We start from the raw sequence: 144,179 nt of genomic DNA, 5'->3' as shown, positions 1-144,179 counted from the left end.
GGTATATGTGTGGTCTCATTGAAATATAGTAGGCTGCCAATGCATGGGCATAGAAAACTGGCAGTTACACTATGTGGACACCCCTTCAAATAAGTGGATTTGGCTATTACAGCCACACCCGTTGCTGACAGTTGTATAAAATCGAGCAAACAGCCATGAAATCTCCATAGACAAACATTGGCAGTAGAATGGCCCGTCCTGAAGAGCTCAGTAACTTTCAACATGGCACCGTCATAGGAATCCAGCTTTCAAACAAGTTCATCAAATTTCTACCATGCTAGAGCTGCCCCGGTCAACTGTAAGTGCTGGTACTGTGAAGTATAAACGTCTAGGAGCAACAACGGCTCAGCCGCGAAGTGGTAGGCCACATATGCCCACAGAACGGGACCGCCTAGTGCTGAAGTGCGTTGCGCACAAAAGTCGTCTGTCCTCGGTTGCAACACTCAATATCGAGTTACAAATTACCTCGGGAAGCAACTTCAGCACAAGAACTGTTTGTAGGGAGCTTCATGAAATGTGTTTTCATGGCCGAGCAGCCACCCACATGCCTAAAATCACTTTGCGCAAAGCCAAGCGTTGGCTGGTGTGGTGTAAAGCTTGCCACCATTGGACTCAGTGGAACTCTGGAGCAGTGGAAACGCATTCTCTGTAGAGATGAATCACGCTTCACCATCTGTCAGTCTGACAAATTAATATGGGTTTGATAGAATCCAGGAGAACGCTACCTGCCCGAATGCATAGTGCCAACTATAAAGTTTGGTGGAGGAGGAATAATGGCCTGGGGCTGTTTTTCATGGTTCAGGCTAGGCCCTTTAGTTCCAGTGAAGGAAAATCTTAACGCTACAGCATACAATGACATTCTAGACAATTCTGTGCTTCCAACTTTGTGGCCCTTTCCTGTTTCAACTTGACCCTGCAGGGAATTGGAACGCCGACTGCGAGCCAGGTCTAATCGCCCAACATCAGTATGTGTTCAGAATTTATCTCAATAACTCCAGAAATCTGTAACTAATTTCAATTTTTTTGCAGAGGAGTTCTTAGTCGCATCATTTTACATGCAACTAAGATGTTTGGTACAGTATTACTCAAGTGAAAAAAACTGCATGAAAACTAGTCTGTCGTTCAATGACAACAAACACAATTGAAGAATCCCTACCGTTGACCAATCACCGACGAAGGGGAGTAGACTTCAGCTATCGAAATTTGACTAGCCTCAAGATAGTTCTTTGTGTCACCAATATTGAAAGGGGAGACTCACGAACACAAAGGTGTCGTTGTTTTGCTCTACGACACACACAATCTTCAGGGGAGTGGTCTGAAGGTAACCCAGAACTGGGCACAACAAATGGCACAACATGCATAGGAGGTAAAAAGTACAACAAACAAAGTGACCAAAATTCTTCTCTCAGAGGACAGACATTTCAAAATATATTCCCTATGAATTTGTTTTTACTCTGTTTTGCCATGTACAAATATGTTATTCAATGCATTTCTATGGGATATAGCAGTAAAGGACAAATTCAATGTTTCATCAAATAAGAAAAAAATGTTTCATACATCAGGGGTCCTAAAATTCCAAATAAAATGGTTAAATGATCAATTTTATGACCATCTTAAAATAATTCCATATGTTAGCTTAGTAGGTATTGCAATCTAAGGGCTGCTCAATTGACCTACAACCTGCTGTACACTTATAATAATCTCGGATACATTTTACGCTGCTCATAGCGTGCAACCATTTCTCTATTTATTGAGAAATAAGAGGGTGTGCTATTGAATTTATATAATGTCCAATGCATAAAACATGACACAAGTATATTGACATCTCCCCTCTTAGATAGTGGTACAATAGTGGTACAATCATAAGGGACATGACGGTTCTATCCTCTCCGCAGTATAGTTGAGATTTCTTTTGGTGAACAGCATAGGGTTGGTGGTTAATAAAGCTGTCTGCTCCACATTTGAGCTGCTCTAACAATAGTCCAGCAGGTGGTCAGCGAGAGAGGGGAGGGAGAGTGAGGTGTACAAACACAGCACTGACGAATGAGCTTCTGATGATAATTTTGACACACACATAATACACACACACCTGCATGGGGAAACTATAATGACCCGTCTATAAAAGGGGGGCTGAACCTCCGGCTCATTAAGAAAGGCAGAGGCCATGACTGGGGGGGGGGGGGGGGGGGGGGTCATGCTAGCCAACTTCTTTCACCATTAACTTCAGCCGGCTGGTGTACGACTGTGGCAAAGTGGGTTTCACATTGAAAAGCCTATCTCCGGGGCTAGTTATTGACCTTCAATAAATTACACAATGTAAATATGACATTATTTTAATTTTGCACATTATTTTTTGTTGTTATATCATTAAAAAAATATTATTATTAATTATTACCCCTTTTTCTCACCAATTTCGTGGTATCCAACTGGTACGGACTCAGGAGAGGCAAAGGTCGAGAGCAGCGTGTCCTCCGAAACACAACCCAACCAAGCCACACTGCTTCTTGACAGAAGGCCCACTTAATCCGGAAGCCAGCCACACAATGTGTCGGAGGAAACACCGTACACCTGGCACCGTGTCAGGGTGCACTGCGCCCGCCACAGGAGTCGCTAGTGCACGATGGGACAAGAATATCCCTGCCAGCCAAACCCTCCCCCATCCCAGACGATGCTGGGCCAATTGTGCACCACCCATGGGTCTTCTGGTTGCAGCCAGCTGTGACAGAGCCTGGACTCAAACCAAGAATCTCTAGTGGCAAAGCTAGAGCTGCGTGCCTTAGACCATTGTGCCACTCGGGAGGCCACGTACAGTGCCTTGCGAAAGTATTCGGCCCCCTTGAACTTTGCAAACTTTTGCCACCTTTCAGGCTTCAAACATAAAGATATAAAACTGTATTTTTTTGTGAAGAATCAACAACAAGTGGGACACAATCATGAAGTGGAACGACATTTATTGGATATTTCAAACTTTTTTAACAAAACAAAAACTGAAAAATTGGGCGTGCAAAATTATTCAGCCCCTTTACTTTCAGGGCAGCAAACTCTCTCCAGAAGTTCAGTGAGGATCTCTGAATGATCCAATGTTGACCTAAATGACTAATGATGATAAATACAATCCACCTGTGTGTAATCAAGTCTCCGTATAAATGCACCTGCACTGTGATAGTCTCAGAGGTCCGTTAAAAGCGCAGAGAGCATCATGAAGAACAAGGAACACACCAGGCAGGTCCGAAATACTGTTGTGAAGAAGTTTAAAGCCGGATTTGGATACAAAAAGATTTCCCAAGCTTTAAACATCCCAAGGAGCACTGTGCAAGCGATAATATTGAAATGGAAGGAGTATCAGACCACTGCAAATCTACCAAGACCTGGCCGTCCCTCTGAACTTTCAGCTCATACAAGGAAAAGACTGATCAGAGATGCAGCCAAGAGGCCCATGATCACTCTGGATGAACTGCAGAGATCTACAGCTGAGGTGGGAGACTCTGTCCATAGGACAACAATCAGTCGTATATTGCACAAATCTGGCCTTTATGGAAGAGTGGCAAGAAGAAAGCCATTTCTTAAAGATATCCATAAAAAGTGTCATTTAAAGTTTGCCACAAGCCACCTGGGAGACACACCAAACATGTGGAAGAAGGTGCTCTGGTCAGATGAAACCAAAATTGAACTTTTTGGCAACAATGCAAAACGTTATGTTTGGCGTAAAAGCAACACAGCTGAACACACCATCCCCACTGTCAAACATGGTGGTGGCAGCATCATGGTTTGGGCCTGCTTTTCTTCAGCAGGGACAGGGAAGATGGTTAAAATTGATGGGAAGATGGATGGAGCCAAATACAGGACCATTCTGGAAGAAAACCTGATGGAGTCTGCAAAAGACCTGAGACTGGGACGGAGATTTGTCTTCCAACAAGACAATGATCCAAAACATAAAGCAAAATCTACAATGGAATGGTTCAAAAATAAACATATCCAGGTGTTAGAATGGCCAAGTCAAAGTCCAGACCTGAATCCAATCGAGAATCTGTGGAAAGAACTGAAAACTGCTGTTCACAAATGCTCTCCATCCAACCTCACTGAGCTCGAGCTGTTTTGCAAGGAGGAATGGGAAAACATTTCAGTCTCTCGATGTGCAAAACTGATAGAGACATACCCCAAGCGACTTACAGCTGTAATTGCAGCAAAAGGTGACGCTACAAAGTATTAACTTAAGGGGGCTGAATAATTTTGCACGCCCAATTTTTCAGTTTTTGATTTGTTAAAAAAGTTTGAAATATCCAATAAATGTCGTTCCACTTCATGATTGTGTCCCACTTGTTGTTGATTCTTCACAAAAAAATACAGTTTTATATCTTGATGTTTGAAGCCTGAAATGTGGCAAAAGTTTGCAAAGTTCAAGGGGGCCGAATACTTTCGCAAGGCACTGTATATGAATATTTACAAGTTACAGTTGGTTTGAGGTTGTCATTGAAATTTGGAGTTATTGAGCTTTTAAAATATTGTCCCATGTACATTGTTTAATTTACTGATGGTCCCTATCTAGCCCCATAGGGATATCGAATGTCAAACCAAAATGACCATGGGCATTAATGTCAGGTCGCATGCAGCTGCACTCCAAATTGATGATTACTTGAGTGCTGCCAGCTGTGGGTAGAACTTAATTAAACCCACCCCAAGGATAATTGTTATGGTACCCTTCATTCCATAACATACAATTTTATGACAAAAATTATCACTACAGTGCTGTGAAAAAATATTCTGATTTTCTAAATTTTTGCATATTCCTGACACTGAATGTTATCAGATCTTCAACCAAAACCTAATATTTAATAAAGGGAACTTGAGTGAACAAATAACAAAAAAAAATGGATACTTGTTTCATTTATTTAAGTTATGCAACACCCCTGTGTGAAAAAGTTATTGCCCCCTTAAAGGCTCTGTGTGGTCCATCCGTCATCTGCAGTGGCCGTACAGCATTTACTGTGATGCGGCCTCTGTATTCATACTTCAAGCATAAATTGGCGTTTACACTCTAACTGGTTGTCAAACCTTTAGCTGCAATGACTGCAACCAAACTTTTTCTGTAGTTGTTGATCAGGCTCTCACATCCCTGTGGATTCATTTTGGCCCACTCTTCCATGCAGAACGGCTACATTTGTGGGTTTTTGAGCATGAATTGTTCATTTCTGGTCCTGCCACAACATCTCAATCGGGTTTCCCATCATTGAAGGAACCCTGAATAATTCTAAAGGAGAATGTCAGGCCATCCATCCATGAGCTGAAGCGCAGCTGGGTCATGCAGCAAGACAATGATCCAAAACACACAAGCAAGTCTACATCAGAATGGCTGAAAGTAACATATTTAATGTTCTGGAATGGCCTAGTCAATGTCCTTGGTTGACTTTACATCCTTATAACAGGCTGACTTCAATTGATTTCAGCAGTACTTCCACAGCAGCCTTTCTCAGTCAGATGGAATGGAGGAACAGGTATTTGAACCTTAATCCAGCTCCTGTATTAAACCCTGAGGCCTTGCCAGACTGACAGTGTGTAAAGTCATGGCCAAGTTTTGAGAATGACACAAATATACATTTTCACAAAGTCTGCTGCCTCAGTTTGTATGATGGCAATTTGCATATACTCCAGAATGTTATGAAGAGTGATCAGATGAATTGCAATTAAATGCAAAGTCCCTATTTGCCATGCAAATGAACTGAATCCCCCCAAAAACATTTCCACTGCATTTCAGCCCTGCCACAAAAGGAACAGCTGCCATCATGTCAGGGATTCTCTCACTAACACAGGTGTGAGTGTTGACGAGGACAAGGCTGGAGATCACTCTGTCATGCTGATTGAGTTCGAATAACAGACTGGAAGCTTCAAAAGGAGGGTGGTGCTTGGAATCATTGTTCTTCCTCTGTCAACCATGTTTACCTGCAAGGAAACACGTGCCGTCATCATTGCTTTGCACAAAAAGGGCTTCACAGGCAAGGTTATTGCTGCCAGTAAGATTGCACCTAAATCAACCATTTATCGGACCATCAAGAACTTCAAGGAGAGCGGTTCAAATGTTACGAAGAAGGCTTCCGGGCGCCCAAGAAAGTCCAACAAGCGCCAGGACGTCTCCTAAAGTTGATTCAGCTGCGGAATTGGGGCACCACCAGTACAGAGCTTGCTCAGGAATGGCAGCAGGCAGGTGTGAGTGCATCTGCACGCACAGTGAGGCAAAGACTTTTGGAGGATGGCCTGGTGTCAAGAAGGGCAAGGTGAGCACTACCATCAGTCCTGTGTCATGCCAACAGTAAAGCATCCTGAGACCATTCATGTGTGGGGTTGTTTCTCAGCCAAGGGAGTGGGCTCACTCACCATTTTGCCGAAGAACACAGCCACGAACAAAGAATGTTACCAACACATCCTCCGAGAGCAACTTCTCCCAACCATCCAGCCAGGAACAGTTTGGTGACGAACAATGCCCTTTTCAGCATGATGGAGCACCTTGCCATAAGGCAAAAGTGATAACTAAGTGGCTCGGGGAACAAAACATCGATATTTTGGGTCCATGGCCAGGAAACTCCCCAGACCTTAATCCCATTGAGAACTTGTGGTCAATCCTCAAGAGGTGGGTGAACAAACAAAAACCCACAAATTCTGACGAACTCCAAGCATTGATTATGCATCAATGGGCTGCCATCAGTCAGGATGTGGCCCAGAAGTTAATTGACAGCATGCCAGGGCCGATTGCAGAGGTCTTGAAAAAATAATGGTCAACACTGCAAAGATTGACTCTTTGCATCAACTTCATGTAATTGATGTAAGTGTCAATAAAAGCCTTTGACACTTATGAAATGCTTGTAATTATACTTCAGTATTCCATAGTAACATCTGACAAAAAATATCTAAAGACACAGTGGCAGCAGACTTTGTGAAAATTAATATTGGTGTCATTCTCAAAACTTTTGGCCACGACTGTACACGCACATGCTTGAATGCTTGCACACCTCTGTGTGTGTCAGATTGACAGGAATGGGGTGAGAATTGCCTTTGACCATGTTTCTGTGCCTCTGCTTGCTCCCACACCCATTGATGAACCATGATAGACAATCAAGTGTTTGAAGCTACATTTTGAAAAAAAAGAGAATATACCTGCAAACTGGAAAGACTCTAAAAGGGTATAAATATACAGTTCTGACTACTTTGGATCTTAGATGTGGGTTTTAATGTTTTATATCCCCTGTAATGATTTAATCTTCTAAAGTTGCTTTTACAATCTTAGACAGGAGCTTCTTCCATATCAGAGAATGCTTTACCACTGTGGTGTTCTAGACGACCTATCGCCTATAGACAGATATTTATATATTCATATGTGTGTAAATATATATTTTCTTAAAATAGAAAATCTGCAACTCTTTCAATCTGTTCATCGAGAGAGAGTGAAACAAACGGTAACTGCTGCTAGTTTGTCTGCCAGCCAAGACATTAAAACGTATTTTGAGCCTCAATTTCACAGACATGTTTGATGATTAACATCAAATTCATGCCTAATGTACTCTGTGGGCTGGCCAGCCCGAAAGCACCATGAATCAGCACTTTTAACTCGAGGTTAGGGCATGTTCTCCATCCTCTCAGTCACAGATTTAAGGCCTGGACACTTCCAGAGTGTTGTTCAAAATGATTAAGATTATGTATTAGTCCCCTGACAGGTCAGCTAACCAATCAGATGTTTTATAGGGCCGCTGTACCACTCTAGGCAAATTACACTTGATTGATCATCTGGCTGAACTAAATGTCTTCCACAACTCATTCTGTTCCCTCCAGCCTTAGTTGTCTCTGTCCACCCCACCCCCGCACACATAGTTCCCCACAGCCTATTCTACCAATGCACCGCTGATTGATCCCGTTGCACCGAGGGACAAGAGCTTAGCATTTTGGTCAAACAAAAACACACCACACTATTCCATCTCTTTTCCCCCTGTTAACGCAGCATATGACACTCAGAAAATTCTGAACCTGCCAGGACAGAGTAGTAAAAAGTAATGAGTTATTTCTGAGTTATCATTGCAGAGGTAATCACCTCCCAAAATTAAACTGAACTGGAAAGCATACAGCTTTCAATATTGAATGATATGAATTGCAGGGGTTTGACAGGGGAGTGTGTCCTTGCATTATCTTATTCGGAGGTTTTCACAGGCCATAGTTCATACAATCCATACTAATAATGACAATGGATTCATATCGAATGTGTAAATATTTCCATAACCCATTAAATATGAATCCACTGTCATTACTAGTATTGATTTTTATCCATGTGTCATGGATTCATGTCATCCATAACCAATGGGTTGAATACAGCTACTATTTTGTGCCAGAACCCTCACAACACATGTCACAGCATAGACACCAGGAAGAAAAATGAAGTATTATGGAGAAAAACAGTGAAAATGAAAGTAAGTAAGAAAATTGGCAGAAAAAAAAGCACTTTCTTTAAATTAAATAAGGATTAAAGAGCAGAGATGGGACAGGAACATTTCTGTGTTAATCTCTTCTTTCCAGCTTCATTAGACATTTAGAAAGTTAGTATTTGCTTCATACACATCCATAAACTCTTTTGGGCACCTGATTAAAACCTTCTCTTAATTATGCCTAGTGTGGGTCCTTTACAGCCAATAGAAATGACAAATGTTTTCTTACAAAACGTAATTGTCTCTTTACTACTTTGCGTGGTTATTAAATTACAGTTGAAGTCGGAAGTTTACATACACTTAGGTTGGAGTCATGAAAGCTCGTTTTTCAACCACTCCACAAATTTCTTGTTAACAAACTATAGTTTTGGCAAGTCGGTTAGGACATCTACTTTGTGCATGACACAAGTCATTTTTCCAACAATCTTTTACAGACAGATTATTTCACTTAGAATTCACAGTATCACAATTCCAGTGGGTCAGAAGTTTACAAACACTGAGTTGACTGTGCCTTTAAATAACTTGGAAAATTAAAGAAAATTACCTCATCGCTTTAGAAGCTTCTGATAGGATAATTAACATAATTTGAGTCAATTGGAGGTGTACCTGTGGATGTATTTCAAGACCTACCTTCAAACTCATCATGGGAAAATCAAAAGAAATCAGCCAAGAACTCCGAATTTATTTTTAGACATCCATAAGTCTGGTTCATACTTGGGAGCAATTTCCAAACGCCTGAAGGTACCAAGTTCATCTGTACAAACAATAGTACGCAAGTATAAATGCCATGGGACCATGCAGCCGTCATACCGCTCAGGAAGCAAACCCGTTCTTTGGTGGAAAAGTGCAAATCAATCCCTGAACAACAGCAAAGGACCTTGTGAAGATGCTGGAGGTAACCGGTACAAAAGTATCTATATCTGTAATGGCAGATCTCCTCTTCGTCTGAAGAGGAGTAAGGATCGGACCAAGATGCAGCGTGGTAAGTGTTCATGATGATTACTTTAATAAATAAACTGCACACTATGAAATACAAAACAATAAAGGTGACCATGACCGAAACTGTACCGTGTTGCAACAAACACTCACACGGAAACAAACACCCACAAACCAACAGTGAAACCCCGGCTACCTAAGTATGATTCTCAATCAGAGACAACTAACGACACCTGCCTCTGATTGAGAACCATACTAGGCCGAAACAGAAACCAAACAGAGAAAAACAAGCATAGACTGCCCACCCCAACTCACACCCTGACCATACTAAATAAAGACAAAACAAAGGAAATAAAGGTCAGAATGTGACAATATCCACATTAAAACAAGTCCTATATCGACATAACCTGAAAGGCCGCTCAGCAAAGAAGAAACCACTACTCCAAAACTTCTATAAAAAAGCCAGACTATGGTTTTCAACTGCACATGGGGACAAAGATCGGGAGAAATGTGGGAGAAATGTCCTTTGGTCTGATGAAACTAAAATATAACTGTTTGGTCATAATTACCATCATTACATTTGGAGGATAAAGGGGGAGGCTTGCAAGCCGAAGAACACCATCCCAATCGTGAAGCACGGGGGTGGCAGCATCATGTTGTGGGGGTGCTTTGCTGCAGGAGGGACTGGTGCAGTCCCCAAAATAGATGGCCTCATGAGGATAGAAAATAATGTGGATATATTGAAGCAACATCTCAAGACATCAGTTAAAGCTTGGTTGCAAATGGGTCTTCCAAATGGACAATGACCCAAGCATACTTCCAAAGTTGTGGTAAAAGGGCTTAAGGACAACAAAGTCAAGGTATTGGAGTGGCCATCACAAAGCCCTGACCTCAATCCTATAGAAAATTTGTGGGCAGAACTGAAAAAGTGTGAGCGAGAAAGGAGGCCTACAAACCTGACTCAGTTACACTAGCTGTGTCAGGAGGAATGGGCCAAAATTCACCCAACTTATTGTGGGAAGCTTGTGGAAGGCTACCCAAAACGTTTGACCCAAGTTAAACAATTTAAAGGAAATGCTACCAAATACTAATTGAGTGTATGGAAACTTCTGACCCACTGGGAATGAGATGAAAGAAATAAAGGCTGAAATAAATCATTCTCTCTATTATTATTCTGACATTTCACATTCTTAAAATAAAGTGGTGATCCTAACTGGCCTAAAACAGGGAATTTTTTCTAGGATTAAATGTCAGGAATTGTGAAAAACTGAGTTTAAATGTATTTGGCTAAGGTGTATGTAAACTTCTGACTTCAACTGTGCTTAATTTATTTCAGCTATTCATTTATTTCATTTATTTTTGTATTTCCACCCCATTTGATTGCTTAGTATTGGGGATCATTAATTGATACCTACTGAATTCCTTAATGGATTGTTGTTTCTTTGTTACAAGTCTGCCCACATCTCCAATGTGCACTAAGCCTATTCATACACATAATAAAAGAAAGCTCAACTTTCCACTCTTACCTAACCCATATAGGATATGGGGCTCCCGAGTGGCGCAGCGGTGTAAAGCACATGTAGATATCAATAATAAGTGATATCCGTATCGTCGTATCCTACACCACAGATGTCATCCTTACCACCAAGCGTTTATTCAAGTTGGGGAATCAAGTTGGAAGACATGGCTTGGACTGTAGCCTACAAAATCCTATTCCTGCTCTTTTCCTGCGATCCATTAAACACATTTGGTGTGTCATCATAGTGGTCTCTGACATGTGTTCAGACTCCCTCAGGTGGAACAAACTTACATTTGGTAACAACGGTTACTGGTTTTTTTGTAATCCCTTACATGTAATGGATTACATGTAATGGATTACATGTAATCTGTTACTCCCCAAACATGTATGTATGTATGTATGTATGTATATATATACACTGCTCAAAAAAATAAAGGGAACACTTAAACAACACAATGTAACTCCAAGTCAATCACACTTCTGTGAAATCAAACTGTCCACTTAGGAAGCAACACTGATTGACAATACAGTTCACATGCTGTTGTGCAAATGGAATAGACAACAGGTGGAAATTATAGGCAATTAGCCAGACACCCCCAATAAAGGAGTGGTTCTGCAGGTGATAACCACAGACCACTTCTCAGTTCCTATGCTTTCTGGCTGATGTTTTGGTCACTTTTGAATGCTGGCGGTGCTTTCACTCTAGTGGTAGCATGAGACAGAGTCTACAACCCACACAAGTGGCTCAGGTAGTGCAGCTCATCCAGGATGGCACATCAATGCGAGCTGTGGCAAGAAGGTTTGCTGTATCTGTCAGCGTAGTGTCCAGAGCATGGACGCGCTACCAGGAGACAGGCCAGTACATCAGGAGACGTGGAGGAGGCCGTAGGAGGGCAACAACCCAGCAGCAGGACCGCTACCTCCGCCTTTGTGCAAGGAGGAGCAGGAGGAGCACTGCCAGAGCCCTGCAAAATGACCTCCAGCAGGCCACAAATGTGCATGTGTCTGCTCAAACGGTCAGAAACAGACTCCACGAGGGTGGTATGAGGGCCCGACGTCCACAGGTGGGGGTTGTGCTTACAGCCCAACACCGTGCAGGATGTTTGGCATTTGCCAGAGAACACCAAGATTGGCGAATTCGCCACTGGCGCCCTGTGCTCTTCACCGATGAAAGTAGGTTCACACTGAGGACATGTGACAGACGTGACAGTCTGGAGACGCCGTGGAGAATGTTCTGCTGCCTGCAACATCCTCCAGCATGACCGGTTTGGCGGTGGGTCAGTCATGGTGTGGGGTGGCATTTCTTTGGGGGGCCGCACAGCCCTCCATGTGCTCGCCAGAGGTAGCCTGACTGCCATTAGGTACCGAGATGAGATCCTCAGACCCCTTGTGAGACCATATGCTGGTGCGGTTGGCCCTGGGTTCCTCCTAATGCAAGACAATGCTAGACCTCATGTGGCTGGAGTGTGTCAGCAGTTCCTGCAAGAGGAAGGCATTGATGCTATGGACTGGCCCGCCCGTTCCCCAGACTTGAATCCAATTGAGCACATCTGGGACATCATGTCCTGCTCCATCCACCAACGCCACGTTGCACCACAGACTGTCCAGGAGTTGGCGGATGTTTTAGTCCAGGCCTGGGAGGAGATCCCTCAGGAGACCATCCGCCACCTCATCAGGAGCATGCCCAGGCATTGTAGGGAGGTCATACAGGCACGTGGAGGCCACACACACTACTGAGCCTCATTTTGACTTGTTTTAAGGACATTACATCAAAGTTGGATCAGCCTGTAGTGTGGTTTTCCACTTTAATTTTGAGTGTGACTCCAAATCCAGACCTCCATGGGTTGATAAATTTGATTTCCAATGCAAATTTTTGTGTGATTTTGTTGTCAGCACATTCAACTATGTAAAGAAAAAAGTATTTAATAAGAATTTTTCATTCATTCAGATCTAGGATGTGTTATTTTAGTGTTCCCTTTATTTTTTTGAGCAGTGTATATAAAACACATTTTAATATGATTTAAAAAAAAAATACTATATTACAAATTATATTTTTGTTATTATATTATTTATATTTTGTTTATTTAGAAAAAAGACATATAGGCTAATTAAATCGTTATGGAGCGCAGACCAAGCCCTAACAGTTTGAACCCCACGCATGGTGCAATACTTTGCCATGTCATCACACAGTTCCGTGCTTGGCGAAGGCAATAGACGAGGGTATAGCCTACTATTTTACACTGTACACTAATTTTCCAACATTCCCATGGGTTGAAGAACAATGTGGCAATTTTCTTTCTTTCTTGTGTAAAGGCTCTCCAAACCTGTTTTTATGATTAATAAAAACTGTCCTAAAACCTAAATAAAAACAAAATCAGTTTTTTTTCAAATCTACCAATTGGCGTTGAAACAGAGACGAATATGCATATATTTAGATGTCTTTCTATAATTGATCCCTAATATTCTGAATCCGTTCTCTCGCTTTCTTCTAGTGAGTCTGTTGACAAAATTCAAACTGAAAGGTACACCGTATTTAAAGGGTTGGCTTTAGATAAATATCCTTTATATTACATTTATTCAGAGCATGCAAGGTAGCCACGCCTGCAGAGTGTGTTACGCAACTGAATAATGTATGTCTGAATTCCAAATACTGAAAGGTATAGGAAAGGCGTGCGTAGGAAAGGCATCGATTCTGTAAAGTCTGAATCGGCCCCTAAAGCCTCAGCTGCAAGCGATGACAGCAGTCTCTTTCTCTCTCCCTCTGACACTCTCTCTCATCTCTCTCCTTATGACATGGTTTGTTTTTTCACAGAACAACACTGTACATAAAGATTGCAGTGTAGCAACTCTGTGCTGTATTTCCCCAACTAAGGCATTAACCTAACTTGCAGTGCATGCGCAGTGTGTTATAATTGGCCCCTAAGGGATTATTTTTGGTTGGCTGTCATAAAGGTGAATGATTACAGATCATAACGGCTAAGGAGTGCAATCTGTAGATTTTAAGAGCCTGTAATGTTCAATTAATTGTGTGATGGGGCCATGACTATGAGTGTCCTGTTCCATTTAGTCAGGTCAGGTGTCTGTAGGAAGGAGATGAAAGTGGCTATTACAAAACAGCAGACTCAGCAGCTTCCTAGCTACAGGTATCGACTGCAATGTAACGTAGGGAATCCTGGCGTGTGGCTAGCTAAGTCATGAACTTTGTTTTTCAGTTAAGATACTAGATCACGTAAAGGGCACATTGTAAAATCCCTCACATAGCAGGAGAGATTGTTACAACTCTTGGGAGTGCAACATTTTAACATGTGAATTGTAACAATGTGACATTGAATGTAGCCTCTGCAGTTGGCAGCTAAAAATGGTGTTTTCACCCTAGAGTTTGTGCTTGTAACAGGGACGGAATCTGAAGGAACTTTTTTGTTGTGGATTCCTTAACGACCATGCCTGCTTAGTTCATCAATAAGACTTCAGCTGCGGGTCATACTAATTATCCCAAGTAACCAAAACAACCCCAAACAACCCCAAAAAACCAAAAACCAACAACCGCAAACAGGCACCTAAAACAACCACAAAAAAAGCACAAACAATGCCAAACAACCCCAAACAGGTACCCAAAACAACCACAAACATCCCCAAATAGGTACCCAAAACAACCCAAAAGAACCATAAATGACCCAAAAGTACCCCAAAACAACCCAAAAGTGTCCCAAAACAACCCAAAAGAAACACAAACCGGAACTCAAAACAACCCAAAACAACCCCAAACAGCTACCCAAAACATCCCAAAAGTACCCAAAACAACACAAACGAGTACAAAACAACCACAAACAGGTACAAAACAACCCAAAAGTACCCAAAACAACCCAAAGGAAACCAAAATGACCACAAACATATACTCAAAACAACCCCAAACAACCCCATAGTACCCAAAACAACCCAAAGCAACCACCAACAAACACAGACAACCACAAACAATCAAATAGGTACCCAAAACACATACACACACACACATACACAGATAAGAAATTGGAAATTGCTTTACCTTTCTGAATAATATTCTCAGAGAATAATAACAAATATGAGTAATTGGATTTCAGAGAGAAACTAATTCATCTGAGGGTGTGGCCTTGTAGCCAAATATATTCATAGAAATAAAGCCACGGAAACAAAGAGAACTGAGGGTTAGTGCAGAGGGAGGAAACAGAGAGGGGTGTGTGAGACCGCTGTAGGTAAGACACACACACACACACAGATAGGACATGTCTAACGTTCTCGCTTTGAAGGCTAATGAGAAAGGAGCTATCCTGCTGAGCAGACACTAGCACCACTTATTTCATGGAACTATTTGAATACAAATGTGAAAGTCAAACAAATACATTATAGAGCACAAACGTGAATGGGAAAAAGGCCTTGAATTACAAAATGTATGTGCCATATTTAGGACCTTGATAAAATCCTGGATGGCTTCAAGTTGATGTTGTCATTGTCAACTAGTATTATCAAAAGTAATGGAGAGATTGACATTTTTAGAGCAGAGGAGGCATCCTCTCCATCAAATTCACATCAAGCCCACGACCCAATTTGCTGTATAAATGACACAACAGTTTTGCATCTCTCTCATCGTACGCACACTTGCACACACATGCATACACGCACACCCGCGTGTGCACACACACAGGCACATCTCATCTCTTTCCTTCTGATCTTGACTAGGTTTTATAAGCAGGATAATCGGAGATGGGCCTGTGAGCCAAACTGGAAATCAGACTATGCCATCCAGCCTGTAAATCACTTTATGTCGGAGTAGGCGTTTGGGCTGGGGGGGTAGTGGGTGAACATCAGAGTCTTTAAAGAGATTGAAGAGCAAGAGAAAAAGCGACTGCCAAGCATAGCACATATTCTGTTCTGAGCGTTGAACAACTGAACCAACCCACTCCAATAATTGGGACTGAGATTTTCCTTGATTTTCTTCTTGAGCTGAGTTTGAGATACACTCAAAATGTCAAACAGATCCACAGATCCATGTTCCAAGGATACAATTGGTAGGTTGTTTGACCTAAATAAATAGCTTTGTTAAAAGGACTCATAAAGGATGCAACTTTACAGATCTCAGTCTGTTTTTGGTGAGGTGCTCTCAGCATTGCCCTGTTTACATCTCCTCTCCTCACACTCTTTATGCAAGGAGTAAAAGTAATTTTAGATGAGATTAAAGTCAAGAACAATGCAAATATCAAAGTAAATCAAGATTACCCAAGAGACAGGCAGAAAGAGATGAGCTGGCTCATGGAATAAATGAAAGAATGGATTAAAGCATCACCTGACGACTCGCGCTGAATTGAATTCCTCTGCTCCATCGATCTCTACACACATTCAGTCTGAAACTGCCATCCTAATTTGTTTTCGACTTTCTATTTATAATATTTATAAATAGATAAAAAACAGTATTAGAAGAAAGGACAATTAATGAAACAATAAATCTTCAAATATAAGGAACTGGAACACACAAAAGTACCGAAATGCCCAGAATTCGACAGGATTCAGCATGGTAGAGATAAAAACACAGCAAAGAGGGGACATAGAAAGCATAGTATGTGGGTATGTATGGGGGATGATGTGATGAGTTGTGAGTGAAAAAGGAAAATGGTTGCAAAAGCCAGAGCCTATCTGTATCTGAGTGTGCAAAGCTGGAATCGAGGCAAAGGGTGGCTACTTTGAAGAATCTCAAATATAAAATATATTTTGATTTGTTTAATACTTTTTTGTTTACTACATGATTCCATATGTGTTACTTTATAGTTGTGATGTCTTCACTATTATTCTACAATGTAGAAAATAGTACAAATAAAGAAAAACCCTTGAATGAGTAGGTGTGTCCAAACGTTTGCTTGGTACTGTATATTGAATTTCCCATTACACTCAAAGGTTTTTGAAAATGCTGTTGTTCAGCAATTCACTGCCTTCTTGAAGACAAATAATGTATATGAAATGTTCCAGTCTGTGTTTTACACCCCATCATAGTACTGAGACCACATTTATGAAGGTGGTAAATGACCTTATAATGGCGTCAGACCAAGGCTCTGCGTCGATCCTCGTGCTTCTAGACCTTAGTGTAGCTTTCGACACCATTGATCACCACATTCTTTCGGAGAGATTTAAACTGTAATTGGTCCATGCAGATAAGTTCTCGCCTTGTATAGATCTTATCTGTCGAAAATATATAATTTAGTCTCTGCGGATGGTTTGTCCTCTGACAAATCAATGGTAAGTTTCAGTGTTCCTCAAGGTTCCATTCTTTGACCACTATTATTTTCACTATATGCTACCTCTTGGTGATGTCATTTGGAAACACAATATCAACTTTCACTGCTATGCAGACAACACACAGCTTTACATTTTGATAAAACATGGTAAAGCCCCAAAATTGCTTACCCTGGAAGCCTGTGTTTCATACATAAGGAAGTGGATGATGGCAACAGAGAAACAAAGACTTACTGTGTCGGATCTGACAATGAATCTCGATGGTTGTACAGTCGTCTCAAATTAAACTGTGAAGGACACCGGCATTACTCTGGACCCTGATCTCTCTTTTAACTAACATATAAAAAATATTTCAAGAGCAGCCTTCTTCCATATTTGCAACATTAAAAAATTCTGAAACTTTTTGTTAAAATAATTGGCAGAAATGCTAATCCATGCTTTTGTCACTTCAAGATTAGACTAGTACAATGCTCTACTCTCCGGCTACCCAAATAAGGCACTAAATAAACAGTAGCCTCAACAGCACTCAGTAGGGTAGCATCATGGTGTAGCCGGAGGACAGCTAGTTTCCGTCCTCCTCTTTGGACATTGACTTCAATACAAAACCTAGTAGGGTCATGGTTCTCACCTCCTTCCATAGACTTACACAGTAATTATGACAACTTTTGGAGGACATGTATTGACATTTTGTACACCTAATCATAGGATCAGAGAATGAATCTAGTACTGAAAGCATAAGCTACAACTAGCTAGCACTGCAGTGCATAACATGTGGTCAGTAGTTTACTCATAGAGATAAATATAATAGTTGAACAGTTTTGAAAAAAATACATTTCTTAAAAAAATGAAGGAGATGCAAGAGAGAGGAGGGAGACAGAGAGCTAGCTATATTTAGTATTATTTTTTTCATTATCACTTACTTCGCTAGCTAGCTAGCTTGTGTAGCCTACTCAAACACCCGGGTCAAACAGAGAGTGATGCTATGTTAGCTACCGGGCTATGACTAGCCAACACTGGAAGCCGGTGATAAAGTGCTTGCTGACTGTACACTGTACTGCATGATTGTTGTGAGTTTGCTAATGTGTTAGTTCTAATAGCTAGAGTATGTTAACTATGACGTTACATAATATGGTGACAACGATGTAGGATGTGTGTAGCGGTTAGCAGTTATGATTTGAAGGTTTGGCTTGGAAAAGGTAGGTAGCAACACATCTGCCACGCTGATCCTCAACACTGGAGCTCCACAGGGGTGCATGCTCAGTCCCCTCCTGTACTCCCTGTTCACCCATGACTGCATGGCCAGGCACGACTCCAACACCATCATTAAGTTTGCAGATAACACAACAGTGGTAGGCCTCCGACGAGACAGCCTATAGGGAGGAGGTCAGAGATCTGGCCGTGTGGTGCCAGAATAACAACCTATCCCTCAACGTAACCAAGATTAAGGAGATGATTGTGGACTACAGGAAAAGGAGGACCGAGCACGCCCCCATTCTCATCGACGGGGCTGTAGTGGAGCAGATTGAGAGCTTCAAGTTCCATGGTGACCACATCAACAACAAACTAGAATGGTCCAAACACACCAAGACAGTCGTGAAGAGGGCACGACAAAGCCTATTCCCCCTCAGGAAACTAAAAAGATTTGGCGTGGGTCCTGAGATCCTCAAAAGGTTCTACAGTTGCAACATCGAGAGCATGACTGGTTGCATCACTGCCTGGTACGGCAATTGCTCGGCCTCTGACCGCAAGGCACTACAGAGGGTAGTGCGTACGGCCCAGTACATCACTGGGGCTAAGCTGCCTGCCATCCAGGACCTCTACACCAGGCTCTGTCAGAGGAAGGCCCTAAAAATTGTCAAAGACCCCAGCCACCCCAGTTATAGACTGTTCTCTCTACTACCGCGTGGCAAGCGGTACCGAAGTGCCAAGTCTAGGACAAGAAGGCTTCTCAACAGTTTTTACCCATAAGACTCCTGAACAGGTAATCAAATGGCTTCCCGGACTATTTGCTTTGTGTGCCCCCCAACCCCCCTTTTTACGCTGCTGCTACTCTCTATTTATCATATATGCATAGTCACGTTAACTATACATTCATGTACATACTACCTCAATTGGGCTGACCAACCAGTGCTCCCGCACATTGGCTAACCGGGCTATCTGCATTGTGTCCTGCCATCCATCACCCGCCAACCCCTCTTTTACGCTCCTGCTACTCTCTGTTCATCATATATGCATAGTCACTTTAACATTTTAACCATATCTACATGTACATACTACCTCAATCAGCCTGGCTAACCGGTGTCTGTTTGTAGCCTCGCTACTGTATTTTGCTTGTCTTTTTTACTGTTGTTTTATTTCCTGTAAGTAAGCATTTTACTGTAAGGTGAACACAACACCTGTTGTATTCTGCGCACGTGGCAAATAAACTTTGATTTGATTTGAAAGGTTTTTTGGCATGGTCACAGACAGCTGATCTGTTGTGCACTGAAGTCCACAAGCGAAGGGAAAAAGTGAGAGAGAAGGAGAGTGCGTAGATGTGGGAAGGAATTACAATGAGCAAAGTGATCATGCTGTTTGTATATGGCTGCTATGAAAGTAAACTGTGTTTGCGTGTGATCAGGGGTGTATTCATTCGGTTAATTCTTAAACGGAAGCAAACAGAACGAAATGGGGATAAACATACTGTACCTGAATTTGTCCAATAGACGCACAAATATCATAACCCCAAGACATGCTAACTTCTCACCACTGACAAGGGGAGCTTAGCATTTTTAGGGGGGGTATGATATTTGTGCTTCTGTAACTTTGTCACTTGTTCATGATTAATTCAGGATTATCTGTTATCATGATAGCACGTAGAAGTGTTTAGAAACATATTCTATTCTTACTTACAATAAAAGTGACTCCAGAATTTACACAGACACATTATTTACCATTTATTTATATTTTACTTTGTAATAAACATATAATGGAATTTGTCCCAATACTTTTGCTCCCCTAAAATGGGGGGACGATGTACAAAAGGTGCTGAAATTTCTAAACGGTTCACCTGATATGGATGAAAATACCTTCAAATTAAAGCTGGCCATCTGCACTTTAACCTCATAATCATTGTTTTATTTCAAATCCAAACTTTTTATGTGTAGACAAAATAATAAAAAATGCTTCACTGTAGGGCCGGGCGGTATGGACCGGTTTGGGTTTTTACTTTAAGTTTTATAACGGTATTTGAATGTTTGGTTTGCTAAATGTGATCGCAGTGTGTAACGTCCATTTTTATAGTTTACTTCGCTACTTGAGTTATCTCTCTCCACGCCACTTTCCACACAGACCTAGCCCCAGCTCATCACTAAAGGAGCGCATTTGTTGTTCCTCGACCACCAGACAGTTGCGTTCAGTCTACATGGTCAATGCAGCATATGTTGATGACAACAATGGAGTTGTCACTTTGCTTCTTAATATAAATCTACTAGCATTCTATAATTACACTATTAGCTTGTGTTTCTAACATCTGCAAACAGCTAGTTTGTCTTTTCTTAGCAAGTTGTTCCTAAATCTTGTTAGCCGCTAATGCTAATCGCTAGCTAGCTAATAAATGTACTGAGTAAGAGCAATCGTAATTAGCTATACAGCCTGATAATACTAGTGATGGTGTAGACCTAAATCAGCATGTTGTTTGTGCAACAGTATCTTCTAAATTAAAGAGGAATACACAAAGCAAGAATATGTTAGCTACATTAAGTAGCAAAGAGAAAAATTAAAAGTAGCCAAAGATTATAGGGTCCTCTAGGAAACACCTATCAACACTTTAGTTCCTACCCTGTCACAATAACTCCTCTGACATTTTCATTCGTTGTCATGTCAAACAACACTGTATTAAAAGTGCCCACTATTATATTCTAACTATATAATTAGAATAGACATTCTATTTCCATGATTCCAACAGTTAATCCAAGTGTTTTGCATTAAATCGAGAGTCAAATTGCATCATTTGGTTAAAAATGAAGCCCAGATTGCTTGCCCATATTGTGCAGCCCTTAATAAGGTATAGGGGGCAGCATTTTCACTTTTGGATAAATAGCGTGCCCAATTTCAACTTCCTGCTACTCATGCCAGGAATATATAATATGCATATGATCAGTAGATGTGGATAGAAAACACTCTGAAGTTTCTAAAACTGTTTCAATCATGTCTGTGACTATAACATAACTTATGTAGCAGGCAAAACCCCGAGGACTAACTGTTCAGAAATTATTTTCTTTTTTGCCTCTGACCGTTCCCTTTGTTGTCTTTGCCAAGGGATATTTGATAGGGACCATTTTACAGTTCCTACCACTTCCACTTGGATGTCACCAGTCTTTGGAATTTGGTTGAGGTTATTCATTTGTGCAAAGAAGAAGAAGCACATCCTGGAACAAGGTTACCCTATTGAATGTTGCGCAAGACGTAAAAAGGAGCATGGTTTGTTTACTTGCTGTATTGAATACAGATTGCCCCGTCTACAATTTGATCGATTATTAACGTTTAAAAATACCTAAAGTTGTATTACAAATGTAGTTTGAAATATTTTGCCAAAGTTTATAGGCAACTTTTGAAATGTTTTGTAGTGACGTTCTGTTTTTGTAAGCTGTTTTTTTCTGGATCAAACGTGCTTTATAAATGGACATTTTGGGTATATATGGATGGAATTAATCGAAAAAAAGGACCAATTGTGATGTTTATGGGACATATTGGAGTGCCAACAAAAGAAGCTCGTCAAAGGTAATGCATGTTTTATATTTTATTTTAGCATTTTGTGTAGCGCCTGCAGGTTTGAAATATGCTACCCTCTTTATTGACATAGTGCTATCATCAGATAATAGCTTCTTAATGCTTTCGCCGAAAAGCTTTTTAAAATCTGACATGTTGGCTGGACTCACAACGTGTGTAGCTTTAATTTAGTATCTTACATGTGTGATTTAATGAATGTTTGATTTTATATCATTATTTGAATTTGCCGTGCTGCATTTTCCCTGTTTTTTTCCCCCTAGTGGGACGCAAGCGTCCCCTATACCATAAGAAGTTTTAAGTGGCAGTGTGGAAATTATCTCAAATGCAGAAAATTATTGAAATGATTACTTTTTTGGGGTTGAAGTTGAATTGAACAGTATAAAACAATCAGAATGGAGAAAGACCCATTTGAAATCACTTAGGATGTATGTGTTGCCACCCTAGGGTCACGCACTACTCATAAAGCAAATTTAGAACTTTTATTATTAAAAACTTTTTTTTTTTTAAACATATCGCCCAGCCCTACTTCACTGTCACAATAATTACGGGGGGCATTGTATATGTACATACTTACCTAAATGACCTCGTAACCCTGCACATCGACTCGGTACTGGTTCCCCGTGTATATATCCAAGTTATCATTACTCATTATGTATTTATTCCTAGTCTTATCATTTCTAGTTAGTCTACACCTGTTGGTTATGAAGCATGTGACAAAAGACATTTGATTTGACTGTATTGCCACCCCTATTTGCAATATCTTTAACCAAACCCTAAAGGAGTATGTGTGTCTACGGGCGTGGAAGGAAGTTAAAGTAATTCCACTGCCTAAATATAGCAAAGTACCCTTTGCTGGCTTTAACAGCCACCCAATGCATTTGCACCCTGTTCTTATGGAGAGAATTGTGTTTGACCAAATACAATACTATTTTTCAGAGAACACGTTAACTACTGACTTTCAACATGCATATAGAGAATGGCACTCAACATGTACTCCACTGACTCAAACATGACTGATGATTGGTTAAAATAAATGCATAGTTGGAGCTGTATTTTTAGATTTCAGTACAGACTTCAGTACAGACTTTTATGTTATTTATCATTTATTTAACCTTTATTTTAACTAGGCAAGTCCGTTAAGAACAGGTTCCTATTTACAATGATGGCCAAACTCGGACGACGCTGGGCCAATTGTGCACCACCTTATTGGACGAATGTGATACAGCCTGGATTTGAACCAGGGACTGTAGTGACGCCTCTTGCACTGAGATGCGCTGCTTTAGACCGCTGTGCCACTCGGGAGCCTGAGTGGTGCAGTGGTCTAAGGCACTGCATGTTATTAAATGTTATTCAAAAAACTCACTTGCTAAGGCTTTACATCACCTGCCATCACATGGCTATTTATCCAAGATAGTTATTTATCCCAATTGAACCCAGAGAGTGTTCTTCATTGGAAGCTTCTCTAACGTCAGATATGTACCGTGAGGTGTCCCTCAAAGTCGCCTTGGGCCTTTACAAATGATTTGCCACTGGATTTACACAAAGCTAGAATGACTGTATGCGGATGATTCCACACTCTACATGCAGCACCCAAAGCCAGTGAGCTCACTGAAATTCTAAATAAGGAGTTACAGTGAGTATCAGAATGGGTGATTCATAATAAACTGGTCGTAAATACATCTAAAACGAAATTGTATTTGGCTCAAAACTTTCTCTAAGACCTTAACCTCAACTGGAGTTGTGCATGAAAGGTGTGACCATTGGAGCAAATTGCCAGTCTTTTCTGTTGAGGGTTGACAAGAGACTAATGTGTTCTCTTCTAGTTTTTATGAGAAATTATACTGTGATGACAATTCTAGATTGCCTGCATAATCAAATAACATACAGCTCAGACACCCATACATACCCCACAAGACATGCCACCACAGGTCTCTTCACAGTCCCCAAGTCTCAAACTAATTCACGGCAAAGCACAGTATTATACAGAGCCACGGTCGCATGGAAATCCCATCTGCAATTACTCATGCAAACAGCAAAATGACCTTAAATGTTTTTATAAAACAACATCTCATGGCACAATAGGGACTGTGAAATGACAAACACACACACACAAACACACAATAATAAAAAATGATCTACACACATTATTCTTTAGTTGTATTGTTTGTATATTGTTATATTTTTTATTTGTGTGACTGTTCTTGTCTATCAGTGTATCAGCGTTTTGTTACTTGTTGTGTTTTATGTTTTTGTGTGGACCCCAGGAAGAATAGCTACTGCTTCGGCAAAAGCTAATGGGGATACGAGTAAAATGTAACCCATCAATCAGTATTTTGGGACCAATCAGACCGGTCAGAATGTGTTCGCATTATAAAGATCCTCAAGACAGAGACAAATCCAGACTCATCATGGAGAAGAAATGTCAGTTGGACAGAGCGATGTGGATTGGGTAGCCAGGGTATAAACCAAATACAGGGGTAACAATGCTGTTTATAATTTCTCTCAGTGAATAATAATCAAAGTCTTCAGAGTAAGGTGAAAATAAAAGTTTTGCTGAAAGTTACTTTAATTTATACAACAAATTCTCAAATGAAGCATCGCTAAGGAAAATGCTTAAGAGTGAGTTTATCTTCTTTGAAATTGCAGGAAGGAACATCTCTCTGTTTCCCCTATGACACACCTACTTACTGTGAAGTAAGTGGCTGAGTAAACAAACAGAACACACACAATGTATCCGGAAAGCTTTAGGAGTTTCATGAAGAGCAATTACAATCCATATCATGCAGATAATAAGGTCCACAGCGATCACGTCTGAAGGGCCTACTGCCTGATTTCATCTCTGCTTTGTGTGTACTGTAAGTGTGTGTGAGTAAGTGCATGTGAGCGTGAGCGTGGGCGCATGCTTCTATATGCATGTGTGTCCAGTCCAGTCGAGGACCACTGATTTGCCCCGCCTCACCACTAAAGGAATTTAGATTACAGATGATTGGGATGGAGAAGCAGTTCCTATAAAGATAGAGAATGGATTGACGGAGGGGGGGAGGGAGAGAGTGAGAGAAGAAGGAGAGTGAAAGGGGGTAAGACTGATAAGGATAACAAACAGGAGATATGGAGTGTGTGATTACTTGGCCTAGCCATATGGACAGTGAAGGTACAGCCTTTCCTCTTGTGTTTATCAAAGCCAAAGATTTACTCAAGGTCTGAGAGTATGCCTTGTTCATTTCTGACCATAAGTTATTTTCAGGCAAACTTTGCCTGTGTACTTGATAACATCCATGTTTACACACTGTGTGTGTGTGTGCGCGTGAATGTGTACGTGTGTGGGTGGGCTTGTATTACTATCCTCGTGAATACCGGTAATTCCCAAAAGTCTCCATGAGGATAGAAAAACAAGGAAAATTGTCCCTTGTCGGGACATTTCATAGGTCCCCACGAGGACAAAGGTTATTTAGGCATAAGGGTTACAGTTAGGTTTAGGGTTAGGGGTTGAGGTTAGGGAAAATCAATTTTAGGTGCCCACAATGATAGTAACACATGTTGTATGTGTGTGTGCATGTGCACGCAGTCAGGCGGGCGTATTATCAGCGTTGAGGCTTATGAGCATGTACATGTTTGGGCTCAAACTTATGTGAAAAGACTTGACAGCGGATTCAAGGGTTGTTCCATGCCTTTTGCGTCCCTTTTATATTTCAAATCTTAAGAATCACCTGTGCGTCAATTTAAGTAACATAATAAAAAAATCTCCATCACAATCCGTCACTTTAAGCTCGAGAGATGTTTTTTTTAATGGGCGATTATTTTTTGTATTTTTTTTTTGACTCTCTCCCCAAAAATTTCCTTGCCAACTTTTTTTGTTTTTGTTTTCAAGGGAAAGTTTCATAGAAACACACATTCACCTAGACATTAACACACATAAACAGTGCATCCTCCATATAATTCATATCATAGGCCTAATAGTATTTTAGAGCTCTTTTTGCATATCCCCATATCCCCAGTGAAAGTTGCGCCCCTGGAATAAAGGCGTCCTCAAGTGCAAAAATTCAGCATTTTGACATGTCCCTCTGTCAACCCAGTGTCATTCTAGGAAGATTTTAACCCTCAAATTTATCCAACTTCTACCATAACTACATTGATTTAGCAACCTGTAGGTGGGTTTAAGTCAATCTAATTTCAACATAATCATTAAAACTATGTATATGTTTAAAAAAAAAACGTTGCCTAACATAAGTATTCAGACCCTTTACTCAGTACTTTGTTGAAGCACCGTTGGCAGCAGTAACAGCCTCAAGTCTTCTTGAGTATGATGCTACAAGCTTGGCACACCTGTATTTGCGGAGTTTCTTACAGTCCTCTCTGCAGATCCTCTCAACCTCTCTCAGGTTGGATGGGGATCGTCACTGCACAGCTATTTTCAGATCTCTCCAGAGATGTTCGTTTGGGTTCAAGTCCGGGATCTGGCTGGACCACTCAAGGACATTCAGAGACTTGTCCCAAAGCCACTCCTGCATTGTCTGGGCTGTGTGCTTAATGTCGTTGTCCTGTTGTAAGGTGAACCTTCGCCCCAGTCTGAGGTCCTGAGATCTCTGGAGCAGGTTTTCATCATATTTGTTTTTAAATGCCCTCCTCACCATCTTAAATAAGCATGCCCCATTCAAGAAATGTAGAACCAGGAACAGATATAGCCCTTGGTTCTCCCCAGACCTGACTGCCCTTAAACAACACAAAAACATCTCATGGGCGTTCTGCATTAGCATCGAACAGCCCCTGTGATATGCAACTTTTCAGGGAAGCTAGAAACCAATATACACAGGCAGTTAGAAAAGCCAAGGCTAGCTTTTTCAAGCAGAAATTTGCTTCCTGCAACACAAACTCAAAAAGGTTCTGGGACACTGTAAAGTCCATGGAGAATAAGAACACTTCCTCCCAGCTGCCCACTGCACTGAAGATAGGAAACACTGTCACCACCGATAAATCCACTATAATTGAGAATTTCAATAAGCATTTTTCTACGGCTGGCCATGCTTTCCACCTGGCTACCCCTACCCCGGTCAACAGCACTGCACCCACCACAGCAACTCGCCCAAGCCTTCCCCATTTCTCCTTCTCCCAAATCCAGTCAGCTGATGTTCTGAAAGAGCTGCAAAATCTGGACCCCTACAAATCAGCCGGGCTAGACAATCTGGACCCTTTCTTTCTAAAATTATCTGCCGAAATTGTTGCCACCCCTATTACTAGCCTGTTCAACCTCTCTTTCGTGTCGTCTGAGATTCCCAAAGATTGGAAAGCAGCTGCGGTCATCCCCCTCTTCAAAGGGGGGACACTCTTGACCCAAACTGCTACAGACATACAGTGCCTTGCGAAAGTATTCGGCCCCCTTGAACTTTGCGACCTTTTGCCACATTTCAGGCTTCAAACATAAAGATATAAAACTGTATTTTTTTGTGAAGAATCAACAACAAGTGGGACACAATCATGAAGTGGAACGACATTTATTGGATATTTCAAACTTTTTTAACAAATCAAAAACTGAAAAATTGGGCGTGCAAAATTATTCAGCCCCCTTAAATTAATAGTTTGTAGCGCCACCTTTTGCTGCGATTACAGCTGTAAGTCGCTTGGGGTATGTCTCTATCAGTTTTGCACATCGAGAGACTGACATTTTTTCCCATTCCTCCTTGCAAAACAGCTCAAGCTCAGTGAGGTTGGATGGAGAGCATTTGTGAACAGCAGTTTTCAGTTCTTTCCACAGATTCTCGATTGGATTCAGGTCTGGACTTTGACTTGGCCATTCTAACACCTGGATATGTTTATTTTTGAACCATTCCATTTTAGATTTTGCTTTATGTTTTGGATCATTGTCTTGTTGGAAGACAAATCTCCGTCCCAGTCTCAGTTCTTTCGTGGACTCCATCAGGTTTTCTTCCAGAATGGTCCTGTATTTGGCTCCATCCATCTTCCCATCAATTTTAACCATCTTCCCTGTCCCTGCTGAAGAAAAGCAGGCCCAAACCATGATGCTGCCACCACCATGTTTGACAGTGGGGATGGTGTGTTCAGCTGTGTTGATTTTACGCCAAACATAACGTTTTGCATTGTTGCCAAAAAGTTAAATTTTCGTTTCATCTGACCAGAGCACCTTCTTCCACATGTTTGGTGTGTCTCCCAGGTGGCTTGTGGCAAACTTTAAACAACACTTTTTATGGATATCTTTAAGAAATGGCTTTCTTCTTGCCACTCTTCCATAAAGGCCAGATTTGTGCAATATACGACTGATTGTTGTCCTATGGACAGAGTCTCCCACCTCAGCTGTAGATCTCTGCAGTTCATCCAGAGTGATCATGGGCCTCTTGGCTGCATCTCTGATCAGTCTTCTCCTTGTATCAGCTGAAAGTTTAGAGGGACGGCCAGGTCTTGGTAGATTTGCAGTGGTCTGATACTCCTTCCATTTCAATATTATCGCTTGCACAGTGCTCCTTGGGATGTTTAAAGCTTGGGAAATCTTTTTGTATCCAAATCCAGCTTTAAACTTCTTCACAACAGTATCTCGGACCTGCCTGGTGTGTTCCTTGTTCTTCATGATGCTCTCTGCGCTTTTAACGGACCTCTGAGACTATCACAGTGCAGGTGCATTTATACGGAGACTTGATTACACACAGGTGGATTGTATTTATCATCATTAGTCATTTAGGTCAACATTGGATCATTCAGAGATCCTCACTGAACTTCTGGAGAGAGTTTGCTGCACGCCCAATTTTTCAGTTTTTGATTTGTTAAAAAAGTTTGAAATATCCAATAAATGTCGTTCCACTTCATGATTGTGTCCCACTTGTTGTTGATTCTTCACAAAAAAATACAGTTTTATATCTTTATGTTTGAAGCCTGAAATGTGGCAAAAGGTCGCAAAGTTCAAGGGGGCCGAATACTTTCGCAAGGCACTGTATATCTATCCTACCCTGCCTTTCTAAGGTCTTCGAAAGCCAAGTCAACAAACAGATTACTGACCATTTCGAATCCCACATACCTTCTCCGCTATGCAATCTGGTTTCAGAGCAGGTCATGGGTGCACCTCTGCCACGCTCAAGGTCCTAAATGATATCTTAACCGCCATCGATAAGAAACAATACTGTGCAGCCGTATTCATTGACCTGGCCAAGGCTTTCGACTCTGTCAATCACCACATCGTCATCGGTAGACTCGGCAGCCTTGGTTTCTCAAATGATTGCCTCGCCTGGTTCACCAACTACTTCTCAGACATAGTTCAGTGTGTCAAATCGGAGGGTCTCTGGCAGTCTCTATGGGGGTACCACATGGTTCAATTCTTGGACCGACTCTCTTCTCTGTATACATCAATGATGTCGCTTTTGCTGCTGGTGAGTCTCTGATCCACCTCTACGCAGACGACACCATTCTGTATACTTCTGTCCCTTCTTTGGACACTGTGTTAACAACCCTCCAGGCGAGCTTCAAGGCCATACAACTCTCCTTCTGTGGCCTCCAATTGCTCTTAAATACAAGTAAAACTAAATGCATGCTCGTCAACCGATCGCTGCCTGCACCTACTCGCCTGTCCAACATCACTACTCTGGACGGCTCTGACTTAGAATATGTGGGCAACTACAAATACCTAGGTGTCTGGTTAGACTGTAAACTCTCCTTCCAGACTCACATCAAACATCTCCAATCCAAAGTTATATCTAGAATTGGCTTCCTATTTCGCAACAAAGCATCTTTCACTCATGCTGCCAAACATACCCTTGTAAAACTGACCATCCTACCGATCCTCGACTTTGGCGATGTCATTTACAAAATAGCCTCCAATACCCTACTCAATAAATTGGATGCAGTCTATCACAGTGCCATCCGTTTTGTCACCAAAGCCCCAAATACTACCCACCACTGCGACCTGTACGCTCTCGTTGGCTGGCCCTCGCTTCATACTCGTCGCCAAACCCACTGGCTCCAGGTCATCTACAAGATCCTGCTAGGTAAAGTCCCCCCTTATCTCATCTCGCTGGTCACCATAGCAGCACCCACCTGTAGCACGCGCTCCAGCAGGTATATCTCTCTGGTCATCCCCAAAACCAATTCTTCCTTTGGCCGCCTCTCCTTCCAGTTCTCTGTTGCCAATGACTGGAACGAACTACAAAAATCTCTGAAACTGGAAGCACTTATCTCCCTCACTAGCTTTAAGCACCAGCTGTTAGAGCAGCTCATAGATGCACCTGTACATAGCCCATCTATAATTTAGCACAAACAACCACCTCTTTCCCTACTGTATTTATTTATTTATTTCGCTCCTTTGCACCCCATTATTTCTATCTCTACTTTGCACATTCTTCCACTGCAAATCAACCATTCCAGTGTCTTACTTGCTATATTGTATTTACTTCGCCACCATGGCCTTCTTTGCCTTTACCTCCCTTATCTCACCTCACTTGCTCACATTGTATATAGACTTATTTTTCTACTGTATTATTGACTGTATGTTTGTTTATTCCATGTGTAACTCTGTGTTGTTGTATGTGTTGAACTGCTTTGCTTTATCTTGGCCAGGTCGCAATTGTAAATGAGAACTTGTTCTCAACTTGCCTACCTGGTTAAATAAAGGTGAAATAAATAAAATAAATAAAAAGGTTTTCATCAAGGATCTCTCTGTACTTTTCTCTGTTCATCTTTCCCTCAATCCTGACTAGTCTCCCAGTCCCTGAAAAACATCCCCACAGCATGCTGCCACCACCATGCTTCACCGTAGGAATGGTGCCAGGTTTCCTCAAGACGTTTCCTCAATCTTGGTTCAATCAGACCAGAGAATCTTGTTTCTCATGGTCTGAGTCCTTTAGGTACCTTTTTACTGAGGAGTGGCTTCCGTCTGGCCACTCTACCATAAAGTTCTGATTGATGGAGTGCTGCAGAGATCTTTTTCCTTCTGGAAGGTTCTCTCATCTCCACAGAGGAACTAAGGAGCTCTTTCAGAGTGACCATCGTATTCTTGGGCACCTCCCTGACCAAGGCCCTTCTCCCCTGATTGCTCAGTTTCACCGCGTGGCCAGCTCTAGGAAGAATCTTGGTGGTTCCAAACTTCTTCCATTTAACCTTTCTGATCTCCCCATCCCGGATCCGGGTTCGTGAATACAGACTCAAGCTCATTACCATAACGCAACGTTAACTATTCATGAAAATCGCAAATGAAATGAAATAAATATGCTAGCTCTCAAGCTTAGCCTTTTGTTAACAACACTGTCATCTCAGATTTTCAAAATATGCTTCTCAACCATTGCAAAACAATCATTTGTGTAACAGTATTGATGGCTAACGTAGCATTTAGCATTAGCATTCAGCTGGCAACATTTACACAAAAAAACAGAAAAGCATTCAAAAAAATCATTTACCTTTGAAGAACTTCAGATGTTTTCATTGAGGAGACTCTCAGATAGCAAATGTTCAGTTTTTCCTGAAAGATTATTTGTTTAGGACAAATCGCTCCGTTTTCTGCGTCACGTTTAGCTATGAAAAAACCCCTGTATCCAGGATTGTGTAAATCTATCAGCAAGCTCATTAGCATAACACAACGTTAACTATTTATGAAAATCGCAAATGAAATGAAATAAATATGCCATCTCTCAAGCTTAGCCTTTTGTAAACAACACTGTCATCTCAGATTTTCAAAATATGCTTCTCAACCATAGGAAAACAATCATTTGTGTAAAAGTAGCTAGCTAGAGTTAGCATTTCGCGTTAGCATTTAGCGTTAGCATTAGCGTTAGCATCCAGCACGCAACATTAACAAAAACATAAAAGCCTTCAAATAAAATCATTTACCTTTGAAGAACTTCTGATGTTTTCAATGAGGATACTCTCAGTTAGATAGCAGATGCTCAGTTTTTCCAAAAAGATTCCTTGTGTATTAGAAATAGCTCCGTTTTATACATCACATTTGGCTACCAAAAAAAATCCATAAATTCAGTCCTCAAAACGCAAACTTTTTTCCAAATTAACTCCATAATATCGACTGAAAACATGGCAAACGTTGTTTAGAATCAATCCTCAAGGTGTTTTTCACATATCTCTTCATTGATACATCGTTCTTGGAAACATGCTTTCTCTCCTGAATCCCAGGAGAAAATGACCGCACCTGAAGATTACGCACAAATTTAGACAAAGGACACCGGGCGGACCTCTGGAAAATGTAGTCTCTTATGGCCAATCTTCCAATGATATGCCTACAAATACGTCACAATGCTGCTAAGACCTTGGGCGAACGACAGAAAGTGTAGGCTCATTCCTTGCGCAATCACAGCCATATAAGGAGAGAATGGAAAACAGAGCTTCAGAAATTCTGCTAATTCCTGGGTGATGCATCATCTTGGTTTCGCCTGTAGAATGAGTTCTGGGGCACTTACAGACAAAATCTTTGCAGATTCTGAAACTTCAGAGTGTTTTCTTTCCAAAACTGTCAAGAATATGCATAGTCGAGCATCTTTTCGTGACAAAATATCGCGCTTAAAACGGGAACGTTTTTTATCCAAAAATGAAATAGCGCCCCTAGAGCTCTAACTGGTTAAGAATAATGGAGGCCACTGTGTTTTTGGGGACCTTCAATGCTCTAGACATTTTTTAGTACCGTTCCCCAGATCTGTCCCTTGAGACAATCCTGTCTCAGAGCTCTACGCACAATTCCTTTGACCTCATGGCTTGGTTTTTGCTCTGACATGCACTGTCAACTGTGGGACCTTATATAGACAGGTGTGTGCCTTTCCAAATAATTTCCAATCAATTGAATTTACCAGCAGGTGGACTCCAATCAAGTTGTAGAAACATCACAAGGATGATCAATGGAAAAAAATATGTACCTGAGCTCAATTTCGAGTCTCGTGGCACAATACTTATAGGGTATTTCTGTTTTTATTTTTGATAAATGGGCAAAGATTTCTAAAGACCTGTTTTTGCTTCATAATTATGGGGTATTGTGTGTAGATTGAGAAAAGATTTCATATATTTTAGAATTAGGCTGTAACATAACAAAATGTGGAAAAAGCCAAGGAGTGAATACATTCCGAATGCAATGATTCACTCACTTGTGTTAACTAGAATGACTGTTTTAACCTTACGGGTATACGGTCGTGGGAGAATGTCAACCCAAAGTCGAACACCGCTCTCATGCGGTTCCTACAGCTAGTACTCTGCTAGCTACAGCGCCTTAGCCACACAAGTTAGCTGCTAGCTAGCTAACACCTTACTAGCCTTGTGGCTATAGAGTGCATACTGTGCTCACTCTAGCTAGCCATTAGTTGCAAGGCTTCTATCAAGCTAGCTTACACCTATTCAAAGACTCTGTGCTACCATGTTGTTTTCACAACAGGTGTCTCTGCATAGAACAGGGCTTGCTAATACAATGGCCACTGCTAGCCCATCCCAGGGCGAGCCATGCCAAGTGGTTGAAGCCTCCACGTTCTTGCACTTGCGGTTCCATGATTGCAGGGAAGGATTTTCATCTTCTATGTGTCAACTGCCTAGGAAAGGAACATGCTCAGGCAGCACTCGTGCCCTCGCTTGGAGTTTGAGCTCTTCAGTGTTTGAAAGCAAGCCGTGACTTATCAACAATGACTAGCACAACTTTCACCGGGCATTTATAGCCTATCATCTAAATAATGTTTTGTGATAACTGCACTGCAATAAAAAATGTGTTTTGGAAAAAAACATTGTTTTTCGGTTTGGGATTTTTCTTAAAGTTAAGGATCCAAATTGTGTTGAAAAGTTTCATCGTTTTAACGTTTACACCTCTACTCTGCACCTCTTGTAATAACATCCAAGTCTGTGGTTGTACCATGAGCCTGGGGATGGTAGGAGAGAGGGCACTCTGGTTAAGCTTGTCCAGCTTGTCAAACAAAAATAAGTAAACCTCCTGGAGGCCCCGGTAACACCGAAGAAGTGTGGCATACTGTGGCTTGCGAAAGTATTCACCCCCTTGACTTTTTTCCAATTTTATTGCCTTGCAACTTGGAATTACAATGTATTTTTTGGGGGTTTGTATCATTTGATTTACACAACATGCCTACCACTTTGAAGATGCAAAATATGTTTTATTGTGAAACAAACAAGAAATAAAACAAAAAAACTGAAAACTTGCGCGTGCATAACTATTCACCCCCCCCAAAGTCAATACTTTGTAGAGCTACCTTTTGCAGAAATTACAGCTGCAAGTATCTTGGGATATGCCTCTATGAGCTTGGCATATCTAGCCACTGGGATTTTTGCCCATTCTTCTAGGCAAAACTGCTTCAGCTTCCTCAAGTTGGATGGGTTCTGCTGGTGTACAGCAATCTTAAGTCATACCACAGATTCTCAATTGGATTGAGGTCTGGGCTTTGACTAGGCCATTCCAAGACATTTAAATGTTTCCCCTTAAACCAGTCGAGTATTGCTTTAGCAGTATGCTTAGGGTCATTGTCCTGCTGGAAGGTGAACCTCTGTCCCAGTCTCAAATCTCTGGAAGACTGAAACGGGTTTCCCTCAATAATTTCCCTGTATTTAGTGCCATCCATCATTCCTTCAGTTCCCCACAGCATGATGCAGCCACCACCATGCTTCACTGTGGGGATGTTGTTCTTTGGGTGATGAGAGATGTTGGGTTTGCGCCATTCATAGCGTTTTCCTTGATGGCCAAAAAGCTCAATTTTAGTCTCGTCTGACCAGAGTACCTTCTTCCATATGTTTGTGGAGTCTCCCACATGCCTTTTGGAGAACACCAAACGTGTTTGCTTGATTTTATCTTTAACTTCTTATGTCTGCAGGGGCACTATTGAGTAGCTTAGATGAAAGGTGTCCAGAGTAAACGGCCTGCTCCTCAGTTTGTTGCTAATATATGCATATTATTATTAGTATGGGATAGAAAACACTCTGAAGTTTCTAAAACTGTTTGAATGATGTCTGTGAGTATAACAGAACTCATATGGCAGGCAAAAACCTGAGAACAAATCCAAACAGGAAGTGAGAAATCTGAGGTTGGTATATATTCAGCCCATTCCATATTGAAATCCCCTTGAGATATGAATGAAGATTCCTAGGGCTTCCACTAGATGTCAACACCGTCTATAGAAATTTGAATGGGGCTTCTACTGTGATATGGGACTGAATGAGAGGGGAATGAGTCAAGACTACTGGCAGAGAGCCAGTTCCAGGTCATGCGCCTACCGCATGATATCTTCCTGTGTTCCATTCCTCCTCAAGACACAAAGGAATTCTCCGGTTGGAACTTTATTGAAGATTTATGATAAAAACATCCTAATGATTTATTCTGTACTTAGTTTGAAATGTTTCTTCAACCTGTAATATAACTTTTTGAAGATTTTGTCAGAAAAAATGGTCGACCAGCTCCAGCGTTTGGATATGTGTACCAAACGCGCTAACAAAAGTAGCTGGACATAAATAACGGACATTATCGAACAAATCAAGCATTTATTGTGGACCTGGGATTCCTGGGAGTGCATTCTGATGAAGATCATCAAAGAAAGGGAATATTTAGCATGTCATTTATGGTTTATGTTAACTAATTTGACTTGATTGTTCTGAGCGCCATCTCAGAATATTGCATGGTTTGCTTATTCCGTAGATTTAAAAAATCTGACACAGCATTAAGGACAGGTATATCTATAATTCCATGTGTATAACTTGTATTATCATCTACATTTATGGTGAGTATTTCTGTTGAATTGATGTGGCTATGCAAAATCACTGGATGTTTTTGGAACTAGTGAATGTAACGCGCCAAAGAAAACTCTGTTTTTTTTATATAAATATGAACTTTATCAAACAAAACATACATGTATTGTGTAACATGAAGTCCTATGAGTGTCATCTGATGAAGATCATCAAAGGTTAGTGATTAATTTTATCTCTATTTGTGCTTTTTGTGACTCCTCTCTTTGGCTGGGAAAATGGCTGTTTTTGTTGTGGTTTGGTGGTGACCTAACATAATCGTTTGTGGTGCTTTCGCCGTAAAGCCTATTTGAAATCGGACACTTTTGTGGGATTAACAACAAGACTACCTTTAAAACAGTATAAGATATGTTTGAGGATTTAATTATTTTATTTTTTTGTTGAATTTTACCCCCTTTCTCTCCCCAATTTCGTAGTATCCAATTATTAGTGGTTACTATCTTGTCTCATCGCTACAACTCCCGTATGGGCTCGGGAGAGACGAAGGTCGAAAGTCATGCGTCCTCCGAAACACAACCCAACCAAGCCGCACTGCTTCTTAACACAGCGCGCATCCCCAGAAGTCAGCCGCACCAATGTGTCGGAGGAAACACTGTGCACCTGGCGACCTTGGTTAGCGCGCACTGCGCCCGGCCCGCTACAGGAGTCGCTGGTGCGCGAGGAGACAAGGATATCCCTACCAGCCAACCCTCCCTAACCCAGACGGCGCTATGCCAAATGTGCGTCGCCCCACGGACCTCCCAGTCGCGTCCGGCTGCAACAAAGCCTGGGCGCGAATCCAGAGTCTCTGGTGGCACAGCTAGTGCTGCGATGCACTGTCCTAGACCACTGCACCACCTGGGAGGCCTTGTTTGAGGAATTTGAATTATGAGATTTCTGTTGTTTTGAATTTGGCGCCCTGCACTTTCACTGGCTGTTGTCATATCATCCCGTTAACGGGATTGCAGCCCAAAGAGGTTTAAGCAATGGCTTTTTTCTGGCCTACACTTCTGTATCTTTGGTCTAATTGTTGCCTCTCTGATTAATGCCCTCCTTGCCTGGTCCGTGAGTTTTGGTGGGCGGCCCTCTCTTGGCAGGTTTGTTGTGGTGCCATATTCTTTAAATGTTTTATTAATCGAGTTAATGGTGCTCCATGGGATGTACAAAGTTTCTGATATATTTTTTAGAACCCAACCCTGATCTGTACTTCTCCACAACTTTGTCCCTGACCTGTTTGGAGAGCTCCTTGGTCTTCATGGTGCTGCTTGCTTGGTGGTGCCCCATTGCTTAGTGGTGTTGCAGACTCTGGGACCTTTCAGAGCAGGTATATAAACTCAGAAAAAAATAAACGTCCTCTCACTGTCAACTAAGTTTATTTTCAGCAAACTTAACATGTGTAAATATTTGTATGAACATAACAAGATTCAACAACTGAGACATAAACTGAACAAGTTCCACATACATTTGACTAACAGAAATTGAATAATGTGTCCCTGAACAAAGGGGGGTCAAAATCAAAAGTAACAGTCAGTATCATGTGTAATCACCAGCTGCATTAAGTACTGCAGTACATCTTCACCTCATGGACTTTTCCAGATTTTCCAGTTCTTGTTGTGAGATATTACCCCACTCTTCCACCAAGGCACCTGCAAGTTACCGGACATTTCTGGGGGGGAATGGCCCTAGCCCTCACCCTCCGATCCAACAGGTTCCAGACGTTCTCAATGGGATTGAGATCCGGGCTCTTCGCTGGCCATGGCAGAACACTGACATTCCTGTCTTGCAGGAAATCACGCACAGAACGAGCAGTATGGCTGGTGGCATTGTCATGCCGGAGGGTCATGTCAGGATGAGCCTGCGGGAAGGGTGGCCATGGCTGGAGCGTCATGTGGGAGGAGGATGTCTTCCCTGTAATGCACAGCATTGAGATTGCCTGCAATAACAACAAGCTCAGTCTGATGATGCTGTGACACACCACCCCAGACCATGACGGACCCTCTACCTCCAAATCGATCCCGTTTCAGAGGTCAGGCCTCGGTGTAACGCTCATTCCTTTGACGATAAACGCGAATTCGACCATCACCTCTGGTGAGACAAAATCGTGACTCGTCAGTGAAGAACACTTTTTGCCAGTCCTTTCTGGTCCAGCAACGGTGGGTTTGTTCCCGTAGGCGACGTTGTTTCCAGTGATGTCTGGTGAGGACCTGCCTTCAGTCCAGCCTACAAGCCCTCAGTCCAGCTTCTCTCAGCCTATTGCGGACAGTCTGAGCACTGATGGGGGGGATTGTGCATTCCTGGTGTAACTCAGGCAGTTGTTGTTGCCATCCTGTACCTGACCCGCAGGTGTGATGCTTGGATGTACCGATCCTGTGCAGGTGTTGTTACACGTGGTCTGCCACTGTGAGGATGATCAGCTGTTCGTCCTGTCTCCCTGTAGAGCTGTCTTAGGCGTCTCATAGTACAGACATTTCAATTTATTGCCATGGCCACATCTGCAGTCCTCATGCCTCCTTGCAGCATGCCTAAGGCACGTTCACGCAGATGAGCAGGGACTCTGGGCATCTTTCCTTTGGTGTTTTTCAGAGTCAGTAGAAAGGACTCTTTAGTGTCCTAAGTTTTCATAACTGTGACATTAATGGCCTACCGTCTGTAAGCTGTTAGTGTGTTAATGACTGTTCCACAGGTACATGTTCATTAATAGTTTATTGTTCATTGTACAAGCATGGGAAACAGTGTTTAAACCCTTTACAATGAAGATATGTGAAGTTATTTGGATTTTTGAGTTTATATATGGAGACCATGTGACAGATCATGTGACACTTAGACTGCACACAGGTGGACTTTATGTAACTCATTATGTGACTTCTGAAGGTAATTAGTTGCACCAGATCTTATTTAGTGGCTTCATAGAAAAGGGGGTGAATTCATACAGTTGTTTGGCAAACTATAGTTTTGGCAAGTCGGTTAGGACATGTACTTTGGGCATAACAAGTACTTTTTCCAACAATTGTTGGAAATTGTTGTATCACAATTCCAGTGGGTCAGAAGTTTACATACACTAAGTTCTGTACCTTTAAACATCTTGGAAAATTCCTGACATTTCTGTTATGGCTTTAGAAGCTTCTGATAGGCATCATTTGAGTCAATTAGGGGTGTACCTGTGGATGTATTTCAAGGCCTACCTTCAAACTCAGTGCCTTTTTGCATGACATCATGGGAAAATCTGTCTCCTAGAGATGAATGTACTTTGGTGCGAAAAGTTCAAATCAATCCCAGAACAACAGCAAAGGACCTTGTGAAGATGCTGGTGGAAACGGGTACAAAAGTATCTATATCCACAGTAAGTCCTATATTGACATAACCTGCTCAGCAAGGAAGAAGCCACTGCTGCAAAATCACCATAAAAAAGGCAGACTACGGTTTGCAACTGCACATGGGGACAAAGATCGTACATTTTGGAGAAATGTCCTCTGGTCTGATGAAACAAATATAGAACTGTTTGGCCATAATGACCATCGTTATGTTTGGAATTAAAAGGGGGAGGCTTGCAAGCCAAAGAACATCATCCCAACCGTGAAGCATGGGGGTGGCAGCATCATGTTGTGGGGTTGCTTTGCTGCAGGAGGGACTGGTGTACTTCACAGAATAGATGGCGTCATGGGGAAGAAAAATCATATTGATATATTGAAGCAAGACGTCAAGATCTCAAGACGTCAGTCAGGAAGTTAAAGCTTGGTCGCAAATGGGTCTTCCAAATGGACAATGACCCCAAGCATTCTTCCAAAGTTGTGGCAAACTGGCTTAATAAGGACAACAAAGTCAAGGTATTGGAGTGGCCATCACAAGGCCCTGACCTCAATCCAATGGAACATTTGTGGGCAGAACTAAAAAATCATGTGCGAGCAAGGAGGCCTACAAACCTGACTCAGTTACACAAGCTCTGTCAGGAGCAATGGGCCAAAATTCACCCAACTTATTGTGGGAAGCTTGTGGAAGGCTACCTGAAACGTTTGACCCAAGTTAAACAATTTAAAGGCAATGCTGCCAAGTAGTAATTGAGTGCATGTAAACTTCTGACTCTCTGGGCATCTGATGAATGAAATAAAGGCTGAAATAAATAATTCTCTCTACTATTATTCTGACATTTCACATTCTTAAAATAAATGGTGGTCCTAACTGACCTAAGACAGGGAATTGTGAAAACCTGAGTTTAAATGTATCTGGCTAAGGTGTATGCACCCACCCGTAGCACGCGCTCCAGCAGGTTTATTTCACTGGTCACCCCCAAAGCCAATTTCTCATTTGGCCGCCTTTCTTTCCAATTCTCTGCTGCCAATGACTGGAACGAATTGCAAAAGTCACTGAAGCTGGAGAGTCATATCTCCCTCACTAAATTTAAGCACCAGCTGCCAGAGCAGATCACTGCACCTGTACATAGCCCATCTGTAAATAGCCCATCCAACTACCTCATCCCCATACTGTTATTTATTTTATTAATTTTCTTGCTCCATTGCACCCAGTAACTCTGCTTGCACACTCATCATCTGCACATCTATCACTCCAGTGTTTAATTGCTCAATTGTAATTATTTCACCACTATGGCCTATTTATTGCCTCACCTCCCTTATCTCACCTCATTTGCACACACTGTATATATACTTTTTCTATTGTGTTAAATCAAATCAAATTTTATTTGTCACATACACATGGTTAGCAGACTTTAATGTGAGTGTAGCGAAATGCTTGTGCTTCTAGTTCCGACAATGCAGTAATAACCAACAAGTAATCTAACTAACAATTCCAAAACTACTGTCTTATACACAGTGTAAGGGGATAAAGAATATGTACATAAGGATATATGAATGAGTGATGGTACAGAGCAGCATAGGCAGGATACAGTAGATGGTATCGAGTACAGTATATACATGAGGTGAGTATGTAAACAAAGTGGCATAATTAAAGTGGCTAGTGATACATGTATTGCATAAGGATGCAGTCGATGATATAGAGTACAGTATATACGTATGCATATGAGATGAATAATGTAGGGTAAGTAACATTATATAAGGTAGCATTGTTTAAAGTGGCTAGTGATATATTTACATAATTTCCCATCAATTCCCATTATTAAAGTGGCTGGAGTTGAGTCAGTGTCAGTGTCAGAGTGTTGGCAGCAGCCACTCAATGTTAGTGGTGGCTGTTTAACAGTCTGATGGCCTTGAGATAGAAGCTGTTTTTCAGTCTCTCGGTCCCAGCTTTGATGCACCTGTACTGACCTCGCCTTCTGGATGATAGAGGGGTGAACAGGCAGTGGCTCGGGTGGTTGATGTCCTTGATGATCTTTATGGCCTTCCTGTAACATCGGGTGGTGTAGGTGTCCTGGAGGGTAGGTAGTTTGCCCCCGGTGATGCGTTGTGCAGACCTCACTACCCTCTGGAGAGCCTTACGGTTGTGGGCGGAGCAGTTGCCGTACCAGGCGGTGATACAGCCCGCCAGGATGCTCTCGATTGTGCATCTGTAGAATGTGAGTGCTTTTGGTGACAAACCGAATTTCTTCAGCCTCCTGAGGTTGAAGTCCACAATCATCTCCTTAGTTTTGTTGACGTTGAGTGTGAGGTTATTTTCCTGACACCACACTCCGAGGGCCCTCACCTCCTCCCTGTAGGCCGTCTCTTCGTTGTTGGTAATCAAGCCTACCACTGTTGTGTCGTCCGCAAACTTGATGATTGAGTTGGAGGCGTGCGTGACCACGCAGTCGTGGGTGAACAGGGAGTACAGGAGAGGGCTCAGAACGCACCCTTGTGGGGCCCCAGTGTTGAGGATCAGCGGGGTGGAGATGTTGTTGCCTACCCTCACCACCTGGGGGCGGCCCGTCAGGAAGTCCAGTACCCAGTTGCACAGGGCGGGGTCGAGACCCAGGGTCTCGAGCTTGATGACGAGCTTGGAGGGTACTATGGTGTTGAATGCCGAGCTGTAGTCGATGAACAGCATTCTCACATAGGTATTCCTCTTGTCCAGATGGGTTAGGGCAGTGTGCAGTGTGGTTGAGATTGCATCGTGTTATTGACTGTGTGTTTGTTTATTCCATGTGTAACTCTGTGTTGTTGTTTGTGTCACACTGCTTTGCTTTATCTGGCCAGGTCGCAGTTGTAAATGAGAACTTGTTCTCAACTAGCCTACCTGGTTAAATATAGGTGAAATAAATAAATAAATAAATAACTTCCGACTTCAACTGGATGCACCTTTCTATTTTAATTTTTTAAACAAGTACATTTTTTTTAATTTCACTTTTTGTGTATATTATTTTGTGTATGTCCATTACATGAAATCCAAATAAAAATCTATTTAAATTACAGGTTGAAATGCAACAAAATAGGAAAAACACCAAGGGGGATGAATACTTTTGCAAGGCACTGTACGTAAAAAAGAAGGCGAAGCCTTCAACTTCTGCCTGCCCCGTAGACCCGGGCCCCACAGCTGAGACATCAAATTGATCAGAAATACAGTGTAGACATTGTTAATGTTGTAAATGACTATTGTAGCTAGAAACGGTTGATTTTTAATGGAATATCTACATAGGCATACATAGGCATACATAGGCATCTACATAGGCATACATAATGGGAGGCCCATTATCAGCAACCATCACTCCTGTGTTCCAATGGAACATTGTGTTATCTAATCCAAGTTTATAATTTTAAAAGGCTATCTGATCATTAGAAAACCCTTTTGTAATTATGTTAGCACAGCTGAAAACTTTTGTTCTGATTAAAGAAGCAGTAAAACTTGCCTTTTTTAGACTAGTTGAGTATCTGGAGCATCAGCATTTGTGGGTTCGATTACTGGCTCAAAATGGTTAGAAACAAATAACTTTCTTCTGATCAATTTGATGTTATTTTAATGGATAAACATTTTTGCTTTTCTTTCAAAAACTAGGACATTTCTAAGTGATCCAAAACTTTTGAATGGTAGTGTATGTTCCTTGTGCAGAACCTCACTTTCATGGCCTTGCTCACACGGGAAATGGAGGAGAGCTCTCCTCACCTAGACTCACCCATCGGCGCCTTTTCAGGTTCCAGCTAAGGACGAAAGTCAGCATGTCCGCTTTCCCTCGGGTCGCATCAGACAACGGAGCAGGATGACAGATTGCCAGTTGGAATCTATCATGGTCCTTTTCCCATGCCATGCAGTATTTTGCCTCAAATCTGTCTATTGCGTTCACACAGAACAGGTTTATGAGTGCACCTTCACGGAACACCACTAGGGGGTGCCATCCCTCTAGCTGAGCGAGGCAGGGAATAAAACCTGATAACTTTTCCCTTTTGTCTTGGTGGAGTCCTGTCGTACTCTTGCGATTCAACCCCGAGGCTTCATGTGGTTGGTTTCCTAGGAGAACAGTCTTTCTTGGCTCACTACTCCCTTAGCTTACTTGGTTTTTGGGATTGTTTTCAGCAAGCCAACAGCAACTCAGCTCAATTAATGGAGAACCCTCTCTATCGATCTAGAGAACAGTCAGTATAGTATTTAATTACTTATACTTTCTGGTTCATTCGCCACTCAACCTGTCTGTCTCCGACAGACGTTGTGTGATTGGTCCTTCCTGTTATTGATCAACCTCCGTTGAATCCCATTTCGATACATCTCACTCATATTATCAGGGAACCGAGGTTACGAAAGTAACCAAGTTTAATTTGATGACACACCCAAATAAGGCGAAAGCACGTCCACCTGTTTTTTTGTGTGGTGACCAGTGGTGACATAACAGACAAAATACCTTATAATTTACATACATTCAAAAACATTAACATGTAGTGTGTGTGTTTGCATCTCAGTTACACATACAGGTACATGTCAGTACATACACACAACAAGTAGGGTACATGGGGGAGAGGCATTGTGCCATAAGGTATTGCTTTTTTTTTTTTTTTAAAACAGGTCTGTTCACTTGGAAGGGAGTTCCATATAATCATGGCTTGTATAATACTGTACGTTTCCTTGATTTGGTTCTGGACCTGGAGCTGTGAAAAGACCCCTGGTGGCATGTCTGGTGGGGTAAGTGTGTGTGTCAGTGTTGACTATGCAAACAATTAGGAATTTCCAACACAATATTGCTAATAAAAACAAGAAGTGATGCAGTCAATCTTTCCTCAACTCTTAGTTAAGAGAGACTGGCATGCATATTGTTGATATTAGCCCTATGCTTACAATAAAGAGCAAAATATGCTGCTTTTTTCTGGGCCAGCTGCAACTCAACTAGGTCCTTCTTTACAGCACTTGACCATATGACTGGACAATAGTCAAGATAAGACAAAACTAGAGCATGCAGGACTTGCTTTGTCGAGCGTGGTGTCAAAATTAAAAATAAATAAATCTCGTCATCACGGACAGACCTCTCCCCATCTTTACAACCATGGAATCAATATGTTTTGATTATGACAGTTTACGATCTAAGGTAACATCAAGTAATTTAGTCTCCTCAACTTGCCCAACTGCCACACCCTTCATCACTAGATTCAGCTGAGGTCGAGAAAGATTTGTACCAAATACAATGCTCTTAGTTTTAGAGATGTTCAGGACCAGTTTATTACTGGCCACCCATTCTAAAAAGGGATTGCAGCTCTTTGTTTAGGGTTGCAGTGATTTCACTAGCTGTGGTTGCTGACACGTATAGGGTTTAATCATCCGCATACATGGACACACAGGCTTTGTTAAATGTCAGTGGCAGGTCATTGGTAAAAATAGAAAAGAGTAGAGGCCAAGAGACCTGCTCTGCAATACACCACACGTTACAAGTTTAGCATTAGAGAAGCTTCCATTAAAGAAAACCCTCTGTGTTCTGTTAGGTACAGTAGATAGCTCTGAATCCATGATATGACAGAGGTTGAAAAGCCATAACACATAAAACAACAGGTTATGGTCAATAATATCAAAGGCCGCACTGATATCTGACAGTACAGCTGACAGTACAGCTCTTATTATCATTTTTTTCTTTCAACAAATCATCAGTCATTTGCTCCAGTGCAGTACATGTTAAGTGCCCATCTCTATAAACATGCTGAAAGTCTGTTTTACATTTGCTTACAGAGAAATAGCATTGTATTTGGTCAAACACTTTTTTCCAACAGTTTGCGAAGAGCTGGCAGCAAGCTGATAGGTCGGTTGTTAGAACCAGTAAAGGCCCCTTTACTATTCTTGGGTAGCGGAATGACTTTGGCATTATCCTCTAGACTCAAATGAAAGATAATGCATATAGGAGTGGCTATACCATCCTCAGTAGCTTTCCATCTAAGTTGTCAATGTCAGGAGGTTGGTCAATATTGATCGATAACAATAATTGTCCACCTCTCCCACACTAACTTTACCAAATTCAAACTTACTTAATGCTTTTCTTTCTTTCATTCCATTTTTTTTTTTTGATGCATGAATATGATGGCTCACTGTTCGTTGTTGGCATTTCCTGCCTAAGTTTGCCCACTTTGCCAATGAAGTAATCATTAAAATAATTGGAAACATCAAATGGTTTTGTGATGAATAAGCCATCTGATTCGATGAAAGATGGAGTTTGTTGAATAGCTCGTCTGTGGCCTGGCTCTGCGCTTCCTTTCTATGTCATCGCCGGTCTTTGATGTCATCAGATAATTGCTCCTTTTTTGAGCTGGGAATGGAACACTGGCTTAGCATTGAACACCGGGATTTTCCCATGGCAACCACTTTTGTGTGTGTTGGCTGCAAGCAACTGTTTATTGTTTCTGATAAGAGGAAACACAAAAGTCTGGAGATACGACATGTAGGCCTGAGAGAGAGGCACTTCAGGGAGAGGAGAGGAAAGAGTGGAGTATCTTGTGAAAAATAAATGTCATCTCAATGAGACTAACCTAGAGGTTAGATAAGAAAATAAGGATAATTGAATATATACATATTTAGTATGTACAGTATGTCTGCTAAACTAAAGAAACCTGTGCATTGATTTGCAGGAGTTACACTGCATGACCAAAAGTATGCGGACACATTCTCATTGAACACCTCATTCCAAAATCATGGGCATTAATATGGAGTTGGTCCCCCCTTTGCTGCTATAGCAGCATCCACACTTCTGGGAAAGCTTTCCACTAGATATTGGAACATCGCTGCGGGGACTTGCTTCCTTTCAGCCACAAGAGCATTAGTGAGGTCGGGCACTGATGTTGGGCGATTAGGCCTGGCTTGCAGTCGGCGCTCCAATTCAACCCAAAGGTCTTCAATGGCGTTGATGTGAAGGCTATGTGTAGGTCAGTAAAGTTCTTCCACATTGATATTGACAAACCATTTCTGTATGGACCTTGCTTTGTGCATGGGGGGCATTGTCATGCTGAAACAGGAAAGGGCCTTCCCCAAACTGTTGCCACAAATTGTCTAGAATGTCATTGTATGCTGTAGCGTTAAGATTTCCCTTCACTGGAGCTAAGGGGCCTAGCCTGAACCATGAAAAACAGCCCAAGACCATTATTCCTCCTCCACCAAACTTTACAGCTGGCACTATGCATTCGGGCAGGTAGCGTTCTCCTGGCATCCGCTAAACCCACATTTGTCTGTCAGGCTGCCAGATGGTGAAGTGTGATTCATCACTCCAGAGAACGTGTTTCCACTGCTCCAGAGTCCAATGGTAGTGAGCTTTACACCACTCCAGCCGACGTTTGACATTGCGCATGGTGATCTTATGCTTCTGTGCGGCTGCTCGGGCATGTAAACCCATTTCATGAAGCTCCCAGCGAACAGTTCTTGTGCTGACGTTGCTTCCAGAGGCAGTTTGGAACACAGGAGTGAGTGTTGCAACCGAGGACAGATGTTTTTTACGCACTATGCGCTTCAGCACTGGCGGTCCCGTTCTGTGAGCTTGTGTGGCCTACCACTTCACGTCTGAGCCATTGTTGCTCCTAGACATTTCCACTTTACAATAATAGCACTTTAAAGCTGACCGGGGCAGCAATTTGACTAATTGTCTTGTTGGAAAGGTGGCATCATATGACTGTGCCGCGTTGAAAGTAAATTAGCTCTTCAGTAAGGCCATTCTACTGCCAATGTCTGTCTATGGAGATTGCATGGCTGTGTGCTCGATTTTATACACATGTTAGCAACAGGTGTGGCTGAAATGACCAAATCCAATAAGATGAAGGGGTGTCCACATATACACATACACAAAAGTATCTGTCATGAAGGAAGTGACCTCGACTCCTGTGCAGGTTCAGCTTAGTGCCGTCATCGTCGGCTAAAAGCTTCAAGCTATTATGAATCCAGTCACACACTTTATTATTATTAAATGGAGGTGTCTGTTTGCCCTAACTGTTAACTTCCTGTGCTGTATATTGGTTTCTGAAGACATTCAGCCCAAACTTATTATATATAGGTCAATGAAGTTGGAATTACTATCCACTTCACACTCTTGTGGTCTGATGGAATTGGCACATCTCAGGAATTACATTAGCAATGGAGAGCACCTAATGCAATTCTGGAAAACAATCTTGTCTGAAGTTTTACTTTGATAGAGCTTCATCTCCAATTAATTATTAAGTGAGCGTGAATTTCTTAATAACTTTTCATACACAGTCGGTACCAGGGCCGGTCCTTGCCTTTTTGCCGCCCTAGGCTAGACCAAAAAATTCCGCCCCCATCAAAACTAGAATAGTCCCAGTAAACGAGAATAGTCATAGTAAGAAAAATGACATGGAAAAGACTTCTAAAATACGTATTTTGCAGACATTGAAGTTAGGTTAAATTTAGTTTCTGAATGAAAGTTGAAAATAAGTATTTTCCAGACATTTAAAATATATATTTTCATGGACGTTGAAAAGGCATCTTTTCCAGACTTTGAAAAATATGATTTTTTTCCAGAAGTTGAAATCAGGTTCATTTTTAGTTCTGAATGAAAGTTGAAAAGACATCATTTATAGACCTCTATGTTTGGGCCAAATCAATGCTTGTTCAAACTGAACCAAATCTGAACCAAACACAGATGTCTATGATTGGTTCAGATCTGGTCTGGACTGAACCAAAAATCTATGTCTGGGTTAGGGAAGGGTTTGGCCGGTGGGGCTTTTAACCTCTAGCGACTCCTTGTGGCGGGCCGGGTGCCTGCGGGCTGACCCCGGATGCCAGTTGAATAGTGTTTCCTCTGAAAAATTGGTGCGACTGGCTTCTGGGATAAGCTGGGGGGTGTTAAGGAGTGTGGTTAGGCGGGTCATGTTTCGGATTACACATGAATCCACCTTCGCCTCTTCCAAGCCCGTTGGGGAGTTGCAGCGATGAGCCAAGATAAAAAAAATTGGGGAGATAAAGAGGGTAATTATTTTTTAAAGTTGTTGGTCCATGCTTACTGAGGTGTAGCCTACCATGTCAGCCAGCAATGGAATTGTATGAATGCCCATCCACGTGGTAGGCCCACTATTTGTAAAACAGGCTGTTGGGCAACAGTTGTGATTGTCCGTTCCATATTGTCCATTTTACTTTGACCTGTCCTGTTTTTAGCATATGTTGTTTGTTAACGTGACAGCACATGTATTATTTGATTGGGCACCATTTAGGTTAGGCTATTTGTTTGGAGAAATCTGCATGATGTAAAAAAGGGTCCATCACATTACATTGTCACACATTTGATCTCCAGCCTGTAGGCTACAGAAAAGTCCACATACTCTTTCTACCTTATCCTCTCTCTGCAACAGGATTGATGTTCGATTAGTTTCTTGACGGAACTTTGGTGGAGCACCGCAGCAATGTATCTCTCCAACAGCACCCTGGAGTGGAGAGGCGTGCTAGGAATGGACAAGCATAATATTTAGCGCCCCTGCCTTTGACAAAGTGAGCACTGCTTATCACAGGGCAGCATCAGCGCACACCTAAAAAGCCCATATGCCACTGGTTGAGAGAAATTGTCATTGTTTTTGGGCAGAATTATGTGAGATTTTATGTGTTGTTGTGTCGTGAAATGAGAAATGAATAGCCTTCATATCTCAGAACAATAATAGACTGATGAGTTTCAGATGAAAGGTCTTTGTTTCTGGCCATTTTGAGCTTGTAATCGAACCCACAAATGCTGATGCTCCAGATACTCAACTAGTCTAAAGAGTTTTATTGCTTTAATCAGGACGACAGTTTTCAGCTGTGCTAACATAATTGCAAAGGAGTTTTCTAATTATCAATTAGCCTTTTAAAATGATCAACTTGGATTAGCTAACACAACGTGGCATTGGAACAGAGGAGTGATGGTTGCTGATAATGGGCCTCTGTACGGCTATGTAGATATTCCATAAAACAAATCTGCAGTTTCCAGCTAAAATAGTCATTTACAGCATTAGCAATGTCTACACTGTATTTCTGATCAATTTCATATTATTTTAATGGACAATTTTTTTGTTGCTTTTCATTCAAAAACAAGGACATTTCTAAGTAACCCCAAACCTTTGAACGGTAGTGTACCTTTTATGATTCATACTTACTGGATTGAGATATATTTTTGGCCCCGCTCTTGCCCATTCATTGTACTGTGGTAAGTGTGTTAGTGATAGGATAAAGGCAGGAAGTTGGGCCTTTGGTGGGAGAGTCCTAGCTGGACGCGGGTGCTGTATAGTCTTTTGACCATATATACATACATACGTATTTTTTCATGTCAAGTAATCTGTGCTTTAAATTTATTGGAGAATCATTTTTTGTTAGATATAAGAAGAATAAATATTGTATTTATTTTTTTGCACCATATCCCTGGATCTCATTGTATGTTTTTGCCGTTTGAGTTTCATCGAATGTGGACTGTATACGTCCGAAACAACCCCGCTTCAGGCTTGGGCAGTGGCTATGGTCAATTGGTAAGGAAGCCACTACAATCAAGTCAAAAGACTCCGTGAAGGATTACTTACTGTCGGAAGGAAAGCGCCGGTACCGACATGCTGGATATTGTTCTATTTAGCATTGCATTTCGGACCGCAAGGACAGCTTGCTTGGAAGGAATTCGCCAGCCTCGAGTGACCACTGCAAATGAATGAGCTGCCCTGTTCAATGCAATCGCTTGATCAGGCATATTATGGAAGCGAAAATGTGTTTCGAATTGGAAAGTTTGACTAACTTGGGAATGGAATTCAAAAAAACACGGCGCTGTGAAAACAATTAAAAAGTCTGAGTTTGGGAAACACCGAGATCCAATGCACAATGTAGCCTAATCAAACGTCTAATATTAGGCCCAGTGTAGAAATGCAACGCATCAATGGAACGCAACTAAAGGATCTAAAGATACTATGTGTTTAAATGTAAATAAAGGGGACACAACCTATAATAGGATGAAAAGTTGAACGCATCTAAATGCAGGACTTGCACATGTTCAATGCAAAATGGGTAAATATGCTGAAACGGATGACTGTGTTTTAAAGCATTGAAGGAGGTCTAAAGGGGCATTACGTTTAACAATCAAATCAACAGCTGTGTCATTGTAAATTGAGCAAATTAAAAGTGAAATGGCCCGATGAATTCCCAAAGAAGACCCCACTGGAGAGGGCGGAGGAGCATTTTAAATTCCTTCTATGCAGACTGGAGAGGGAAACTTGGAGTATGTGCACACAAAATGAATGAAATAAAAGGCCTTGTTGATGGAGGAAATGTTGAAACTGAATGAAGGTCTTGAAGCGTTTGTTGTTTTCAGGGACTTTAAGAATGCTCATGAATCTGTGCTAGAGTTAGTCACAGGAGAATAAAAGGAACAGGAGAGCAGAAACTATTATCAACCAAGAATGGGGACTCCTGAAAGAGGTGGGAGAAAATGCTGAAGTGAAGCCACAAATGCTCATTGAACAACATGGCAGCATTTCCAAATTGTCAACATGAAAGGAAAACCAAATATTCTAAGGCTGCATCGTCCTCAGTGTCCTCTGCACGCCTAAAAGCTGAGGCAGAGAGAGCAGCACTACTCGCTCGCCAAGTGTCATTACAGGACAAACATGTATTGGAGAAAGCTCAACTGAACTGGAGAAAGCTCAACTGAATGTTAGGATGGGGGAAAAAATTTAACTGGAAACGGAAATAGCCGCATATAATGCCAGACTGAAGGTCCTGGAGAGTTGAGTCAACTTCCCGATCCCATGCTGTGGCAGCCAATTTACTAAGCCAAGAAGATGGCATGAACTCTTCTTTTGAGAGCCAGGATCCTGAACCATCACCTGCAGGATTAGGTGCAGTTTCAAAGACCCCCACTACAAAGGATTTTTACTACAACAGACAACAAAGCCATCAAAACCCATTCAGAAAACAGTCATTAACCACACCCTTCAGCAGCCAACAGCAAGGTCTAGTGATCAACACTGTGGGTATCAGCCATTATACCAGCCATGATAACCTCTCCACTGTCATGCAAAGGCGGAATGAAATTGCTGACCTTGTACTACAGCACAAACAGGCCACACTCCCTGTTTGTGAGATACCTATGTTCGACGGTGATGGAAAAACAGGCCAAAATATTGCAGGATCCATTGTATGGAGATATTTAAGATCCCCTGTCCTAACAAACAGCAGTTCAAGAGTCCAAGAGTAGGGGAAGCAGCTGTGCCACTGCAGTAGCTGTAGTGGCAGATTGCGACTATGAAAAACCTTTAATAGACCAAACATTCAAAGTAAGGAGACCAGGCAACTACCCTTCTGATGCTCCCAGTATCTCATGTGTATTTTGTGCTGGTGTGCGTTCCCTGGTCGACTGCCAACCGGGGAAGGCACAGCCATACGAATCCAAGGTTGAGTTTGAGATCAAGAGGCTTTTGTTTTGGCTGTTTGATGAGAGGACATTTAAAATCCACGAGACCTTTCAGTTTTCTTTTATAAAGTGGAGAGTAGCAATGTTATGTGCCTGGAATATGAATAAGGTAAACAAATTACCATTGTGATAGAGAACGGTGTCTGTCCAGATTTGCCATTGTGCAGCAGAATATGTCTGACAGTGTTGCACAGATAAATCTCACTAAGCAGCAGTGATAAATCAAAAGCAATGTGGCGCTCATGATACACCCCAGAACCAAGCTTGCAAATACAAAGAATGATTTGTGATATTCATGTAAATTGTGTCATGAAAGGATTTGTTACCAAAAAAAGCTAGTGCACAATGAAAAAAGGTTTCAACATTTGCTTTTCTGCGTGCAATTCGCAGGCCAATGCTATTTGGGTACGAAATATGAGAACGCCTTTCCTGTGTTTTAGTTTGTTCATATAGTAATATGAAGGATGCTTTAGGTGTTTGAAAGAAAAAAAAAATGCATTAGTTGCCACACAGTGCTGATGAGAGGAAGATATGTTATAGCAGAATGATTTTATTTGTGAGAATACCAATGAAGAACACCCCCCCACACACACACACACAAAGACACACACACACACACACACACACAAAGACACGAAACATACAAGTGCCTTCAGAAAGTGTTCATACCCCTTGACTTATTCCACATTTTGTTGTGCTACAGCCTGAATTCAAAATTGATGAAATATATTTGATCTCTCACCAATCTGTGCACAATACCCCATAATGACAAAGTGAATATAAGTTTTTAGAAATGTTTGCAAATGTATTGAAAATGAAATACAGAAATATCTCATTTACATAAGTATTCAACCCCTGAGTCAATACATGTTAGAATCACCTTTGGCAGCGATTACAGCTGTGAGTCTTTCTGGGTAAGTCTCTAAGATCTTTGCACACCTCGATTGTGCAATATTTGTACATTATTCAAGCTCTGTCAAGTTGGTTGTTGATCGTTGCAGCCATTTTCAAGTCTTGCCACAGATTTTAAAGATGTTTTAAGCCAAAACTGTAACTAGGCGACTCAGGAACATTCAATGTCTTGGTAAGCACCTCCAGCGTATTTTTGGCCTTGTGTCTTAGGTTATTATCCTGCTGAAAGTTTGCCGGTGCTTAGCTCTATTCCATTTATCTTTATTAAAAAAATAACTCCCTAATTCTTGTTGATAACAAGCATACCCATAACATGATGTAGCAACCACCATGCTTGAAAATAAGAAGAGCGGTACACTTTGTATTCAGGATAAAAAGTACATTTCTTTGCCACATTTTTGGCAGTTTTACTTAAGTGCCTGATTGCAAAAAGGATGCTTGTTTTGGAATATTTGTATTATGTTTGTATTATGGAATATTTGTATTATACATCCTTCTTTTCATTTTGTCATTTTAGGTTAATGTTGTGAAGTAACTAGAATGTTGATGATCCATCCTCAGTTTTCTCCTTTCACAGCCATTAAACACTGTAACTGTTTTAAAGTCACCATTGACCTAATGGTGGTTTCCTTCCTCTCCGGCAACTGAGTTAGGAAGGACGCCTGTATCTTTGTATCTTCCACTTTGACATTATGGGGTATTGTGAGTAGGCCAGTGACCCACAATCTCAGTTAAATCTATTTTAAATTCAGGCTGTAACAACAAAATGTGGGATAAGTCAAGGGGTGTGAATACTTTCTAAAGGCACTGTACTTACTGTACATGTTCATACACACACACACACACACACACACACACACACACACACACACACACACACACACACACACACACACACACACACACAGCTGGTCAACCAACATTCAGGTCAACTGATCATCTGACTTCCACTCAGACAGGCAGACAGAGTTCCAAATGACACCCTCTTTTCCATGGGCCCTGGTCAAATGAATGGCACTATGTAGGGAATAGGGTGCCATTTGGGGCAGGTCCACAGACAGGCCAAGGGCAATGGTATCAGAGGCTCATTTTAAATATACTGTAGTGCATTGTCTCTACATATAAGAGCGTGTGATATGTGACTCTTAGAAAAAAAGGTTCCAAAAGAGTTCTTCAGCTGTCCCCATAGGATAACCTTTTTTGGTTCCAGGTATAAACTTCTGTGGAAAGGACAAACAATATTGAAACAAATTGTGTGCTGTGTTCTCCCTGTTGTGTTTTTAATCTGTTATTATAACTGACATTGGTCCACAATGGGTCCGGATTACTGCCACACTGAGCACAGGGATTTAGCAATGCCATTTGTTAGGCTTACGGTATAATTGAGATTTGAGAATGAATTATGTAACTAAGTGGATCCTAAACAGACTGTCAGTCACTATTCATCACATCATGCATTATCACGTACTCGCATTTACATTCATGGAAGCAAGCATGTCTTTTTTTCTCTGATCAGTGTTAGCAGCTGAAAAGCTTTTCGTGGATTATTGTCTCCATTTACCTTCGTTTCATCTGGCTGTGAACACATTGGATAATAGTGCAATATTGCATTTAGAGTTTTTAAGGAGACATACAAAACAGGTCTGCTGATACTTTTGAGGCCTACTTGGATATACCTGGGCACAATACTCCGCACTGGGACATTATCTGAGCAGACACCTGCCTACTGCTACTTCCATCATTCCACTTGACATTGAGCCTTGGATGTTTTTGGACTACTGCTGAACTTGAACTCCACCTGATTTAGCCTACTCACCACAGCCCGGTGTGGCGCTAGCCTCCCTCCCGGCGATTCACCGGCAGGTACTGGAAACTACATCCCCTCCAATGTGCTTCTCTCCTGGCTATCATACTGGTAACAAGTCCTCCATTACGTAGCTTTTTTGATGGGCCCCAGAATTGAATCGAGTAAGTTATGCTGGCGAGTTTTGTTCCTTGGCTGTGTTTATTGTGGGTCCTGGTGCTGGTCTGTTTTTGGTCTGTAGTTGGGTTCTGGCTTGCTGCCTATAACTGTGGTGATCCTACAAACTGTGTGATTCAAGCTAACTATCACACTGTGTGGATTGATTGTCTTTTAGTTGATTCCTCGCTGTTCTATTGGTGTGGATTTTTTTTTTGTGTGTGAATTTTTCCAAAACGGCGTCTACCACTTTCCGCCATACAGGGAAACTGACTTTTTTTCAGATTGACGCCTACCACCTGGAGAGACAACAGTGAACATTTCATCTACATGTAGAAGCTGCATCTATTTTGCATATTTCCGGGATAATATTGACCTGACAAATTTTCAATGCGGAAACTGACAGCTTATTGGAGAATATACTGTATGTCTGAGTTGGACATCCAGAGTAAGCAAATTGAGACATTGCAGCGTATCCCAAACTAATACCTTCTCCTTTTCTACTCCTCAGGCTGGTCGTTGTGCCACTGCCTTTCCACTGTGAGATCCCTGAAGGGTTCCTCCCTGCCACAACAAATTAATTCAGACACAAGCCTCATTACAGAAAAAATGCATTTAATCACAATTTTATGTAATCACAATTTATCTCTTTGAAAGAACTTCTAAGCTTATTCACAATGATATTGGGCTAGATGCTGATAGGGGAAACTTGATGAATGATCAGAGAAATGATAGTCAAAGCTTTTCTTTTAGGCGATTTACAAAAAAAAGTCCTGGATGCTTTGCTAGCAATAGACAACTAGAAATCCACAGGGGCCGACCAATTGGATCCCGGTCTGCATACAGTATGTGTGCAGCGCCCATCATTGTTGGCTCAATAACCCATATTTTTTATTTAACGTTGTTATCAGGAAATATTCAAAAATCAGCTATTGTGCTGCCAGGTATCTTAATAATTAACACCCCATTTCAAGGCTTCCTTGTCTAGCTAGGATCCTTGAATCCTTGGTAAATGTACAACTTTGCTCTTTTTTATCTGAGAAATGTATTTTGAATGTAAACCAATCAGGATTTAGGCCTGGGCACAGCACTATTTACAGCAACCACTTTAGTTGTCAATGACCTTGTCAATGCTTTTGACACTAAAATGAAATGTGCTGCTTTGTTGTGGACCTGTCGAAAGCTTTCGATAGTGTTGACCGTGATATTTTATTGAATACGTTTTCCTTGATAGGCCTGAGCTCTGACGCCTGTTCATGGTTTCATGATTATCTTTGTGACAAAACTCAGGCCATCATGATCGGTGAGGTTAAGTCTGAATTTCTTGGAGTACATACTGTAAAAGTGTTCCCGCAGGGATTGATTTATCTTCACTATTTATATAAACACCATTGGTCAATCTGTTAAAAATTGTGAACTTCACCCATATGCAGATGATACTATTATGTATGCTTGTAGCCCCGACTGTCGATCTGGCTGTGTCAAAAACACGGTCAGATTTTACAGCTATGCAGGAATACCCTGCTGATTTAAAACTTGTGCTTAATACGGGCAAAAGAAAATACTTATTTTTAAACTCTCGTAGGAATGTTTCAGATCAACTACATGTTGACTCCAAATCAAGCGTGTTCCCACAAGTAAATATTTAGGCATTTGGATTGATATGGATTTGACGTTTTCTAAAACACGTAGATGAGCTGGTTAAGAAGCTAAGATTTAAAGTTGTCTTTTTCTACAGAAACAGACGGTGCCTTTCTCTAAATCAGTAGGAAGCAGATTATTCAGTCAACCTTTTTTTAATTTTTTTTAAAATCTGTTCTTGATGATGGTGATATTATTTGTCAAAGTGCAGCTACTACTACTCTTACACCTTTTGGATGTCATCTACCATAGTGCCCTTCGTTTTCTAACAGGATACAGTTTTATTACTCTTCATTGAGTAGTTTTATTACTCTTCATTGAGTAGTTTTATTACTCTTCATTGAGTAGTTTTATTACTCTTCATTGAGTAGTTTTATTACTCTTCATTGTATTCTTTACCAAAAGGTGTGATGGATCTCTTTGAAGTCACGTAGATCACATCATTACGCTCTTTTTGTTTACAAAAGCCCTGCTCCAAAAGCTTCCGACGACTTACCTAACTTCACTGTTAAGATTTCAAATGGCAAGTTATCAAACCCGTTCACAGGGTTGATTAACTCTGGAGACTCCTTTGGTGTAAATCAGCCTTTACTTTTCTTGCTCCACATATTTGGAATGATCTCCAAAATACGTTGCGAATAGATGCGTTAGTGACTCCCTGACTTAAATAAACACACACACACACACACACACACAGACATACACACACACACCTAGTGTATGGGCAGTGTGTGCAGATTTATAGGTGCATGCAGGAAATGTGTGTATGTGCGTGCCTGTACAGCACATGTGTATGTGTGGGCTATCTATTAAGGCAGAGTGGTCAGATAAACATAACATATGCCTTAGGCTGCAATCTGAGTTGTGCTTATCTAATAAGTGTCCTGTAAAGTGGCTGTATGTGGATGATGAAGTGTGAGTCAGCTCTTATCCTTTAGATCAGCAGGCCTATGCCCATCTGTGACAGAGACTAATGGGCAGACTAAGACTCTGCCACAGGGCCTGCACTGCCGCTGTCCATTCACATTACTCAACAGAACTGCCAGTGTGTGTGTCCTCCCACACACACACAGGCATCAACCTCCTATTTATTCTTCATCTATCTCCTTCCTCTTTATACAGATGCCTTGCAGGTCGGTTCTGATCTTTGACTTTGACCATCCTTGACATACGGAGACAAACTCTTCATGGAGCTCAATCTATAACGCAGCAATTCACTGAGAACGGAATGAGTGAGAACTTCCAGAGTTACTGTAAGATATCCCAGTACATCCTTCTTGTAAAACCTGTGCATAATATATCATTATCTAGAGAGTTTAATGTGTGTAGGTTGTTATCAGAAACCATGAGCTGTGAATCCTTCAGCGTGTTTCCAATGTTCCCTTTGAATTCATAAATGTCTCTTACGGAAATGCCCTGCCTCATTTCTCCCTTCACTGTCTGTTCAGTTGTCTATATATCACTTTCATCACACCAACATCTAACCCCTTTCAAGTGTGTGTGTGTGTGTGTGTGTGTGTGTGTGTGTGTGTGTGTGTGTTTGTGTGTGTGTGTAGTAGTAGTAGGTGTGCAAGATTGTGTAAGCGTGTCTGCATGCATGCGAGTTGATGTGAGGGAGCGGTTGAAAAACTGCTTCATTATTTCTCAGTCTCAGTGATAATGATACACACACGATCACACATGCACACACACACACACTGCTGCTACAATTTATTATTATTTATCCTGCTGCCCAATCACATTTACCCCTGTTTACAAGTACATATCTACCTCAACTACCACCAGTATAATCTGCAATTTGATATGCTACTGCACTGACCTTGTACACCACTGAGTATACAAAACATTAAGAACACTTTCCATGACAGACTGACCAGGTGAATACAGGTGAATGCAATTCAATATTAGGAAGGTGTTCCTAATGTTTGGTATACTCCGTGTATATAGTGTAGCATTCTCGTGTATTTTTATTTTATCTGACCTGGTATTGATTGTGTGCTCTTTTCAAGATTATATTCTGGATATTCTATTTATTTACCTTGATATTGAATACCGCATGTGAACAGTTCATTGTGCTGTTCACTGCTGTTGTATCCTGTGCATTGGAAAATACACTTTTATTTGATTTGAAAGGAGGGAAATCAGACTCGGTGGAAAGAAAGAGAGGTGTGTGTGTGTGTGTGTGTGTGAGTCAGGTGTAGAGCTGTATTGACCCATCATTGTTTGTGTACCAATGCCAGAGGCTGTCCTGAGGACACACACACACACACACACACATGCACGCACGCACGCCCACACACACACACACACACAACTAAACATGCCCCATGTGAAGAGAGCATCCACCCACTTGCCTTTTGCATTCAGCAAACGTCGCCCTCTCTTCCTGCCAATCTCCCCTCCTCTCCTCTCCTTTCTCTTCCCTCTCTATCTTCTTTCAGCACTCAAAAGACTCACTGCTAAATAATCACTTTGCCTCAGGTGGGTTCAGAGGAGTTTTGTTTCAAGTGGTTTTGATTTTTCTCGTGTCACAGAGCCACTGTTTTGTATGCTGCCACCTTCTTCCCACCCCGGTGCTCAGATATGTTCCCCTTTCAAAGTTTGCCTTAAAAGGGGATGACATGATCCTCCAAGGAAGTGAAAAGGCAACCAACAAAGAGAGAGTCGGGTCTTTGAACTAAAAATTATTGATTGGAGTCTTTTGCCAGAGGTTTGAAATACATGTGACAGAACGAAGATCCCACAGATTTGTAAAGTGGAGGTAAAGTACTTCGGTGAATAACATTCCTTTGTTGTGACTTTCTACACCTTGTGAGATATGTCTGGGCTTTGACCGTGAAGTGTCTGTTAGGTGTTAGTGCTTACACAAGATCTCGACAAGTCCTTTCTTTACCTTTTCTCTGTTTTGAAATGGTCTTTTTGAGAGAGGAACGATGTAGTGAACAACTGAAAAACATGTATTTCACTATTATCCGTATTCATAGATGTTGCCCGTGAACATGTGAAGATGTCCGTATGTGCTTGGCACATACAGCGCCTTCAGAAAGGATTCACATCCTTTGATTTTTTTCCACACTTTGTTGTGTTATAACACTTAGAAAATGTTGATTTTGTGTCACTGGCCTACACACAAAGTTACTTATGATTTTAGAAATGTTTACAAATGAATTCAAAATTAAAAGCCTAAATGTCTTGAGTCAATAAGTATTCAACCTCTTTGTTATGGCGAGCCTAAATAAGTTCAGAAGTAAAAACGTGCTTAACAAGTCACTATAAGTTGGACTCACTCTGTGTGCAATAATAGTGTTTGACTACCTCATCTCTGTACCCCACACATACAATTATCTGTAAGGTCCCTCAGTCGAGCAGTAAATTTCAAACATACAGTGCCTTGCGAAAGTATTTGGCCCCCTTGAACTTTGCGACCTTTTGCCACATTTCAGGCTTCAAACATAAAGATATAAAACTGTATTTTTTTGTGAAGAATCAACAACAAGTGGGACACAATCATGAAGTGGAACGACATTTATTGGATATTTCAAACTTTTTTAACAAATCAAAAACTGAAAAATTGGTCGTGCAAAATTATTCAGCCCCCTTAAGTTAATACTTTGTAGCGCCACCTTTTGCTGCGATTACAGCTGTAAGTCGCTTGGGGTATGTCTCTATCAGTTTTGCACATCGAGAGACTGACATTTTTTCCCATTCCTCCTTGCAAAACAGCTCGAGCTCAGTGAGGTTGGATGGAGAGCATTTGTGAACAGCAGTTTTCAGTTCTTTCCACAGATTCTCGATTGGATTCAGGTCTGGACTTTGACTTGGCCATTCTAACACCTGGATATGTTTATTTTTGAACCATTCCATTGTAGATTTTGCTTTATGTTTTGGATCATTGTCTTGTTGGAAGACAAATCTCCGTCCCAGTCTCAGGTCTTTTGCAGACTCCATCAGGTTTTCTTCCAGAATGATCCTGTATTTGGCTCCATCCATCTTCCCATCAATTTTAACCATCTTCCCTGTCCCTGCTGAAGAAAAGCAGGCCCAAACCATGATGCTGCCACCACCATGTTTGACAGTGGGGATGGTGTGTTCAGCTGTGTTGCTTTTACGCCAAACATAACGTTTTGCATTGTTGCCAAAAAGTTCAATTTTGGTTTCATCTGACCAGAGCACCTTCTTCCACATGTTTGGTGTGTCTCCCAGGTGGCTTGTGGCAAACTTTAAATGACACTTTTTATGGATATCTTTAAGAAATGGCTTTCTTCTTGCCACTCTTCCATAAAGGCCAGATTTGTGCAATATACAACTGATTGTTGTCCTATGGACAGAGTCTCCCACCTCAGCTGTAGATCTCTGCAGTTCATCCAGAGTGATCATGGGCCTCTTGGCTGCATCTCTGATCAGTCTTCTCCTTGTATGAGCTGAAAGTTTAGAGGGACGGCCAGGTCTTGGTAGATTTGCAGTGGTCTGATACTCCTTCCATTTCAATATTATCGCTTGCACAGTGCTCCTTGGGATGTTTAAAGCTTAGGAAATCTTTTTGTATCCAAATCCGGCTTTAAACTTCTTCACAACAGTATCTCGGACCTGCCTGGTGTGTTCCTTGTTCTTCATGATGCTCTCTGCGCTTTTAACGGACATCTGAGACTATCATAGTGCAGGTGCATTTATACGGAGACTTGATTACACACAGGTGGATTGTATTTATCATCATTAGTCATTTAGGTTAACATTGGATCATTCAGAGATCCTCACTGAACTTCTGGAGAGAGTTTGCTGCACTGAAAGTAAAGGGGCTGAATAATTTTGCACGCCCAATTTTTCAGTTTTTGATTTGTTAAAAAAGTTTGAAATATCCAATAAATGACGTTCCACTTCATGATTGTGTCCCACTTGTTGTTGACTCTTCATAAAAAAATACAGTTTTTTATCTTTATGTTTGAAGCCTGAAATGTGGCAAAAGGTCGCAAAGTTCAAGGGGGCCGAATACTTTTGCAAGGCACTGTATGTTTATTGAACATTATTGAAGTGGCATTGTTTAAAGTGACTAGTGATCAATTTATTAAGGTGGCCAGTGATATGAGTCCCAATGTAGGCAGCAGCCTCTCTGAGTTAGTGATTGCTGTTTAGCAGTCTGATGGCCTTGAGATATAAGCTGTTTTTCAGTTTCTCGGCCCCAGCTTTGATGCACCTGTACTGACCTCACGTGTGCAGACCGCACCACCCTCTGGAGAGCCTTGCGGTTGAGCTCAGTGCAGTTGCTGTACCAGGCTGTGATACAGCCCAACAGGATGCTCTCAATTGTGAATCTGTAAAGGTTTGTCAGGCTTTTAGGTGACAAGCCAAATATATTCAGCCTCCTGAGGTTGAAGAGGCGCAGTCTGTGTGGGTGGACCATTTCAGTTTGTCTGTGATGTGTATGCCGAGGATCTTGAAACTTTCCACCTTCTTCACTACTGTCCCATCGATGTGCATAGGGGGGTGCTCACTCTGCTGTTTCAATTGACAGTGCATGTCAGAGCAAATACCAAGCCATGAGTTGTCTGTAGAGCTCCAAGACGGGATTGTGTCGAGGCACAGGTCTGGGGAAGTGTACCAAAACAATTCTGCATCATTGAAGGTCCCCAATAACACAAGTACCTTCAAGTACCTTCAGTACCTTCTTAGAGCTGGCCTCCCGGCCAAACTGAGAAATCGGGGGAGAAGAGCCTTGATCAGGGAGGTGAAAAAGTACCCAATGGTCACTTTGACAAAGCTCTAGAGTTCCTCTGTGGAATGTCCTTGAGTAGCCCAGGCAGAGCCCGAACTTAAACCTGATCGAACATCTCTGGAGAGACCTGAAAATAGCTGTGCAGCGACACTCCCCATCCAACCTGACAGAGCTTGAGAGGATCCGCAGAGAAGATTGGGAGAAACTCCCCAACTACATGTGTGTCAAGCTTGTAGCGCCATACCCAAGAAGACTTGTGGCTGTAATCGCTGCCAAAGGTGCTTCAACAAAGTACTTAGTAAAAACCTGTTTTTGCTTGGTCATTATGGGGTATTGTGTGTAGATTGGTGAGGGGAGAAAATCTATTTAATCAATTTTAGAATAAGGCTGTAACCTAACAAAATGTGGAAAAAGGTCAAGGGGTCTGAATACTTTCCGATGGTACTGTAGATATTTAATTGCTCAAAATAAGCGACCAAACTGTATTGCTTCTTCTGGGACACACATTGCGCTAGGCTACTGGTTCAAGAGCTATAAGAAGAATAGAGAGAGGATGGAAGAGAGGTCAGTGGAGATGCCAGTGGAGATGCCAGGGGAGATGCCAGTGGAGATACCCGTTTAGATGCCAGGGGAGATGCCAGTGGAGATGCCCGTTTAGATGCCAGGGGAGATGCCAGTGGAGATGCCCGTTTAGATGCCAGGGGAGATGCATGAATTGTGCAAGAAAGGAACAGTGAAGACAAAGATGTGTAAATTAGAAGTTAATTTATAGGCTGGTCTTGTAATCCACTGCATCACTCAACAACGAGTTGCAGTTAGTTTCAGAGTGGGTGGCAAGGAATAAGTTAGTCCTAAATATTTCTAAAAACTGAAAGCATTGTATTTGGAACAGAACACTCACTAAACCCTAAACCGCAACTAAACTGCTTGGAGTAGATTGTAAACTGTCATGGTCAAAACATATTGATGCAGTAGTAGCTAAGATGGGGAGAAGTCTGTCTATAATAAAGCGATGTTCTGCCTTCTTAACAACACTATCAACAAGGCAGATCCTACAGGCCCTAGTTTTGTTGCACCTTGACTACTGTTCAGTCGTGTGATCAGGTGCCACAAAAAAGGACTTAGGAAAATTGCAATTGGCTCAGAACAGGGCAGCATGGCTGGCCCTTGGATGTACACAGAGGGCTAATATTCATAATGTGCATGTCAATCTCTCCTGGCTGAAAGTGGAGGAGAGATTGACTTCATCACTACTTTTATTTATGAGAGGTATTGACATGTTGAATGCACCGAGCTGTCTGTCTAAACTACTGGCACACAGCTCGGACACCCATGCATACCCCAAAACACATGCCCCAAGAGGTCTCTTCACAGTCCCCAAATCCAGAACAGACTATGGGAGACAGAGTACTACACAGAGCCATGACTGCATGGAACATCAAGTAACTCACGCAAGCAGTAAAATTAGACAAAAAAAACAGATTAAAAAACACCTTATGGAACAGCGGGGACTGTGAAGCAACACAAACATTGGCACAGACACATGCACACACACACACAATAACATATGCACTATACATACTGTTAGATTCTGGGTGAAACTTAAAACATTGTTATGCTCATAAAGATAGTATCCAACCGTGAACGAGACTGGTTTTTACATCAGAAGTTAATGGTTATCTGTAGGAGTTAGATGGCTTTGGAATGTGTAGGGGAGACGGGGTGGAATCCATAGAACATAACAATGCCACTGAGGGAGAGAGGGTAATGTATAACGTTTACATTATGTCAAGATATGTTATTGTTAGCCATCAGGGATCCTCTGGGAACAGAAGAGACACATTCTGGTATCAATAACCATGACGGCCTTGAGTTGGGGAGGAGTGAGCACTTTGGGTTAGATGAAGTGAGGAAGAACAGATAAAACTAAGGTTCTGTCTAGCAACAGAGTGGCTGTTCAGTTGTGGAGGAGGAGACTCAGCCTAGGAGAAAGGGTTAAATATCAGTGCTTGTGTGAAATGTTGTTTGTCTGAATTACAGCTGTATCGACCCTTTGGGAAGAATTCAACTTGGGTAAGCTTCTCTAGTGCCCGTGAGTTATTTACTCTGAAAATTAGAACCTAACAATACGCGTGGATTTAGTACTGTAGATATGCGCTAGTGGTGGAGTAGGGGCCTGAGGGCACACAGTGTGTTGTGAAATCTGTGAATGTATTGTAATGTTTTTAAAATTGTAATAAACTGCCTTAATTTTGCTGGACCCCAGGAAGAGTAGCAGCTGCTTTGGCTGCAGCTAATGGGGATCCATAATAAATACAAATACAAATTCATATGCTAGCCTAGACTGTATATTAGGCCAAGTGTACTTAGGCAGCCACCACCTGTGCTATGCAAACCAGAGACAAATAAATATTTTTGTCTGATGCACGTTTTGTGACAATAAATGTAAGTTTAACAACATTGGTAAATGAGTAAACGAGTCAGTTTAATTAAAGGTACCATAAAAAAAGCATAGTGCCTACCCACTGGGCACAAACTGGTTGAATCAACCGTTGTTCAAATGTAATTTGTCAACATATTGTGACGAGGAATCTACATGGAAAATACATTGGATTTGAAAAACGTAATCAACGTAAAATGTTTTGAGGGTGAAATTCTGGTCTATCCAGTACCACCTCCACGCACCAGCCCTCCGGTGGCAGCTTCCCGCACCAGGCTTCCTGTGCGTGTCCTCGGCCCAGTACCACCGGTGCTAGCACCACGCATCAGGCCTACAGTGCGCCTCGCCTCTCCAGCGCTGCCGGAGCCTTCCTCCTCTCCAGCGCTGCCGGAGCCTTCCTCCTCTCCAGCGCTGCCGGAGTCTCCCGCCTGTCCAGCGCTGCCGGAGCCTTCCACCTCGCCAGCGCTGCCGGAGTCTCCCGCCTGTCCAGCGCTGCCAGAGTCTCCCGCCTGTCCAGCGCTGCCAGAGTCTCCCGCCTGTCCAGCGCTGCCAGAGTCTCCCGCCTGTCCAGCGCTGCCAGAGTCTCCCGCCTGTCCGGCGCTGCCGGAGTCTCCTGCCTGTCATGAGCCGCCAGAGCTGCCAGTCTGCAAGGAGCCGCCAGAGCTGCCAGTCTGCAAGGAGCCGCCAGAGCTGCCAGTCTGCAAGGAGCCGCCAGAGCTGGAAGTCTGCAAGGAGCCGCCAGAGCTGCCCGTCTGCAAGGAGCCGCCAGAGCTGCCAGTCTGCAAGGAGCCGCCAGAGCCGCCAGTCTGCAAGGAGCCGCCAGAGCTGCCAGTCAGCATGGAGCAGCCAGAGCCGCCAGTCAGCATGGAGCAGCCAGAGCCGCCAGTCAGCTTGGAGCAGCCAGAGCCGCCAGTCAGCCTGGAGCAGCCAGAGCCGCCAGTCAGCATGGAGCAGCCAGAGCCGCCAGTCAGCATGGAGCAGCCAGAGCCGCCAGTCAGCATGGAGCAGCCAGAGCCGCCAGTCAGCATGGAGCAGCCAGAGCCGCCAGTCAGCATGGAGCAGCCAGAGCCGCCTTCCCAGGAAGAATCTCGTAACATTAGGGCCTAATGAATTTATTTCAATTGACTGATTTCCTTATATGAACCGTAACTCAGTAAAATATTCTGAATTTTCAAATTGCATTTATATTTTTGTTCAATATAATAACCATCATATCGAAGTAAACTTAGTTACATGATGATATGGTGGGTGGTCCTCCCACTACAACTCGGGAAATAATGCAGTTTATTAGGCTACAGATAAAATTATTTCTGATGAACTTCACAGGGTGGTGAAAGCGCACAGAGATCTTGATACTCCTTTCTGAGAAATATCACGAGTTTTATTCTGTTGACATGAGGATCTCAAGCTTGACTGCTGTTTGACGAATACAAATATTCTGGCTCTTATCCATAATAAATCTCAACATGTGTACTAGCTTAACCGCACAGCCTACCCACACTGTATCTGTGAGCAGTTGGCTAAAGCGCACATGCCAAGACCAGAGTAGGCACATTTGCTATTTAACTCAACAGCTTTGTGACAAAACCATCAGTAGGGTTGAAAATGTGATATAAACACATTGAACTTTAGATTTATGTTCGTTACATTAAGACTTAATGTGCAGTAGGTCATCACGCACTGATTTGATCCACAACAAGTCAATTTGGTGGAAACCCACCACTAGTGGGAAAATGTCCAGATTTTCTTTATTACATAAATTAGATTTAGTCCTATTCTTTAACTTAGATTTTTGGTTGAGATGGAGACATAAATACCACATATCAGTTATTATTTTGTAGACAAACTGGATTTTGAATTGTGTTTGGTTGTCAACACAATCAAATATCAACATTTGAAGGACATATATCTTCTGTTGGGAGGGTTCCATCTGTGCCACGGACTTAAACTGGTTTTCATTCCTGTTTGACAACAAATGAATAATTTATATGTTGGATTCATGTCTCCATCTCAACCAAAAATCTAAGTTAACAAATAAGACTAAATCAAATCAACCTTTAAATGCACTTTAAATGAAGTTTGATTTGACTTAGTCATATTCTTTAACTTTGATTTTTGGTTGAGATGGAGATGTGAATCCAACATATCAATTATTAATTTGTAGACAAACTGGAATTAAAGCCAGACTAAGTAATTGACGCAAAATATACATCTCCTTTAATAAATGTTGATATTTGGTTGTATTGTCAACCAAACACAATTCAATAATACTTTTGATAATTTTATAATACAGTAAATAGCCTAAAGTTAAAGCTATTTTACAAACTAATGTAACAGTATTTATTAAACCATAAAATAAATAACACATCCATGGCCACATTTGGAGATTAGCCTACTGTAACCATAAATGTCTTCTTATTTAATCATAGAAAGTGTGCATGTTTTAAGATAGCATGCAAAGGTCACAGGTCACAGGTGGAGATCTTCACAATTGTTATAATATTCTGCGCAGAATCTCGAACAGCACTGATCACTTGCACTATGTACTTTTAATGTAATTTCAGATACAATCCAGGTATTTTGGTTTTGCCATTAGATGAAGCACAGTGATAAGGGGTTGTATAAATACAAAATATTTATACAATAAGGGGTTGTATGAATACAAAATATCTGACATTGTATCCACATTTTAACTTTGTTGTGCTTTTAAATGGTTGAAAGTGCAGTGCTATTTAGATGACAACTAAACAAAAAAACAGATATAGTTTTTCCATTGGAATTTGGTTGGGCTTTTGGATACTCCCATTTGGTATTACAGAACTTCACGTCCCTGCCCGCCTGTGGGGAAAACAACCTGTGGTTACCTAGGTTACCACATTGGTTCACAGCAAAAACTTTACCTTTATTAAGTGACATTTTCTTGTTGTCTGGTTGTTTTAGTAAATTACAAAACTACATTTAAGAAAAATACACCGTCTAAAAATGACCTTTTAATATTGCCTCCTCCCGAGCGTTCTCACTACAAACGTAATATTGTATTCCTTCCCTCTTCCCTCATACCCCTTTTCATGACAGTGCTAGCAGCCATGTGAGTGAGTGATAGCTACCTACCAACCTGAACATTAACCCTCCTGCTGTGTTCCGGTCGATTGGACGGACTTGTAGTTGATTTAATCTGATTGTCATAAGGTTCCATGACTTTGTCCACACAGGGCAGCTGAACACACAAAACACATTTGGATGATTTTCATAACATTTTTGGTGTTTTATTTAACTTTTGTACACGTGGTGTTCCCGGTCATTTTGACCAGTCATTAGAAATGAATGGGTGAGACTGCAATTAGTGTATAAAATTGAGTTCAGGCACATGCCCATTCATCAGATGGACACACTTCCTCTCCCAGACCCCCACGTGTATGTGGGTTTGAGAACACACACACACACACACACACACACACACACACACACACACACACACACACACACACACACACACACCTCAGTCCCCTTCTTGGCTTCCATGGCAACCCCCACAGGAACCTTTCCCCAATAGAATCTTCCCCCACCGGAACCACATCTGTTGGCATTCTCACAAACAATCACAACATTGTTTCAATAATATATAGAACTTTTCTCGCACCTCTGGTATATAAAGCTTTTTTGAGGCCTTGCTCACAATTCATTCTGCGGCAGCACAATGACCAAACTGTATGAGGCTCTTTGGTCATATCTTTGATCATGACACTGGTGAGGAGGAGAGAGTCCTTGTTAAACTTTGACACAAAGTAGCTTGTGATAAATAGCACAATATGTTTCATCTGAGTATTTGTTATAGTCAAAATAATCCATACATTGTTTTTTTTTAAACTCAAAAACAAGTTGTATGAGCTCAGGTCAATGAGGCCTACACGCCATTGATAGCAAATAGAAGTTCAAAACTTGTGATGTTCACAAGAGCTTAAGTTGATAAAAAAAAATATGTAACACAACATTAGGTGATAATATATGTACTCTATTGTTATGGATGTATAATCAGCTATAATGGGGTGGCCATTTTGGACCGGGAACACAGAACTAATTCAATTGAAACGAACACAACAGGAGGGTTAAGCTAGCCAAAGACAAACAACACAAACAAACGGACTATACAGCTACAAGTAGTGAATTAAGTAACAAATGGACTATTCTAAACAAGTTAAATGTCTTACCTGGGAGGAAACCTTTTCCACAGACATAGCTAGCTACGTGTAGCCTACTTGGATACCAGTTCTCAACAATGTACCACTCTTCCACTCCGAGAAGTAGCCTGATGCCACAGGGCTCTTTTCGCGGGCTCTATTTCCCCACGTGGGAGCATTCCAAACTGTAGGTTGGACATTTTTGACCTGGTTACAACATCTTTTCGGCATGTTTAGTTATTTCTGTAGAACTTAAAATCAACTACAAAGTTGCCTCTTTTACACTGGGGATCAATGAGAAAGAATGTTTGTTTTCCCACATTTGTTGGCGTGGTCGAGGGGAATTCCTTATTATTACATGAATATCGACTCGGACTATGGTTGAACGCACAGTGATAACACAATGGGAATTCAACAAACTCCTGGCTGTCTTTTGGAGTGGGTGAATAAAGGTTGAAATCTCTTTGATCGACATCTCAACCAAATATGAACCATATTTCCACGTTGAAGTGACGTGGTATGCCCAGTGGGTAGGCATATTTAATGAAATCCTGGCGGTTGAGGTAGGCAATAGATCGCAAAGAAAGGAATCCCTGATTCCCCACTGAGCTTCTATTTGGAAATTGCATGTTCACTTTCTCATACATAAGCACATTTCAAGTGATGTGAGCTGTCCATCAGCAGGATGGGGGCTCTTTTCATTAGGAGGGACGTCTAACGTGGATCGCTAAAATAATGATTATGATAACATTTCCTCAGTTTAAATATTAGGCCTATGGGGACTACTGTAGGTTTGGCAGCCAAGCACAAGTGATTAGAGTAGCCTTTTATCGTCTAGACACGATGTTGAAATACTGTATTTTCAAGGCTAGAATAAAAATGACATGGCTATTTTTTCTAAGAAGCTAATGACAGGAGTGGCAAGGAGTGGAATGTTAGCTGAAAAGACTGGTACTCAGACTACACTTTTACAGGGAACCCCCTCAGAGTAGTTTAAACCCTGGTGGCAACAACAGGATGAACACATATAGCCCCAAAGTTAGGTTAAATGCCCAGTGCAGTCAACAACTTGATTGTTCCTGTGTTTTATACAGTGGGGAGAACAAGTATTTGATACACTGCCGATTCTGCAGGTTTTCCGACTTACAAAGCATGTAGAGGTCTGTAAATTTTTATCATAGGTACACTTCAACTGTGAGAGACGGAATGTAAAACAAAAATCCAGAAAATCACATTGTATGATTTTTAAGTAATTAATTTCCATTTTATTGCATGACATACAGTGCCTTGCGAAAGTATTCGGCCCCCTTGAACTTTGCGACCTTTTGCCACATTTCAGGCTTCAAACATAAAGATATAAAACTGTATTTTTTTGTGAAGAATCAACAACAAGTGGGACACAATCATGAAGTGGAACGACATTTATTGGATATTTCAAACCTTTTTAACAAATCAAAAACTGAAAAATTGGGCGTGCAAAATTATTCAGCCCCTTTACTTTCAGTGCAGCAAACTCTCTCCAGAAGTTCAGTGAGGATCTCTGAATGATCCAATGTTGACCTAAATGACTAATGATGATAAATACAATCCACCTGTGTGTAATCAAGTCTCCGTATAAATGCACCTGCACTGTGATAGTCTCAGAGGTCCGTTAAAAGCGCAGAGAACATCATGAAGAACAAGGAACACACCAGGCAGGTCCGAGATACTGTTGTGAAGAAGTTTAAAGCTGGATTTGGATACAAAAAGATTTCCCAAGCTTTAAACATCCCAAGGAGCACTGTGCAAGCGATAATATTGAAATGGAAGGAGTATCAGACCACTGCAAATCTACCAAGACCTGGCCGTCCCTCTAAACTTTCAGCTCATACAAGGAGAAGACTGATCAGAGATGCAGCCAAGAGGCCCATGATCACTCTGGATGAACTGCAGAGATCTACAGCTGAGGTGGGAGACTCTGTCCATAGGACAACAATCAGTCGTATATTGCACAAATCTGGCCTTTATGGAAGAGTGGCAAGAAGAAAGCCATTTCTTAAAGATATCCATAAAAAGTGTCGTTTAAAGTTTGCCACAAGCCTGGAGACACACCAAACAAGGGAGACACACCAAACATGTGGAAGAAGGTGCTCTGGTCAGATGAAACCAAAATTGAACTTTTTGGCAACAATGCAAAACGTTGTTTACGTTTGGCGTAAAAGCAACACAGCTGAACACACCATCCCCACTGTCAAACATGGTGGTGGCAGCATCATGGTTTGGGCCTGCTTTTCTTCAGCAGGGACAGGGAAGATGGTTAAAATTGATGGGAAGATGGATGGAGCCAAATACAGGACCATTCTGGAAGAAAACCTGATGGAGTCTGCAAAAGACCTGAGACTGGGACGGAGATTTGTCTTCCAACAAGACAATGATCCAAAACATAAAGCAAAATCTACAATGGAATGGTTCAAAAATAAACATATCCAGGTGTTAGAATGGCCAAGTCAAAGTCCAGACCTGAATCCAATCGAGAATCTGTGGAAAGAACTGAAAACTGCTGTTCACAAATGCTCTCCATCCAACCTCACTGAGCTCGAGCTGTTTTGCAAGGAGAAATGGGAAAAAATGTCAGTCTCTCGATGTGCAAAACTGATAGAGACATACTCCAAGCGACTTACAGCTGTAATCGCAGCAAAAGGTGGCGCTACAAAGTATTAACTTAAGGGGGCTGAATAATTTTGCACGCCCAATTTTTCAGTTTTTGATTTGTTAAAAAAGTTTGAAATATCCAATAAATGTCGTTCCACTTCATGATTGTGTCCCACTTGTTGTTGATTCTTCACAAAAAAATACAGTTTTATATCTTTATGTTTGAAGCCTGAAATGTGGCAAAAGGTCGCAAAGTTCAAGGGGGCCGAATACTTTCGCAAGGCACTGTAAGTATTTGATACATCAGAAAAGCAGAACCTAATATTTGGTACAGAAACCTTTGTTTGCAATTACAGAGATCATACGTTTCCTGTAGTTCTTGACCAGGTTTGCACACACGGCAGCAGATCCTTCAGGTTTCAGGGCTGTCTCTGGGCAATACAAACTTTCAGTTCCCTCCAAAGATTTTCTATTGGGTTCAGGTCTGGAGACTGGCTAGGCCACTCCAGGACCTTGAGATGCTTCTTACTGAGCCACTCCTTAGTTGCCTTGGCTGTGTGTTTCAGGTCGTTGTCATGCTGGAAGACCCAGCCACGACCCATCTTCAATGCTCTTACTGAGGGAAGGAGGTTGTTGGCCAAGATCTCGCGATACATGGTCCCATCTATCCTCCCCTCAATACGGTGCAGTCGGCCTGTCCCCTTTGCAGAAAAGCATCCCCAAAGAATGATGTTTCCACCTCCATGCTTTATGGTTGGGATGGTGTTCTTGGGGTTGTACTCATCCTTCTTCTTCCTCCAAACACGGCGAGTGGAGTTTAGACCAAAAAGCTCTATTTTTGTCTCATCAGACCACATGACCTTTTCCCATTCCTCCTCTGGATCATCCAGATGGTCATTGGCAAACTTCAGACGGGCCTGGACATGCACTGGCTTGAGCAGGGGGACCTTGCGTGCGCTGCAGGATTTTAATCCATGACGGCGTAGTGTGGTTTTCTTTGAGACTGTGGTCCCAGCTCTCTTCAGGTCATTGACCAGGTCCTGCCGTGTAGTTCTGGGCTGATCCCTCACCTTCCTCATGATCATTGATGCCCCACGAGGTGAGATCTTGCATGGAGCCCCAGACCGAGGGTGATTGACCGTCATCTTGAACTTCTTCCATTTTCTAATAATTGCGCCAACAGTTGTTGCCTTCTCACCAAGCTGCTTGCTTATTGTCCTGTAGGCCATCCCAGCCTTGTGCAGGTCTACAATTTAGCCCTGATGTCCTTACACAGCTCTCTGGTCTTGGCCTTTGTGGAGAGGTTGGAGGCTGTTTGATTGAGTGTGTGGACAGGTGTCTTTTATACAGGTAACGAGTTCAAACAGGTGCAGTTAATACAGGTAATGAATGGAGAACAGGAGGGCTTCTTAAAGAAAAACTAACAGGTCTGTGAGAGCCGGAATTCTTACTGGTTGGTAGGTGATCAAATACTTTAAGCAAATTAATTGCTTAAAAATCATACAATGTGATTTTCTGGATTTTTGTTTTAGATTCCGTCTCTCACAGTTGAAGTGTACCTATGATAAAAATGACAAATGCTTTGTAAGTAGGAAAACCTGCAAAAATCGTAAGTGTATCAAATACGTGTTCTCCCCACTGTATATATATTTTTCTACACTATGAAGATGGAATAATACTGTGAAATTGTGAAAATTATGATAATGCCATTTTAGTGTAAGAGCTGTTTGAAAAGACTGGCTGAAATGTCAGCCTGTTTTGGTAGAATGGAGTTTTGCCTGCCTGGTGACATTACCAGGCGGTAAGTAAATAGACCAATAAGAAAGAGAGTTCCAGTTTCAATAGCAGCTAGTTTTCAGTCCCTCCCTACTCAGACCACTCCCAGACAGTCCTAGCTAAATTATCGCTTGAGACAGAAGCTTTGTTTCTTTTTGACCATTTTTACTAAAAAACAATCGTATTTGATTGTTACCCAGAAACAATTTGATATTGAGACAAAAACATCTGCATTGGACCTTTAAGTTACTTCACTGCCCTGAGGTCAGATGTATATTTTCCTTATGGTTAATGTAAGGGGGAGAATAGACATGATCCATGCTCCTCCAGTCTACCACCTCCACCCACATTATGACTACAGCTGCTAGCTTTATTGCTATGAGGATAGGCCAAACAGCTGTGTTGCCTGGGAGTTAGTGATGGTTCTGTAAAATAATGTGTAACCTATTCCACTGTTTGTCTTTTTCTGATGTATTCATTTTAGGTGCCATAGAGAGTTTGTGATTCGAACGCAATGCATTTCGGAGTAATTTTAGGATCTGTTACATATTTATATGAAAAGTTCTGATCTACATAATACATTTAAATGTATGGTTAGAATCAATGTACTGCATTATGTATGTGGTTAGAATCGTTATTGTAATGCAATTCAAGGTGCCTCAAGTTATTGTTACCTTTATAGCTAGCTCTGAACCCATTCCAATGGCACAAGCCCCTGTGTGTGTGTGTGTGTGTGTGTGTGTGTGTGTGTGTGTGTGTGTGTGTGTGTGTGTGTGCGTGCGACAGAAAGATCCCATCCTTTTAACCTTATCTGAACTGTAATGGCTGTTTCCGTTTTTGAAAATTGCACATCTAATTTTGCATTAGATGGAGTTGATGGAAGATGTAACTGTTGCAACTGTTTAGCTCGATACCCATTTACTTTGCAGATCAATGCAACACCCATACATAGGTTTCTCACCCAATAACATCAATATCTCACACCTCTGAAAATAATTTCATATTCAGTCAACTATATTCTTAAATTTGTCTCATATATACTTATGCGTTAACTGTCCGTGTTGGTATTAGAGCTAAGCTTCATTCAACATTGCCTAAAAAATGCCTAATGCCTAATTGGCTGTCTGTGCGTAATTGGCCGTGCTTGAAATTAATCACCTGAATTCCAGAATAACAGATTATATTCAAATAATTTAATCTCAAATATTGTCTTTCTTTGATTTCTTATTCAACTGTCATTGGAAGCTTACCTCTATGTTTGTGCTTAAAGAGTGGACATTACACGCAGAAGTTGTAGTATTTCGATAGTTTTTTATTGTTTCAGTGCTACAAAGCTGGTATGATGTAGGACGGAAACGTAACATATCATACTAAATATAGTGTCTCGGATTTACGTACAGAATAATACGAAATGCTCTGAGACCAGGTCACGTGAATGGAATGCATGAATTCTGTGAATTGTATTTGAATAACACGTTTTACATGGGAATACAACGATGCCTTGCAGATATCTACAACATCGAATATGCTACACAGGAGCAGCGTACACAGCATAATAGGCCTACAAATATACTGCATGTCTCTCTCCACGTCTCACTGTATATGACCCATAGGCTATTCTGTTTCTAATTCACACCGTCGGCTAGAGACAGTCCCTGAAAATAACACGTTGTTTTTGTGCGTTTCATAAACTCCATCATTGGAATGAAGTAAACGTAAACACTTTACTGATGAACGGCTCACTGTCTATGGAATTTGCATTTTATAATTTTTTTGAAAGCACTTTGGATGTCTTTGTTAAAGTAGGCATAAATGATCGGGTTTAGGAGAGAGTTCGAATAGCCCAGCCAGTTGATGACGGCACCCAGCCACTCTGGCATGTAACAGCTATCCGCACAGAAAGGCAAGACCAGAGCCACGATGAAAAACGGTAGCCAGCAGAAAATAAAAGTCCCCATGATGATACCGAGCGTCTTTACCGTTTTCCGCTCCCTGGCCAGAGCTATTTTCCTCTTAGCCTCAGCGTTCTTTTCGTTCCTGTTCTCAACCTCATGTGATGACTGTGGAGTGTTGGGGAGAGGCAGGTGGTTCTTAGAATTGTTGGTAACTTCTATGATCTCCAACGACTCGCAGTTCTCCCCGTGGTTCACCGCGCCGTTTACGCACGAAGGCTTGGATGTAGGTTCCACACTGTGTTTCCAGTTCTTTCCCCCCGCATCTACGTTGACCTTCTTGTGGAAAATAGCCGGCGACACGGCCAAGCACTTGTCCGACACTTTTGCCTTTTCCGATTTCTTCACAGTTTTCCAAACCTGGAACCTGGCTGCCTTGAATATCCGCCCGTAGAGGACCAGCATGAGGATAAGCGGGATGTAAAAAGCTCCGAACGTGGAGTAGATGGTGTAGCCCGGGTCCTGGCTGATGGTGCAGGCGTCCGGGTTCGCCCTGTCCTCGGCTTTCCTCCAGCCTAGCATGGGCGGGATGGAGATTGAGAACCCAATCAGCCAAGTCACGCTGATCAGCAGCACCGCTCGCCTGGGTGTCCGTTTGTTCACATAGTCTATGGGGTCTGTGATAGCCCAGTACCTGTCCAGGGCAATTGCGCACAGATGCAAAATGGACGACGTGCAGCACAACACGTCCAGAGAGATGAAAATATCACATATCTCCTGTCCCAGAGTCCATTTGTTCAGGACTTGGTAGAGGGCCGCCATGGGTAGTACCAGAACTGATACCATGAGGTCCGTGACGGCTAACGAGCCGATCAGATAGTTGGCCACGTTCTGGAGAGACCTCTCCAGCGCGATGGCCGCGACAACGCACGCGTTGCCGAATATGGAACAGAGGATGAGCGCGCCGAGCAGCAGAGAGGTGATCACCTGGTAACTCAGCTCCACCTCGGGAACACTTCTAGACCCCTTTTCTTTGTCATTGTCACCCCACTCTGGAATGACATCCACAACATCGGGAAAGGCTGTGGTCGTATTGTTATTTTCACTGCCGTTATTGATAAAATCCATAGTTCTTCAGGGTCCGAGACACACACGGCGCGCCCGGTAGGATAGGACAGGGGAGCCAAAGGGGGGAATCTGGAGGCTCGGTCAGTCCCTCGTGCTGCAGCCGGTGTGGGTACTAACGGGGTCCATCGGAGTTCCCGTGCCCGTTCCTTCATTCCGGCGACGCATGACGCAGATTGCTGTGTGTGTGTGTGAGTGTGTGTGTGTGTGTCTGCATGTGTGTGTTGACGGCCGGGGCGCTCACTGGTCCTTCAAATCATCTGCGCCTGGTGACGCCGTGAATTCATTTATACCAGCAGCGGTAGGTGTACGTCAGACTGCCATGAGGTCGCCGCGGAGTTTTGTTGCCCTGCTCTCCCTGGCAGTGTTTCGTCTCGGTGGTGGCAGACGACAGATAAAAAGCAAAGCTTCTCCCCTGGTTTCCTTCCTCTTCTGTTTCATTTTCGACTTGTGTATCTTCTTTTTGAACCTATTCTCATAGCCTTTCGATTCTTATCTACCTCTGTAGCCTCATCAAATTATGCAAGCAACTAAAGCCGTTTTCTGCATTACGAGTAACTATTTCTGCATTTACAAGTAACTTGGTTTTTGTCGATTGATTTTTTATTTTATTGAATCCAAACTGAAAATGCGTTTCATCTCATCGGACATTGGATAGAGGGGGAGTAATTCTCTTCAACAGATGACAACAAAATAAAAATAAGACATAATTATCTGGGATAAAACATGAACATTCCACAATGTGATATATAATAATTGAAGTATAAATGGTATTTAATTCATAATATATGTAATTCTTAATAGTGTGATTGAAAAAAAATGGTCCATCCTCAAAATAAGTGGACCGCGTGGTGTTTCAAAGACCATGGACAGCTCCATGCACGAGTCCAGAACAGAAATCTGCTGCCATCTGCTGCAAGGAAGGAGAACTATGCCAGAGCTCAGTGTGGTTTCTAAAGCACTATTGAGGAAAGAGTGAGAGAGAGAGAGCGAGAACTCGCTCACGCGCTTTTCTTAATATCCCATGCTTTCTTTAGCCAAGGTCGTGTAACAAACCAACACCCGCATATGAGTTTTCATGTTTCCAAACATACTCAATAGCCTATTAAACCAATGATAGACCTGGAATCGATTTTTTTTCAACAGTGTTATATTAGCCTGTTATATTACTTATGATTTCCATACCCGTGTTCTGCTTAAACATAAATGCTGAAGTAAGATGAACATTTCACACCTTCTGAACACGCAAGCTTTTCTTTTGAATGTTCTCTACTTTGTAATTTCTCTGTCGTGGTAGTCATCTTCACTGTCTGTTGCCGATAGGCTAAATGCCTACATGCTGCTCATAGATGGGATCGTATGAGTGTCAAGTGGTAAATCCCATAGAAACAAGTAATAATAGGCCTACATTAATTATTATTGTGTAATTACCATTCCACCATGTCGTTAAGTAGGCCTACATAATGTCTATACCGTAAAATAAAGTCCTGCCCAACACGCGGACTTTGTGTACGTTACACTATGAACGATTCTGATTCTGTTTCCCACCAACGGACTAGTGGTGGCATGTGGTAGGCCCTCTACGCTGGTAGCCTTTGCATTTTACATCGTCGAGGATTTGCTGCACAGGAACTGGCTGGGCTATTCTCTCACAGATTGAATGGGCCTCTCACTCATTGCTTTTACATGTACTACAAAAATATAACCATTTCAAATCGCACCTTCTAATTTATGATTATAATATTGGCAATTTTCATTTTCAGTTTCCCAAACAAACACCTTGACTGCCCACCACCCACTAACATCACCCACTTAAATGCTATTTAAAGAAATGTTGTCTCTTAAATCAATAGATTATTCCCCCCTCAAAAGTTATTAGATCACCAGTTACTCATTGATTAAAGTATTTATGGTAATGCAACATGAACCATTACGATTAAAATACACAAGTTAATGTACTCATCTATTTATTGTTTCTGCCTTGTTGAAATTCCACTAAAATGTACTTACACATATACACGCACGCACGCACGCGCGCACACACACACACACACACACACACACACACACACACACACACACACACACACACACACACTGCTGATTAACCAGAAAGTGAAAGAGCTGACCAAGTTTGTTGAAAACAAAAACTCTGGTTATTTTGCCTTCTGTTTTTGTGTTCAATGGCTGCATTGTTGTGCTGTGTGACTGCATGTTTTTCTATAGGCCCCACAGGACAATTGGGAGACTGAATGCACCCATTTTGTGCTGGGGCTCACCAGGGGGGCTATAGCTTTGTCAACAGTGCAGTATGTCCCAGGGGGTCACCAGAGTAGGGCAGGTGGCCACTCTGCTCTGCTCAAATCTGTGAACATCTGGTGGTCGAAGGTGTGCTCGAACGCTCCCCTGAGCCCTGAGAGAGCTATAGGCCCGGGCATCCAGAACCACCAACAACCAGACCAGGGAGAGGGACAGGGAGTAATATCAACTGGAGAGAGAGAGAGAGGGAGAGAGGACCAGAGAGACAGGTGGCCATCTGGAGTGATTGGATTAGAAGAGAGGGTAGTCTGGGTGGGCATATACCAGGTGTACTGGTGAGGGCTGAGAGAGCTGGGTCATGTGCTCGCGTGTGGGAGCCACTAGTCTTTATGGTGCTGCTGCTGGTGATGACGTGGGTGGTGGTGGTAGTGGAGAAGACAGTGATTGTGAGCTGGGGTGTGTGGCTGAAGCCCTGTGTCTAGAGGTCAGGCCTCGGTTAAGGTACGTAGATCCAGGTGGACCAGAGAGCGAGGCTCGCTCAGCCGGGGTGGAGCAGATATCAAGGCCGACGCTACCTGGGAGAAAGGCACATCGAACGGCTCGTAGTGAGGACTACAGAGAGATAGACAGAGAGAGAGCAGGAGAGAGGAATAGGGACTGTGATAGGGAGAGGGACAGAGAACGAGGGACTGCAGAAGATAGAAACAGAGAGAGAGAGAGGGATAGAGATAAAGAGAGTGCAGGTGAGAGAAATAGAGACCATGAGAGGGACAGGGACAGAGAAAGAGACAGCCAGAGAAATAGAGAAAGAGAGACCAGAGACCAAGAGAGAGAGAGAGCTAGTGACTGGGATAGAAACAGGGACAGGGACAGGGACAGAGAGGACCGGAGGGGCAGGACACAAAGCTTTCCAAACAGTAACTCTAACCCTCTTCAGACTAACACCATGGAGGCTCCAGAGGGTCAGGGGAGACTGCAGAGAGGACTACCCTCACCTGGACAACCCCACGCCAGTTACCAACGATCTAGCACCACCCTCAGGTCTCCACGCCAAGCCTCCGGCTCCATCTCTCCCACCCTACTCCGCCCATCCATCCGAATCAGAACCTCCACTCTGTCACCAAGGAGACTGCCGCAAAGGATGGACATCACGGAAACGCGATGTGGCATGTACACGGTTAGAGAGCCAGGTGCATTCTGGGTAGAGCCCGGGATTGGGATTGGCCAATTGTCCGAGAGAAGAAGGACTCAAACACGCCTCTTCTCCCACAGCAGCTTAGAGCTGGAAGAGGAAGAGGATGAGGAAGAAGAGGGAGAAGAAGAGGAAGAGGAGGAGGGAGGAGAGGCAGGGGGTAGTGGTGTGATAGGGGTGGTGACTCAGACGCTGACTACAGCTGTGCCCTTGTCCCCTGCTCCAGCAGCGATGGATAGGAGGATGACTAAAAGAGAGAGGAACAGGATGAAGAGTCTGAGGAAAAGGCAGAGGAGGAGAGAGAGATGGAGACAGAGCCAGCTGCTGGAGAATAGACAGGTGAGAGAGACCGCAATTGTTTTTTAACTAGCGTTGGCTAAAGTTAGTAGTGGCTGTTAAAATAGAATTGAACCATGTATTACAGTTTCTCCTGACCTATAGACTACTTTCAGGGTGAAGAACCATCTAACATTAAGTTATAAAATACTGAACTTCCACTTTAATACAAGACTATTGCTTCTCAACAATATACTCCCACTGGGCACGAACTGGATTTATTACCAATGTTGTTTCAAAGTAATTTGTCAACTCATTATGACGTGGAATCAAGGTGGCAAATACATTGGATTTGAAAAAAGGATTGACATGTTGTTTTGAGGGTACAATTTCAACCACAGGATTATGTCATCACAGTAACTCATTTTCAACATGGACACTCCTTGTATAAAATTTAGCCCAGGATTCAACTGTAAATAGACAATACATATAGGCCCAGGATTCAACTGTAAATAGACAATACATATAGACCCAAGATCAACTGTAAATAGACAATACATATAGGCCCAGGGTTTCAACTGTAAATAGACAATACATATAGGCCCAAGGTTTCAACTGTAAATAGACAATACATATAGGCCCAGGATTCATCTGTAAATAGACAATACATATAGGCCCAGGATTCAACTGTAAATAGACAATACATATAGGCCCAGGATTCAACTGTAAATAGACAATACATATAGGCCCAGGATTCAACTGTAAATAGACAATACATATAGGCCTAGGGTTTCCAACTGTAAATAGACAATACATATAGGCCTAGGGTTTCAACTGTAAATAGACAATACATATAGGCCCAGGATTCAACTGTAAATAGACAATACATATAGGCCCAGGATTCAACTGTAAATAGACAATACATATAGGCCTAGGGTTTCCAACTGTAAATAGACAATACATATAGGCCTATGGTTTCAACTGTAAATAGACAATACATATAGGCCCAAGATTCAACTGTAAACAGACAATACATATAGGCCCAGGGTTTCAACTGTAAATAGACAATACATATAGGCCTATGGTTTCAACTGTAAATAGACAATACATATAGGCCCAGGGTTTCAACTGTAAATAGACAATACATATAGGCCCAGGCTTTCAACTGTAAATAGACAATACATATAGGCCCAGGGTTTCAACTGTAAATAGACAATACATATAGGCCTAGGGTTTCAACTGTAAACAGACAATACATATAGGCCCAGGGTTTCAACTGTAAATAGACAATACATATAGGCCCAGGGTTTCAACTGTAAATAGACAATACATATTGGCCCAGGGTTTCAACTGTAAATAGACAATACATATAGGCCCAGGGTTTCAACTGTAAATAGACAATACATATAGGCCCAGGATTCAACTGTAAATAGACCATACATATAGGCCTAGGGTTTCCAACTGTAAATAGACAATACATTTAGGCCCAGGGTTTCCAACTGTAAATAGACAATACATATAGGCCCAGGGTTTCAACTGTAAATAGACAATACATATAGGCCCAGGGTTTCAACTGTAAATAGACAATACATATAGGCCTAGGGTTTCAAGCTTTGTTTGATTTTCAATCTAATCTACAAGTTAATAATACATGTGTTGGATTCACGTCTCCATCTCAACCAAAAACCAAAGTTAAAGAATATGATTCAATCAAGTCAAACTGTTTTAAAGTGCATTTGAAGTTGGATTTGACTTGATTTAGTGCTATTCTTTAACTTTGATTTGTGTTTGAAATGTAGACGTGAGTCCAAATATAAATGATTCATTTCTAGACAAACTGGAATTAAAGCACAGATGTCCAAGCAGAATAATCTTCTCCTTCAAATGTTGATATTTGGTTGCGTTGATAACCAAAGGCAATTCAATATCACATTTGCAATAAGGTAAATAGCCTATTAACTCGCAACAAGTTAACAAGTGATTTGTTGCTTTCACGTCTCCATCTCAACCAAAAATAAAGGTTAAAGAAATAAAATAATTAGACTAAGCCAGCAGCTCAGCTCTAACAATACAAGCAGTAGATACATCTCCATTAAATGTTGATATTTGGTTGGGTTGTCAACCAAATACAATTGAATATGACTTTTGTAAGACGGTAAATTGCTTAATGTTGAGGCTATTACAAACTAATGTAACAGTATTTATTCAACCGTAAAACAAGTAACACATCCATGGCCCCATTTTGAGGTTACTGTAACAACACATCGTCTTAATGTAGTCATAGAAAGGGTGCATGTTCAGGGTCGCAGGTCTGTGGAAATCTTCACAATTGCTATAAGAATCTGCACAGAATCTCAAACGACGTCGATCCCTTGCACCATGCACTTTAATGCAATCCAGGTCATTTGGTTGAGCTATTAGACGGAGCGCAGAGATAATGCATTACGTCGCTGTATAAACAAACGAAATAGCTAAGATTGTATTCCCATTTGAACTTTGCTGTGATTTGGAATGGTTGAAAGTGCAGTGTTTTACTATAGGTGACAACTCAACCAACAATCAGACAGGATTTCCCATTGGAATTTGCTTGTGCTTTCAGATGGTTGAAAGCATAGTGATAATGCATTGGGAATTGAGCAAACTTTTTGAGAAGGTGAAAATAGGTTGGAATCTCAGTGATCAACGTATGTACCAAATATTTTCCAATTCTCCGTGTTGAAATGACGTGGTATGGACAATCGGCTGTGTGTACCTTTCCTTTGACTGACCACAGTTTGAAGCCATCACTTCTTGTTTCCTGATAAAGGACCAGCTGTATGGAAGTGAAACTTCGGATTCATTTAAATACAAAGGCCATTAACGCTTCTCACACAAGCTTAAATTACTTTATTGATCCGGTTAACCTTTTACTGCAGTGGTCTAAATCAGATTCACACAGAGTGTTTCTTGGTAGTCTTCAACAAATCTACTCTGACAGAAAAGCATACACCACACACAGATGGTTATGTGATAAAAAGAGAAGAAGACACCTGTACCATGTCAGATATAGAGTTGAAATGTATTACATTTTGAGTTTGCATCCCAATATTACGGTTTATATACATCACAGAAGACTGAAATGTAACAAAACTGTTTGACACAGAAACACCAGATTTTCGGCATTGTTTTTCAAAATAGTGTTTATTAGTAACATTCCACCCATGAGGCCACTAGGTCATTTGACTGAAAGAAAGAGCTACGAACCCCATGAACAATTCAGGACATTGGGTTGTTGTAGACAAACCTTTAGCTCTACTACAAAAGTGTGTCATTTACACAAATACCAAGCAGTGCGCTGTGTGCAGTGTGTGTGACGACTTGCCCGTGTGTGTTTTTGCACACTGTAGCATTTGCCTACTGGAGTATGTCATATGTAAATGGTTCAGCTCTGTAGCAGACAGCCAATGTGTCTCAATAGACGAGGTTCCGGTTTTGTTTCTTTAGCCAACATGTCCCTGTGCCAAACAAGTCACGACAAGGACGGAGCTTTGTTGTATGTAGACAAAGCGGGTGGTGTAGGTACATGAAGTTCATTTTACCCAAAGTGTATGAGGCATTTATTGACAAAAACAAGGCAACCCCTTACTATGCTGTGGAACAAAGTTAATTGCTCCCTCACCTCTCCCGCTCTCTCTCTCTCTGCATTACATGTTGAGTAACTGTGTGGGCTGATTACTGACTCTCGAGAGGCCCATCAATGTCAGTGTATGTGTGTGTGTGTGCCTGTGTGCATGTGTGGGCATCACAGGAAGTTGGTGGCACCTTAATTGTGTGTGTGTGGGGGGGGGGGGGGGGGGGGCTTGTGGTCATGGCTGGAGTGGATTAGGTGGAATGGTATCAAACACATGGTTTCAATGTGTTTGCTGCCATTCCATTTGCTCCGTTCCAGACATTATTATGAGTCGTCCTCCCCTCAGGAGCCTCCGCTGTGGATGTACGTGTGCATGTGGCCTGTGCGTGTGAGCGCCCGTGTATGTGAGTGTGGGTGTCCCGCTGACTCTAAACAAGCCCCATCAGCGGCCAGCTTGACTCAATAGCCATTGTCTGTGCAGTTAAAGTGGGGTTATATCTGAATTGGCTGCATGATGACGCTTGGGCAGAGAGCCCTTCAAAACCACCCAAACAAAAGAACAGATTCCAGTTGGATTGGCCGGTGCAGATCCACAGTCACGTTGCTGGACTGAAATGATTGTGACTGGCTGTTGTTTTGTTTCTGACATCATTCTCTGTGGCCATGATGTCAATTAGCATATGTAGAAGCTGCCATGCACATTACACATACAATGTTCCCCTAGCTGATATAATTGTGGCCATATGATTATGAGATTGGTTTTGTACATTGTTATGAGTAACTTGCTATGGATGTAGTTATGGAGTTGCCTAGATGACTACATTACTTGAATATGCCAGTTTGAATGCTGTGAGTGGAAATTAAACTTTTGTACTGAGTTGGACATTACTCCAAGGCAAAATATATACTGGGATAAAACAAAGGCCTGTATACAATGTGGGTCCACAGGGTCAGAATTTATGAACACTGAATTAAAAACACACCGTAGTTGTGGCTACTATCATTATACACTATATATACAAAAGTATGTGGACACCCCTTCAAATGAGTGGATTCGACTATTTCAGCAACACCCGTTCAATGTGGCACCGTCATAGGGTGCCACCTTTCCAACAAGTCAGTTTGTCAAATTTCTACCCTGCTAGAGCTGCCCCAGTCAACTGTCAGTGCTGTTATTGTCAAGTGGAAATGGCTAGGAGCAACAACGGCTCAGCCACGAAGTGGTAGGCCACACAAGTTCACAGAACGGGACCGCTGAGTGCTGAAGCACGTAGCGTGTAAAAATTGTCTGTCCTCGGTTGCAACACTCACTACTGTGTTCCAAACTGCCTCTGGAAGCCACGTCAGCACAATAACTGTTAGTCGGGAGCTTCATGAAATCGGTTTCCATGGCCGAGCAGCCGCACACAAGCCTAAGATCACCATGCGCAATGCCAAGCGTCAGCTTGGTGGTGTAAAGCTCGCCGCCATTGGACTCTGGAGAGGTGGAAACGCGAATCACGCTTCACCATCTGGCAGTCCGACAGACGATTCTGGGTTTGGCGGAAGCCAGAACACTACCTGCCCGAATGCATAGTGCCAAGCGAAAATGTTTGGTGGAGGAGGGATAATGGCCTGGGGCTGTTGTTCATGGTTCAGGCTAAGACCCTTCGTTCCAGTGAAGGGAAATCTTAATGCTACAGCATACTATGACATCCTAGGTGATTCTGTGCTTCCAACTTTTTGGCAACAGTTTGGGGAAGTCCCTTTCCTGTTTCAGCATGACAATGGTCCCGTGCACAATACATTTTTTATTTTACCTTTATTTAACTAGGCAAGTCAGTTAAGAACAAATTCTTATTTACAATGACGGCCTACTCCGGCCAAACCCGGATGACGGGGGGCCAATTGTGCGCTGCCCTGAATTCAAACTAGGGACTGTAGTGACGCCTCTTGCACTGAGATGCAGTGCCTTAGACCAGCATGCATACAGAAATGGTTTGTCTAGATCGGTGTGGAAAAACTTGACTGGTCTGCACAGAGCCCTGACCTCATCCCCATCGAATACCTTTCGGATGAATTGGAATGCCGACTGCAAGCCAGGCCTAATCTTCCAACATGAGATGTTCGACAAGCAGTTGTCCACATACTCTTGGTCATTTGGCGTATCACAGGTACTCAAAAGGCACCAATTTCATGGAACGAACCAGTACACATGAAGTAATTTTGATAGTTATTTTGTATGTGTTATGCTGTGTTCTGTGACAAGATTAATCTTGTACACTGCCGGTTAAGCATTGTATGTCTATGTGTTATCATTCTAGCTGTGTCTTTGGGAATGCTGGCTGTACTGTATTTTTTTGCTCAGCTCTGGGAGAGCTACTTTCCACCCTGTGTGTGTGTGTGTGTGTGTGTGTTTTGCTTTGAACTTTTCAATTTTCTCTTGAAAGGTGTAATAGTAGAATACACAAGGTGTAGTCATTCATTTTCCTCTAGTTATGTCAGTCATTGCACACCTTAGAGAGCTATTTATAACTTGTCAGAAATGTCCAGATCAACTCAACTTGCCCATTTTAGCTTGTTTTCTCAAATGTAGAATTTCGCTAAATAAGCTTTTAACCTGCAACATTTTCTCTCCGCCAACAAGAGAGGTGTGAACAGTTTTTGTCATGAACAGTGCTTTTGCCCACAGAAATAGACGTGGTGTGAGCGCGGATGTTCCACAATGCGGGGGCCTGAGTGAAAAGGTTTGAAACCCCTGCCCTAGAGTGTCTGAAGAACTGGGCTGTCTGCTTCTTATTTTCTACCAAATATGTAACATCTCAGCTGCACCCCTGTAGCCATTCCCCCCAGCAAAATAGTTGTCTCTACTGCCCCAGTTCAAACCTATATTAGGTGCCAGGCCTATAAATGGCTTAGTGGGGTGTCAGACTTTCCCCAAATTTAGAGTACCTGCTAATGCAAACCCATCTCCAAGTTAATAATGGAACTCGCTTATTGGACTCAGACTGTCTTTGCTTTTAATAACTGGAGCAAAGCAGCTCTCTATAAAAGCTTTGATTCATCACTATTCTACTGTATACTGTACACTGTGATTTGCAGTAGGGGCAAAATTCTTGACTAACTGACATTTGTCAGAATAACATATTGGAAGATTATGTAGGCCTAGCATCATTGCAAACAGTGGCTTACGTCACCTAATTTAAACATTTTATTTAATATCTACCAAACCCTCAACTCACCCCCCTTCATCAGGCCTGCACCGGTACACCTGCCCACACATCAAATATAGATTAATGTAATAGAATATCAGGGGAATAAAACGCATTATGGAATGGAATCTCAGGGGGAAAAGAACACATTCCCACAAATGGCTACTGCCAGCCTCATCTGAGATTCATAAAGAGTTCAAAGGTTATGTGGGTTATATTACAACCTTGAATGGGTTGAATGGGTTGTGTCATTGTGCCATTTTCTGTCCTAGAGTTCCACAGGAAACCCAACTGATCCGTCTGTTTTTGTCCTGTTCTTTTGAAATAACTAAGCAACTCCGCCGGCGTGTTCTGTGTCTCTGCAGAGTTCGACGGGGAACCCATCGAGCAGCAGTGAGGAGGAGGATGATGTGAGTGCCAGGGACAGAGAGGGCTTCATCTGTGCTGTGTGTCTGGATGTTTACTTCAGCCCCTACATGTGCCACCCCTGTAACCACATCTTCTGTGAGCCCTGCCTCCGTACCCTGGCTAAGAACAGCCCAACCAACACCCCTTGCCCACTCTGCAGGACCACCATCACTCACGTCTTCTTCCAGACGGGTGAGCACAGTATCCAAGTCATTTTCTCCTGGTCTCTCTCGTGACCACTGCTCTATACTGCAGTAGGAAGAGCCGTGCTGGAACCATCTAGCCTGGGTACCAGTCTGTTTAGCCATACGACAGGGAGGACAAGGAGTGGAGGAGCTAAACCGACTGGTACCAAGGCAAGGAACCATCCAGTACTTCCACGTATCAAATGGTCACAAAGGGACACAGATAAGGAAAGGAGATCATTGTAGAGAATTGGAACATACTGCTTTACTTGAGCACACGCCACAGTTGTCGTCGTCCACAAAATGGAATGACTTGTTGTCATGAAATTCAAATGTGAACAGCTGTACTGCGTTTATGACGATTCGTGTTGTACAGATCGTGAACCGATCAAGGGCAAACGTACTTATCTGGACATGGTGCATTACTGAGGCGTTACTATCTGTGTTTTTGATTCTGTAGTTCCTCTAGGGAATGTTACACACCTTGGGCTCAGCATTGGCCAGAAAATACAACAGAATCAGCCTTCTATTTCAACACATGAATACGATGGAGGGCTATAAACTGAATAAGGACGTTCACATGGGTCACATGGGTCACAAGTACAAACTATTAACTCGTGGCACACTAATTGCAGATAGATTGCGCAAGGTGATTGAATGCAGTTGATTTTTTGCGCTAAGGGTAGCTAGTGAGAACCTCATACCCATTAAGGGTGCTTGAGGATGATTGGACAGCGTGGTTTTGAAATGGGATTATTCTGCTGATTATCCAAGCCAAGGTCAAACTTGGTCAAACACTTATTTTATCTCCAAAAATGATGATTCCTGTATGGATCACACATGAATACAAAGCATTTAACTATTAGAAAATATTTTTAAAATATCGACCAGAATCTACCCAAATAGTTAGAGATAAACAGTGATGGTATTTGATACTAAGAGAATGAGATAGTAAACCAATGAAGGGCCTTTTATTGTTATTTGTCTGTGTTGTAGAGTTGAACCACACAGCACGGACGTTCTTCCCAAAGGAATACTTTTCCCGGAAACAGACCTTCCAGAAGGCAAGCTGTGCAAAATGGCCGCTCCCAAGCTGCAGGAAACTTTTCCGTATTTTTGGAGGTGAGGGTTATTGACTCTACTGTATAGACTTGATTAAGCAAGCTTATTGGTTATATATTTTTTTTGCAGTTGGAAATTAAACTTGGTGTAGAGATAAGTTGACCAAATGGTAATGTATTTATTGGTTTTTTAATCCTTATTTTATGATTACAGAATTATTATTTATTACTTACTGCACACGTTCTATTCCAAGATTAATGTAGATGCAGAAGGAAAGTTGGTATAACCCGATTTTCCCCTGTCATTCCAACCCTTCTCCAGGTTTCCAGAGGCAAGCTAGTCCAATAGCCAGGCGTCAGTTTCCCCACGGGGGGTACCGTCTAGACGCCATGGACTTTGAGGACAATTCTCGCGGCTGGCGCTTTGACATTGACATGGTCATTATCTATATCTATTCTGTCAACTGGGTCATCGGCTTCATCATCTTCTGCTTTCTCTGCTACTTCTTTTTCCCTTCTTTCTAAAGTCAGATGGATGGATGGATGGATGGATGGATGGATGGATGGATGGGTGGGTGGGTGGGTGGGTGGGTGGGCGTGTGGGTGGCGGATGGATGGATGGATGGATGGATGGATGGATGGATGGATGGATGGATGGATGGATGGATGGATGGAGGAGAGGAGAGGAGGAGGCAGAGTAAGCTACAGACAAATTGGAGATATGTTTGGTAGAATACAAGCAACAGTGTTCCAGTTGAACCCTACTGAATTGAGGAAACAGGGTACCATATGGGAGGCATTGGAGAAGTACATGATCTCTAAACAGTGAACCTATAATATCATTAAGGCACTGTTTCAAGTCTAATGGAAACACAAAAACACAAAAAGGTACCTGGATTGATTCTAAGTCTTCAGTATGTTTGGAAATTTTGTGACCTTGGGACCTATCTGACATTTTGGTTAAAAAAAATGTTATTCACGTAGTTGCTCTTTAGGTGGTCCTTTACATTTGAGCTATGTCTGATAAAAAAACATTTGAAAGTTAATTTACTTTGAAAGAAATGAAAAATCTGAAAGTTCTGTCTGTTCAAACACCTTTTAACTTGGTACTATAAGGTTATATCTGCAATCCAGTCACACAATGCTGGGTTGTCAATCAAAAATAATTATATTTAAGATTATGTACTTATCGAGTCATGAAAGAGGAAGAAATCACAAAACAGTTCTGAGATCTGGGACTTGAGAAATACTAATGATCTCAAAACAATGCATTTTGTAGATAGACCATTATAGTCCCAAGTCCTTGATTATTCATATAATATGTTCTGGTCCTCTTTTTAAATTACTTAGATTTTGTTTCACCACTTTTTTTTCAGAAGAATGGCCATAACGTAAGCTCTTCATGGCAAAAAAATAAATAAATACAGGTGCCTGCATTCTTAAGGCCCTTAGGAGAGGCATTGCTGTTTTTGTCTTGTTCTATATCAACACGAAAGTCTCAAGGGAAGGAGTATTTCACAAAATCACACACTTACCACGTTTTATTGATAACTAAAAAATTTTTTAATGACCTCGGGTGTCAGAGACCAGAAAACTATATCAGTTTACTCATCCAGAGCTAAACTTAACAATGTTGCTGGTTATCCATAGGATATAGTGTATTTGTCATTTTAGGGAACAATCGCTTTAACAAATGTGTGATGAACATGAATTTATATTTTTTATGATAGCATTAGAAAGATGGAAGGGTATTTTCTTTACTTAATCCTTAAATGTCTGTACTTTTCTATTAAAACTTCAATCATTTTAGTATTCTGTGCCATATAGAATATTATGGCTGAACCCAGCTTGACATTTCAGAGCCATATGGTTCTATCTGCAATTGCAACCCCCTACATTTTTTAATTTTATTTTCATTTTTTACAAATGTCTTAGGATTTTGATAGTCTGCACTTTACATACCTTTACAGTGGGGACCTTAATGGGTTTTGAAAGAAGAATTCACTACAAAATATTGCTGAGATCTTGGATGTGATATCTCAGAACGATGCTTTGCGCAGATACGTAGAACCTTAGTCCAAATGTCCCAAGCAAGATCTTATAGCAATTTGTAAGCCACCTTCACTCCTGCCAGAAGTATAACTCTTCTCAAGCATTTTGAATGGTTTATTTGACTGATATACACAGAAAACAGTTGCATACAGGTAATATTATTTTATTTGAATTTCATTTTTCGGCCTTTCCTCTACTGCTCATTTAAAAATATGGGTTTCTCAGCAGTGCGTCTGAAGTGAATTGCGGATCCAATTCCTTTTCTTCAGCTCTAAGTGCCTATCATGGTCATTGTGTAATTTCTGTTTCATTCTGGCATCAGAGCACTCCTTGTGTATGTCATCTTTGCAATTCCAAGTATTCACAATAACATTTCTTGAAATCAGCAGTTGTGCTGTTAGAGTATTGGGTAACACGAGTATTGTACAATTTATTTGTACAATTCCTTACAGTAAACAGGAAATGACTTGCAGAAATGCACCACTTTGTATTTGTGTTGAAACAACCCGACTGGATGTTTTCCTTTGTAATGAGAGTCTCAGTCAATGTGCAAGGCCAAGGTTCTTTATGGCAAATTATCTTGACAACATCACACGTAGTGTTGGGTGCAAAATCAGTCATTCCCTGCTTCTACTGTTGAAAGAACACTGCTGTAATGGATGTTAATTTAGACTATTACACTGTTTGTTTACGTTTTGGTCATACTCTTTATATTTAGGGCCTCTGTGACTTGTTTCTTGTCACTCGTTTGAATCAAATAAAACCCAGCAAAAAAACATGTAGTTCAGTATACTGACTTTATTACTGTAATGTTATCATGGACACATGTAGACACTTCTTCTTATTTCCTCCATTCAAATACTGATACACCAACACCGTCTTACGTCACAAATGTAGACCCTCTCTGCTTATCATTCAAAATAAATACATTTTTGGTAATATACTAGTTTTCGATGTTCACAGTTAGAGTCATTTCGAGTGCAATGTCAATGAATTGCACAATGTTCCTGGAAGTAATACAATGAATGACTTTAATCTCATGTTTCTGTGTTTATTGACAATCTGCCTTGTTTATGAGGCTGATAAAAGCAAGCAGTAGATGAGAGATGCAAAAGACTTGATGTAATGTCCCCTGGTTCCCACGGTGACTATGGAGCCCTGGCTTAGTTGCTCTGTGGAATTCTCAGACGAGGAACAGCCCTGCCTACTGTTAGCTTTCTGTTTCTGAATGGCCCTCAGGGTGGACGTGGAATATCCTGCCCTCCACTCCGGGCACCACAGCCACTCCCACCTCTCCCTCCAGACTCTCATTCTTGGATCTCTCAATGGCTGCAGAAACACCATCAGTACACAATCCAGGTTAGCCTTCAATCACAGATGTGATCAGCACAGTAATGAAAAACTCGACAGGTAGGACGTCAGTCAGCTCTTGGAAATGAGTGTTATGAATGAAAGAAGCAGCTGTGCTCACCAGACACAGAGGGGGTGGTGGACACCTTGATAAGGCCCATCATGTGACCAGACTTGCACCTCTTCATGCATCTGACTATACGGCCAGACTCAAAGTGGTTGATAAGGACGGTTGACAGGTTCTGATTTCCTACTGTGCAGTAACAAAAGAGTGATCAAATGAAGAACCTACACCTGTTGATTGATGGCTTGTTTCTAACCTGGATGCCAAACTCTTTCTGTATTCAACAAGTCTGCTCTGTAAAAAAAAAAAGAAGGAAAATAGAATATGGAGGTAATATTTCATATAAGCCAAAACTATGCCTGTGACTGAAACATAAAGAAAATGGAAGTTGTAATAACCTGAGTTTAAAAAAGCCACCTCAGCATGAGTGGCCTCCAGCATAGCCTAGATGACCAGATTACCCAGGTTGCACTCTGCTCGTCTCACGGCGGCGTAGCATCCATCCAAGGCCACGTCTATGTGGCACAGGACCTCTCCAAGCATGTGCTGAGACAGAGTGACATAAATTCATAAAACGTGCCTTATGTGCCCATGAGGTCCGCCACTGAACATGGTGTAGTCATCGTTGCCCTGAGGACAAAACAGGAGAGGATATAAAGGAGACTATTGTCAATGTATCTATTGCCCTGAAGCCAAATGGCTGCTTTCTAAACTGCTGTGAGGAGACAATTTTACCTGTCCACTTAAACTACTGCATCTTCCACTGCTAACTAATAGACTACTTCATTTTTTTGACATTTTTATTAGCCGGCTGGCGTAGGAAATGGGTACACTGCTATTCCAGTGGCTGTGGCTGAGTGTGCTAATATGAAGTGGAAGAATACACTATACCTTCGTTAAAAATGATTTCTGTGTCTATCCAGACTTACCTTGAACCTTCACAGTCTCAGCGATGACTCTGCCAGGTTTTCCAATGAGATCAAAGCCAAAATGGATCCCAGAAACCTGGGGAAATCTGAAAGAAAATGCAATATGTTTCAAGAACCCTTGTGATTACTTTGTCTGTGAGAATAAAATAGCAACTACATTCAAACCAGTTCACTCATAATGCTTTTGGTGCCTTTCCATTGTGTTCCAGTGCACTACCTTCCATCCAGAGCAAGGTAGTTGCGGATTCCGTTCTCCAAGCCCTGCAGCAAAAGGAAATGTGAACTATTATGTGGATTATAATTAATGGACATTTTTTTGTAAGGGTTGTTACATTTCTTTTTTAGGGCAAATCAAGTCTGACATTTCAAAAGGAAATTACAAACTTTAGAAGCCTTTTTAAACCTCAAATACACTAGAAGTTTGCATTTCCTGCTGTGCAGTAACAAAAGAGTGATCAAATGAAGATCCTACACCTGTTGATTGATGGCTTGTTTCTAACCTGGGTGCCAAACTCTTTCTGTATTCAACAAGTCTGCTCTGTAAAAAAAAAAAGAAGGAAAATAGAATATGGAGGTAATATTTCATATAAGCCTGTGACTGTGACTGAAACATAAAGAAAATGGAAGTTGTAATAACCTGAGTTTTAAAAAAGCCACCTCAGCATGAGTGGCCTCCAGCATGGCATAGATGACCAGATTACCCAGGTTGCACTCTGCTCGTCTCACGGCGGCGTAGCGTCCATCCAAGGCCACTTCTATGTGGCACAGGACCTCTCCAAATATGTGCTGAGACAGAGTGACATAAATTCATAAAACCTCAGCTTAGTGGCATCTGGCCAGGCTAGTAACACAGACACACTACTGTAAGCAAATTAAGCTGCAACAACAGAAAATCACCAGCATATTATCAGTGTATCCTTTCACACTCTGCCGGATTCCTGCATCTTCCTCAAGGTCTTTCACTAGCCTAGTGGTTAGAGTGGTTAGAGCGTTGAAAGGTTGCAAGTTCAAACCCCCGAGCTGACAAGGTACAAATCTGTCGTTCTGCCCCTGAACAGTCAGTTAACCCACTGTTTCTAGGCCGTCATTGAAAATAAGAATTTGTTCTTAACTGACTTGCCTAGTAAAATAAAATAAAATTGTGGCTATCTTTACACAACTGAACTTGAAAGTCCAATCCTGGCCCTTCACAACATCACTCTTTGAAATGTAACTGAACTCTGAGCCACTCTTCACAATCACAATCCCATTGACCTCCAGAACCCTGCACTCATGGTCATGTCCTCCCAGGATGAGATCCACACCTAGCTAGCCTGATACCATTACGCCACCTCAAGTGTGTGAGTGCGATGCCCAGGTCAGCCCCTTTGTCCCTCAGCTCAGCAGACAGCCGATCTGCTGTCTCCACGTAGTCTATATACTTGATGTCGTTCTTGTCCACAGTGCCCAGGGTATCCATCCAGTCCTCCTCTACCAGGCCCATGAAATCGATCTTCAGGGCGTTCCGCTCCAGGATGTTGATAACCAAGCCATGGACCAACGTTTCACTAGTGAACCTTTGAGTGCACAATTGTTGTTTGTTTACATTAAAATGAAACACTGGATGTAAAACAACCAATAGCCCTTTAGGAACAACTGAAGATTTATTGACACTTGCGAAGTATTGTGCTCATAAGTATGTTAACTCACCAGAATAAATATAGCCTAGTATTGCTCGGTGAAACTGACCTGTCATACACATTGTTAATGAACCATGGGAAAGGCATCATTTTAGTATGTTCTTCCAAGAGGTCCACACCGAAGTCAAATTCATGATTGCCTTAGATGAAGACAATGAAACAACATTAAGGGCTATATTCAATCTGTAAAGCTGAAGTGTTACAGATTCCATAATATAAATGTGAACGTGATTTCCAATTGAGGCAACCAATGCATAATTTACTGTGAATGCAGTCTCCGCTAAAACGGGAACATTGCCTTTAAATTTCAATCACAATGTAAAACTGAACTACCGTGATCCGGATTGAATTGAGCCCTTATTCGTTTTGAGGGATCTCTGTGTGTGTGTGTGTGTGTGAGTGCGTGAGTGAGTGAGTGAGTGCTCTATGTAATGAATTTGTAGAAAGGGATCCTCTCAGGATTATTTTTGTGTACAATTAAGTAGTAATGCATGGTTGGAGAGAAGCACTTACCATACACGGCACAGTGGACTCCTAATTTATTTAGAACATCTACCATATGCTTTCCCTTGGTGACTGTACTTAGCAAGGAAGGGCTCAGACAGTCACCACTGAAAACTATCAACGGATTTAGCGACTGTAATACTTTTAGAGCAGTGGCAAACCTGGGGGAGAAAACCATAGCTAACATTTAGTTTTGTGAAATTCTAATGTTTACAAAAGCTAGCTAGATTGCCCAACGTTAGACAGAGTGAAATTTCAAACAGACTTGATCCAGCCAACGGAAGCTCAAGTTAGTTAGGCCTAAGTGTTTTTTCAAAACGTTAGCTAGCTAACCTTTACCTTGCGGCTCCGCCAACCAGTTATTCTGGTCTTGCTTCTATTTCGTACACATAATTAATGTGTAAAATAGTGAGAACTACTTCCGGTTTGTTAAATGGTACCTCTGTTTCCAAACTTGAGAGATTGACATCCATTTGTATTAGGCTACTGCTGGTGATTGTTGCAGAACTTGCTCTCCTGTCTTTTGCCTTTTTTTTTTGCGTAGAGCACGCACTAGAGCCAACTGTATGTTGTTAACTTGAATTTGTCTCCTTGGAGATAAATGGTCACGCACCATGAAGAGGAGCGCAAGAGACGCAATGAACAACGCATTTCTACAATTTAGACCGGCAGGCCTAGGTAATTAAATATTACAAAAAACAAACATCTAGTCTATTGTAACTCTTGTTTTAATTAGTTTAATTATGTTACATAACAAATTCGAAACAGACTAATTAGCCTACGCAAAACACTGTGTTCAGGTGCAAGCGGTGTTGTAGCAATGCACTTTGGACACTGCATTGAATCTATTGTAGGTCGACACATAAAGGTCCAGACGTCATCTCGATATCCTGTTTTAACTGATATTTGACCATGTCACAAACTAACGTTAATTAATTAAGCTTACAAAACGTACATTTCTTTGAATTTTGGTTAAGTCTATAAACTGGGATGAACCAGATTTAGCCTAATAGTCATAACTTTAATTTATTTTTTCAAATTGGCCTACAGCTAGTTGTTTCAAATTATAACCAATGTCCATGTTCGGCCTAGACTAGGCTATTTAACGAGAATACACATTTCACTCGAGCCTAATGAGAATACACATTTCACTCGAGCCTATAGGCTAGCCTATATCAGTGAGTCTGGTTTGCTGGGTCCTATTAGTTAGTATTCCTGCCCTATGGGTGTGCAGTGTTGCCAGCCACGTCAGGCCTGTAGCAACTGCTCCGCTCGTCTCTTGTCTCACCAAGGCAAGGTTAGATACACGCTGGAGAAACTCGAAGAAAAAGACCTTGGGAGCAAAATCGGCATATTGGCAACCAGGAATAGATTTCCAGTCGGTTTCCAGTGGGTTAGTGATGAAGCAGGTGTTAGAATTGCATTAAGTGACATTGCTTTTTTTATTTCGACGTTTTTGCGTTTCCAAAAGAGAGGGTTTGCATACATTGCTGAAGATCCTATTCAATCCGTCTTATTAGTGTTTAATGGAAACGCGCAATTATAAGAAATGGTTGCATTTGGTGAATGCCAGTGAATGCGATTGCTTTCCACCGACCAACACAGCGGCGGTGCGCTAGGAAGGACACTTCAGCTAGCTGGATCCCGGGTCGGGTGTGTACATAGGCTTCCGTTACCGTATACTATCAGCTGTAGTGAAGGTGACTCGCGCCCCCTTTGCAGTCGAGGCAATGCGGAGAGGAGTCGCGAGCGCTCATCCGGTACTTCTGCGCTCTGAGGAATGCCTGCAAACATTTCTGCTTTTTCTTAGACTTTCTTAGAGAGAGAAAAATATCAGCTTTTTCTTAGACAGCAGAGAGAGAGCAAGAATAAACCACAGATAAACTGTCTCGTCACCAAAACAGCCTAGCCCACAAACGAAAGAGAGAACGGGATATTGGTGGTGGTGGTGGGGTTTAACGTTCTGTATTAGAGCTGTTTTACTACTGGATGTGTATGCATGAGTTCTGCACCGAATGGGCGCAAGGACCGCCCCAGATCCGCCGGGAACATCTTCCAGATCGGCAAGGCTTCCTACCGAGACCCGGAGAGGAGGGAGAGCACGGAGAGCACACGCAAAGCCCAGCGCGCGGTGACAGACTGTAGAATGGTAGGTATCGAGCTCGCGCCATTTACCTCACAATGTTTATTTCCTCTGCATGTTGCAGCTAAAGTCGCGTGGTCATCCACCCTTTTCTTTATTTCTTTCTTGAAAGTAATTTCATCCGTTTGCACTGATATTGGCTGTTTAAACTGCAACAAACTGCAAATGCACCCCCCCCCCCCCTCCATTATATGTAGGCCTATTGTCTGTGCAAATGAAATCCATTTGCGTTGCTGTTGTTGCAGAGAAGACAAATTGACCTGCTCATGTTTTTTTACACGTTTTTTTGTCATTGATTGCGATGGTGGGATTTGCATTTTGGAGCATCAAGTGTTGAATGCCCGACTGACGAGGATTTGGGGTGATCTCCAATATCGCCTACATTAGTGTTGTCTAACGGCTCTGTTTTGATGGACGCAGATGGCCACTGATTTGACAGGTGTTTGCAGAACCATCCGTATGTATTCTCTCCCCGCTCATACTGTGCACCAGTGAACGTCATTGAGTCTCAGTACCCGGAGAACAGCAGAATGCTCCTGAGTCTCGAGCGCTGGTAGAAATGAAAAGCGTTGTCCCGTCCAAAGGATTCAATGCTCTACTTCGTTCGATACACATAGCCCGAACTTAGCATAATGTGTTGTCATCTATTAATAATTAATTAATTGTACATAATGTACGTTCACTTTGTAATTTCATATCCTATATACCTAATGTTGTTAGGCATCAATATTGTTAGGCATCAATATTGATTAGCCTATCTTTTGTATTGTGGAGGTTAGAATAATACCCCTGTTCAGGGATCAGTGCTTTTTTGGAAATTGCTGTCAATTTATTCAAGATATGCTCTGGTTTAGAGAGGAACAATGGACTGAAAGGCGTGGAGCTGCTGTCCATAGGATGGTGCTGAATAGCTAAGGTAGTTATTGAACCTGCAGTGCGGAAGTCTTCATTGTGTGCCCACTGTAAAAACCTAAAGCTGCTAAATTGACAGCCCACCTGTGAAAAAAGGATGACTATTGCTATGATCTAACCTACAGGTCAATATGTTGTTCTGGCAACTGCTGTCGCAAGTAGGCCTATTGCAACTGTGTCTGCTGGTGAAATGTTTACAATTCCCCATGAGAAAGCCACATATGTTTACAGTAGCCTGCAATATCTAACCTAAAGTGCATTTGTAAAGTATTTAGACCACTTGACTTTTGTGACATTTTGATATGTTACAGCCTTATTCTAAAATGGATTTAAAAAATGTTTCCCTCATCAATCTACCCACATTACCCAATTTTTTAGAAATGTGTTATTTTTTTTTATACAAATAAATAACAGAAATACCTTATATAAGTATTCAGACCCTTTGCTATGATACTCCAAATTGAGCACATGTTCATCCCGTTTCCATTGATCATCTTTGAGATGTTTCTACAACTTGATTGGTGGTAAATTCAGTTGATTGGACATGATTTGGAAAGGCAACTGTCTATATAAGGTCCCAAAGTTGACAGTGCAAAAATGTCAGAGCAAAAATCAGGTCGAAGTAATTGTCCATAGAGCTCCGAGACAGAATCGTGTGGAGGAACAGATCTGGGGAAGGGTACCAACATTTTTTTTGCAGCATTGGAGGTCCCCAAGAACACATCCTCCATTCTTAAATGGAAGAAGTTTGGAACCACCAACACTCTTCCTAGAGCTGTCCGTCCGGCCAAACTGAACAATCGGGGGAGAAGGGCCTTGGTCGGGGAGGAGACCAAGAACCCAATGGTCACTCTGACAGAACTCCAGAATTCCTCTGTGGAGATGACATAAACTTCCAGAAGGACAACCATCTCTGCAGCACTCCACCAATCCAGTCCTTTATGGTAGAGTAGCTAGACGGAAGCCACTCCTCATTAAAAGGCACATGACAGCCTGCTTGGAGTTTGCCAAAAGGCACATAGGGGACTCTCAGACCATGAAAAACAAGATTCTCTGTTCTGATATAACCAAGATTGAACTCTTTGGCCTGAATGCCAAGTGTCACATCTGGAGGAAACCTGGTACCATCCCTAAGGTGAAGTATGGTGGTGGCAGCATCATGCTGTGGGGAGGTTTTTCAGCGGCAGGGACTGGTAGACTAGTCAGGATCAAAGGAAAGATGAAAGGAGCAAAGTACAGAGAGATTCTTGATGAAAACCTGCTCCAGAGCGCTCAGTACCTCAGACTGGGCGAAGGTTAACCTTCCAACAGGACAACGACCCTAAGCACACAGCCAAGACAATGCAGGAGTGGCTTCAGGACAAATCTCTGAGTGTCCTTGAGTGGCTCAGTCAGAGCCCGGACTTGAACCTAATCGAACATCCATGGAGAGATCTGAAAATAGCTGTGCAGCAACGCTCCCCATCCAACCTGACAGAGCTTGACAGGATCTGAGAAGAATGGGAGAAATGGGAGAAACTCTACAAATACAGGTGTGCCAAGCTTATAGCATCATACACAAGAAGACTCAAGGCTGTAATCAATGCCAAAGGCGCTTCAACAAAGTACTGAGTAAAGGGTCTGAATACTTATGTAAATGTGATATTTCAGTTTATTTTTTATAAATTGGCCCCAAAAAATCTAAAAAACAGTTGTTGCTTTGTCATTATGGGGTATTGTGGGGGGGGGGGGGGGGGTTCATCCATTTTAGCATGAGTCTGTAACGTAAAATTTGTTGGAAAAAGTCAAGATATCTAAATACTTTCCGAATGCACTTTACATGGAAGAACTTTGCAAGGTCTTGCTGTGGCTCGTGACAGAGGAACCTATATCCGAGGTCCAAATAATCTTAAATTATGTTTATTTCATTTCCCCCCAGATCGTCCAGGAGTTTAACACACTTGTGGCTCTGTATCGTGAACTGGTCATCTCCATTGGCGAGATCTCCGTCGACTGCCCCTCAATACGGGCCGAGATGCACAAGACGCGAACTAAAGGCTGTGAGATGGCAAGAGCTGCACACCAGAGCCTGTCAGTCATTTCGGGGTAAGTAGCTGTCGCTGTCCCTGGTGTTGAAAGACTACTATTGTTCTCTCTCACAGACCTGGGCCACAGCCTTCATTTAAAACCTCAGCTTGGAAATGTTATTTCGGTTTCAGACTCTGCTTTCAGTTTAGAGTGGCCTGTGTGAGCTTTGATTTTTGATCTGACTGATCTGTACATTTTTGTGATTGCAGCGTAGAACACACTATGGATATGCATGTTTTTTTAAATGTATTAAATTATTTGCCAACAGAGTTTTAAATGACCCTATCTACCACAGGAATCCAGTTGTAATTAGTTTTGTAAGGTATTCCATAACTATGGTCCATTAAAACAAAAGGTAGGATTTACCAAACTTTGTGGAGACAAGTGGGACCTCAAGAGTAAACCAACCCTGCCCAACGGATTTGGTATCTCAGATTTTTATATTTCAGCAGGGAAGTGAGGTTTAAAAATATATATATATATATATATATCACCTTTATTTAACCAGGTAGGCAAGTTGAGAACAAGTTCTCATTTACAATTGCAACCTGGCCAAGATAAAGCAAAGCAGTTCGACACAGAGTTACACATGGAGTAAAACAAACATACAGTCAATAATACAGTAGTAACAAGTCTATATACGATGTGAGCAAATGAGGTAAGATAAGGGGTACACTATACACAGGTGAAGTCGGAAGTTTACATACACTAGGGTTAGAATCATTAAAACTCATTTTTCAACCACTCCACAAATTCCTTGTTAACAAACTATAGTTTTGGCAAGTCGGTTAGGACATCTACTTTGTGCATGGCACAAGTAATTTTTTCAACAATTGTTTACAGACAGATTATTTCACTTACAATTCACTGTATCACAATTCCAGTGGGTCAGAAGTTTACATACACTAAGTTGACTGTGCATTTAAATAGCTTGGAAAATTCCAGAAAATTATGTCATGGCTTTAGAAGCTTCTGATAGGCTAATTGACATAATTTGAGTCAATTGGAGGTGTACCTGTGGATGTATATCAAGGCCTACCTTCAAACTCAGTGCCTCTTTGCTTGACATCATGGGAAAATCAAAAGAAATCAGCCAAGACCTCAGACAAAAAATTGTAGACCTCCACAAGTTTGGTTCATCCTTGGGAGCAATTTCCAAATGCCTGAAGTTAACATTTTCATCTGTACAAACACTAGTACGCAAGTATAAACACCATGGGACCACGCAGCCGTCATACCACTCAGGAAGGAGAGGCGTTCTGTCTCCTAGAGATGAACGTACTTTGGTGCAGAAAGTGCAAATCAATCCCAGAACAACATCAAAGGATCTTGTGAATATTCTGGAGGAAATGGGAACAAAAAGATCTTTTTTTTTTATCTTTTCCACAGTAAAACGAGTCCTATATCGACATAACCTCAGCAAGGAAGAAGCCACTGCTCCAAAACCACCATAAAAAACTGCACATCGGGACAAAGATCATCATTTTTGGAGAAATGTCCTCTGGTCTGATTAAACAAAAATATAACTGTTTGGCCATAATGACCATCGTTATGTTTGGAGGAAAAAGGGGGAGGCTTACAAGCCGAAGAACACCATCCCAACCGTGAAGCACGGGGGTGGCAGCATCCTGTTGTGGGGGTGCTTTGCTGCAGGAGGGACTGGTGCACTTCACAAAATAGATCATAATGAGGGAGGAAAATGATGTGGATATATTGAAGCAACATCTCAAGACATCAGTCAGGAAGTTAAAGCTTGGTCTCAAATGGGTCTTCCAAATGGACAATGACCCAAAGCAAACTTCCCAAAGATGTGGCAAAATGGATTAAGGACAACGAAGTCAAGGTATTGGAGTGGCCATCACAAAGCCCTGACCTCAATCGTATAGAAAATCTGTGGGCAGAACTGAAAAACCGTGTGCGAGCCAGGAGACCGACAAACCTGACTCAGTAAAATATATCACTAGCCACTTTAAACAATGCTACCTAATATAATGTTTACATACCCTACATTATTCATCTCATATGTATACGTATATACTGTACTCTATATCATCTACTGCATCTTTATGTAATACATGTATCACTAGCCACTTTAACTATGCCACTTTGTTTGCATACTCATCTCATATGTATATACTGCACTCAATACCATCTACTGTATCTTGCCTATGCCGCTCTGTACCATCACTCATTCATATATCTTTATGTACATATTCTTTATCCCCTTACACTTGTGTCTATAAGGTAGTAGTTTTGGAATTGTTAGCTAGATTACTTGTTGGTTATTACGGCATTGTCGGAACTAGAAGCACAAGCATTTCGCTACACTCGCATTAGCATCTGCTAACCATGTGTATGTGCAAATACATTTGATTTGATTTGATTTTGAGATACACCAGCTCTGTCAGGAGGAATGGGCCAAAATTCACCCAACTTATTATAGGAAGCTTGTGGAAGGCTACCTGAAACGTTTGACCCAAGTTAAATAATTTAAAGACAATGCTACCAAATACTAATTGAGTGTATGTAAACTTCTGACCCACTGGGAATGTGATGAAAGAAATAAAAGCTGAAATAAATGATTCTCTCTACTATTATTCTGACATTTCACAGTCTTAAAATAAAGTGGTGATCCTAACTGACCTAAAACAGGGAATTTTTACTAGGATTAAATGTCAGGAATTGTGAAATACTGAGTTTAAAATTCTTTGGCTAAGGTGTATGTAAACCTCCAACTTCAACTGTATACAAAAGTATGCGGTCACCCCTTCAAATTTGTGGATTCTGCTATTTCAACCGTTGCTGACAGGTGTATAAAATCGAACACACAGCCATGCAATCTCCGTAGACAAACATTGGCAGTAGAATGGCCTTACTGAAGAGCTCAGTGACTTTCAACGTGGCCTCATCATAAGATGCCACCTTTCCAACAAGTCAGTACGTCAAATTTCTGACCTGCTAGAGGTGCCCCGGTCAATTGTCGGTGCTGTTATTGTGAAGTGGAAACGTCTAGGAGCAGCAATGGCTCAGCCGCAATGTGATAGGCCACACAAGCTCACAGAATAGGACCGCCAAAATCAGATTGCAGCTTTAACAAAGCTTGGTCAACATTCGGTGTAAAGTTATACATAACCGTATCGTCTGCATACAGATGAATATTACAGGATTTAATAAATAGACCAATGTCATTTGTGTAAATAGTAACGAGAACAGGTAACAAAATCAACACTTCATAATATCAAGGAATCAAAGACTTTACACCATCAGAAGGCACACATTGTGTCATGTCTGTCGAATAGTTCTTAAACCATTTGCAAGACTCCTTATCCAGTTTTTGAATGAGTAGGGAAGGGTCAATGGTGTCAAATGCCTTGGAAATGTCTATAAATAAGGCAGCACAATGTTTTATGTGATCTAGGTAATCTAACACATCTTAAACAAGCATAGTGGCTGAAACAGTGATATGTCCAGATCTAAAAACAGATTAGTACATATTTAAAATAGTGAGAAGTTAAAAAGTTCTTGAAAAACGTACCCAAATGAAACTGCCTATTTCTCAGGCCCAGAATCTAGAATATGCATATAATAATGTCAGATTAGGATAGAAAACACTCTAAAGTTTCCAAAACTGTCAAAATATTGTCTGTGAGTATAACAGAACTGATATTGCAGGCGAAACCCTGAGGAAAATCCAAAGAGGAAGTGCCTTCTATTTTGAAATCTCCCTGTTCCATTGCATGCCTTCCCTCCATTTAAAGGGATATCAACCAGATTCCTTTCCCTATGGCTTCCACATGTTGTAAACAGTCTTTAGACATAGTTTCAGCCTTTTATTCTGAAAAATGAGCAAGAACGATCACATCGCATCAGTGGATGGCTGGGTGCCAGCAGAGTTTTGTATGCGCCAACAGCTTGGAGCAGACATTTTCTCTCCTATTGAAAAAGCTACTGTCCGTTTGAAATATTATCGATTATTTATTGTAAAAACGACCTGAGGATTGATTATAAAAAACGTTTGACATGTTTCTACAAACTTTACGGATACTATTTGGAAATTTCTTCTGCCCCGTCGTGACCACTCGAGCCTGTGGATTACTGAACATAACTCGCCAACCAAATGGAGGTATTTTGGATATAAAATAATCTTTATGGAACAAAAGGAACATTTATTGTGTAACTCGGAGTCTCGTGAGTGCAAACATCTGAAGATCAAAGGTAAGGTGCTTTTCTGACTTTCGTGACCAATCTACTTTGCTGCTAGCTGTTTGTAATGTTTTGTCTGCTGAGAGAGATGTCCTTACATAAACACTTGGATAGCTTTCACTGTAAAGCTTTTTTGAAATCTGACACACCAGGTGGTTTAACAACAAGCTAAGCTGTGTTTTGCTATATTTCACTTGTGATTTCATAAAAATGTAATATTTTTAGTAATTTAATTTGAATTTGGCACTGTGCAATTCAGTGGATGTTGACGAAAATGATCCCGTTAACGGGATGGGTGCATCAAGAAGTTAACTGGATACCTTGTCTAGTCAAGATAACTTGAAGATTGGGCAGTAAGGATTTTTGCCCTTACTGTATGTAGGGGGAGGACATGAATGTGCCTCTTTCCAAATCTTAGGGATAACACCAGTAGCAATTATTAAGTAAAAAATACAGGTTAAAGATTCAACAATGAGTGGGGCAGAGAGCGGTAGTAAGAAGGGGTCAGGTGAATCAACCCTGTGGATGTTTTACATCGATCTTTAGCAAGGCACTTAACATTATAGACATCAAATGGTTGAAATGAAAATAAATGATGTGAGTCTGTTAGAGCATCATTCTTTACAATCTGTTCTGAGGTGACAAAAGGACTGCCTGTTTTAGCCACCGCTCTCCAATACACAATTCAATAAATATGTTGATTTGGCTTTATTAACCAGAGATATACAGTGGGGCAAAAAAGTATTTAGTCAGCCACCAATTGTGCAAGTTCTCCCACTTAAGAGGCCTGTAATTTTCATCATAGGTACACTTCAACTATGACAGACAAAATGAGAAAACAAAATCCAGAAAATCACATTGTAGGATTTTGAATGAATTTATTTGCAAATTCTGGTGGAAAATAAGTATTTGGTCACCTACAAACAAGCAATATTTCTGGCTCTCACAGACCTGTAACTTCTTCTTTAAGAGGCTCCTCTGTCCTCCACTCGTTACCTGTATTAATGGCACCTGTTTGAAGTTATCAGTATAAAAGACACCTGTCCACAACCTCAAACAGTCACACTCCAAACTCCACTATGGCCAAGACCAAAGAGCTGTCAAAGGACACCAGAAACAAAATTGTAGACCTGCACCAGGCTGGGAAGACTGAATCTGCAATAGGTAAGCAGCTTGGTTTGAAGAAATCAACTGTGGGAGCAATTATTAGGAAATGGAAGACATACAAGACCACTGATAATCTCCCTCGATCTGGGGCTCCACGCAAGATCTCACCCTGTGGGGTCAAAATGATCACAAGAACGGTGAACAAAAATCCCAGAACCACACGGGGGGACCTAGTGAATGACCTGCAGAGAGCTGGGACCAAAGTAACAAAGCCTACCATCAGTAACACACTACGCCACCAGGGACACAAATCCTGCAGTGCCAGACGTGTCCCCCTGCTTAAGCCAGTACATGTCCAGGCCCGTCTGAAGTTTGCTAGAGAGCATTTGGATGATCCAGAAGAAGATTGGGAGAATGTCATATGGTCAGATGAAACCAAAATATAACCTTTTGGTTTAAACTCAACTCGTCGTGTTTGGAGGACAAAGAATGCTGAGTTGCATCCAAAGAACACCATACAGTGCCTTGCGAAAGTATTCGGCCCCCTTGAACTTTGCGACCTTTTGCCACATTTCAGGGCTTCAAACATAAAGATATAAAACTGTCTTTTTTTGTTAAGAATCAACAACAAGTGGGACACAATCATGAAGTGGAACGACATTTATTGGATATTTCAAACTTTTTTAACAAATCAAAAACTGAAAAATTGGGCGTGCAAAATTATTCAGCCCCTTTACTTTCAGTGCAGCAAACTCTCTCCAGAAGTTCAGTGAGGATCTCTGAATGATCCAATGTTGACCTAAATGACTAATGATGATAAATACAATCCACCTGTGTGTAATCAAGTCTCCGTATAAATGCACCTGCACTGTGATAGTCTCAGAGGTCCGTTAAAAGCGCAGAGAGCATCATGAAGAACAAGGAACACACCAGGCAGGTCCGAGATACTGTTGTGAAGAAGTTTAAAGCCGGATTTGGAAACAAAAAGATTTCCCAAGCTTTAAACATCCCAAGGAGCACTGTGCAAGCGATAATATTGAAATGGAAGGAGTATCAGACCACTGAAAATCTACCAAGACCTGGCCGTCCCTCTAAACTTTCAACTCATACAAGGAGAAGACTGATCAGAGATGCAGCCAAGAGGCCCATGATCACTCTGGATGAACTGCAGAGATCTACAGCTGAGGTGGGAGACTCTGTCCATAGGACAACAATCAGTCGTGTATTGCACAAATCTGGCCTTTATGGAAGAGTGGCAAGAAGAACGCCATTTCTTAAAGATATCCATAAAAAGTGTCGGTTAAAGTTTGCCACAAGCCACCTGGGAGACACACCAAACATGTGGAAGAAGGTGCTCTGGTCAGATGAAACAAAAATTGAACTTTTTGGCAACAATGCAAAATGTTATGTTTGGCGTAAAAGCAACACACCATCCCCACTGTCAAACATGGTGGTGGCAGCATCATGGTTTGGGCCTGCTTTTCTTCAGCAGGGACAGGGAAGATGGTTAAAATTGATGGGAAGATGGATGGAGCCAAATACAGGACCATTCTGGAAGAAAACCTGATGGAGTCTGCAAAAGACCTGAGACTGGGACGGAGATTTGTCTTCCAACAAGACAATGATCCAAAACATAAAGCAAAATCTACAATGGAATGGTTAAAAAATAAACATATCCAAGTGTTAGAATGGCCAAGTCAAAGTCCAGACCTGAATCCAGGACAACATAATCGAGCTGTTTTGCAAGGAGGAATGGGAAAAAATTTCAGTCTCTCGATGTGCAAAACTGATAGACATACCCCAAGCGACTTACAGCTGTAATCGCAGCAAAAGGTGGCGCTACAAAGTATTAACTTAAGGGGGCTAAATAATTTTGCACGCCCAATTTTTCAGTTTTTGAGTTGTTAAAAAGGTTTGAAATATCCAATAAATGTTGTTCCACTTCATGATTGTGTCCCACTTGTTGTTGATTCTTCACAAAAAAATACAGTTTTATATCTTTATGTTTGAAGCCTGAAATGTGGCAAAAGGTCGCAAAGTTCAAGGGGGCCGAATACTTTCGCAAGGCACTGTGCCTACTGTGAAGCATGGGGGTGGAAACATCATGCTTTGGGGCTGTTTTTCTGCAAAGGGACCAGGACGACTGATCCGTGTAAAGGAAAGAATGAATGGGGCCATGTATCGTGAGATTTTGAGTGAAAACCTCCTTCCATTCAGCAAGGGCATTGAAGAAGAAACGTGGCTGGGTCTTTCAACATGACAATGATCCCAAACACATCGCCTGGGCAACGAAGGAGTGGCTTCGTAAGAAGCATTTCAAGGTCCTGGAGTGGCCTAGCCAGTCTCCAGATCTCAACCCCATAGAAAATCTTTGGAGGGAGTTGAAAGTCCGTGTTGCCCAGCAACAGCCCCAAAACATCACTGCTCTAGAGGAGATCTGCATGGAGGAATGGGCCAAAATAACAGCAACAGTGTGTGAAAACCTTGTGAAGACTTACAGAAAACGTTTGACCTCTGTCATTGCCAACAAAGGGTATATAACAAAGTATTGAGAAACTTTCATTGACTAAATACTTATTTTCCACCATAATTTGCAAATAAATTCATTAAAAATCCTACAATGGGATTTTTCTGTATTTTTTTTCTTCTAATCTTGTCTGTCATAGTTGAAGTGCTAGGTAAAGTGTTGAAGTGTAAGTCCATGCTAGGTAAAGCTCCGCCTTATCTCAGTTCACTGGTCACGATGGCAACACCCACCCGTAGCACACGCTTCAGCAGGTGTATCTCACTGACCATCCATAAAGCCAACACCTCATTTGGCCGCCTTTCCTTCCAGTTCTCTGCTGCCTGTGACTGGAACGAATTGCAAAAATCGCTGAAGTTGGAGACTTAGCTTCCTCGCCAACTTTAAACATCTGCTATCTGAGGAGCTAACCGATTGCTGCAGCTGTACATAGTCCATCGGTAAATAGCCCACCCAATTTACCTACCTCATCCCCATACTGTTTTTATTTATTTACTTTTCTGCTCTTTTGCACACCAGTATCTCTACCTGCACATGACCATTTGATAATTTATCACTCCAGTGTTAATCTGCTAAAATGTAATTATTCGCCTACCTCCTCATGCCTTTTGCACACAATGTATATAGACTCTTTTTTTTATTTTTTCTACTTTGTTATTGACTTGTTTATTGTTTACTCCATGTGTCACTTTGTGTTGTTGTCTCTTCACACTGCTATGCTTTATCTTGGCCAGGTCGCAGTTGTAAATGAGAACTTGTTCTCAACTAGCCTACCTGGTTAAATAAAGGTGAAATAAAAAAAAGTGTACCTATGATGAAAATTACAGGCCTCATCTTTTTAAGTGGGAGAACTTGCACAAATGGTCGCTGACTAAATACTTTTTTGCCCCACTGTCTCTGATAAACAGAGTAGCAGCAGCGTAGAAAGAGGGGCTGGGGGGGCACACAATCCAAATAGTCCGGGTAGCCATTTGATTACCTGTTCAGGAGTCTTATGGCTTGGGGGTAAAAACTGTTGAGAAGCCTTTTTGTCCTAGACTTGGCACTGCGGTACCTCTTGCCATGCGGTAGTAGAGAGAACAGTCTATGACTGGTGTGGCTGGGGTCTTTGACAATTTTCAGGGCCTTCCTCTGACACCGCCTGGTGTAGAGGTCCTGCTTTTTCCTGTAGTCCACAATCATCTCCTTAGTCTTGGTTACGTTAAGGGATAGGTTGTTTTTCTGGCACCACCCGGCCAGGTCTCTGACCTCCTCCCTAAGGCTGTCTCGTCGTTGTCGGTGTTCAGGCCTACCACTGTTGTGTTGTCTGCAAACGGAATGATGGTGTTGGAGTCATACACATAACATGATGTGTAACATGATGCAGCCAACACCATGCTTAAAAATATGAAGTGTAGTACTCAATGATGTGCTGTGTTGGTGCCCTTTTTTGATAGGCATTGGAAAACCTCCCTGCTCTTTGTGGTTGAAATTCACTGCTCGGTTAAGGGACCTTTACAGATAATTGTATGTGTGGGGTACAGAGATGAGGTAGTCATTAGAAAATCATGTTAAATACTATTATTGCACACAGAGTGAATCCATGCAACTTGTTAAGCAAATTTTTACTCCTATGTAGGCTTGCCATAACAAAAGGGTTGAATACTTATTGACTTAAGCCATTTCATTTTTTCATTTTTTATTCATTTGTAAACATCTTATCTCATGGGTAATCTCGATATTGATTGCCATTTGTGTGTTGGTCCCACAGGCCTGAGGACGGAGAGATCCACCCAGAGATCTGCAGGCTCTTCATCCAGCTGCAATGCTGTCTGGAGATGTACATCACGGAGATGCTCAAGTCTGTCTGTCTGCTGGGGTCCCTGCAGCTCCACAGGAAAGGTAGGGAATGCCTCACAAAAAACAACATGAAATTATAACCTGACGTAGAGCCTTTATAGCACTATCATAGCCAGAGACGTGAAGCCTACATAGGTCTGCTTGTCTGATGGGATCCCTGAAGCTGCACAGGACAGCTAGAGAACACTTGATATCTTTACACAGATTCCAATCCAATTCACTGTTTACTAGGGCTGTAAGGCTACACATATTTGTACCGATTGATTCGGCACGAGGAATGAATACATAATTTATTTTGTTTACAAAAAAATAAAAACACTAGGCTTGTAGGCTTTGCCTACGCTGTGCTGCATGCCATTACCTCGTAAGTAAATCTGAGGCTGTAGTTGTTTTAACGTATTCAGCTATGTGCACATAATGAAAAGGAATTAAAAGTTAAATGAGAAGTATATGCTATAACTAACAAGAGACAACAGGTAGGCTGCTATTTAATCTGAATGGAAGTGTAGTTATTTGTAACTGTAGGACAGGAAGAAGGCCCATGCAGACTCAATTAGCCTGCTCTTCCTTGCACTGTATCAGGTCTAGTTAATAAAATAGCTTACAAATGGTCTTTTCTGCTGCTTCCCTCACTCGGATCCGACAACTTCTATTTTGAAAAATGTATTTATGCATATTTGTCCGGGTGGGAAAGCTCCATTTCAGAACTAGTCCAACTTTTTAGACCTCTATTTGAGGCCCAAAATAACGGTCCCTGTCACAATAGACAATGCCAGGAACATTGTGAATGATGTCACATAAACTGGACTTGGGACACAAATAGACCCCAAACCGTTTTGGGGTCACAGTTGCAATACAGTGGAAAAATGAAATTCAACAGTTACTGTAGTTCATTTTTGTTTCTTTGGCATAATACGTTAAATTAAAAAGCACCCTATTTGTGTCCCAAGTCCAGTTTATGTGACATCATTCACAATGTTCCTGGCATTGTCTATTGTGACAGGGACCGTTATTTTGGGCCTCAAATAGAGGTCTAAAAAGTTGGACTAGTTCTGAAATGGAGCTTTCCCACCCATCCTGTAATAGTTCACCAAACCCAAAGTTCGGTGTGTATGTATATATATATATATATATATATATATATATATATATATATATATATATATATATATATATACCGAACTTTGGGTTTGGTGAACTATTACACCCCTACTGTTTACTGTGTAAAACATGTAATTACTGTTACATTGCTATTATTATTATATTTAAGTGTGTGTGTGTATTCCAGGGAAAGATTCCTGTGGGCCTTCCAGGATTGACAGTAAGGTAGATGAGAGCTCAGACATACCCATTCTAGAAGACACCTCCTCCTCCCCAATGGATTGTCATCAGCTCTGCTGGCTAGTCGCCACAGACATAGACAATACTGAGAGGTGGGCCAATTGTGTGTGTGTGTGTGTGTGTGTGCATGCGTTGGTGTTATTACCATAATTCTGAATACATCAGCAAGACACATATTAGCACTATGTAAATATGATTTCATAGGGATATGAGAGAGATGAAGAACCTTCTCAGTAAACTCAGGGAGACGATGCCTTTACCACTGAAGAACCAAGGTAGGGCCTCGACTGGAGCGCACATATGGTTTCTATATGCTTGGATCTTATGTGTGTTAAAAACACTGTTGAAATGACTTTGAGATGAGTTTGAACTTATAATTAATTGTCTTGTCTGTGTTTGTACACAGATGACAGCAGCTTGCTGAACCTGACTCCTTACCCACTGGTCGGACAGAGGAAGAGGCGGTTCTTTGGGCTCTGTTGCCTGGTAACCAGCTAAGGGCCCCGCCTTCCTGGGTTGAAGGAGCAACGGTGACGTTTTACTTCAAGTGTAGTTCATGGCACAACCATAAGTGTCCAAAGAAAATCGTAGTGTCATAAGACATGCCAAAATGTGACAACATTTTTATAAAAACTTATGTTAACTAGAATGAATTATATTTGCCTGTCATGACCAATATATTTATTTGCTTTATGACATAGTGTCATAAGATAGTCATAGTCATAACAGTGCCCCATAACGGAAATAGCATAGTATGTAATGTTTTGGAATGTGTTATGACACTTTACGATGCAATTATGACACTGTTATGTATGTGTGATGAACAACACATCACGTGAAGCATTACTTTGGCAACAAAGACACCATTAACCACAATCCTTCACCACTTGTGTCTCCCACCGATCTATTACTGCCATTTCCAATATACGATTACATTTCTCTCTTTTGTTAAAAAGGCTACCTACCCCATTTTTTAATAATTTAATTTTGTAATACAAAGATGAATTGTAATTGCAATGTAATGAAACGAAGAGTCATAAACATATTTTAAATGTATTACAACTGAGTTTTTTTTTTGTTTGTCAGAGGTTTTCAGGAGAGAGGGACCATTTTAAACAGTAGGCAGGTTTCCATTGACCCAGGTTTATTCGACAAAGCCAAAGTCGCAAAATAAAAATATTGCGACGTGTGTAATGAAAATGGCTGATATTGTCCTGACTTTCAAGAATACCTGAATTGTTTCTCCTTGCTTTTCTGGTTGCCAGGAAAGTTTCACAATCCAATTATTTCAGATCTACAGGAGTGAAAGTTTCAAATATGGCTAATATTAGTCAATTTATTGCATTCTTTCCATGCTGGCTTTTGCGGGCTACCTGAGACATGAAACAAATAGCTGGCATACAGGCTGTCGCCAATTTATTCATGTGTCATTTGCCTAAATGGGTAATGGAAACGCTTCAACCACTACATTTTGTTTGACACGTTAGGTTTTAACGGAAAAAAATATATTTTTTAGGTGTGACGTCATTATGCCCAGCTGTTTTTATCGACACAAGATAGTAAAATTGAAACCAAGTGACAAGTTAATGGAAACACAGCTACTGTCGACATTATTTTCTTCCATACAGCTGAATTGATGAATGAATGGTGTGTGTGGGACACAATATGATCTGCAAGTTGGTGTCAAAAACAATGTTACCAAGTACAACACTTGCAGTATATATGGACACACTGCTAGATAGAAGAAGCAGACCAGAGCACAGAAAGTCTTGTGTTTCGCTCTCTGTTTTCCATTTCTTACCGTCCCTGTACTTTCTGTACTGACCTTTTTATTTAGTCTTCCAGGAACAAAAAACCTGCACCCAACTTTTACTTTCCATCTTCAAGGAGGAATATACTATATACAATACTCAAAAAAGATGAACTCCTTTGCACATGCAATATCTATCTTTAAATTGAGACCTTAGAATTGTGTATATACATACTCTCTAAGCGATGCGCTCGGACTTATTTTCCAGGTTGGGATAGTGTGGTGAAGTCTTGGTTGGCATAAGCAGGTGGCGTCTCCCTCTGTAAGGCACAGTCAGTGCGGGGCAGTGGGGACTGAGCATGGGTCTTGCTTATTAATAATAGTGCTAAATGTGTAGGGCATGGAGAAGGTACTGTAGTCAAAGCTGAAATAAAAAGTTATGTTATTTTACATTGTTAATAAACTTTTTTATTTAAACTGACTGATCTGTTTTTTAGTCTCTTTTAATTCTTTATAAGGCCCTATTCAGACTTGAGATAAGTTGACCTTTACTTAAAGATGCAGTCCAGGATCTTAAGACTTTAAAACCTCTACAGGATCGGTGTAACTAACCCCTGTGGGACGGTTGAGCTAACATAGGCTAATGTGGTTAGCATGAGGTTGTAAGTAACAAAAAAAATCCTTAAGAGGTTTTAATATGACAACAATCAGAATAACATTCATTTTGTCTTCTATGTAAAGACACTATCAAAAAACTAACACTCACCACAACAAAAAATATAGTAAAATGTACCAAGTAAAATACATTATACTTATAAATATTTTTTAAAAATCAAAAATGTGACCAGACAATATTCAGAAAGTATTTCAAAACCCACACAAAGTAGGCTACGTGATTGACAATGATTCTTACTTCTGTAACAATGTAAAAATGCTAACAACTATTCAGAGACTATTTTCAATAAGATTTAGTACAGACCAGGACTGACACAAAATGTTGAAATGGTAGCCTACTTTGACAATTCAGTGAATGCCACAGGTATTAGATAAGGAGAGAAAATACCATACACAACTGTTCTAAGACCATTAAAAAAATTACACAATTTACCTATACGATATGTAGGACAAATGTCACACGGTCACTTGAGTGTTTGCATTAAGTATTAAGTATTAAATAGGGAAATATTCAGAGAAAAACAAAAAAGTATACAAAGATGGACACTGATACAAAGAGAAGATACAAAACACAATTTCCCTATAAGATTTGGAGGACAAATTCATACAGTATTTCACACTGTCACATTAGTGTTTGCATTTTGCCTACATCATGTCATGAAACTTCTGGAAGCACACGGCCCCATCCTGCAAAGTGGCACAGAACACAGAGCACCCAAAGGACGTTTATACACATCTCCCACTCTTTACCCTGCGTCCACTCCAGATGCACACCACACACCCTCTCTTGAGCCCTTCAAACTTCACCAGGGAGTGGCCTGCTTTCAAATGATGAGTTACAACTCAGTCCACACCCCCTGGTGACACACTCTTGGCTCCCCACTTCCGGACACTGTATCCATCACAAAGTGAATGCACAAGCTGCATTTTGAATGCCTTCAGGGACCAGTGCCTGCATTTCTGGGAAGGGGCATTTGCATGGTCCTCACACTGATCGTCTGACACCGTCGTTAGGGTACCATACATAACTAGCAAAATGCCACACAACTGCTTTAAGCAGCTATGTAGGTACATGCACTTTTCGGATCCAAACTCAACAAATGGGACCGACACATTGCATGAAGTAAGCTGTGTGGTACAAGGGTGAATGGTTGGACTTGGGGAAGATGCACTCCATGGACACCTAGGCTCCCATCTCTGGTGTGCTCTCCCTCTTCCTCCTCTTCCTCCTCCTCTTCTCCCTCTCCATGTTCCTCTCCTCTTCACTGTCTTCTTCACTCTCCTCTTCCTCTCACTCTACACTCTCCTCTTCACTCCTCTTCCTCTCACTCTACACTCTCCTCTTCACTCTCCTCTTCCTCTCTTCCTCCATTTGACCCTGCTGGTCATCTATGAACAGCTTGGCCATGTTCTGTTATAATTTCCACCCAGCACAGCCAGAAGAGGACTGGCCACCCCTCATAGCCTGGTTCCTCTCTAGGTTTCTTCCTAGATTCCGGCCTTTCTAGGGAGTTTTTCCTAGCCAACGTGCTTCTACACTTGCATTGCTTGCTTTTTGGTGTTTTAGGCTGGGTTTCTGTACAGCACTTTGTTACATCAGCTAATGGAAGAAGGGCTTTATAAAAACATTTGATTGATTGATTCTCCTCTTCCCTCTCCTCTTCCTCTCTCCCTCCACTATCTTTCTAGCTCCACTTCCTCCTCGCTCCACGTCTTTGTCCCTCCAATCATCTCTAAATTCTCTCCCTCCTTGCCTTCTGCTGCTGAGCCCTGACTCTCACTCTCTCTCTCTCTCTGTCTCTCTTTCACTCACACAAACAATCTCTCTTTCTCTCTCCCTTCCACTCTTTCTTTCTTTCTTTCTTTCTTTCAGCCATACACATACGCTGCATGTGCAATAGCTAATGGGGATGCTATATATCCATATATACTGCAAGTGTCGTACTAAACTAAATCATAATGCTATACAACACTTTCATTCAGCCAATGAAATCCCATGACACATAAACACACACACACACACACACACAGCTATACAGCACTTGCATTCAATCAATCAATCAAAATCATTTTTATAAAGCCCTTAGTGGTGAATATTGTTTCTCTGTTCATTGTGTGCGTATATGTTTTTTTCAGACTGATGGATAATCAGACAGGATAGAGCACACACAAATAAATAAATATGTTCATAGATGACCAGCAGGGTTAGAGTATAACCGTAAAGGCTATATCTGGTACTCACACTTCAAGACCCATGGTCAGATGACTTAGTTAGCTGGTAGTCTTTGTAGGGGGGATTGAGACGATCAAGTGAAAGCGTTTCGACTCCACTCAACTCTTGCTTTCTTGCCTGACAGACAACTACAGAGTTAGTTGAATAGTTACTTAACTGGGACAGTTTCCAATTGAATAGCACCGGGAGAAACAGGACAAAACAAACAACTTGTTAGCTGGCTATGTTTGTTAGCTGGCTATGTAAATAAATATCACTGAAAATCAATATAATTTGAGCTCCACTGTGTGGGCTTCTTCCATAACACGACAGTTAAGCAAGCTGTCAAATAATAAGAAATATGAATATCTGTAACTAGCAAACATGACAAACCATGACAATCAAGTCCAACAGATAAACACAAATGACTCTAATCTCTATTTTGTGTCTAGTTAGCTGGTTGTCTATATGGCTAATGTTAGGTAATGGAAGTGACAGCTTGACGCTTCGCGAGCAAAGCACACATTTACAGCCACACGGCTTTTCTAGCTAGCGTAGCCTGACAGACAAACCTGACAGTTAGCTAGCTAGCTAGCCAGCTATAGCAAGAAGCTTGGGTCTTTTTCCATGTGAATTACTTCGGTAGAACCAAGACCAACCGGTTAGCTGACTATACAGGGCCTACAGCTAAACACTGCTCCACCGCTGATGTGCCCGCCTGTATCAACCTGTTGACGATGACAGGATTTAATCATCTGTGAGCTATTCCCCAAATTTCACAGCATCAAACATCAACAACATCAAACGTATATCTGCTGTTTACTTACTTCACTCACCTCGACATCATCATCGCTTTCATCACCATCCAACATAGACACAGCTACATGCACAGTGAAAAGTCTTTGCCGCTTCAGTGCTGTCATTTTGAGCATACTCTGTTTCCTGTTTCTGATCGATGGCAGCATACCCTGTTTCCTGTTTCTGATCGATGGCAGCATACCCTGTTTCCTGTTTCTGATCGATGACAGCATACCCAGTTTCCTGTTTCTGATCGATGACAGCATACCCTGTTTCCTGTCTCTGATCGATGACAGCAGCCACGCGAATAAGACAACAGGTTGTTAGCAAGTGCATTTGCAAATATTGACAAAGATATTATTATTAGAAAAACAAGGCCGTTCGCTATAGTAGTTCAAAGGATGGCCGCTGACGGCCGCTATGGGTTCTGAAGGGTCTTTAAGTGTCCATGTTAAGTGACATTTCTTTCAAAGTAGCACATGTTAAGTGACACATGTTGATTTACTTATCCTACGTCTGAATCGGGCCTTATAAGAAGAAACAATGAGGCACCACACATTTCTGGAACTATATTTTCATAGACAGCATTCCTCGGGAAGTATTGGTAATATTTTCAAATGATATTACAATGATCAACTGGCTCAAATCAATTGAACGTACAACTTATTTTCTAGAAGATGTTCGGGCACGTTTGAGCCAAGTTGCAGTCTAGTTCCAGGTCTCAGTGGCATGCTTTAAGATCTTTGTGTTGTTTCCCTGTTGTCTACATCATTGTCCCAATGACAGTGTGCACTGTCCCATGCATCAATTCCCAAATGGCCCAGAAGCCCAGATTCCTGTGAAGGAGTGTTCTATCCGCTGGGTGGAGACAGCTCATCCATATTCAAAGTCATAGGCTCAGTTTAGATTTAGCCAACAGATGTAAAGATACAACGTAATGTCATGTGAACATCTATGTGAACATCAATTTGAATACAAATGTTATAAGAAATCCTCAGAATCATGTGTCAAGTTTAGATTGATACTGGGCTAATCCAAATGATCAGAACCAATGTATTTCCTTCCCTCAATGATACAGGAAGTAATGAGAAGACAATTTGTCTGGGAAAAATCCCACAAGGGCGTCTCAGGACAAGGGTTCGTGCTCTGGTACATTGCTCGCTTGAAACAACATTTTTTGGTATCACTCTCTCACATGGGTCGGACAGATGATTGCAAGCCGCACTCACGCACGCACGCACGCACGCACACACACGTACGCACCCCCCCCCCCCCCCCACCCTCCACACAGACACACATGTCTGCCTGAGGTCAGCACAGCCAAGCCCACTGAGAAGGTCCAGCTGGCTTGGTGGATTACAGGACAAAAATATGCAGTATTTTGGAAGAAATATTGGACATCCATTGTTCAAATTATACATTGGCTAGCCTATTGGGGGTGAGGGTGAGGTGAGGGGAGTGGCCCTCATTTAGCTACAACATAAGTAAAAACACTATTGTCATTGAGTGTTTTTTCTTCTATTATTCTGCCTCTGTTAGTCAACTCCTCTATTTGCCATGCCAGTCTTACAGTATAGAGATACATTTTTTGTTCATAAGCAAATGTCATGTTCAAGTGATGCAAGCATATGCATGCAACAAAAAGCCCTGTAGTAGCTTATAAACTGTTGACCTTGACAAACTTAGCAGTGAGTGATGACCAATGAGTGATGTAAACACACATGACTGATGGCTATAGCTATGTTTAACAAGTATATTATTCTTCTGGCTTTATTTAGCTCTATTTGTAATATTTTCCCCTGCTTGCTGGCTTGCTAGATTGGCAGCTTGCTAGGTAATCAAGCCTTCGATGACATCTGCGATGGAGTAGATGATAACCAATTGATTATGTGTTTGCTAACTTGTATGAGCTGCATCTAAAGTCGGACGTGATTGTATTTACATACATTTTGATTTGATTTGATGTAAATAAACCGCTTTCTGATTTGGAGCTGTACGTGCAACTTTTCATGACGCAGCCGGGAAAAGGGTGTATTTGAGTCTCCAGCTGCTTTCTGCACCAGTGCACAGAACTGAACATACCACTGGGAGTCACTGTGTGTCTGCATATTAGTACGAATCAGTCAGCCCCCCGCACACACACACACACACACACACATATGCTTTGCCTGCCTTTCACAGGCAGCTAGTCAAGAACAGGGATGGAGTGTCAGTCACAGTGGAATTCTTGGCAGATTAAGGGGTGTCTGGGTAATTTGGAACAGGACAACACGTACAGAACATCCAATACTAAACCAACAGCATGTAGAGAGATGTGGGCAGAATGTGGTGCTATTCTATGATGTAATGATATGTTTACCTAAGATACATTTCTGCCTGCTGTGACTTGTCAATCTTTTGAAAGGTTCAAGCTAACTGTTTATTTATTGTATGGAACTCTAAATTGGATAAGGCAAGAAATAAAAAATCTGACACATGGGTCGAGTAGAATTAGCTCTTAGCTCTTGTTGTGACTTGTTTTTGTTTATTGGCACAAAAATAAGCATTATCAATCCATTCAAAAAGCATACAAAAAGAACAAGTCTAATGGGTGGTTAATATACTTCAATGGCTTTAATGTCTTCAAAGCAATGCTTTTGAAGAGTGATATAAAAAACAGAGATAGGGTAAAACAACTGAAGGAGGGTGTTTTCTGTCATTATCACAGACATGGTGAGTTGGAGGAGAGGACACGATTCTTAGGCGCTACAAGGTAGTATGCTGACAACTGACACCTTTTCTCCTTTACACCTCCTCAGTCCTGCCTCACACTCGCTCAGTGTCTGGGTGGCACTGTTAGCATCATCCCCCATACGGACACAGACACTCAACCCTGGATCTGAGCACTCAGCCCAGTCCTTACAGCGACACTGGTTTGTTTGTCCTGTTAGAAGGAGACAAGGACAATGGCCTTGAGAACTGGTGCAGTTTGCACACATACATGGGAACACACACACACACACACACACACACACACACACACACACACACACAGTGCAAGAGCATAGATATTCATATTACAGCCTTTACTTGTCTGTGTAACAAAAATGTTGAATACAATTTAAATTCAAGTTAAACCAGAGTCGTACCGTCACAAGTCTCCCATAACTGGCAGTCGGTGCAGGGTGAAGTTGTGTTGGTTGGCCACTCGCAGGCGCTGTCCTCCGCCAGGTTGTAGCTCCTTCCCAGACAATTTAAGGTGTGCATCTTGCACACGCTCAGTCTATTTGTCCGACCATTCTCAAGATTGTTGGCACACACCTGTAGAGAAGACCTGAACAAAAGAGCAACATAGTTAGCTTGGGGTGAAACCCTGAAACTGCTGATGTGGGGTCAGTTTTGTGTTTCCTCTCCTAATGGTCAAGATTGTAGATCTGTGCCTATGGTGAAATTTGAGAAAGCATAGAGCATATTTAGAGTATGCAGGATATGCAGTCAAAAGGAGCCACTTCTCACATTTATTAAAGGGAGCTTACTTCCTCTATATCTGCAAGTAGTTAGACTAGTTAAAGTTGCATATAGACAAAGGTTGGTAAAACATACGTGCACTCATAAGGCATTTTGCAGATACATTTGTCTTTGGCAAGTTTCTCCCATGGTTTGCATTGCCCTGCTGGGCCGTCAAGGTGATCAAGCGTTTTCGGTGCTGGATTCATAAAGGACAACAAAGACATGTTATTTCATTTGGATTAGCCGAGGGTAGAGAATACCAACATTCAGGTAAACTGACAAATAGTAACACATTTCTACATAGGTTGATATCTGGGTAGGAGTTCAAAGTTGAAACAATTATGCATCAACCTACCCTGGCTACATGTGATGGTGTTGGGGTCCGGTGACCAGTGCAGACTGGAGTCACAGATGATCTCTTTGTCTCCCACTATGTGTCTCCCCTTAGGGCAGGACAGTGGGATACGTTCCCCTATGTCATAGGTGGGCTGCCAGGGAGAGCCTGTGACATCATTTAGAAGGGACGGGACATGGCACCTGGAGCCTGAAAGAAGGTGAGGGAAGTTATCATAATGATGTGTGTGTTTGGTTTTGTGTGTACGTGTGCGTGTGCGTGTGTTCCAGGGAAGGATTCCTGTGTGTGTGCGTGCAATAACAACAACAACACAATAACAAAAGCGCCTGGGGAAACCAGTGGCGCTTCCCCCCCCCCCCCCCCCCCCCCCCCCCCCAATGCGGATTCCAGCTTCAATCTCTTGACAAATCAAAATGGCGCAAATGCAGAGGGCTGTTGTCACTGAAGCACTACTTACTCTTGCACTCTTTGGAAGGTGTGCTCCATGTCAGAGCAACAGTGCACTCTGCGATCCTTATTCCAATCAGATGGTAGCCCTCTATGCAGGTGTATTCAATCTTACTGCCCACCAGATACACATCTTTTGGATCCTGAGTTTAACAGCACAGATTATGGTCAAACACAGTCCAACCTATCCAGATGACGATATCTACAAAAGGAGGAATGGCGTTATAATAAGGAGGTTGAAACGGCTACAAAACAGCAGGATGATGTTCAGGCTTTGGAGCCAGCCTTGCGCAACGACATTGGGATTAGTTGAATCCCTGAATCAGTCGTGTTAGTGCAAGGTTAGAGCAAAAGCCTGCATGCCCTGTATCTCTCCAGCAGCAGGACTGAAGGAAACAGACAGTTTAGTGGTTATCTGTCCATCAATTCCTACCAGGACATAGCCATTAGGGAGAGGAGGTGGGCTCCTGCAGGTCTCCTTAGGTGGGACGGTCAGGTCAAAGCACTGAGGCTCCATGGTCCTGGAATTAATCACAAACAAACAGGCATTCAGCAAGGTCAGTAACAGTGGGATAATATTTTTTCATTTGTACCTTTATTTAACTATGCAAGTCAGTTAAGAACACAGTGGGTTAACTGCCTTGTTCAGGAGCAGAACGACAGAGTTTTTCCTTGTCAGCTTTGTTATCGTTAAGTATGCCTTGTCATTTATTTGTTGTGCAGTGTTCATGTATAAAGTCTTATCACTAAATAAGTAGAGAAGCAGCAGTAGTTCTGACTGGAGGTATTGCAGGTCTTGGTCGTCATCGCAGCCTGTGGTCTCCCTGACCTCTCCGTTGCAGTGATGGCCGCCTCTCTGAGGGGCGGGGTTACTGCATGCACGTGTTCGTGACCTCTGACCTCCGGAGCAAGAAGTCCAGCCAGACCAGCAAGACCAGCTGCCATGTATCACCCCTTAGGGAGGGAGGGAGGGGGACAGAGAGAGTGATGGAATGTAGAGTTGGGGTGAAAGAAGGACACAGAGTGAAAGGGAAAGGAAGGGAGGAGAGAGAGGGGAATGGGTCCATATGTAATCTGGATGTGAATGTAGAGAATGCCTGCAAGCGCCCAAGCAAACTTCAAGTTTGCGAGAAATGAATACACAAATGCCATCATCTGGAGTATCCACACGACGTGTCAAATGTCACCTACCCTCCTGCCCCTCCACCTCCTTCCCCTTCTCACAGGCCAGTCCGTCTGTCCCAGGTTTACAAATGCAGCTACACTTATCCCCAGCCATCACCACTAGGCCGTTGTTCCTGCAGGGCTGGCAGCGGCATGGGTGCCTCTCATTCAGGTACTGCTCTATGGCACGCTTCAGGTGGAACCTCTTCATCCCAGCACACTGCACCTCCTTCACCAGCTCATACAGAGGCCTCATCTGGAACCATTCACACCAAACACAGGGAGGAACCAATATAGCAAGCCTTTTCCCAAGACAAAAGGATGAACTATCGTTTCAAAAGCTGTAACGTGACTCTGTAGTCCTTTTTAAATGTATAATTTCATTACTTAACCTGTTTTGCTCTACCTTGTGTAATTCATGGCTTTGCCCTCAACCAATGATGCCAGCTCAGATATCGTTTTCATCCACCAATAATCTTTCTCCTGTACCTCTCTCACCTTTCGTTTGATGACTGCAGGGAAGGTCCGCACAGACTCCGCCCAGTTCTTGTACATATCCCAGTTTCTACCTGGAGTGTTGAGGTCCAGAGCCTTGAGGGCTGCGATGTGTGCAGTGGCCCCTCCCTCCACATCCACCTTCTTTACCGTGTCAGACCTACTGATGGCTATTAAAGCAATAAAGGCATCAGTGATTAGAGTGGTCAGGATTTCATTGCAGAAGCATTACATGATTACATTGTAAAATTTCACACATCTTACATTGTACATCGTCAATTCTTTTGGTTTTTACATTGTTGCTTAAATAAACTTACATGGGGGGTTGGGTAGTGTATATTCCTTTTCATCCTTTCTACATTTCTCGGTTGTCCATGAAACAAACAGAATCCGGTGTTTGGTCTTGGTACACTCATTATACTTCCACGTGACCTTGGCTGCAGAAGCAGAAGGGAGAACGGTAACAACAACAAAATCAGCACTTGCCAAGGAAAAGTTGGAACCAAACTATACTATATAAAAGGACATTCAATTCAGCTCTGACGGCTTAATTGAACCGTTATGATTTACTTTGTTCAAAGTCTTCTTCACCATCTGTTGCGAGCCTCATCTTCCAACCACTTGGGCCATTGGACCAAGCAGTGTAATCAACAGAGTTGATGTGTTCAAGCTATTGCACTGTTACCCCCACTACTGTTGTCACAAGAATGATATGCCTGCAGTGTCAACATTAGGGCAGCCTCAGTCTCAGCTGGAGTTGCCTCAATTGTCTCACCCATCTGTGTGGCTGTTTCCTGGTCGATGCTGAGTAAGGCTTGGAAGTATCCACCCAGGGTCCCCTCAGACAGGTAGTGGGTTCCAAACCTCTCCACCACCATCCTATAGGTAGCGTAGTCGTACACAGTGGGGAGCGTGGACAGAACCTTCCAGAACTCCTCAGACAGAGAGAGGTATCCTGGGGCCTGGTTCTGGAACTGAGCCACCTCCACGTTGTTCTTTACCACCAACAGGTGGTTGTTCTACAGAGCAAAAACAAACCAAAATAGATCATCTCACAATACCTTTATCACAGTTTTGGAAAATATTTGTTTTAAGTAGATTAAATAATGAGTCAATAATTCTAAACTCTGGAAGACAATGAATGAAAACAATGATAACAATGGATATCAGGTACATAGTGGATGTGAAATAAAATGGAGTCCTCCTCACACATGAACTGCTATTGCAAAGGTCAGGGGTCTGTTGAAAGGCATCTCTTAAGCTCAGCATATCTCCTAATTAAAACGAAGATTTATTTCATCATACAGCTCCAACAGACCCTGTTTTTTTCCTCCGTCTGATGTAAGTCATAGTTGTTGAATCCTGTGGTTGTACCCGTCGTTGTCTCTCTCTTGACTATGTCCTTGGCGTAGGACCAGGAGCTGGTGTAGAATTCATCACTGAAATCATTCTGAACTTTGACCTGTACAGATAGGAATCATATACAGATGTATGATCTTAATTTGATCACCCTGTTGCAATTTATATTCTTACATATATTCAGTCCTATGTGCTCTCTTTACAAATGTTTATTTTCACAAGTATGTTAACTGTGGGACTTTTTACCTCAAAGTTGTACCTCAGAGTGCTCTGGGGCAGCCTGTAGATGACCTTGTTGTCCCCACTGAGGACAGTCCTGCACTGGCCTCCATAGCTCTTAGTGTTGATCACACTTCCTCTCTGCTTTCCTGTCACTGCATCAAACCTGGAAATTCAAGGAGAATTTCACCACAGATGCCCAGGATTGTGTGTGTGTGTGAGAGAATGCGCAAGGGAAAGAGAGCGAGCGAGAGAGCGAGCGCGGGGGAGGGGATGAAGGAGAGAAAGATACCCCAGCTCTCACCCCAGTCCTAGTTGCTCAACATTGGGTGGTGGTTTGTCATTGTTACAAACAGGGAATGTCTTGTCTGGGCCACACTTCAGTTCATCCTGGTTGTCTTCCTCACAGTCCTGATCTCCATTACACACCATAGACTGGCTGATACACTTCCCTGTAGCACACAGGAAACACACACATGCACGCATGTTAATATTTCATGTTCTGTGCTCAACATTTTTCTTACTGACTCTATTTTACATTCTGTTGTAAAACTTACTGAGGATTTTAAATGCATTGTTAATAAAGTTTGATTTAATTACCTGAGCGGCAGCGGAACCTCCCTCCACAGCCTTCCTTCAGGGGGCAGCCTCGAGCAGTCACACAGGGCTGGGTCTGAGTGGCCCCTCCACTGCATGGGCTCCCCCCAAACTGGGCATATACCACCATGGCACGAGCCCTAGACTAAAACACATCGATATACCCCAACATTGGTCTAATTTCCATAAAGGGGAATACACTGTATGCTACTTGGTTGCCATTCATGAGTCCAGTGGAGCTCACAGGCATGACTTCGGATGATTGGTTTGATTTCTAACCTGTGTTTTAGTGCAGCCATCACACTCTGACCAGTCTCCATAGGATCCCCACTGGCAATGCACTGGCTCCACACAATTAATGGGTGAGAACATCCCAAAGAAGAGCCATGACAGACAGATCAGAGAGACTGACAGACAGTCCTAAGGAGAGGAGAGGAATGCTGCAATTCAATTCTGTTTGTATTTCACAACTTTCCAACAGGCTGAGCCTAAATTCCTAACGACTATACAGCAACATTGTTTTTACCTGCGAAATCAACTGAGTATATTAAAAGGACTAAATAGTGTATCGATGTGAATCCTCCTACCTTCATGTTGAGAGTTTGCATGAGCTTTCTGTGGCTGTGGACATTCCAGAGTATTATATTTCTCTCTCTCTCGCTCTCTCGCTCGCTCGCAAGCACGCAAACACACGCAAACACACGCAAACACACGCAAACACACACACACACACACACACACACACACACACACACACACACACGACCCCTTCCCCCAAAGGGGTCAGATACTTGTGGGAAGGGATTCTTGTAAGGAACTTTTTTTTCTCCTTTCCAAGGAACCAGGAGATTTATTTACAATGTGTTGGACAGAAAGAGAGAGAGAGATTCCTGTGGAGAAGGAGAACATACAGTATTGCATCACAGTTTTTCTGCCAAAACATCTCTCTTTGTGACCCTAGGATAATACAACTATAATTCTGAAACAGAAACAGTCTGAAGTGGTTTCCTCGTTTCCTCTGAAAATAGAGAATAAGGTAAAGCAATATGGAGGACGTCAAGCAGGTATTTCACCTTCCCAGTTCTCATAAAATGAAATCAAATGTTGTCAGTGCAGACAAGGGAAAGAACTCACAGAGAGAGGAAGCTGTTTTAGACTATTACTCGACAATAGTCCAATTGTATGTGCCTGCCCCAATGCATTTGCTGCCTGAGATAAGAAACACTGGAGGGCAACAGAGAGCTGTTTCCCCCTCACATGTCTGGCACTGCTGGCATCTCCACTAATTACAGTGTGCGGGGTCAAGTATGTATGTTGACAAAGTTGCCTTTTTTTTGGTTTGAATTGTGTTGTTGTTGTTGACGTCTGTCAGAAGGCAGTTGTCCTGATGTTTATGGTGATGTCATATCATTGAATATACCTTTAAATATATTGTTTCATGTGACAAGGTTTGACCACTGAGGATCTTTAACTCCAAGCTACAGACATAGACGCACACACACACACACACACACACACACACACACACACACACACACACACACACACACACACACACACACACGCACACATGCACACACACACACACACACACACACACACACATAACAGTGTTGCCAAGTTCTACACTCTAAACTGATAATTACTCAATGAAATAGCCTTCTCATGAAATAGCCATGAAATAGCCTTCTCATGAAATAGCCATGAAATAGCCTTCTCATGAAATAGCCTTCTAGTATAGTTTTGATAAAAGCCTCCATAAAGAAACCCAGAATGGATCCCCTACTGTGTTATGGAGGGAGCGTACCGGAATGTGCAAGTGTGTGGAAACTACATCCACTTAAAATTGTGGACATAGATCAGCTGTCAGTGTGTCCTTGAAGGAGGAGGCAGCTGGCAAGTTTGTATGCATATCTATCCCCTGCAGGCTGCCAGTATAATGGTTGCTCTGAATAAGCAGGTGGGAACTCTGCTGGAATATGCATCTCATATTTGACTAGGGATGTGAATGTATCCCCTCTCGTCTGGCAGTCTGTCTGTCTGTCCATCTGGCAGTCTGTCTGCCTTCCTGCCTGCATGTCTTTCAGTCTACACTATACACTGTAACTGGTTCAGGGTTATGGCTAGGTTTATGGCTAGGGGTTGAGTTGGGAAGTGGATATGAAGCTAGGTTTAGGGTTGAGCTGGGGAGTGGACATGAAGTTGTTAGGGTTAGCCATAGAGATAGATAGAGGACTCATCTTCATATCTGTGCCATTATAGCATCTGCGACAGCATGAGCAGCATCATTAAGGCTACAACTCATAGGAATCTCCACCCAGTTAATTACTTTGACTGCTTTAAAATGGCAAAAGCATGTTGGAAGCCCTCAATGCCACTAGAGGCCTCTATCATTCTCTATGGTGTTAGCCTAAAAAACAAATTCTAACCCTCTGAATTCCCAATTTAACCCCTGAATGTAGCCTTATGTGTAGTGTGTGATGTGACTCAGCTACAGTGACTTCAGAAAGTATTCATGCCTCTTTACTTATTCACATGTTGTTGTGGTACACCCTGAATTCACCCACCTGCACACAGTACCCCATAATGACAAAATGAAAACATGTTTTTGGAAATGTTAGCATAAAAAAATGAAATACAGGTTACAGCTACGATGTGGAGAGGAGCAGCAGCTAACTAAAGAGGCTGTGTAGCTTCAACTATATTCAAACTAATTATTCAATGCCTCACTTCAAACATATTTTAACTAATTATTCAAAGCCTAGTTACACATTATGTTAACTAATTGTCCAATATATCAGTCACATGGAAAAACAACTTAGAATCGCAAAAAAAGCAGACACTGCAGGTAGAGACAACACGAAAATGTCTTCTCTACCTGCAGCTAGCAAGGAAAATGGCGGAGAAGAACAGCCGGATGACCCAGTTCGAAATGAGATTCGTAAAATCAACAAAAATCTTGAACGGAGAAAATTGCAAAAGTGGGTGAAGGTGTGGCTGAAATAAAACATGCAGTGGGCTCATTGTAAACAAAAGTCAATATTCTCGACAACATAGAAGAGAGGACATCAACCTTGGAGGGCAAGAACAACCGCCACAACGACACTGTTGAAAAAATGGAGACGGATCGAAAAACTCGAATGACTTTAATTCCGGGAAAATTACAGTCCGGAGAAACACACTTCGGATCAGTGGGGTTTAAAATTCACATAAATACGGTGGGTTGTGTGAAATACATTTTACTCAATCTATTTGATAACACACAGGAGGATGTGAACATGACCATCAAGAGAACCCATCGGCACTGAGCCCAGGACCAGCCCCACGCACCCCCAGCCTATCCTGGTGAAATTCTAACGATACACTGACAGGGAGAAGGTCCGGCTCAGAGCAAAATAACTTAGGACTTTTCACTGGAAAGGGACAAAAGTTTTCCCTGACTCTCCCAAGGAGGTTCAGGACAAGAGAAATGTGTCCATGGAGGTGAGGCATGTGTATGAAACGGGGGCTGAAATACTTGTTGCAATATCCTGCCGTGTTCTGGGTTACAGTGAGAGGATCATTACGTCGTTTCACAGACCCAGAGGAGGCAAAGAAGTGTGTGGCGGACGTCAATGAGACCTAACAAATTGAGTAGCGGGGTAGGCTATGGAAGATCCACATGGTGGCGGTGGTTCATCACGGACAAACTACCATTTTTCTCTAAGGTGATAGGAGAACTTCCTATGTTGTGAGTAACAGTCTCATTGAGTATTTCAAATCAAATCAAATGTATTTATGTAGCCCTTCTTACATCAGCTGATATCTCAAAGTGCTGTACAGAAACCCAGCCTAAAACCCCATACAGCAAGCAATGCAGGTATAGAAGCACAGTGGCTAGGAAAAACTCCCTAGAAAGGCCAAAACCTAGGAAGAAACCTAGAGAGAAACCAGGCTATGAGGGGTGGCCAGTCCTCTTCTGGCTGTGCCGGGTGGAGATTATAACAGAACATGGCCAAGATGTTCAAATGTTCATAAATGACCAGCATGGTCAAATAATAATAATCACAGTAGTTGTCGAGGGTGCAGCAAGTCAGCACCTCAGGAGAAAATGCCAGTTGGCTTTTCATAGCGGATCATTAAGAGTATCTCTACCGCTCCTGCTGTTTCTAGAGAGTTGAAAACAGCAGGTCTGGGACAGGTAGCACGTCCAGTGAACACGTCAGGGTTCCATAGCCGCAGGCAGAACAGTTGAAACTGGAGCAGCAGCACGGCCAGGTGGACTGGGGACAGCAAGGAGTTCATCATGCTGTGAGATTGCGGCGCCGACAGAGATGGCCGCCTCGCTAAGCGTTCCTAGGAAACTATGCAGTTTTTTGTTTTTTTACGTGTTATTTCTTACATTAGTACCCCAGGTCATCTTAGGTTTCATTACATACAGTCGATTCGGTCCTTTCTGTTCACCTGATTTAGAATTCCTCACAATCAAATGTAGACCGCATTATCTACCAAGAGACTCCTCTACCAAGAGACTCCCTAAATTTTATCAGCATATCGATTGCGCAACCAGGGGTGGAAAGACCTTGGATCATTGTTACTCTAACTTCCGCAACACATATAAGGACCTGCCCCGCCCCCTTTCAGAAAAGCTGACCACGACTCCATTTTGTTGATCCCTGCCTACAGACAGAAACTAAAACAAGAGGCTCCCACGCTGAGGTCTGTCCAACGCTGGTCCGACCAAGCTGACTCCACACTCCAAGACTGCTTCCATCACGTGGACTGGGACATGTTTCGTATTGCGTCAGACAACAACATTGACGAATACGCTGATAAGGTGTGCGAGTTCATTAGAACGTGCGTTGAAGATGTCATTCCCATAGCAACGATTAAAACATTCCCTAACCAGAAACCGTGGATTGATGGCAGCATTCGCGTGAAACTGAAAGCGCGAACCACTGCTTTTAATCAGGGCAAGGTGTCTGGTAACATGACCGAATACAAACAGTGCAGCTATTCCCTCCGCAAGGCTATCAAACAAGCTAAGCGTCAGTACAGAGACAAAGTAGAATCTCAATTCAACGGCTCAGACACAAGAGGCATGTGGCAGGGTCTACAGTCAATCACGGACTACAGGAAGAAATCCAGCCCAGTCACAGACCAGGATGTCCTGCTCCCAGGCAGACTAAATAACTTTTTTGCCCGCTTTGAGGACAATACAGTGCCACTGACACGGCCTGCAACGAAAACATGCGGTCTCTCCTTCACTGCAGCCGAGGTGAGTAAGACATATAAACGTGTTAACCCTCGCAAGGCTGCAGGCCCAGACGGCATCCCCATCCCCTGTTCCCAAGAAAGCTAAGGTAACTGAGCTAAACGACTACGGGGCGTAGCACTCACTTCCGTCATCATGAAGTGCTTTGAGAGACTAGTCAAGGACCATATCACCTCCACCCTACCTGACACCCTAGACACACTCCAATTTGCTTACCGCCCAAATAGGTCCACATGCAATCTCAACCACACTGCATACTGCCCTAACCCATCTGGACAAGAGGAATACCTATGTGAGAATGCTGTTCATTGACTACAGCTCGGCATTCAACACCATAGTACCCTCCAAGCTCGTCATCAAGCTCGAGACCCTGGGTCTCGACCCCGCCCTGTGCAACTGGGTACTGGACTTCCTGACGGGCCGCCCCCAGGTGGTGAGGGTAGGCAACAACATCTCCTCCCCGCTGATCCTCAACACTGGGGCCCCATAAGGGTGCGTTCTGAGCCCTCTCCTGTACTCCCTGTTCACCCACGACTGCGTGGCCACGCACGCCTCCAACTCAATCATCAAGTTTGCGGACGACACAACAGTGGTAGGCTTGATTACCAACAATGACGAGACGGCCTACAGGGAGGAGGTGAGGGTCCTCGGAGTGTGGTGTCAGGAAAATAACCTCACACTCAACGTCAACAAAACTAAGGAGATGATTGTGGACTTCAGGAAACAGCAGAGGGAACACCCCCCTATCCACATCGATGGAACAGTAGTGGAGAGGGTAGCAAGTTTTAAGTTCCTCGGCATACACATCACAGACAAACTGAATTGGTCCACTCACACAGACAGCATTGTGAAGAAGGCGCAGCAGCGCCTCTTCAACCTCAGGAGGCTGAAGAAATTCGGCTCGTCACCAAAAGCACTCACAAACTTCTACAGATGCACAATCGAGAGCATCCTGGCGGGCTGTATCACCGCCTGGTACGGCAACTGCTCCGCCCTCAACCGTAAGGCTCTCCAGAGGGTAGTGAGGTCTGCACAACGCATCACCGGGGGCAAACTACCTGCCCTCCAGGACACCTACACCACCCGATGTCACAGGAAGGCCATAAAGATCATCAAGGATATCAACCACCCGAGCCACTGCCTGTTCACCCCGCTATCATCCAGAAGGCGAGGTCAGTACAGGTGCATCAAAGCTGGGACCGAGAGACTGAAAAACAGCTTCTATCTCAAGGCCATCAGACTGTTAAACAGCCACCACTAACATTGAGTGGCTGCTGCCAACACACTGACACTGACTCAACTCCAGCCACTTTAATAATGGGAATTGATGGGAAATGATGTAAATATATCACTAGCCACTTTAAACAATGCTACCTTATATAATGTTACTTACCCTACATTATTCATCCCATATGCATACGTATATACTGTACTCTATATCATCGACTGCATCATTATGTAATACATGTATCACTAGCCACTTTAACTATGCCACTTTGTTTACATACTCATCTCATATGTATATACTGTACTCGATACCATCTACTGTATCTTGCCTATGCTGCTCTGTACCATCACTCATTCATATATCCTTATGTACATATTCTTTATCCCCTTACACTGTGTACAAGACAGTAGTTTTGGAATTGTTAGTTAGATTACTTGTTGGTTATTACTGCATTGTCGGAACTAGAAGCACAAGCATTTCGCTACACTCGCATTAACATCTGCTAACCATGTGTATGTGACAAATAAAATTTGATTTGATTTGATTTGATGCCAGGTAGTCCTGAGGCATGGTCCTAGGGCTCAGGTCCTCAGAGAGAGAGAAAGAAAGAGAGAAAAAGATAATTAGAGAGAGCATACTTAAATTCACACAGGACACCGGATAAGACAGGAGAAGTACTCCAGATATAACAGACTGACCCTAGCCCCCCCGACACATAAACTACTGCAGCATAAATACTGGAGGCTGAGACAGGAGGGGTCAGGAGACACTGTGGCTGCCTCCGTTGATACCCCAGGGCCAAACAAGCAGGACATATACACCCCCCCCCCCCCCCCCCCCCACACACACACACTTTGCCCACACCACTAGAGGGATATCTTCAACCACCAACTTACCATCCTGAGACAAGGCCGAGTATAGCCCACAAAGATCTCCGCCACGGCACAACCCAAGGGGTGGCACCAACCCAGACAGGAAGATCACGTCAGTGACTCAACCCACTCAAGTGACACACCTCTCCTAGGGACGACATGGAAGAGCACCAGTAAGCCAGTGATTCAGCCCCTGTGATAGGGTTAGAGGCAGAGAATCCCAGTGGAGAGAGGGGAACCGGCCAGGCAGAGACAGCAAGGGTGGTTCGTTGCTCCAGAGCCTTTCCGTTCACCTTCACACTCCTGGGCCAGACTACACTCAATCATATGACCCACTGAAGAGATGAGTCTTCTGTAAAGACTTAAAGGTTGAGACCGAGTCTGCGTCTCGCACATGGGTAGTCAGACAATTCCAAAAAAAGGGAGCTCTATAGGAGAAAGCCCTGCCTCCAGCTGTTTGCTTAGAAATTCTAGGGACAATTAGGAGGCCTGCGTCTTGTGACCGTAGCGTACGTGTAGGTATGTACTGCAGGACCAAATCAGAAAGATAGGTAGGAGCAAGCCCATGTAATGCTTTGTAGGTTAGCAGTAAAACCTTGATCAGCCCTTGCCTTAACAGGAAGCCAGTGTAGGGAGGCTAGCACTGGAGTAATATGATACATTTTTTGGGTTCTAGTCAGGATTCTAGCAGCCGTATTTAGCACTAACTGAAGTTTATTTAGTGCTTTATCCGGGTAGCCGGAAAGTAGAGCATTGCAGTAGTCTAACCTAGAAGTGACAATTCATTTTTCTGCATCATTTTTGGACAGAAAGTTTCTGATTTTTGCAATGTTACGTAGATGGTACGAATCAGGTGAAAAAGCAGGAAAACTGTTGGCCTGTCAATTGAAATCTAGAGAAACAGATCAGCAAGTAGGTTGCATCAGAAATAAGACAGGCAAGCTGATTACCAATCGTAAAGAAATAAACAATATATTTTGAGATATCTATCAGGAACTTTATACTTCAGACGGTCCTTTAGATATGCAGAAATCAGAGATCTTCTTTCAGAATTTGAACCTTCCTCAACTAACAAAGGAAGACAGGAATTGACCGAATCTATAAGACAAGCACCCAGTCGTAAAACTCCAGGGTTGGATGGGATACCCAGTGATATCTATACATGTGCTTTTCTTATAACTCATTTATATGTTCTATTCATGTGCTGTTCTATAAACCAATTGTTGTGTTCATGCAAGTGGCTGAATGAACAAATCCTCATTATCAGTAGCTGCAATAGGACAGTACGCCCAGACCTTGTTTTGAGAACGAAAGATATATCTCATTTTCAAGGTGTTAGCTTGAAGAGAAGAAGCCTCGTGCGGTATTGGTTTGTTACATGTTATGAACCAGTATTGGTCGGCCACACGAATTAAACAAAATAATAAACAATGATTCATATTAAGATTGACTTTGAGTGTCCCTGTGTAAGAATTTCCACAACAGCAGCTTAGCCCAGAAATATTGAAAACATTGAACACATTGATTGACACAGGTGAGCTCCCACCTTCTATGGGTGATGCAGTAATAACCCTAATCCTCAAAAAGGATCCCCATGAGCGATTACCTGCATTGTACTATACATACATTTGGATTTTGTACAGGGCTTTCAGAATATTTTTTTTATTTATGTACAACGACCCCAAACGATCATCTTCATTTTCAATAGGATGAGGCCCGAAACAAGGTGACTGTCTCTCACTTCTCCTATTTATTATAGTGTTAGAACCATTAGCCCAAGCCATTAGGCTGCATCAGTCAATGAAAGGGGTTAATATGGGAGGTAGGGAGAATAAACTACTGCTTTATGCAGACGACATATTACTATTAATATCAGACCCCTAACTCTCCATATCGCCTTTACTGGACCTTGTAAATGCATTCTCAGAGATATCGGGCTATAAAGTAAAACTGGACCATGTCTGAAGTAATACCCCTATCAAAACATTATTTGAGAAATGACCTCCTCAGCTCCTCAATGAGTCCCTCAAAACTGGAGGTACCTGGGGACCGTGATCTAGAGAACATGATTTCTGAAAACCTTGGGCATGATTACTTATTGTGCAAAGGATATCAAAAACTATTATCTCATTAAAAAACGAAAATCATATTCCTATCTTAAAAAAATACCTTCATCACTTTTCATATTATATGCTCAGCACATCGGATGAAACCTCATACCTGTAATGGCCATACTTTACAAGTTACAGTATTTCCTCCATAAGATTTTTAATGACATCACAAAATAATCAACCATATGACATTGGTTTTCCATATCTCCCCACTGATCATTCCCAAATTCTTTATGTTAGAATTATTGTTCCATTATCCACTTTTTGGAAATTATAATTTTGGACAGGTAAAGGTCTCTGGAGACAAAGGGATATTCCTTTAGCCAACACTGGAGGGTATAGAGAGAGTCCTCTCCTGCTTAATTTACGACCGGATGTGGAGGTGTCAAAACTAGCCCAGTACTGGGACACATAGTGGGACAAAACATTTTCTGGAAAGATTTGGGAAAAAAGGGGATACAGATCATTGGTTGTCTATATCAAGAAAACACTTACCTCTTTTGAAGAACTAAGGTCCAAGAATAATTTACAGAAACAAGACTTTTGTAGATATTTCCAGTTTAGTGAATGTATGTTTAAGGTAGGACAGAATAACAAAAATTCCATATACATTCTGATATAAGTGTTAAGATTGAAATCCTTTGCAAATGTCCACATATAGCAGGGCTTACAGTGGAAGTCAGAAGTTTACATACACTTAGGTTGGAGTCATTAAAACTCATTTTTCAACCACTCCACAAATTTCTTGTTAACAAACTATATTTTTGGCAAGTTGGTTAGGACATCTACTTTGTGTACATCTACAATTGTTTACAGACAGATTATTTCAATTATAATTCACTGTATCACAATTCCAGTGGGTCAGAAGTTTACATACACTAAGTTGACTGTGCCTTTAAACAGCTGGGACAATTCCAGGAAATGATATCATGGATTTAGAAGCTTCTGATAGGATAGGCTTCTGATTGACATCATTTGAGTCAATTGGAGGTGTACCTGTTGATGTCTGGTTGATCCTTGGGAGCAATTTCCAAACGCCTGAAGGTACCACATTAATCTGTACAAACAATTGAACGCAAGTATTAACACCATGGGCCCACGCAGCCGTCATACCGCTCAAGAAGGAGACGCATTCTGTCTCCTAGAGATGAACGTACTTTGGTGCGAAAAGTGCAAATCAATTCCAGAACAACAGCAAATGACCTTGTGTAGATGCTGGATGAAACGGGTACAAAAGTATCTGTATCCACAGTAAAACGAGTCCCATATCGACATAACCTGAAAGGCTGCCCAGCAAAGAAGATGCCACTGCTCCAAAACTGCCATAAAAAGCCAGACTACGGTTTGCAACTGCACATAGGGACAAAGATCATACTTTTTGGAGAAATGTCCTCTGGTCTGATGAAACAAAAATAGAACTGTTTGGCCATAATGACCATTGTTATGTTTGGAGGAAAAGGGGGAGGCTTGCAAGCCAAAGAACACCATGCCAACTGTGAAGCACGGGGCTGACAGCATCCTGTTGTGGGGGTGCTTTGCTGCAGGAGGGACTGGTGCACTTCAGAAAATAGATGGCATCATGAGGGAGGAAAATGATGTGGATATATTGAAGCAACATCTCAAGACATCAGTCAGGAAGTTAAAGCTTGGTCGGAAATGGGTCCTCCAAATGGAACTGAAAAAGCGTGGACGAGCACGGAGGCCTACAAACCTGACTCAGTTACACCAGCCAGTAGGAATGGGCCAAAATTCACCCAACTTATTGTGGGACGCTTGTGGAAAGCTACCCGAAAAGTTTGACCCAAGTTAAACAATTTAAAGGCAATGCTACCAAATACTAATTGAGTGTATGTACACTTCTGACCCACTGGGAATGTGATGAAAGAAATAAAAGCTTACCGTAATTGCTGGACTATTAAGCACATCTGAATATAAACTGCACCCACTGAATTATTAAAAAAATATGTATTTTGTACATAAATAAGCCGCACATGTCTATAAGCCGCAGGTGCCTACCGGTACATTGAAACAAATGAACTTTACACAGCCTTTAAACGAAACACGGCTTGTAACAAAAATTAAACAGTAGCCTACCAAGAAAGTAATTGGTCACTATCTTCCTCCTCCTGTGCACTGAAACCACTGAAGTCATCTCCTTCGGTGTTGGAGTTGAATAGCCTCAGAATTGCTTCACTCGATGTCGGATCGGTTTCATTGTCGCTCTCATCACTTTCATCCGGAGGCAAATACCCCGCCGAGCTCATGCTGCCCCTTCAACACGCAGCAGTCCAGCCTTTCGAAACCCGTTGATGATAGTGGATTTTTTTGACAATGCTCCACGCTGTCAGGACCCACTGGCAGACTTGACCATAAGTTGCTCTTCGCATGTTTTAGTGAAGGATTTCTCCCCACTTGTCATCCAAGCCTCCCACTGAACAAGGAGCGCCACCTTAAATGCACGATTTACACTGTCGAGTGGCTGCAAATACTTTGGGCCATCTGCTTTTCTTCCCTCTGAAAGCTTTTGTTGTATTTTTGCACTGAGTCAGTTCCTCACGCTGCTTTCCAACGTCTTATCATCGACTCATTAAGGCCAAGCTCCCGTGCAGCAGCTCTATTTCCTTTTCCAACAGCCAGATCGATCGCCTTCAACTTGAAAGCTGCATCATATGCATTTCTCCGTGTCTTTGCCATGATGAGGGTGACAAAATTACTACCGTAATCAGAATGATGGGAAGTTTGAGCGCGCTCGATTTACGTCACATTATGTGACGGTGCTCAGTTTTTTGGCGGCATGAATCTTGTGAAAGCGGGAAAAATCCATAAATTAGCCGCGTCATTGTATAAACCGCAAGGTTCAAAGCGTGGGAATAAAGTAGCGGCTTATAGTCTGGAAATTACGGTAATTAAATCATTCTCTCTACTATTATTCTGACATTTCACATTCTTAAAATGAAGTGGTGATCCTAACTGACCTAAGACAGGGAATTTTTACTAGGATTAAATTGTAAAAAACTGTGTATTTGGCTAAGGTGTATGTAAACTTCCGACTTCAGCTGTAACTTCTTCCATTTAAGAATGATGGAGGTCACTGTGATCCTTCAGAAGAGGACTGGCCATCCCACATATGCTCTCTCTAATTCTCTCTTTCTTTCTCTCTCTCGGAGGACCTGAGCCCTAGGACCATGCCCCAGGAATACCTGACATGATGACTCCTTGCTGTCCCCAGTCCACCTGACTGTGCTGCTGCTCCAGTTTCAACTATTCTGCCTTATTATTATTCGACCATGCTGGTCATTTATGAACATTTGAACATCTTGACCATGTTTTGTTATAATCTCCACCCGGCACAGCCAGAAGAGGACTGGCCACCCCACATAGCCTGGTTCCTCTCTAGGTTTCTTCCTAGGTTTTGGCCTTTCTAGGGAGTTTTTCCTAGCCACCGTGCTTCTTCACCTGCATTGCTTGCTGTTTGGGGTTTTAGGCTGGGTTTCTGTACAGCACTTTGAGATATCAGCTGATGTACGAAGGGCTATATAAAATAAATTTGATTGATTGATTGATTGATATATACAGTGCATAAGCAAAGTGTTCAGGCCCCTTGATTCTTTCCACGTTTTGTTACATTACAGCCTTATTCTAAAATGGATTAAAATGGGGGTTTATGGCCTCCCGGGTGGCACAGCGGTCTAAGGCTTGAGGCGTCACTACAGTCCCCGGTTCTCAGGCTGTCACAGCCGGTTGTGACCTGGATACCCATGAGGCAATGCACAGTTGGCCCAGCATCGTCCGGGTTATGGGAGGATTTGGCCGACTGGGATTTCCTTGTCTCATCGCGCTCCCGTGACTCCTTGTGGCGGGCCAGGCGCCTGCAGGCTGACTTCGGTCGCCAGCTAGTCGGTGTTCCCTCCGATACATTGGTGCGGCTGGCTTCCGGGTAAAGCGAGGAGTGTGTCAAGAAGCAGCTTGACAGGGTCGTGTTTCGGAAGACGATTGGCTCTCAACCTTTGCCTCTCCCGAGTCGATAGGGGAGTTGCAGCAATGGGACAAGACTGTAACTACCAATTAAATATCATGAAATTGGGGAGAAAAAGGAGTAAAAGTACAAAAAATACAAACAATAGCCCATAATGACAAAGCAAAAACAGGTTTTTAGAAATTATTGAAAAAACTGAAATATCACATTATTCAGACCGTTTACTCAGTACTTTGTTGATGCACCTTTGGCAGTGATTACAGCCTCGAGTTTTCAGCCTCCAATGGGAGTTTCTCCTGTTCTTCTATGCAGATCCTCTCAAGCTTTGTCAGGTTGGATGGGGAGTAGCTGCACAGCTATTTTCAGGTCTCTCCAGATATGTTCGATCGGGTTCAAGCCTGGGATCAGGCTGGGCCACTCAAGGACATTCAGAGACATGTCTTGAAGCCACTCCTACATTGTCTTGGCTGTGTGCTTAGGGTCATTGTTCTGTTGGAAGGGGAACCTTTGCCCCAGTCTGAGGTCCTGATTGCTCTGGAGCAGATTTTCATCAAGGATCTCTCTGTACTTTTCTCCATAAATTTTTCCCTTGATCCTGACTAGTCTACCAGTCCCTGCCGCTGAAAAACATCCCCACAGCATGATGCTGCCACCACCATGCTTCACCGTAGGGATGGTGCCAAGTTTCCTCCAGACTTGACACTTGGCATTCAGGCCACTCTACCATAAAGGCCTGATTGGTGGAGTGCTGCAGAGATGGTTCTCCTTCTGGAAGATTCTCCCATCTCCACAGATGAACTCTGGAGCTCTGTCAGAGTGACCATCGGGTTCTTTGTCATCTCCCTGACTAAGGCCCTTCTCCCCGATTGCTCAGTTTGGCCTGGCGGCCCGCTCTAGGAAGAATCTGGGTGGTTCCAAACTTCTTCCATTTAAGAATGATGGAGGTCACTGTGATCCTTCAATGCTGCATACATGTTTTAGTACCCTTCCCAAATCTGTGCCTCGACACAATCCTGTCTCTGAGTAAGGTTACAAACTGTGGGAAAAAGGAAGCGGTCTGAATCATTTCCGAATGAACTGTATAGCCACCATATGTGGATTTAATGGAAGTTGTAAGGGCCTAAAGGCCGTATGGTGAAAAAAACTTGGAGGTAACATTTGGAGAGGAGGAATGGTATATAATAGTACAACAGATGCTCCTCCCTATTAGAGATGCCCGGTCCAAGCTGATTCAATTTAAAGTGTTCAATAGGATTTATTGGACACCTGAGGTTGAACAGAATAGGTTTGATAGAATCCAACCTATGCTGGAGATGTCAGTCAAGTACAGGAGGCATGATCCATATGTTCTCTAACTTTCCAAGCTTACATACCTTTAGACAGAAGGTATTGGAAAAGATTGGGGATATTCTGGGTACCACAATACTTGCAAATCCTGCTTTGCTATTACTGAATATCACTAAGGATATTGATGGACTGAGAAGCTCATGTTTAAACTGGCTAAAACTTGCTCTAACCACAGCCAAATGAGTCATATTGAGACACTGGAATTTACAGTATATACATTCATTGTCTGTCAAGATATTGTTTAGTGCCCAATGTAATTCAATTGCATTGTTGTTATATCGTGAAAGGAAACAATACAAACTATAATTACAAAAATAAAATAAAATACAGAAATACCTAATTTCCGTAAGTATTCACACCCCTTTGCTCAGAGACTCCAAATTGCGCTCAGGTGAATCCAATTTCCATTGATCATCCTTGAGATGTTATTACAACTTGAGTCCACTTGTGGCCAATTCAATTGTTTGGACATAATTTACAAAGAAACTATACCACGAAGTCCAAGGAACTGGCCGTAGATTGCAGCGATTGTGATGAGGTACATACAGTATCTAGGGAAGGGTATAAAACTATTTCTAGACTGTTGAACGTTTCCAAGAGCACAAGTGTTACGGTGAGTGAATGAGGACCCAAAAGCGAATTAACTTAAACAGAGCTTCTTTAATAACCAAACATAGGTAGGCTCAGATAGACCGGCAGATTCCGACAGGACAGGACAAGGTTACAGCAAACATGACGATAGTCTGGCTCAGGCATGAAACACAACAAACAAGAATCCGACAAGGACAGGAACAAAAACAGAGAGAGATATAGGGGACTAATCAGAGGGAAAAGGGGAACAGGTGGGAGAAGGGGTGACGAGGTAGTCAAGAGGAGACAAGGAACAGCTGGGGGAAAGCGGGGGAGAAAAGGTAACCTAATACGACCAGCAGAGGGAGACAGGGTGAAGGGAAAGGACAGAGACAAGACACAACATGACAACAAGGGTCTTCATCATATGGAACTACCCGGCCTCTGCCTAGAGCTGGCCGTCAAACCGAATTGAGCAAACGGGGCAAGAAGGACCTTGGTCAGGGAGGTGAACACGAACCCAATGACCACTCTGACAGAACTACAGAGTTCCTTGGCAGACAAAGCAACGCTGGAATGGCTTCAGAACAGGAATGTGAAAGTCCTTGAGTGGCCCAGCCATAGCCCAGACTTGAATCCCATTTGTGGAAAGTAGGGATGCACCGGTATGACATTTTTGGCCGACACCGATATCCAATATTTTCCTTGCCAAAAAATCCGATACCAATAACCAATACTTAACATTTTTGCAACCTTTGAAGCATTCTAGTACAGTTAAATAGTTGACACACACACACACACACACACACTCACACACTCACTCACTCACTCACTCACTCACTCACTCACTCACTCACTCCCACACACACACAGACCAAAAAGTTATTTTGTTGGCATTTACGTACAGTGCCTTGCGAAAGTATTCGGCCCCCTTGAACTTTGCGACCTTTTGCCACATTTCAGGCTTCAAACATAAAGATATAAAACTGTATTTTTTTGTGAAGAATCAACAACAAGTGGGACACAATCATGAAGTGGAACGACATTTATTGGATATTTCAAACTTTTTTAACATATCAAAAACTGAAAAATTGGGCGTGCAAAATTATTCATTATTCATTACCAGTAAAGCATAATGAAAACCTATTTCTTTCAACAAGGAATTCATCATACCTGTCAAGCAATGAAGTTTCAGCTCTGTCTGTCTGCGGCCTCTCTTCCTTCTTGTCCAGCTGTGTCCAGCTGTAACATTTCACATAAACCCTGTTTCTTGTCTGCATCGAAGTAGCGGTCCTTGTACCTAGCATCTTTGCACAGTAATGAGGCTCAGAGAGAGTGCCACCGAATCGCTTGCTCACAGACATACCCAAGACAACTCAAAGCTGTAATAGCCGCCAAATGTGATTTTTCAAATGATTGACTTGGGGGTGTGAATACTCATGTAAATAAGATATTTCTGCACTTCAATGTCATTACATTTGCGAAAATGTCTAAACATGTTTTCACTTAGTCGTTATGTGGTATTGTGCGTAGATGGGTGAAAGAAAAAAATCTGTTTAATCCATTTTTAATTCAGGCTGTAACACAAAATGTGGATTAAGTCACTGTAAATACACCAGTCCCCATGCCTGGGCTAGGTAGAGGGTTTATTAAGCTGTCAGACAGCAGAACATGTCTTCAATTGGAACTTGTCTGAGGGTTTGATTGCCCTTTTTAACGTGTCATATGGCCTGCATAGGCTGGAGGCAATATTTTTCTGCTTTGAGTACGTTATAATTTTTGACATTTTGTTCTAATAATTTAAAAAAAGCTTTAACTAGAAAAGTCAGTTAAGAAAAAATTCTTATTTACAACGACAGCCTACCGGGGAACAGATTTTTACCTTGTTAGCTCAGAGATTTGATCCAGCAACCTTTTGGTTGCTCTGACCACTAGGCTGCCTGCCGCCCCAAATCTAAATACATATTAAAACTGCTTTTCAGGCGGAGTCTTTATTTTTTATCTTTTGCAATCTATCCATCTCTCTCTCTCTCTCTCTCTCTCTCTCTCTCTCTCTCTCTCTCTCTCTCTCTCTCCCTCCCTCCCTCCCTCCCTCCCTCCCTCCCTCTTTCTTTTCTCCTTGGGAGGTTTGTTCCCTATCAAGCCATGTGTCAATATTCTTAAGGAACTGTCATTCACTTTACATGTTAACTTTCCTCACAGCCCCTGAAGTCACACTTGTCTGGTTGGCTTCATAATTAAAACTCCAGAGCTAGTTTTCACTTGACTCTCTGGGGCTAATAGGAATGGCAAGGTTTTATTGACAACCTCGTTATGTTCAGATTAATCTATATTTTTCAACGCAATATTTGGCGGGCCCTTCACTCTTAACATGGAATGCAATATTTACTCCAGTGCTGATTCTGTTAGCACACAGATTGCCAGTCTGAGCAAAGTCAGCCAGATAATGTGACAAGCCTTCTAATCAACTAGCATGAGGAAGTGCCCGATGGAACAATTTATATTACAGACCCTCCTGTTACAAAACACAGTACTTATATCCTCTCACTCACTTCCCTCCTTCTAACCTCCCTCTCTTTCATCATCTACTATGGCCATCTTTCATTCTCTTCCTTTCACTTCCCATTCCTCCTTTTTCCTACCTTTTATGCTCTTTTTCACTTTCCTCCCATCTGTCTGTTCTTCTGTTATTTTCATTCTTAAAAGTATAAGCCATTGGAGGGGGGATCATTTAGTTATTTGATGTGGAATATTAGGACCCCTTTAGGTATAAAATAATACACAATTATTTGATAAAATATTGAATTTGGCCTTTACTACTATTGTCCAGAGAAACTCGATGAATAACATATTCATAAATGGCAAAAAAGACAGTCACATTTTTTATAATAAAAAACAAGGTTTTGAAGTGTTTGTCATATCTAGGAGATGAACTCAGCAAAAAAAGAAACGCCCCTTTTTCAGGACCCTGTCTTTCAAAGATAATTCATAAAAATCCAAATAACTTCACAGATCTTCATTGTAAAGGGTTTAAACACTGTTTCCCATGCTTGTTCAATGAACCCTAAACAATTCATATACCTGTGGAACTGTCGTTAAGACACTAACAGCTTACAAACAGTAGGCAATTAAGTTCACCGTTATGAAAACGTAGGACATTCAGAGGCCTTTCTACTGACTCTGAAAAACACCAAAAGAAGGATGCCCAGGGTTCCTGCTAATGCTGCAAGGAGGCATGAGGACTGCAGATGTGGCCAGGGCCATAAATTGAAATGTCCGTACTGTGAGATGCCTAAGACAGCGCTACAGACAGACAGGACGGACAGCTGATCGTCCTCGCAGTGGCAGACCACGTGTAACAACACCTGCACAGGATCGATACATCCGAACATCACACCAGTGGGACAGGAACAGGATGGCAACAACAACTGCCCGAGTTACACCAGGAACGCACAATCCCTCCATCAGTGCTCAGACGGTTCACAATAGGCTGAGAGAAGCTGGACTGTTGTAAGGCAGGTCCTCACCAGACACACCAGCAACAACTTCGCCTATGGGCACAAACACACCGTCACTGGACAAGACAGGAATGGTAAAATGTGGTCTTCACGGTTTTGTCTCACCAGAGGTGATGGTTTATCGTCGAAGGAATGAACATTACACCAAAGCCTGTACTCTGGAGCGGGATCAATTTGGAGGTAGAGGGTCCGTCATGGTCTGGGGCGGTGTGTCACAGCATCATCAAACTGAGTTTGTTGTCATTGCAGGCAATCTCGACGCTGTGCGTTACAGGGAAGACATCCTCCTCCCTCATGTGGTACCCTTCCTGCAGACTCATCCTGACATGACCCTCCAGCATGACAATGCCACCAGCCATACTGCTCATTCTGTGCGTGATTTCCTACAAGACAGGAATGTCAGTGTTCTGCCATGGCCAGCGAAGAGCCCAGATCTCAATCCCATTGAGCACGTCTGGGACCTGTTGGATCGAAGGGTGAGGCTAGGGCCATTCTCCCCAGAAAAGTCTGGGAACTTGCAGGTGCCTTGGTGGAAGAGTGGGGGTAACATCTCACAGCAAGAACTGGCAAATCTAGAGCAGTCCATGAGGAGGAGATGCACTGCAGTATGTAATGCAGCTGGTGCCCCCCCCCCCCCCCCAGATTATTCCATTTCTGTTAGTCACATGTATGTGGAACTTGTTCAGTTTATGTCTCAGATGTTGAATCTTGTTATGTTCATAAAATATTTTCACATGTTAAGTTTGCTGAAAATAAACACAGTTGACAGTGAGAGGACGTTTCTTTTTTTTGCTGAGTTTATAAGAAAGCTCAGGAAATATATATGTGTAATATATATATATATATATATATATATATATATATATATATATATATATATATATATATATATATATATCAAATATATACAGTTGAAGTCGGAAGTTTACATACACTTAGGTTGGAGTCATTAAAGCTCATTTTTTCAACCACTCCAAACATTTCTTGTTAACAAACTAAAGTTTTGGCAAGTTGGTTAGGACATCTACTTTGTGCATGACACTAGTCATTTTTCCAAAAATTGTTTACAGGCAGATTATTTCACTCATAATTCACTGTATCACAATTCCAGTGGGTCAGAAGTTTACATACACCAAGTTGACTGTGCCTTTAAACAGCTTGAACAATTCCAGAAAATGA

The 144,179-nt window shown here is 42.1% G+C and overlaps 4 protein-coding genes and 1 long non-coding RNA gene across 5 annotated transcripts; 2 read left to right on the top strand and 3 right to left on the bottom strand.

The window, feature by feature from the left end:
* Positions 1-73,942: 73,942 nt before the first annotated feature.
* htr1aa (5-hydroxytryptamine (serotonin) receptor 1A a) lies at positions 73,943-76,181 on the bottom strand. The gene has a single exon (XM_021606534.2). It carries the CDS (start codon positions 75,669-75,671, stop codon positions 74,391-74,393), a length of 1,281 nt encoding a protein of 426 aa, XP_021462209.2. The 5' UTR covers positions 75,672-76,181; the 3' UTR covers positions 73,943-74,390.
* Positions 76,182-78,686: 2,505 nt separating this feature from the next.
* si:dkey-250l23.4 (E3 ubiquitin-protein ligase RNF180) lies at positions 78,687-88,419 on the top strand. The gene is made up of 4 exons (XM_021604989.2): positions 78,687-79,458; positions 86,562-86,796; positions 87,786-87,911; positions 88,173-88,419. Exons 1-4 carry the CDS (start codon positions 78,874-78,876, stop codon positions 88,373-88,375), a joined length of 1,149 nt encoding a protein of 382 aa, XP_021460664.2. The 5' UTR covers positions 78,687-78,873; the 3' UTR covers positions 88,376-88,419.
* Positions 88,420-90,694: 2,275 nt separating this feature from the next.
* On the bottom strand, positions 90,695-93,219 carry LOC118964870. The gene is made up of 6 exons (XR_005052109.1): positions 92,883-93,219; positions 92,463-92,506; positions 92,246-92,331; positions 91,715-91,946; positions 91,374-91,610; positions 90,695-91,231 (listed from the first exon to the last, which is right to left on the bottom strand). It is a non-coding gene; the product is annotated as an uncharacterized LOC118964870 (long non-coding RNA).
* Positions 93,220-94,937: 1,718 nt separating this feature from the next.
* rgs7bpa (regulator of G protein signaling 7 binding protein a) lies at positions 94,938-112,795 on the top strand. The gene is made up of 6 exons (XM_021606533.2): positions 94,938-96,577; positions 99,402-99,568; positions 109,135-109,265; positions 110,512-110,656; positions 110,769-110,839; positions 110,971-112,795. The coding sequence occupies exons 1-6, from the start codon at positions 96,428-96,430 to the stop codon at positions 111,060-111,062; spliced, it is 756 nt and encodes a 251-aa protein (XP_021462208.2). The 5' UTR covers positions 94,938-96,427; the 3' UTR covers positions 111,063-112,795.
* A 5,721-nt stretch (positions 112,796-118,516) lies between these two features.
* On the bottom strand, positions 118,517-124,725 carry c7a (complement component 7a). The gene is given in 17 exon segments (NM_001124407.1): positions 118,517-118,922; positions 119,128-119,312; positions 119,582-119,684; positions 119,844-120,032; positions 120,301-120,433; positions 120,724-120,811; positions 121,070-121,244; positions 121,482-121,710; positions 121,953-122,119; positions 122,267-122,386; positions 122,725-122,968; positions 123,268-123,411; positions 123,555-123,693; positions 123,832-123,979; positions 124,128-124,269; positions 124,404-124,544; positions 124,712-124,725. Coding segments are annotated over 17 exon segments (2,538 nt in total). The 5' UTR covers positions 124,718-124,725; the 3' UTR covers positions 118,517-118,737.
* Between the last annotated feature and the right edge of the window lie 19,454 nt (positions 124,726-144,179).

Source organism: Oncorhynchus mykiss, chromosome 6 (assembly GCF_013265735.2).
Source record: "Oncorhynchus mykiss isolate Arlee chromosome 6, USDA_OmykA_1.1, whole genome shotgun sequence".
In the NCBI taxonomy this organism is placed as follows: Eukaryota; Metazoa; Chordata; class Actinopteri; order Salmoniformes; family Salmonidae; genus Oncorhynchus; species Oncorhynchus mykiss.
This window is presented reverse-complemented; position numbering and strand designations above follow the sequence as displayed.

Coding starts and splice junctions, on each gene's coding strand:
- htr1aa (XM_021606534.2), bottom strand. CDS start 75,671: ATGGATTTTATCAATAACGGCAGTGAAAATAACAATACGACCACAGCC.
- si:dkey-250l23.4 (XM_021604989.2), top strand. CDS start 78,874: ATGGAGGCTCCAGAGGGTCAGGGGAGACTGCAGAGAGGACTACCCTCA. Junction 86,797..87,785: donor TCACGTCTTCTTCCAGACGG/GTGAGCACAGTA, acceptor TCTGTGTTGTAG/AGTTGAACCACACAGCACGG. Junction 87,912..88,172: donor ACTTTTCCGTATTTTTGGAG/GTGAGGGTTATT, acceptor ACCCTTCTCCAG/GTTTCCAGAGGCAAGCTAGT.
- rgs7bpa (XM_021606533.2), top strand. CDS start 96,428: ATGAGTTCTGCACCGAATGGGCGCAAGGACCGCCCCAGATCCGCCGGG. Junction 96,578..99,401: donor CGGTGACAGACTGTAGAATG/GTAGGTATCGAG, acceptor ATTTCCCCCCAG/ATCGTCCAGGAGTTTAACAC. Junction 99,569..109,134: donor AGCCTGTCAGTCATTTCGGG/GTAAGTAGCTGT, acceptor TTGGTCCCACAG/GCCTGAGGACGGAGAGATCC.